Genomic DNA, 132,500 nt, shown 5'->3' with positions numbered 1-132,500 from the left:
GTGTGTGTGTGAGGCTGCACAACAGTGACACTTGGTGGTGAAAATATGCTATTTCCGTGCTCAGGCCCAGGGACACAGCAAGGGACACAGCCAGGGACAAACATAGCTGACTATAGGAGTGGTTGCACCACTCAAAAACACAGTGCAAAACATTATAACATCATGTGTTGACTGTGTTACAGTAAGGGTTGCATTAACATGTTGTGAGTTTGACACATTGTAATGTTACATTGTGTTAAAGCAGATGATGCTAAACCATGATGGCAGATAAGTAGAGATTACACTGAGTGACTAGAGGCAAGGAAGGAAAGTAGAGACAAATGAATATGTAACAAACAAAACGATGAACCTATGGAAGCTCATTTACATTTACACTAAATTAAAAAAAATATATATATATACGTACATGTTGTTTATTTGCAAGTTTTTCTTGCACTTGCCAATCTCACATTTGCAAGAAAAGATCTCTGAATTCGGAGACTTAAATTCACAGTTATGAGAATAAAACTCAAAAAGCTGGACTATAAAGTGAGGAGTCCTTTTCATTTGTATTCAGTGGTGGAAATTAAACAGGCTTCCTGAACCATATAAGAAAACTACGTGATCAAAATAATGAGGATGTGACGTGAAGAGAACAACATCTGTGTCAAAGACGACCTCGCCTGAAGCAACTCCAAGGAACCACATGAGCGACTGATGAAAAGGACTAAATAACAAGCAAGCTGACTGACCAGTACGGACAAAGACATGAACAAACAAATGATTCGTGGGGATGAAAAGGGACAAATAAATGCCCACTCACTCACAGACAACAGCAGCAGGATACGTGAGCCTGCACACAGCTCCAGTGTGCCGGTAGGCTAACGCGGGGTCCTCCAGGCAACCATGGGACGTCCCAAATAGAGATAGGCACAACAGCAGGACCACCGCTGTCATACACCTGGCCATCCCACCTTGACAAGTTGGTTAAGATGTTTGAGTTGTTAGCTGGTGCACGGTCAGAGTTAAATGTGTGAGACAGTCTCCAAGCAACCTAAACAGACTTACCTCGAAACTGAGAGACCCCTGGTTTCCTTGGAAATGTAGTCTGAGAGGCAGCTGTACTTTGTGGACTCAGGATAAGATTCTCACACCATGGATTTCTCATTCAAATCTTTTCTGGGCTGTAATTGATTCGCCTGTCCTCTACTCTACAGGTAGTCAATGAGATCAGATGGTCACAGGACTTGTTCTCGCTTTGTGATCTATCTCACACCAACTGTTCTTACTTCACCTAGATTTACAGCCTCTGAAATTCACCAGAACTTGTTTGCTCCCTTTTATCCGATCAGCGACAACATAATCATATAATCACCAGAACACATGAAAACACCCACAGTCTGATTCAAACGTGTCTTTCACAAAGAGGTGCTTTAAGGTGAACTGGTCAAAGTACACTTCACAAACTCTCCCTCTCTCTCTCTCTCTCTCTCTCTCTCTCTCTCTCTCTCTCTCTCTCTCTCTCTCTCAACAACACACTCTCTCTCAACAACACACTGGACAGAAATGGTCTGTTTTCCTGCTTCCATCAATTCAGGGCGACTTGCCAAAGTACACTACATACACCAGGCATGAATAACTGACATCCAATCTGAGCTCATTTAAACAGACTAAACTATGGCTACTGGAAAAGGTTCCCCTATAAAAGGTCATCTTAGAGGGAAGGATAGGGACGTACATGTTGTGTTGTGTATGTAGTATTGTGATGTATTTTAAAGTATTGTTCCGTTCAGTGTGAGAGGACCTCAGTGGAAATAAGTCTTCGGACTTTGCTGTGAAATCCTTGAATCGCTGATTATAATGTTTTATTATGATTGCTTTTCTAAATAAATCAAATCAAATCAAAAAATGAAAAGTAATAGCGATTGCAAATATCCAAATACCACAGAACAGATGCTATACATTCAGTAGAAGATGTCTTTCAAATGAGCTCAATAACAGTAGAATTAATACTCTTGACTGTAGATTACAAAAAGTAAATAAAGTCCACTGCTGCACATTAACCTCTTCTAAACAACTGCAGCTAAAAACACAGCAACACGGGAACAACAAATAGACCAAATATTGCGTGCATGCGACTTAAGGACACGGTTCATTGACAAACAGTGAAACAGACCTTAAAGGGATTGTGACATTAAAAAAAAGGTTTTGGAATTGTTCTTATTTTTTTTAGGTTTTCTAAGCTCAATTGCACCCAAAAAACCTGAACTTTTAACATTCAGTAGACTTTCTGTGGTCTGGGGTTTTCTGGCTCAAACAGGTGCTCTGATTTGCTGGCAGTTTGTGATGTAAGAGCCTGCAAATCCCATATATGTCAATGGGATTTGCCAGCAGATGTCACTGTTTTCACTGTCTTGCCTGTTTTCATTGTAGCTCAAAAGGCTTCCAAACCCCAAAGAAAACTCCAGACCACAGAAAATCCACTGAATGTTCAAAGTTCAGGATTTTGGGGTGTAATTGAGGTCATAAAACCTAAAAGAAAAACGAAAAATAAAAATAAATTAAAATGAATGTCATAAAACCTTTAATCGGACACGGTTCAGTGACAAATAGACATGAGGACATGCATATTGTATGTCAAGGGAGAATACTCTAAAGATCCTACAAGGTGTCCATTAATCAAACTTACCCTACTTGTTTGAGATGAACAAGATGCTGGACTGTTATCTATAGCTAACTGGTTGTATCACAGGGTGTGTTGATCTCTACTTTCTATCCACTTTCAACCCTCTCAAGAAAACTAACTAAGTGCTATATATATGTGCACAAAGAGCCCTTCTCACAAGCACCTGCTCAGCTGAGAAATTAGATACTAAAGGCTGAGTCTAGCTACTTTGTTCTCTAATGGTAATTCCCTGAGAATCAGATCTGTTGTTGGATGGATGTGCTCTCTTCAAAGCCACCGAGCTATAAATGAGCTCACAGAGATGGAGACTGTATTGTATGAAGACCTCAGAGAACAACAACAACAAGAGAGTGGAGGTTGGATTAGGGCTAGACTCACTGAAACACTGACCCTTTACAGGTGGTAACCTACTGAAACTCCTCTCTCTCTCTGTGTGTGTGTGTGTGTGTGTGTGTGTGTGTGTGTGTGTGTGTGTGTGTGTGTGTGTGTGTGTGTGTGTGTGTGTGTGCGTGTGCGTGTGCGCGCGCGCGTGTGTGTGTGTGTGTGTGTGTGTGTGTGTGTGTGTGCGTGCGTGCGCGTGTTTGTATACTGTTCTCATTGACCATAACGCGCTCCCGGTGACCTCATCTACAGTAAACATGTGGCATATGATAGGGAAATTCACCTGCGGTCACATGACCTAGAATAACCCTGTTTCAACAACCTAGTCAACAAACTCTGTGTCCTGGTTGGATCATGAATCCTGATTATAGAGCATTGTCTTGGTATCAGGGACAGTGCCATAGATTGGTTTTCATCCCATCTATCTTAGCTGAGTTGCTTTTCTGTCAAATGTTTGACATTTTGTTTTGTCTTCCACTATCCCCCCCGTCTTCCGTAGTCCCTCATGGCCTATACTTTAGTGTCTTCTAGTCTATATCTTCTCCCCTGAGACTTGTTTTTAAGAAACATTCGGAAATCCACATGCCCTTTAAAAGGGAAAACAACAGCTCCCTGACACCTCTTTTTGATTGTCTCAACGACATTAAGGCTTGGATGGCTCTTATGACAGTAAATAGAGGTCATAGTGTTTGGGACTAGTGGTCCTGGTGTTGTTGTACCCGCTGACCTGGGTTCCCTGCAGCCTTATGTTAAACCAGTGGTCTCCAATCTTGGTGTCAAATTGGATAATACGCTTACATTTGACAAACAGATGAATGCTGCGGTCAGATCTAGCTTTTATCATCTGCGGCTACTTGCTCAAAGTCTGTGCTTAATATATGTTTATTGGTAGTAGGTTTCAACAATGTAGTACAGTTTGAACATACCATTTTTTTTCTCCCTCACCCCCCAACTTTTATTGATTTTGAGCGATTGATTCATGCTTTTATTTCCACACATTGGACTATTGTAATGCACATTATACTGGCTTGAACCGGCCTCCATTGCACATTTACAGTTAGTCCAAAATGCTGGGGCATGTCTCTTAACTTGAACCTGCAAGCGTGACCACATTACACCGATTCTGGCTACACTTGCTGTATGCTTCAGAATTGATTTTAGCATAATCTCCCAAGGTCATTGCAGACTGCGTACGAGTTGAGACACGTTTAAAGACAAGGTGACCAAGTATTTTCGTAGCCCCCACATTATGGAATGAGCTCCCCTCCCATATAAAACTGGTGTTTTAACTGATGGATAGTTAATAGTTGTATTTAGCTTTTTGGATTTTCTGTGCAGCACTTGGGTAACCTTGTGTAAATGTGCTATATAAATAAAGTGGATTGAATATTGTATACCGAAAATGTAAACATGGCATTTTCGATGCTGCATAGATCTGCTCAAACTGCTACTGTAGATGCACTGTTCTCACAATCGACATTTACATTTAACCACTTAAATCCCTTCAGCAGTATCGTGGGCAAAGCTTTTGCAGAAAATAGCAGATCGACAAGCTCACAAAGCGTTGTGAAAGCTCACAACGTACCTGTCTGGGATGCTCACAAAAGCCTGAATAGCCGTCAAAATGACCCCAAACATGTATAAAAGTGAAATATCCCTTTACGTGGTTACGTGGTTTTGTATTTTTCCAGTTTTTCATTTGTCTATGAGGTGATAGTACTTCATTAGACACCCTGGAGTTGTTTTTATGTGCAATGGTGTGTTAACTTTGTATTTAGGGTTTCTTCCTAGAGGCTGAACCCTTGACAGTCAAACGGGCCAATGAAATAAACAGTAATATAGTGACGTCACACTATCAGCCCCTCCCCCTTTATCATACAACTACAGCTGTGGGTGCGGCTTCAGTTCAGGTGGATCATTCACCACCCATCAGGCAAACCAGGCATACTTAATGAACTGGTGGGGGTGCACACATTTTAACAAATACTGCACAATTATACCTCCTTGTATAACAATGAAGACTCCATCTTTCACTGTAGGCTCTCTAATAACATCAATTTGCCCCTGCAAAATCCTGGGTGTTATTATATTCACTACGAAAACAGGATAGTGGATCTCCTATTGAAATCCATAAGCCTGGTTGGGGAGGTAAAGAGTTTTGCCTTCAACAGCTACCAGGTCAAATGTCCTTGAGCAAAGCACTTTAACCACCACTTTAAAACCCTATATATTCCGTTTACGGTGGTCCTTGGGGGCTCTACCGTGTGAGCTATTTTCCCCCAAATGATTATGTATTATTACAGCGCATTATTACATTAAAAGGGACACTAGGGTCAACTCAGACACTGTGACAATAAATGCAAAACACATATCCTTTAAAATTTATTGCATCCACTTTTGCAACTTCATTCTGCCATTTCCCAAAACACAATTTTGAGAGAATAAAAAGAAAAAAACAAACAAAACATAAGATTACACTTGGTGAATAATGTCAATACCTATTGTTATTCCCAAAGGCAACCACAAAGCTAACTTTATAACAGCAACTTATGGGTACAGCTGTGTGTGTGTGTGTGTGTGTGTGAGAGATGTAAAAAGCATATGATAAGAATACAAAGAATAGCATGAAACCTTTGCATACAACCTGCTGACAGACAGGGGTTGATGTGTCTGGCGGCTATACTTGGTTGTGAGCCGGTGTCGTATGCTGAAAATGGCACACGTACACTACAAGCTCACAAAGCGGCGTGGTGTGATGCATTGTGAGCTTGTAGATCGTCTATTTCTTTTTAGCTAGCAAACATACCTGCCTACATGGCAGGATACTTATTCATTATTCAAAGAGCCCATTCCATTATTCTGTTTTTAAAATCGGGATTTGAAAACATATCCGTTAGAACTTGACTTGCTGAAGACGTGGGCCCCAAGTAATCATAAAGCTCCACGTGAAAAGTATATGTATGTATGTATATATATATATATATATATATATATATATATATAAATCTTGCATAATAGGATTTTTGTTATAAAGTGCTGCGTGTACAGACAATTTTATAATTTATTTACAAATCCTCTTATTTCTTTGTACTGTATTAATGTAATCTACAGAATATATACACAACAATTTGGCAGCAAGAAGCACTCATGTTTGCATTTGGTCACAAGGTGGTAGTAGAGTAGAGCTGTATATTACTACCATTGCTCATTAAAGTAAAAGCCATCCATAACGATCATTCAAATTATGTTATTTGTACGGCATTTCCACCATCAGACCTACTGTCTATTAATACTAATTTATACAACCCTTTCTTGTGTCAATGGTTTTATTTTCTCCTGCTGAAAATACATATTCTTGTCCACGTTCATTTTGTCGAAAGGGTTGCAAGATGAATCATGTAAATGAAGTCTTATGCTTCAACTGCCTCATATCCATCACTGTGAAAGTGCTGAACAAGAGAATCTCCCTCAGGGGAGCTGACTTATGGCTAGAGCCAAGTTTTCAAGTTGCCATGATGTGACTTATTTGACAGGTTCTGGATTGTGGATCTCCATAATTCTTAATGGAGATGGCAGTGGTTCTCAACCTTTTCAGGCCACGTGAAAATAGCCGATCTACAAGTTCACAAATTAAAGTGACAAGTGAAGCTCACTAAAGTCAAGTTTGTTGATTACTTTGAAAAGTCCTTAACTTGTCACTTCAATGTCATCTGGGGACCCACCCAAAATCATGTGGAGACCCCCCCATTGGGACTGCACTACAGCCACTGCGAACGGTTTCAGATTACGTTCACAGAACCCAACTTGAGCCCTGCTCAGGTACTAAATTCAGAACTGACACTTTTCAGATTACGTTCACAGAACCCAACTTGGGCCCTGCTCAGGTACTAAATTCAGAACCGATACTTTCAATAGTATTTTCTGAAATGGCGAATATAACAGATCTACAAGCTTGCAATGAGACGTGTTGCAAATATTGATTTAGTAATTTATTTGTTTTAATTACGTACCTTCCTCTTTCACAACCCCTTGGTTGTTGTTATAATGGAAAAGCATGAACATAAAAAACATGGCATGCAGAACTTCAGCGGGTTCTGGTCTCATGTTTCAGGTTATGGTAGGTTCAGGGTTACAGATCATAGTCTAAAAGAGCCTTTAGTAATGCCTGTGTGACACTCTGGGGCCCGGATGTATAAATCCCCTGAGAGGAAGACTGAAAGTAGCATCACTGGTAATGTCATGTTCAACAACCGCAGAAGCTTCACTAATATAATGAATATTTGAAGATTTCTTTTTATGGGAAAAAAGGCTCCCTTGTTATGGAACAGTCCAGAAGAAATTCTTGCACAGATGGCCGAGTAGGTTAGGAGTCAGGAAAAGAGCCAGGCATAGCTCATTCTGTCAGTAAGTTTTAAGAAATGGGGCTTTAAAAGCACCCTTGTCCCCAAGTACATTTGGAGAATGTGGAATGAATGTTCAGGGTTCAAGTTTACAGTTCAAAGAAATTGGTCAAATGTAGGAATGGAAGCTATTTTCACTCAAACGGTTCCGGAATATTGGATAATCACAAAAGGGACGTCAGCGACTTCCGTGTAGCCCACGGGCCAAAGCTGAAAGCCTTTACAAACTAGCTGTTGACTCGTGAAAACATCTATGATTTTTTTAGGCTTAATCCTTTGCCTTGATCCAGATATTATAGCTCATACTGTATAAGATGTCATTATCACAATCAAACAGCTTGGTATTCCCTGATGGACACAAGCAGAGATTAGCATTTCAGAAGGGCTAAGGAGGAGGCAGTTAACAGGGTTAGCCGTCCCCAACTCAAAATGCTTGATTGAAAACTTGGCTGGAGTATCCGTTGACGTCAGAGGCGTTTAGTTGGCCAAACCCTGCTGTGCCTCAGGTATGAGTGAGGAGAAGAAGCTTTTGAAGAACACCCAGGCTGTCCACATGACTGACACCCTATGAGCAGGGACCAGCACTGCTGTCATTGGTCCTTGTGCCTCAGGTTCATCCCTTGCAGCGTCTTGTCCCACCCTCTCTCCGTCGGCAGGCTCCTCCCCCTGAACACACAGAAGGGTTTTGGGTTAGCGCTAAACTGGAAAGGCCAGCACATTGAATGGATAGAATATATATTTAATTGAATATAAAATTAGCAATATATTTATATGGTTTGGCGATGAATTCGATCTGCTTTTAGGTATAAAGCACATCTACCAACCACAGGGAATCAGAATCCCCCGTACATAAACAGCAGATCCAAAACAACAAGTCATAGCTAGGGAGGTGGGAGTGAATAGCAGTCGTAGCTAGGGAGGTGGGGGTGAACAGCAGTCGTAGCTATAGGGAGGTGGGGGTTAACAGCAGTCGTAGCTATAGGGAGGTGTGGGTGAACAGCAGTCGTAGCTATAGGGAGGTGGGGGTGAACAGCAGTCGTAGCTATAGGGAGGTGGGGGTGAACAGCAGTCGTAGCTAGGGAGGTGTGGGTGAACAGCAGTCGTAGCTATAGGGAGGTGGGGGTTAACAGCAGTCGTAGCTATAGGGAGGTGGGGGTGAACAGCAGTCGTAGCTAGGGAGGTGTGGGTGAACAGCAGTCGTAGCTATAGGGAGGTGGGGGTTAACAGCAGTCGTAGCTATAGGGAGGTGTGGGTGAACAGCAGTCGTAGCTAGGGAGGTGGGGGTGAACAGCAGTCGTAGCTATAGGGAGGTGGGGGTGAACAGCAGTCGTAGCTATAGTGAGGTGGGGGTGAACAGCAGTCGTAGCTAGGGAGGTGGGGGTGAACAGCAGTCGTAGCTAGTGAGGTGGGGGTGAACAGCAGTCGTAGCTAGGGAGGTGTGGGTGAACAGCAGTCGTAGCTATAGGGAGGTGGGGGTTAACAGCAGTCGTAGCTATAGGGAGGTGTGGGTGAACAGCAGTCGTAGCTAGGGAGGTGGGGGTGAACAGCAGTCGTAGCTATAGGGAGGTGGGGGTGAACAGCAGTCGTAGCTATAGTGAGGTGGGGGTGAACAGCAGTCGTAGCTAGGGAGGTGGGGGTGAACAGCAGTCGTAGCTAGTGAGGTGGGGGTGAACAGCAGTCGTAGCTAGGGAGGTGGGGGCGAACAGCAGTCGTAGCTAGGGAGGTGGGGGTGAACAGCAGTCGTAGCTAGGGAGGTGGGGGTGAACAGCAGTCGTAGCTAGTGAGGTGGGGGTGAACAGCAGTCGTAGCTAGGGAGGTGGGGGTGAACAGCAGTCGTAGCTAGGGAGGTGGGGGTGAACAGCAGTCGTAGCTAGGGAGGTGGGGGTGAACAGCAGTCGTAGCTAGGGAGGTGGGGGTGAACAGCAGTCGTAGCTATAGTGAGGTGGGGGTGAACAGCAGTCGTAGCTAGGGAGGTGGGGGTGAACAGCAGTCGTAGCTAGGGAGGTGGGGGTGAACAGCAGTCGTAGCTAGGGAGGTGGGGGTTAACAGCAGTCGTAGCTATAGGGAGGTGGGGGTTAACAGCAGTCGTAGCTAGGGAGGTGGGGGTGAACAGCAGTCGTAGCTAGGGAGGTGGGGGTGAACAGCAGTCGTAGCTAGGGAGGTGGGGGTGAACAGCAGTCGTAGCTAGGGAGGTGGGGGTGAACAGCAGTCGTAGCTAGGGAGGTGGGGGTGAACAGCAGTCGTAGCTAGGGAGGTGGGGGTGAACAGCAGTGTTTGAGCAAGACAGCAGTGGTGAGAGCAGCAGCAAAAGCAAGCACGGATGAGTAGTGCAAACTTCCAGATTAAATAGAGCAGTCTAAGAATGAAACAAGTGTGTGATTGGATGAGTGGATGTGGACGTGGACTCAATGGACGGCCGTCAACAACTGCACTGGGTTGAGTTCCCTGACAGAACTTGCTCTGCACATGTCTGTGACAGTTGCAACGCTCATTTAGTTCGTCCTTGACAACTAATTATAAGTCTTGCAACGTGAGCTTGAAGATCGGCACTTTTCTCAATATTTATCTGTGGAACAGAGTCAAATGTAAATCTAATACCTCAAATCCTACAATTCCAAGTGCTTGTCAGGGTGGGGTGCTGTCCCCAGTTCAAAATATAGTATTTTATTATTTGAGGGTCGCGGCGTAAAAGGTTGAGAACCACTGCCATAGAAAAGAGTAACAAAAGTAACAATAACAATGACTAAAAATACGGCTGGACAAAATAAGGACTTGAATATATTTTCTTTCAAAAGACGTGTCTTACCGGAGCTGGGTTCTGCTGGGCCTGTGGAGGTTGCTGGGCCTGTGGAGGTTGCTGGGCCTGTGGTCGCTGCAGGTTGGGTCCCTGGACTAGGGGTCTCCTTCTGAAAGGGAACCAGCCTACTGTGTGTCTGCAGAGCAGGAGAAAGGCAGATAAGCAAGAGAGAGAGGTTAGAAAATCTTTGCACTATTATTTTGTCGCTAAAACTATAACCAAAAATGTTTGTCGACTACCTTTTTTCACTGACTAAAACTAAGACTAAATATATTGACACTTTCGTCAACAAATAGAAACTAGACACTAAAATGATACAGAGGGACTAGTTGAGAAGAGATCCAGTAGAATCTGGTTGGGCTCTGAAAATAACAAATCTACAAGCTCACAATGCATCGTGCTGCGACACATTGTGAGTTTGTAGCTGTGCATGCATGCAAGTGAAAGAATCCGGCATTACGACACTATCAAGGCCAGCAAAAATAGTCGACAAAATTAACTGGAGATTTAGTCGACTAAAATCTTATATTTAGTCGACTAAAACATTTCAGAAGACAAAAAAATGTGACTAAAACAAAATTAAATTTTTGTCAAAAGACTATGACAAACTAAATCAAAATGTGCTGTCAAAAGCAACACTCCTTTGTAGCTGCCTGTCAGGCAGAAACTTTGTATTGTTTGGACTGTTATAGGACCAAAATGGAAATGTGTGTTATCCTATTAGCCTAAATGTCTGACTGTACCCGTTTACATTTCTGACCGATATAAAGTATACAACCAATCAAAACCTTTGATTTATTTTGTAAATGATTGCCCTTTACACGCACGTCTCACCAAAAAGTAGCACAGAATAGCCATTCTTCAAGCTCTACAAGCCATTTCAGAAACCTTTTAAGACTCCAGCCAGAGTGTAATAACACTAGGAAACCAGCACATGTGACATGCCATGATGCCACATGACAGAACTAATACTCAATTTTAGTTGTGAGTGACTGGAATGTTTGTGCACTCAAACAGTCTATGCCAGACAGTTAACCTGGCGAATTTCTTTCACATTAAAATAAAAGTAAAAAACAGCACAAATCTTGTAATCCATCAGCCACTGTGGCCGGCTAAATAAGATCGCTCTGTGCTTCGAGGGCTTACTTTAAAGTCAGATGCTTTAAGCCTGTTTGCTCTAGTGAAACATGAAGGCCTGGCATGACAGGTTTCACACGGAACATACAGATCCTCAAGAAGCTCCTATATAGGCTTTGCAATGTGCTTTGTTGAAACAAAACAAAAGTACATTACATTCAGTATGAGATTCACATACCTCAACACGTTTTTGTAGGATCTGAGACATTTCATTATGCTGAATGTTCATTTGCTACAGTCTGAGTGAGCTATCATTGTTTGTGAAGATGTATAAGTATAATAATATGAACAAAATATAATGTCATGTTGGTGATAGCACTGCACTGCAAAATTATGCATTTTGCACAAGGTTGCTCACACAACACCACGTTTGTCTTCAGTGCCATAGAGGGTATGCGTGTGACATCATCAAGGTCCTATCTGATTAAACAACGTTAAAGTCACTTTGGCACTCGATTTGCCACTCGCTTTATGCATGCACATTCCCTCTATAGTTTTGGTCTGATTTGTAGAATCAGTCTCAGGTCTTAAATGGGTTTAAATAAGTTCCGGAGTGCAGCTTTAACTTTAATTGTTTACAGGGCAAACAGGCAGGTCTCGGATGACAAAACACACTTCAGTCTGGTTTGGAGAGGAGCTTTGGGCGCTAATATTACTGTCTGGGAAGACGTGTGAATGAAATGGTACTGCTGCTTAAGCGGAGTGCCCTTGAATCAGACACTTTAATTAATACACCTGCTACATGGAGCTGCTCAGATAGCCATCGTGGGCAGCTCCAATGTAACCCGACTCCGCCAGATGAAAGCAGAGAGTACACTGGGTTCCCCCCCTCCGGCTACCATCTGGGAACTCACAGGCAGACTCGATGCTCTGGCCACCAAACGGCCTGGCCAATCAGCGGGAGCTAGAGGCGGGATCAAGGAATACACAGTCCTGCCTTGATCCCGCCTCTAGCTGCCGAACAAGTTAGGATGTCTCTCGAGTGTCTCCCTAGGGAGGTCCTCGATGTCATTGTGTGCCCAGCTGAGAACTGGTATCCTGCCTCTGGCTATTGAGGTAGGTCGGTTTTCAGCGCTGCCAGAAGAGAATAGATTATGTACTGCAATATATGTGACCTAAATGATGTGGAAAATGAATTTCATTTTATGTTTTATTGTTCCCTGTATGATGATTTGAAGGTTCCACTGTTTGAGGCAATGCAACAACACAATCCTGAACTATTCTGGGGTGGTTATTTAATAATGAAGTATTTAGGACAGCACAGATTGTTTCTAGAGCCTGGAGTATAACACAATCTCAGCTCTTCAAGTAGGTCCTTGTGTCTCCTGTTACAGGCCTAATGGTGAATTTTATTTTAAGTTGTATATTATGTAATCTGCCTTGTAAGAATCTTGGGTGTAAGTTTAGTATTCACTTGATCATTGTTTGCAAACTGTAAAACGTGTCCTGTAAGTCCATATGGGCTGGGCTTCTTTGGAAGCATGACACTTAAAGGACCTATAACATAAAATTCGACTTTTTCAATTTATTTTGTGTTTTTTGGGGCTCCCATATGTGTTTTCTATCCCCACAAATAACCAATTTTGAACAATCAGGCTTTCATATCATATGGGTGTTTTAATGGAAATTGCGCTCAGGAACAGCTCAACTGATTTTGGCCTCATCGTGATGTCATCAATGTCACCCTACTTATATAATTCCTCCTCTTCTTCAGTCTTCAGTTCCAAATTTACATTTCCACTTTGTTTACAATGTCCACCATTGTTGATTTTCCAAGCTGGCATGGAATGGAAACAAGCCTGGGTTTATCTAGCATCAGTATTATAATGACTCAAATATTAAATAATCTGCATATCAGCACCCCACCACCTCAGGACATTGTGGTACTGCAGCTAAAACTGCTTTCAAAGTCCAGAAAGAATTGACAAGGACTGGTTATATCAGAGTAGTGATTGAGGCTCAAACCATTAGAAATAAGTTTGAGGGACATAGACAATATGATATTAAATATTAAAAGCAGTTTTAAAATGCATGTTATTTGCGCTTTAAATAAATAATCAATAATGTAAAAAAATAGACCATCTATAGTTTCTATACCATCTACACGCACCTAGGCGTGTCGCGGGTTCGACTCCCGATCCCGACGACCTTTGCTACGTGTCACTCCCCATCTCTCTCTCCCCATTTCCTGTCAGCTCTATGTACACTATCAAATAAAAATATCCTAAACACACACACCATCTACAAGCTCACAACACATCGTGACGCATTATGAGTTCCTGTACCCAAAATAGGACATAATTTCCAATACCATTGTCAATCATTTAAACAACAAAATCTAATAATTGCCCATATATCTGCCAAGATCGGTCGGTCTCTGAACAAGACACTGTAATTAATTACGCCTGCTACAATGGAGCTGCTCTGATAGCGGGCAGCTCCCGTGTGTGTATGTGACAGCTCTTCCAGAACCCAATGCAAATGAAGTGGCCTCGGCCAGTTTGCCATGCTGAATAAAACATCACCACAGGGACTGGGTTCTGTTTGAAAAACACATCCAGAGGCCGGGGTGAACACTGAACATCACAGACACAACAGGAGACTTTTGCTGCGTTCACACTGGCAGATACAAAACATACATGAAGGATACAAAGCTAGCTACACAGCATTATCTGTAGCTTTGTAGCAGTTGAAGCCAGATCAGCTTATTTGTAGCTGTTCTACGGATGTATCTTTGTATCTTCATGTTGCATGCTTCCATTGATAATTAACGGTAGACTGTATCTTTCTAGCTCCCAGTGTTATGTTATTAAAGCAATAAAATCCTCACTCTGCACTCCATTGACGGAGACATTATGCCTGATTTATACTTGGTTGCGTGGCGTTTATTTGATTACTCCCCACACACATTTCTGTGTTATCACCACTGTTGTATCCTATCGACTCACAAATAGCGAGGAGCCCTCACGGGGAGGACGTAAAGCCTTCATCCTACTCCTCCCGCCCAACACTCCCGATACGCAAGTTATGGGTATCGGAATCGGTATCGGGAAGGATAGAACGGTACGGGTCCATCTCTACTTACAGGTACATGAGGAGAAGGATAGAACGGTACGGGTCCATCTCTACTTACAGGTACATGAGGAGAAGGATAGAACGGTACGGGTCCATCTCTACTTACAGGTACATGAGGAGAAGGATAGAACGGTACGGGTCCATCTCTACTTACAGGTACATGAGGAGAAGGATAGAACGGTACGGGTCCATCTCTACTTACAGGTACATGAGGAGAAGGATGGAACGGTACGGGTCCATCTCTACTTACAGGTACATGAGGAGAAGGATGGAACGGTACGGGTCCATCTCTACTTACAGGTACATGAGGAGAAGGATAGAACGGTACGGGTCCATCTCTACTTACAGGTACATGAGGAGAAGGATAGAACGGTACGGGTCCATCTCTACTTACAGGTACATGAGGAGAAGGATAGAACGGTACGGGTCCATCTCTACTTACAGGTACATGAGGAGAAGGATAGAACGGTACGGGTCCATCTCTACTTACAGGTACATGAGGAGAAGGATAGAACGGTACGGGTCCATCTCTACTTACAGGTACATGAGGAGAAGGATGGAACGGTACGGGTCCATCTCTACTTACAGGTACATGAGGAGAAGGATGGAACGGTACGGGTCCATCTCTACTTACAGGTACATGAGGAGAAGGATAGAACGGTACGGGTCCATCTCTACTTACAGGTACATGAGGAGAAGGATAGAACGGTACGGGTCCATCTCTACTTACAGGTACATGAGGAGAAGGATAGAACGGTACGGGTCCATCTCTACTTACAGGTACATGAGGAGAAGGCTGCTCATCACCAGGACAAAGCGACTCAGGGTGGAGTAGAAGTAGACGATGCTGAGGAACACGCCCAGTCGCGCCACCGTGTACACCCAGTCCAGCCAGTCGCGGTCCACGTCCTCCTCGTCCTCCATCACCGGGCCGCCCTGCGCGTTCATCCGCAGGTTCTGATTGGCCGCCGCGGGGTCGATGAAGGCACCACCGTCCTGGGCCACTGCGTTCTGGTTGGCTGGCAGGGGCTCGATGGGGTTCTGGTTGGGTAAGGCGGCCGGGACGGGCGCCTGGTGGTGGGCGGGAACGGGAGGGTACGGACCGAAGGTGGTGGCTGCCGGCGCCATGGACGCTGTGCTGTGGCCCGCTGCTGCTAAAGCTGCATGGCTATTGGTCGAGGACAAGGACAGGAGGAACATTTTAGAATGGAGTTCATAAGAGTTATGATAATGAATAGTCATGGACTCATGGTGCACATCATGAACTATATAGGAAATGGATGGATGGATAAAAGAACCAGTCCAGCAAAAGATGGAAAATACGTGCACCGAGAGCTTGAATTGCAATGTGATGATATTTTTGCAGATTATATATTTATATATACAGACTGACAATGGAACTCCAAGCTGCGTGTGCATCGCAAAGGGATGCACACGCAGATTAGACACACCAACGGACCGACATGTGGAAACAACAGTCGGCCATGCGCTGCTTCGTGCTTGCAGTTATGTTAGGGTTTGAGGTAGGTTGTCGGTCTAATGACAGTCGGACCAATGTATGTCTAAACTAAAGCCTGTAAAGCAGGACTTTAAATATTACAATAACTTCTGCAAAGAGGGATTCGCGGAGACAGAGTTGCCGTTTCAGTAAACTAGCGAGAGAAATGCTCTATGAACTCATTTCTTGTCACATTGCTCTCCTCATTAAAGCACATAGATTTTAGAAATAGATTTAATTGTTTTCATAACATTAGCATCAAGTTTCATAAACGGGTAAAACGCATAGTTATTTTTAACAGACTACAGGGGGGAAAAAACCCTGCCTGCCGCGCTAAAGTGTGTTTATATTTTCCGCTCCGCGAGTCTGACTGCAGCGGCCCTGTGGCACGCAGGGGAGAGGTAGTGGAGTTAGTTGCTTTTACAGGCAGCTTGAAGATGCAATGAGTTCTTTCCGAAGCGATTTTTTATACTTTTCATTCTAAACAACACAGACGTAAGGGTGAGAAAAATCTAATCAAGTCAAAAATGTAGTTAAGTGGTATCCTCCCAACAGTGATGATATATAAAAAGTAAAAACACAACCTTGATTGCAATTCGGATCCGTTTCTTGTCTTGACAAGTATCCTCTCATGCATGTGCATTTCTCTCATCCTCTCATGCATTTGCAGATCTACGTAAAATCTGTAAATCTGCTATTTTTTTAAAATCGTGAAAATGTGGCGCAAATCTTTGAATATATATTCTTTCAGAGCAAACATTTTTAACTCAAATCTTTGCTTCTGGGGGGTCCCTGGAACAACATATTTTCAGATGGGGGTCCACGGGTCCTTGATGTGAAAAAGGTTGAGCATCACTGACACGGTTTTCAGAAAACGGTCATGATTTAGAAGACATTTTGTAGAATCGAGCTCAGGTCTAAATGGGTTAAAACATCTATGAGATGTCAGACTCACTACTGCATGTAATACTGTCGAGCGTAGACGTGCTGGAGCCAGAGGAGCTGTTGAGGGCTGTACAAGGAGTACGTAGGGAAGGCTGGCTGAGCCATCTCCGCTACACCAGGCCTACAGGCAGCAAGAACAATAGAAAGAAAGAGTCAAACAAAACTAATCATAGTTCTTTTTTTCTTTTTTTATCCCACGATTTTGTAACCCAGTTTTCTTTTCACCCAGTGCCAATTATCTAATGTAATCCTGGGCGCTACACTTCCTCTGCCAACCTGGAGGGGCAGCGGACTGACCTCATGCCTCCTTCTATGCATGAGGAGTCCAAGCTACTTCTTTTCACCTGACAGAGGGGAATTTCCCCGGCCGGACATAGCGCGTGGAAGGGAGACGTTATTCCGACCAGTTCCTTTCCCCTCCATCAGGCGCCCCGGCTGGCCAGGGGGAGGTAGTTTTAGAGACCAGGATTACGGCATGTTTTTGTGAGGGTATCTACCGTAGGGGACACGGGGAGAACATGCAAACTCCACACAGAATAATCATAGTTCTTGCTCACTCTCCCACATGACAAAGTCATATTTGAAAGTAAAACATAATGAGATCATTCACTTGATTTATGTATTCAACAGCAAAGGCACACACCGTCCCAAAACAAAGATGTCTCGACAGTGCAAATAGCTGGATCATTATTTTTTTTTATACATCATTTATGAATATAGAAATAATAGGTAGATCATTTAAGACTATACAAATTAGGTTACATATTCAGAAATTATACTGACAATTTCTGAATATTCTGATTTATAGGTATATCAGGCACTGTTTAAAAATACCAATAGGTATATTAGACATTATCATTGTCAATATTAATAATTATCTGTGTCCCAGTTGATACAGTCAATTAGCACAATAAAAAATGTCCGACATCATTTCTAATTGTATCAATATCATATTTGTTTTCACTGTACGAAAGAGCATAATTATATGATCAGACATTTTCAAAGTTGAAATAGACAGCTGGCACCAGTGGAGCCTAAATATTTGTATGTTTGACTTACACTGCAATGCCAGGCCAAGCCGGTGTTTGCACTTGTGTGTGATCTGGTCGTGGAGTGGAGGCTGCGGGGGCTGCATGCCTCCTCTGCCTCAGCTCTGGTGTCGTTGGGGGACTTTGTACAGGTGGCGGTGTTGGGGTACTTTGTACAGGTGGCGGTGTTGGGGTACTTTGTACAGGTGGTGGTGTTGGGGTACTTTGTACAGGTGGCGGTGTTGGGGTACTTTGTACAGGGGAAGAGGGGGAGGCAGAACTGGACATGGAGGTCTGTACTGTGGAGGCCGATGCAGCATGGAGCTGTTCCGTCTCTCTGACCTGAAAAGAATGAAAGAAATGTCAGGGTGTGTCAGGGACTACTCTGGTAAAAGGTACACGCAGATGAATATTTGATATGGCGGTTACTGTACTTCCTAATACCAGCCCCAGAGATGTTTACAAAGATGGTTTATAAAAACAAACCTGCCTTAAACGTGTTATGAACAACCAAGTGAGGGAGGCAACGCCCACACAGCTCTGATTATTGTTCTAAAAACAAAATGGAGATAAGAGGTTTCTGTCCGACAGCAACGATATAGAGCGTCGCAGTCCCTCCCCCTTTCAGAAAAACGAGTGCCCCAGGAAATGAAAACCCAATGCATTCTCCCATATTTAATTTATTTAAAGACCTTTTAAGCGCCGTACGAAGCCAACTCTTGTCGTGACAAAAACACACAAAAATCTTCGGGCCAAACAAAGAATTAGAAAGTAGAAAAAAACGGCAGGTTACAACACTTTTTTTGTTGTTTTTCTTCTTTGTAATTATTTGTTTGGCCCGAAAGATTTTGTGTGTTGTCATGATTTGTCACGACAAGAGTTGGCTTCGTACGGCGCTTAAAAGGTCTTTAAATAATCGTTTTTCTGAAAGGGGGAGGGACTGCGACGCTCTATAGAGCGCCGCAGTCCCTCCCCCTTTCAGAAAAACGAGTGGCCCAGGAAATGAAAACCCAATGCATTCTCCCATCTGCACTTCTTATTTAATTTATTTAAAGACGGTTACGCCGCGGACAAAGCCAACTCGGATCGTGACAAATCATGACAATGAACACAATGTTTTGGGCCGATCAAATCATTAGAAAGAAGAAAAGAAAGTCAGGAGACAACACTATTTGTTTTGTTTTTCGTCTTATAAATTATTTGATCGGCCCAAAACATTGTGTTCATTGTCATGATTTGTCACGATCCGAGTTGGCTTTGTCCGCGGCGTAACCGTCTTTAAATAAATTAACTAAGAAGTGCCGATGGGAGAATGCATTGGGTTTTCATTTCCTGGGCCACTCGTTTTTCTGAAAGGGGGAGGGACTGCGGCGCTCTATACTGGTGCACTCTTAACTTAATAACGATTTCCTATTTAGTGTCACTATTTTGGCCAATGGGCATGTCATTACAGGCAAAATCATTCCAAAACATATCAAGTATTTTCTAATCATTTGAACATAGCAGATCTACAAGCTCACAGCATTTTGCAATGCTTTGTGTGAGCTTATACTAGGCCTAGATCTTCCATTTTCATACAATAAATTATTCAGGGCTTAAAGGGTTAATTTAATTTATTTTTTGCGACCCTGGGGACACTGGGAACTTCTGCAAGTGATGTGAAACTGAAGAAATCTACATTTAGCAGCATTTGAAATCTCATATCTGCACTGAACACTAATGAGATGAGAGCTGTGCAGCTGTTCTACTATAGAGGCACAATACTATTTAGAGGCCACATTTTAGTGTCTGATGCCAATCACAATTTTGAAGAGTCGTAGCCGATGACCGATGTTTTGAGTGATATTATTTCTAAAAGTTTAATCTAATAACTACATAATAATAATATAATAACTGGCAACCTTGCGGTTACCATCCATCTACCCCTGAGCCACCACCGCCCGTTATCCAAACGTAGTTGTAGTCCAGGCGCTTTTCAAGCACCTGGCAAAAAACTCTTGTTTTAGCCCTGAATACAGGCAGGTGGGGTGCCACATCAATCAAATGTAAAGCAGTATGCAAATCAAGTGTTACACCAACGTATCAGTGTGTATCTGCAACCTGTAAATAACTCTAGCTCAAAACAGATCAGCACACATGGCTCTATACTGTATATCCTGGATGCTAGATTATTCTCCAATCATATTCTGTACTTTTTTTTACCCGTTTTTTTTTGTCTTAAGCCCTGTCATTTTACCTTGTTTGTTTAATATATTGTTACAGTCTGCGGAGCATGTTACACCAACATTTCACCTATGAGTGAGTGACCATGAAAGCCATCGTTTACTCACCCTGCCATGCCAGGTTGTGGCACACTTTTCACAAGAGTTCCTTGGTCACTGTTCTTTTTTTGATCCATCTATAACTATTTGTTTGTTAGGATTACGCAAATAACTTGCGTCCTGGTCCTGGAAACCATTCGTTTGCTTGTGCAAGTGGGCCAGTGACATTTTCAGTTTCAAAGATAACAAGACTGACATACTGGGAAACCTGTATTGTTGAGAGTGAGACCTTACATTCCATGAGATGTAGTAAGTTGGTTGATTTGGCCTTGCTGGTCATAACCAAAATCATGAATATATAAATGTGACAGAGAACCCAGACTTTTCCATAAAACTACGAGAATTCTCATACTTTCCATCTACACCAGTTGTATGGCAACTACGAGAAATCTTGGATAAAGCTTTAAATCAAAGCTTTATCAAAGTTGCTAGGCAACACCTTGCATACCCCCAGCACCAGGAAACGTGCACACGCACCAAGCCCCCGAACTGCCACTACCTACTGGCCAAAAGTGGAACTGCAGTACGTTCATGGAGGTGAACGGACATTCAGTGACGTCATGTGCGTGACTGTGGTCTCAAATTTGAGACCACAGTCGCTCCCGGTCCTCCCTCTATCCTTAACTCTATGCCGCGCACCCCATAGGGTGACGGGTCCCATTAAAAGTAGGATCTTCTTTGGCTCTTTTCTCTGAAAGATAAGGCGCTGATCATCATCCATCCGAGGTTCGGATCTGATTTGTGATTTTTTCATCACATCACGCACAACATATTAACGTTTGCTGCCACCATGTGGCAGAGTAACTAAAGATATCATATAAACTGGAGGGGACCACATTTGATTGCATTTGTGCACTCTCAAGAGTTATGGTGGTGTTTGAAATTAAACACAAAAAGAAGCACTGCTCTAGTCTAAACTACTTTAAACTTGTAGACATGTACCAGTGGTGTAATTACCTTAGGTCTGGCTCCCAGCGGTCCTCTGGCCGGGGCCCGAGCGGAACACACCAGGTGCAGCGTGGGAGCACAATCAGTCTGGGATGGATGGCAGAGATAAACAACAGATTAGAAGAGTAACGTGGCAACACTTCCAAGTAACACTGCTGACACACACGCGCGCACGCACGCACACAAGAAGTAGTACTATACTACTTTCAAACACATATTAGTATAATGTATTCTTAAAGAATACATTATACATTACAGTATTCTTAAATAATACATTTAGGTAATAAATTATAAACAGTATATAACAGAACAGTAGTGCAATATCAACAATATCAGCAAAATCTTAAGTTTGAGAACTACTGATTTAGAAGTTATCCCAATACCAGAATCAGAATAGGGTTGAGGTGGTGTCTGGTTGCTGCGATCGTGCTTACTAGCACTCCACTCGCCTAATAAACATACCTCCAGAACTGTCATCAAGCTGAAATGCAGCCACTCTGTCTGAACCCATTTTCTCTAGACAGAGGATTATCCCTGACAACAACAACAGGTGGCTCTATGCGGATGTATATACCTTTGTGTCACTGTCCGGATCAGTTTACAGGTTATCTTCTCTCTCCAGTAACATGAGACACTATGAGGGATTCATAGATGTAAACCATGTTGCAAAACACATGAAATACTAGCTTGTGTTATAGTGTGTACTACTGACCGACCCTGCAGCCTGACGCTTTCAGGCACAGCATGTTTCAGGTCAAGGCCTGACCTAACTATTTATAGTTGACTTGACTTTTTTTAAACATGGCATTTATAAATAGTTTTCTTTCTTTTTTTCAGTTTATCATCTAGCGGTGTGCACCTCACCCATTTCCACTGATCTAACCATTATACCATGCAAACCTAAACAGATGTTAACATTCACTGCACCGAGGTTCATGTTGATAAGAAAATACAGCTAGACAGAATGGCACTGCCATGCTCAGAGGGCCACACGCTTTATTTTGGAGTGCCGCTTTTTCCACTTTGGTGATATTTGAATCGACGTGTCACCCACCTGTCTGAAGATATCCCTCAGGTGTAGGTGGTCAGGCAGTAATTTTCCAGAGTAGATCAATCTTTGGTCAGTCACCGCCTGAACACAATGGAGAGAAATGGGTTGGAGTGAGTAAGACTTTTAAAAACACATTTTATAAAGGTCAGTCATTGACCATTCTCCATGGTTCCTTCCATTAAGCATGATGGCAATTAAGCCTGGTTATGGCAGGAGGGAAACAGGCTGATTGATTGAGCTACAAACCAGAAAGTGCACATTTGTCACATGAAGATTCTATGAACTAATTAATAGTTTATAGCTATAGTTAAAGCTGCAATTCAGAACTTGCAATTCTAGAACAAACCTAATTTTAAAGAATCTTTATGGTAAAGTAATTATATTAATACCGTATCACTAGCACATGTGTAGTGTGTGGTAGGAGGCATATAGACATTAGAAACTTCAAATATAAAATACAATAGCCTATCTAAAAATCCAAATAATATAAAATACAAATATAAAATCCATCATCATTTAGAAGTCTGCGTATATATGGGATTGGTGATTTTCTGTATCTCTCAGTTCGGCATGATGGAGTGTCCAGGTCGTCTCCATTTCTAGTTTGACGTCCAGAGAGCTCTTTCCTGAAGGGGGGGGGGGGGGGGTAGCCAGTTCCTGAAGTTAGATTTGAACAGCTTCCTGGCGAAGTCAAGGCAATGTGAGGGTGCAGAGAGCTCCTGTGTATCCCGAATACCTCCGGCCAAGAATGTTTCTGCAAGCCCGTTTCTGGACTCTTTCCAGACTTTTAGTCTGGCTGGCAGTCAAGGAACTGTGCCAGACCGGGACTGCATATTCCAGCACCGGGCGCACATAGCCTGTGTAGATTGAAACCAACTCAAGGTCTTGGACCCCAAATTTCTTCAAGCGACATAGGAGAGCTTTCTATTGGCTGAGGTCAACATATGTGACCAGATTTGACTGAGAGCCTGCCATCGCGCAAATTCCAGCTTTTCACCAGAGGAGAAAACCTTTTTTTTGTTTTCCTCTCCAAAATGAGTTAATGGCACAGGCAGACTCTTCACATACTAGAGCATGTCTGAAATAAGTGTCAGAGCTGAAATTGACATGTACATATGAAATAAATGCTTAACCGGGAATCACTTTCCCGGTCATCCCCGAATGACTCCCCCTCCTACCAGCTAGTGCGATGGACCCAAGTGCTTAAAATATAAACTACATTAATTGGACGTCAAGTGGTGAGGTTACGGTGAGACCAAAATGGCATGGTGTGTGTGTGTGAACCTGTTGCCCGATGTTCCCTCTTTTTCCCCGCTCCCACCGTGCTGTGTTATGTTATGTTATGTTATGTTGAAGAAAATAAAAAATAAAAATAGAAATAAATGCTTAAACATGTAGCTAGGTGTAATGTTAGAGACCACAGAAGTGAACCTTTCAAGCCTGTTTTCTCAACTCGCTGTTTTCTGCAAGACATTACTCTATAAGCCATATCTCCAAAACTGGTGGGTCAAACTGAACAACCAATGTCAATTTGAAGCTATGATTCCCTGCTTTCATAAAAAAAAAAAAAATCCAATGGCAGTCCATCAGTCAAATTTAGTCACATATGGTCTAGCTGGCTGTCCCATTTCAGACCCCCAGAACCTTTACTGAGTCACACACGTCATATCATCCACATATTTCCAGTGGTGTGTTCCATCCTGGAGGGAGCTGTTAATCAGTGCTAAGAAGATTATAGGCCCTAATACGGTCCCCTGTGCGACTCCACATGTGGGGTATTCCCAGACAGGTGTCCTTGGTAGCGCACGTTTTGCTGTGGATCAGTCATGAAGCTGCAAATCCATGGAATCAGACCTGGTCTCACCCCTAAATCAAGGAGACACTGCACTGCCACTGTGTGGTCTACAGCATCGAAGGCCATGGCAAAGACTGTTGTAATTACTGTGCACACTGAGCCAGCAACATCACACAACAGCATACACAAGTCCATTAAACTGACTAGATTGTGTGTTGTGGAACGGTTCTGTCGGCTGCCAAACTGCATGGGGTCTAGGTTTGGCGTGATGTCGTTAATAATCCAGTTCCCAGCAAAGTGTTCACATATTTTTGAGAGTTCAGCCGTTATTGAGATCGGTCTCAATTCATCCATGTCACATGGGGACGATTTTGATATAGGGACAACAGTCTCCTCTTTCCATCGTCTAGGAACGACCCCTTCATCAAATGAACTGTAGTGTTGATGATGACACAAAGAGGAATATAGATAGTGGTATTTATATCTTTACTCAAGTAAAACATTCCACCACTGAAATTCATGGCACCATATCACCCTAGGCAGGCCAAGTGGTAGAAGATTTGTCTCCCACATGTGAGACTTGGGTTCGAATCCTGGAGAGGGGAACATTATGAAAACTTAAGGCTTGCAGCTTTAATGAATACCAGTCCGACCTGTTCAGTTAGTAGGGTCTACAGAATAGCTTGTCAAACTGGTATCTCAAGACCTTCAACTTTTAATCGTGTTCTTATCAGTTATCAACCTATTTTCTCACAACTGCCACCAGCAGCCATGAATGGTGCTGCAGGCTATTATCGCCTGGACAGATGTCATGACCTTCAGGATACAGTCAAATTGTCCCTCTGGTCTCTATTCTAGTGTATTTTCTGGTTTCTGTTATTGTGGGAATGCTGGGGTTTAAGTGGTTAAAGTGAAAGCTAAACCTGTTATGGCCACTTTTAACACCAGGGATCAGAATGCCACAGCTTCCAGGATTTAGTTGTGTAATCTCTTGTGTTGTTACACACTCTCCGAGTTAAAGGGCTGCTGTAAAATTCAATACAAGTTGTAGGGGAATACCATCCTATACAACTTTGTAACTACACAGTAAAATCCTGAGTGTTCAATAAATTCCAAATTGTACCATTAACAAATAAAATAATTTAATTAACCTATATGGTGGAATGTTACAGTTACACCTTTAAGTTGTTATACCTTTCAAGAACAGGATTATGTAGTTTATCGATTTTGACATTTGCATATCTATGATAGATCATGCAAAATAAAAGTCACTCTATAAAACACACCTGATAGTCTTGATCCAAGGCTAATGGTACTCTACTCTTCCACTGAGAACTCTAGACCCCGAGAGTTCGAATCCCGGGTAGGACATAGAAGAACATACGTGTATAGTTTTAACTCTGATCATTGTAGTGTGTAGGCTAGTAATGCCAGGCGGCAGGCCCAGCAGCGGTGCAGCAGCACTCTCAGCCTAGTGCCAGCTGCTTTCACATTCCATTTCAACCTAGACCAGAAGTAACTGCTGGGACGTTAGCAATACACTGCTAGCGTCATTCGGTTTTAGCCTTAAATAATAATCACTGACAACTCACTGGTTGAGACGGATAGACCGCGGACAGATGTCTCTTTAGATCCACCACGGTCCAGTCCAGATCGACCGCTTCCACGGTCTGGTCCCCGTGGGCCATGTTGGGTGTTTTGATCACAAACGTGATCGTCTTTTGTTGAAAGCCTCCCCGATCCATTTTCTAACCCTCTCTCTATCTCTGTCTGTCTGTGATGTTTCGCACGAGATCCAGTGTAACAACCTTTAAACCGATCAAATAACGTATTAATATACCGCTCGATCGTAAGGAAACGTGTCAGTTTTACAGGGAAGTAAAGAAGTAAGTATGTCTCAATCTGTTGCTGACTGACTGCTGCTGACTGTCACACACGGAAAACAAAACAAGAGGCGTCAATGTAGCGAGGAATGTTGTTTCCAAACACACTGTGGCCGCTCCTGATTGGCTAACAGGGCACTTGTGATCACATGGATCAGACGTGGAGGGTCGACTGTGCTTTCATGGTTGCGCAATGCGCATGCGCAACAGTGTCCAGCTCCAGTGGTTCTCAAACTTTTTAATGTCAAGGGCCCCAAATTAACATGCTGTAGACGAGGCTCTTCAATGTTAGGCCAAGGAGATGAAGCAGCTAGGGACCTCCACTACAAATTGTATGAAATCGTGTTGCAGATTAAACCTTTTCATAGATCATATTATCAATATCATATCATTCATATTATATACTTGTTTGACAGCACTATCACAGTGATACCTCAGTTCCATTTTAATACATGTGAAGAACAGTGATACATTTATATCGTGTGATCGTATTCATAAGAAAGGTTTCAGAAACATTTAATTAAAATTGTCTAAAAGGTATGAAACAATTATTGTTCTAAAAAACAACATCAGTAAAGAATGTCAAAAGTAGTTTTTTTAATCATTGAACAATCTAAATTTAAATAAATATACGATTAAATATAAATGCAAATCATTTTAAAGGCATCATAATAACCAATCACTTGCATTATGTATCAGTTTGAGGCAACATTAAGCATTGTAATTTACGATTTTAAGATATATAGCCTATATAAGATATATAGAAGTTTGTGTCCAAGATGCAAAACATCTTTACATGCAAATTTAAATACCAAAAGTTTCTAAAAGTGCTATACCAAAGTCACCACAACATGCTTGACTGCATACATTCAAAACTATAGTGATGCACCGAATATTCGGCCGCAGAAAATGTTCGGCATAAAATTGCTACATGCATTTTCGGTCAATTCGGTTTCGGCCTGAATAGGCAGAAAATATATCTCCAAATAGTGTATGCAATGAATGCATTCAAAAGAGCTGAATAAATGTTTTATGGACCCATAATAGTGATTATTATTTAAGTTAAGTTTTGCCATAACCATTTATTTTGCCATAAATCAGGTAGCTTTAAGGTACGGCCATAACAGCAATGGTAGGAAAAAAGATATATAATATTAATCATATTCGGATATTCGGTATTCGGCCAACTGTTTCCTATATTCAGTATTCGGTTTCGGCCAAGAATTTCCCTTTCGGTGCAAAACATTTACCTACTATAAAAACTATTTAGCACATTGCTTGATACAGGTAGACAACCGTACAACAACCTACTACAACCCAAAAGAGAAATTAGGACCCAAACTATAAACGCTTCACACCACGTTGTGAGCTTGTAGATCGGCGTAGCAGTGGTTTTCTGGTTCCACAGATTTTTTCTCCCTATGCATAGAGATTTACAAAAATATTTATATAAATTATTTTAAACCTATAGAATCAAGCCATCCAGGATCCTGGTGAATAATGCCCATGAAACCTTTGATTCTGTGAATTCTTTTAAATAAAAGCCGCTATACAAAGGGTATAATATTACATTTATTATATCATATAAATCAATATTCTTTATTTTGTTTTGTTTTCACAGAATCAAAGGTTTTATGGTCACGAAGCACTAGGAACTTGAATGGTGTGATTCTATATGTTTTCTAATTTATGGAATTCTTTTGAAAAATAATTTCATTTGTTTTTAATTCATGATTTCATTCCCATGTTTTGAAATAATTATAATTAAAAACAAAATGTAGGAAACAAAAATTAAAAGGGCATTTACTCGTGACCCATAACAATGTATCTGCGACCCACCAAAGGGTCCTGTTAGACTGTTAATTATTGTACTGTTCATAGTGTTTAGTGCTTTTTCTGGTTTTATCCTTTTAGCAGATTTTGTATTGACCTGTACTTTCCTTGAACTGTACCCATTCTACAAACATTTTCTTTTACCTTAAACTTTCATCCCATGCACGATTTTTGTAACCCATTCTTTTCACCCAGTGTCAATTGTCTAGACTCTAGTGTATACCTGGGCGCTACACTCCCTCTGCCAACCTGGGGAGAGCAACGGACTGACCTCATGCTTCCTGCAATGCATGAGGAGTCCAAGCTGCTTCTTTTCACCTGACAGGGGAGAATTTCCATAGTATGGAAGGAACACGTTCCAACCAGTTCCTTTCCCCTCCATCAGGTGACCCGGCTGGCCAGGGGGAGGCAGTTTAGAGTCCAGGATTACTGCATGTTCTTGTGAGGCTATAGGGAGTACATGCAAACTACACACAGAAAGGCCCTTTTACAGCCCAGGCCGTAGCGTAACGGTCTGGGCACCGGACTGGTGATCCAGTCGCGGTGTGCCGCGGGTTCGACTCCCGGACCCGACACGGCCTTTACCGCATGTCATCCCCCCATCTCTCTCCCGTTTCCTGTCAGCCTACTTTCTATCCCTTAAAAAATCAATAAAGGCGTAAGCCGCAAAAAAATATCTTAAAAAAAAAAAAAAGAAAGGCCCTTTTACCAACCCCACCTTGGGTATTCTACAAACAAATTTTCAAAATCAATCAATCAATCAATCATAGACTTATTGACAGTAGAAAGTAAGAACATTTTCCTGGTTTCCTCTGACCAATAGGACGGGTGGTCTCAGGTCATGTGACAGGAAGTCCAGCCAGGCCAAGTAGAGAGCGCTGGGACACACACCTCTCCTCCCCACTGGCATAGTGCTGTCAACACACACGCAGGCACGCACGCAGGCACGCACGCACACACACACACACACACACACACACACACACACACACACACACACACACACACACACACACACAGTATTTACTATTTTCAATAATTACTCTTCTCTTCTATAGTACAAAACATATATCACTTCCGCCTATGTATACTTAGGCTATTTGAAAATAGCCGATCTACAAGCTTGTACAGCTAAGGGCTGTATAAAAAGCAGTGCTCATCATGGCTTGTGGTGGACATTTTTGTCCAAATTGAAATTTAGCCACAGACAAAATCAGTGGACAATAATAATACCAGAAACACATAAAGAGATAGCCCTAAATGACCATAACAGGTTTGTAACTGCAGTGTTCAAATGGAACCAAATTAACCTGTACACTCACAGAGTTAAGGGGTCCTTGCAAATAAACATTTGACTAGTTGGACTCCTAATGTGCCATATTGTCATACTAAATATGTGTGAAATGCTGGATATTTGCCATTCTGTGATTGGGTCTTATGATCAAAATAAGAACAATATAATTTGTCCGATAAGGACTGTGGGATGTTGCATGATATCAACCCAAAACTTTCTGTGAGACTGTGACTCAGAGGCACCCACAGGACATATTGATGACTCCTGATAAGAAGACAATTAAACTGGGCGCCCGCTGGCCTAGTGGTCCAGGCGCATGCCACATAGGCTCTGGCCCTGACAGTGTGTCGCGTGTTTGAGTTCCGCTTATGATGACCGTTGCTGCGTGGTGTCTCTCCCCTTCTCCCTGTTTCCTGTCTATCTGCACCTCATTGTAACGATCAATAAAGGAAAACGGACAAAAAAAGAAGACAATTTAACTGACTACTGTATACACTGCCAGCTCCCTGGTACAAAGTCTGTGTCATCTTCAGTTGAGCCCATGTGTGATAGAGCGGGTCATTGTCTGGAGAATTCACAGCGGGCGAGTTGTGTGGATGTATTTACATGATTGATTGATTGATTTATTTAATACTTTAGTAGTCACAAATGTAAACAGCGCGTGGTACAGTAGGCTAAGGCATTAAAGCTTAAAGGATAACACAAAAAACGTCCTGGGGACTTGTTTCAATTGTGTTCCTATGTATTCAATTCATGATGAGAAAATTACAATTTCTGCTGATTTCCTTTTCAGGCCCATGTTTGTTTAATTGTTTTTAGCTATTTTTTTTATGAGGCCATAACATTAACATACGATGAAACTGTCTAACTGGACACGGTGCCAACGAGATTCAGGAACTTCTTTGATTAAGGGCCGATGTTGAAATCGTCCGTCAAAATTCAAGGGTTGGCAAGATTATGGTCAGATTATGAGCCAGCTAATGCACAGCCGCAGGCTCCCAAACCAACGCCCCCAAAAAAGTATTTCCTGTACCAGTAGGTGAGAAGTACAATTCTGCCACTGTCTACTGTATGTCCTGCTGTGTACTAGCTCAGTGGTTCTCAAACAACATTTTCTGGATCAATGTTTGCGGCCCACCCATCTGGCCACTTAACACTATAGCCAAGCATCTTTGTAAGATAATTGATTAAACAAAATGTCCAGCTCTGTGTATGCTGCATGTTGCCCATTTCTCTGTTTACTTTTAAGTGAAAATGCCACAAGATAAAAATAAAAACCACTTACACAACAATCAATGCAGCATCTCTGGAATAGTCTTGAAGAACCTCATTTATACGGACCTGATGGAGAGACTAAAATAATACACAAGGTGTACAAATATTAATTAGAGTGGTGAAAATGCATGTGTCATATGACTCATAATCCTTTGGTAGGTGTGTGTGCGTGTGTGTGTGTGTGTGTGTGTGTGTGTGTGTGTGTGTGTGTGTGTGTGCGTGCGTATGTGTGTGTGTGTGTGTGTGTGTGTGTGTGTGTGTGTGTGTGTGTGTGTGTGTGTGTGCATGCATGTTCTGTGCAGGCGTGCATGTATGTGTGCGTCATGTTATGTTAACTGACCTTGGCCCTATTCCTCTCTATGTCCTGGTCAGTGATCATCCAGGGCTGCTCCTGGCCTGGCTGTAGCCCAGACTGTGAGGCTTCCTTCAGGTTAGTCTCCAGCCTGAAGGGACTTAGCATGTTCTCAAAGCGCTGGACACTGGTGAACAGTATGAGATATTTGCAGGAGGATTGTGGTGAATGTGAAACAGATCACTGTAAGTTCACCGTAATGATCAAGTGTAATATCTAACTGTTGTAATAATTTGTGCTGTCTGTATACAGTATGTTGATAATCCTCAATAGTGTGGAAAGGATCTTCTGAAGATCATATCACATATCATATCTCTGCCTTTCGGGAAGAAATCACCTAACTCCATTTTTCAGAAAATGAAAACATTTACGTTTTTCAGGAAAAACAAAGCAATGCGCCTCATCAAAGGTGGTATTGTGACTTTATATATTGTCAATTACTTGCATGAGACGGGGAGAGGTGGTGGAGTTAGCTGTTGTAGCAGACAGTTTGAGGGTCCAATGCCGTTTTTAATACTTTTCATTGGTTCAATATTGTTTTAACCAACACACAGGCCTAAAGGGTGTTAAATAGCACTAATTTATGCTAAAATAAATAGAGTGGAAAATGGAGTTAGGTGGTTTCCTCCCGACAGCAACGATATCACATCACATATATATCATTGCATTTCCTTATACCATTGATGTTGTCTCACCATCTCTTGTTAATTCATATAATCTCATTTCATCGCATAATGTAATGCATTATCTCATCTCATGTTATTCTCTCATGTCATCATGTACTCTGACGTCAACTCCAGTCATCTCATTTTATTCCATATCATCTGTCATCACATCATTTTATCATCTCATCTCACTTCACCTAATCTCGATCATCTCATCCCATTTCAGCCCATGTAATCTCATATCATCTCACATCTCATTTCACAAGAAATGTAGCTACCAGGCCGGGTGGAAATGTCCAAAACTGTTGCTTTTTTCACGCTCCTTTTCAAGCTTGTGGATCTGCTACTTTTGATACTTTTGTGTGACACTGTTGTATGATCAAGTAGGACATTCATTTACGAAAAAACACAAAAACTTATATGGAGATGAGAGGTTTCTTCCCGACAGAAATGATAAACTGAAAGATGCCTTCGGACTAGGCTAAAATATAAAGTCTGCTACAGTATTCACCAGAATCCTGGAACAAGTAGACCGGTGAAGAGTGTCCAACTCACTGTTCAGGCTGTGGCTTCTCATAGATGTCGGGAAGCACCTGGACGTCATGGAAACCAAGACGGAACTTTTGGATCAGAGCCAGTACCCTGGAAAGAGAACGTAAAGATGCCTATACTGCTTGAATCATAACGTTATTGCAGACCTTCAGTTAAGATGGTTGTTAAATGGCTTGCTCACTCACTGACTCACTGACTCACTGACTCACTCACTCACTCACTCACTCACTCACTCACTCACTGACTCACTCACTCACTCACTCACTCACTCACTCACTCACTCACTGACTCACTCACTCACTCACTGACTCACTGACTCACTCACTCACTCACTCACTCACTCACTGACTCACTCACTCACTCACTCACTCACTGACTCACTGACTCACTGACTCACTGACTGACTCACTCACTCACTGACTCACTCACTCACTCACTCACTCACTGACTCACTCACTCACTGACTCACTCACTCACTCACTCACTCACTGACTCACTGACTCACTCACTCACTCACTGACTCACTGACTCACTCACTCACTCACTCACTCACTCACTCACTCACTCACTCACTCACTCACTCCTCTCTCTGCTGCTCCTTCCTGTTTATGTCGCCTCCCACGAATACTCTGACCTTACACCTGGACCAGCGCTTTCTCCTGGTCAGCAGGTATGGAAGCAGCAGGGTCAGCCCTGCGTCACGTATACACATGCACACACGGCACACACGCACACACACACACACACACACACACACACACACACACACACACACACACACACACACACACACACACACACACACACACACACACACACACACACACACACACACACACACACAGTTATGATGGGTTCTGAGGAAAGAAAGAAAGAAAAAGGACGAAAGAAAGAAAGAAAGAAAGAAAGAAAGAAAGAAAGAAAGAAAGAAAGAAAGAAAGAAAGATGATGATCTGACCTCCGTCATCAGACAGCCAGTAAACATCAATGGTCTTCTTTCCTTGTTTACCCTGGAATATGGAAGCAGGCTGAGGCTCTTCCACTGTGGACATGTGGTGAACTGGTAGAAGACAACAAGTTACTATTGTTATTAACTTATTACCCATCAGAGAAACGCTTGACTTTATTTTATATAGCAACATATGTTTGACAAACTGTTGGACATTTGTGGAATCGGCCTCAGGTCTTAATGGGTTACAAACTGTGTCCCATGCAGGGAAAGATAAGCACTAAGGTTTATTAATCCCTTTACTGAAACTAAATGAATTTCAGTCAGACAACTCACGAATAGATTAACCAATATTTATTGCAGAATGAGTAACAAGTGTGCATATGATATTTGACTTGGCGTTCGGCTCTGCTGGATTTCTCCCTGCTCGGCACGATTAAGCAACAACATAAAACATAAAGAGCAGGGAGATAGATATACAATCCCCTATGGGGAACGATGAAGCAGAGCCCCATGGTGGTGCTGGGGAGGTGGTGGGAGCAAACAGGCGCATACCAACGGTCCGGGGACACTGACAGCAGGAGGATGACAGCAGGAAGAACAGAGACTGAGGTGAGCCTAAATAACATGACAATATGACTGCCGCGTCAACGTAGGCAGGTAGGAAGGAGCATGAGTGTAGTACCTTAGTAATACACGTGTATATGCGCCCGAGGGCATGGCAAGAACCCCCTCGAGATTGACTGACTGAACTGACTCGCGAGCTTCGTTTAATTAGTCTCTATCTCATAATAACAATCATGTCAAATTATTATTATGTTTAAAATGAAGGTCTTGGTAGATTTGCCCTTTACTTTATATCTAATTTCAGGACCAAACACAATGTTACACACCATCCTAAGCTACAGATGGCAGTTGTGTTGATAATGTTATAAATACCATACCCTGAAGAAGGCATATTGCTTGCCGAAACGTTGGTCTTTAAATAAAAATAAATAAAAAGGTTGCATCGTGACTAAGAGTGTTGTCTCCCGTGGTCAGCACCTCCCCACTATTGGTGTGCGCTCCTACCTCTTTGTTTGTTGTGACAATGTTATAATATAAATAACACGACATGCACACATACATGTAGTTATAGTTGGAACAGGACTTGTCTCTAGTCCTCCGTCAAAGCCTGGGTTGACTGCAACAACAAAATAACACAGGGTTACATTTACATCTTATCTTACGCTAGTATTTTTATGTAATATCTTACGAATTATTCAATAAATAAGGATTGGCATTGCTAATTTGGGGTGCTGAACCAATACAATTTCCATATAAGTTATATTAAAGGGAAGCTCCACACACTCAGATCTGCGCACAATCAAAGTATTTATTTAGCAAGCTTTCGGTCTACTGACCTTCTTCAGGCCTGAAGAAGGTCAGTGGCGAAGGCCTAGTGGGAATACAGTAAGTCCACGCACCCAATGGTGCCAAAGGTGTCCTTGTGTGCATGTGAGTCCAAGCAGCCACAGGTGCAGGAAAATGTCTTTCTGGACAAAGTGTGGGTGTGTGTGATATTGGGACTGCTGCTGTGAGTTCTCACCGTGGGACTGACAAGAGAGATCTAGTCCTTCCTTCGTCCTGAGCACACACACCCCATACTGTAGGTCAAAGGCATCACTGAAACACACACGCACATGCACGCACACATGCACGCACACATGCACGCACAGGATCATCTCACATGCTGCCATTCTGTCTTGCGTCTATAGTGTAACCAAATTAACCCTATAGGGTCCCTACATTTTTAGAGCAAACCTTTGCCAAAAATAGACAATTTTACAAGCTTATACAACATGTCAAATTGCAAAACACAATTGTGACTTGTTAACTTTTAGATCAGGGATTTTTCCAAAAGATATTTAGTCCATAGAACGGGAAGAAGGAGGGAGCCTGCCTAGTATAGAATCCTGAAGGACTCCAGTCAACTAAGCACATAGGATTCAAGTGGTGTCTACTGTCTATTGATGCCACATGGTGTGTAGACTACATGTCATCACACTCTCTTCCAACTGGCTAGGCAATGCACAAATAACAAATTAAAATAAACTGAATGTGTCATCACAGTGCGTGTGAGATGAAAGCACTCACTGCAGTATTCCTATGTAGCTGTGTGCAGCCTGAGGTGTGTCTCTGCACCAGTCTTTCTTGAAGCCCATCAGGAGAACATTAGGCCTGATGCGGCCCAAACCTGCCCCCTGGTGGCACACAAAACAATTACAGGAGAGGAGAGTCAGGGGAAAGGAGAGGAGATAGAGATTCAAGAGGAGAGCAGAAGAGAGGAGAGTGGTTAGTCCTAATGACCCTTAATTCGAATAATGAAGACTAGACCAGTCTAAAATAGAATAAAACCAAACTCTGACCTGTAGCAGAATATGAACACCAGATCTCAGATCAGTGGTCACAACACCTCGATAGAACGACTTGACCCGTCTCTGGTTCAGCCAGGTCACGTGACTGCTGCTGCTTGCCTCCTCCACGTCCGATGGCAACTGGCCACCCTGAACAATGGAATACAGAAATACAGTACAATGAATACACCCTGAACAATGAAATACAGTACAATGAATACACCCTGAACAATGAAATACAGTACAATGAATACACCCTGAACAATGAAATACAGTACAATGAATACACCCTGAACAATGAAATACAGTAAAATGAATACACCCTGAACAATGAAATACAGTACAATGAATACACCCTGAACAATGAAATACAGTACAATACAAATTTACGTATTTATCATCCGAACTAAGGCATCTGTCAGCTGAAACATCTGCTTTGGGTGTGTTCGTTGCCTTCTACTCTAATGAGGCTGTAGTTCTTGTTTGATCGATTAGGTAAACGCTATTAGTTAAACGTCTCTTTCATTGTGTGTGTGTGTGTGTGTGTGTGTGTGTGTGTGTGTGTGTGTGTGTGTGTGTGTGTGTGTGTGTGTGTGTGTGTGTGTGTGTGCGCACGTGCGTTCGTGTGTGCGTGTGTGAGTGTTGTGCTGAGCTCACAGTCACTACATTGCCACACATCATGAGACTCTGTCCTTTGGTGAAGGAGTTGACGAAATCCACCAGAGCGGGTCGGCTGCTGGGTGGGCCCGTCAGCACCAGGCACTGTGGTCTGAAAAGACATGTCCAAATGACACTCACAGCAAATACCTCAAATTGTACTGTATTTACCGGTAGTTAGTAAAAGAGTGAATGTAGTTAGTTATGTTACAACACTACATAAAGTATAAAGCAGGCTAAAGGTAAACTCTCACCGGTAGTTCTTGATGTGGTCTTCCACCTGGTTGAGACCTATGCAGTAGGAAAGTGCCAGGTTGTAGGAGCCAGCCTGGACAGATGATCCCCAGTTCACAGCTAATAATGGATGAGAGACAAAATAACACTTCATAGCATACTGTACAGTGCAGATGTTTAAAAGAATGACAACAATAACAACAACGATGATCACTCCAACTCATATGAACCTCTGTACTGTTTCCTGGATACCCAAAAGAAAGAAATCCAGTTCCATCAGCTGTTTCATTTACTACCATTTGCTAGTACAGGGAAAACATGCACATGTATACATGTTACACTTTTTTACTCGTTGTTTACTTTTTCTTATACTCTTTACTCTATCCCTTTGTTTGCTGTGCTTGCTGTGTTTTATGTTGACGACTGTTATGCTGCTGCTGCTGCATTGTCTGAAGGAAGCCAAACAAGTTTTACTTGTACCTGCATCATGTACACAAGATGTAACAATAAAGTTCAACCTTGAACCTTGCTTTACGGTATATATAGGCTACATTATTTTTTAATTTTACGATGACACGTGTAACAGATGTACAATGATCTTGGATGGTGCGAGAGCCCTCATATGTTTTGTCAATGTGATTGTTGTTTGTTGTCATTGTTTGTGCGTTGTGCCTGAGGATCCCCGCGGAAACCAGATGATGCATCTCAAGAGGATTATCCTACAATAGAACATTTACATGAATAAGTAAGTAGCGACTCACCGCTCGCCCAAACACATCTCTGTTTTTACCAACCACCGTTGGTCACCTTATCACCTCATCACCTAAAACTGGAGTATGAGTAGGTCTTTAGTATCGAGCTCAATTGGGTAGTCAGATTTATGCGTGTCAGATTATTGGGACGTTGGAGGAGCCCCTGTTTCTGCAGCATGGGGCAGCTTTGACCCCCCAGCCATGAAGTACCACTGGACATGACACTAGCCTGACTAGAGTATGTCGCAGGATCTTAACCCCAATCCAAGCCTTGATTCTAAGTGCCAAGCAGAGAGGCTTGTTTGGTATGACTCAGCAGGGGATTGAAGTTGAACAGCGACGTCCTATTCCGTCACTAACCACAAGGCCACTGCGCTGATGGTCTATTAACCAACCAATATCTGATCAGACTTGTCCGAGCATTTTGACTTGTCTCCTAGCAACACGGTGGATAGCTTTTGTGATGTTGGTGCGGCAAATCTGCACTTCACAGCCTCACTGTGTGTGTGTGTGTGTGTGTGCGTGTGTGTGTGTGTGTGTGTGTGTGTGTGCGTGCATGTGTGCGTGCGTGCGTGCCTGTGTGTGTGTTACCTGGTCTCTTATAAAGGACATATCCCAACAGGAAGAGAACAATGCCCATGGCGATGAGTGCCGCCCACCAGGTCAGAAGGAACATGATCACCACAGACACCACGGCTCCTAGCAACGATGCCCACTTATTGTAGAACCTGAAAGATGGACGCCAGCCTAGAGGGATATACCAAAATACACACACATACTTTATGTAGACAAATTACAATTACAATTTAGGCATATACTGTAGCAGACGCTCTTAATCCAGAGCGATTTACAGTAATCAGGAACAATACAAGGTAGAATACATAGAAATACAGTAGTCATCAAGAATCAAAAGCAAGCTAAGAGCCTAATATCTGTGCAGTGAAGCTATAAGTATACATTATAGAGTGCTATTATGTGCTACGTCTACATGAAATGCTAACTTATAAATCTAATAAAATGCTAAATTATAAATTACTTAAGTTTAGCCTGTAAGGTCATTGGGAGTGAGTCTGCAGTTCTGATTGGAAGCCAGAAGGGCGTTTTTAGTGAATGTTCTGCCAGCTTCCCTGTGTTGCCTGATCTGAGCGTGCGTGGGGGAAAGATAGGGGGTGCCATACCTTTGATTGCTTTGAAGGCCAGCATCAGAGTTTTGTACTCTGTGCTGGCAGTGAGCCAATCGAGGGAGCGGAGAAATTTGGTTGGTTGAAGACCAACCGAGCTGCAGAATTCTGGATTAATTGGAGAGGCTTAAATGCGCATGCAAATAGATGTGAAACAAATAGATGTATACAGTGTACGGAAATAGCCATACAAATAGGGTTATACTGCCGGATTACAGCAGAAAACACTTTGAAGCTGAGGTGATCTGAAGCCCTATGAGAGATGATTTGAAGCCCTATGAGAGGTGATTTGAAGCCTTATATGAGAGATGATTTGAAGCCTTATATGAGAGATGATTTGAAGCCTTATATGAGAGATGATTTGAAGCCCTATGAGAGGTGATTTGAAGCCCTATATGAGAGATGATTTGAAGCCTTATGAGAGGTGATTTGAAGCCTTATATGAGAGGTGATTTGAAGCCTTATATGAGAGGTGATTTGAAGCCCTATGAGAGGTGATTTGAAGCCCTATATGAGAGGTGATTTGAAGCCCTATATGAGAGGTGATTTGAAGCCCTTGAGAGGTGATTTGAAGCCCCATGAGAGGTGATTTGAAGCCCTATATGAGAGGGTGATTTGGAGTTTATGGATGGATTATTTGATATAGTTTTGCTGTTGCAAAATCAGGTCTCTGATTAATTCACTCATCTATATGTTACTATGAGTACCAGTAGGGGCAAAGGTGGTGCTGTTGTGCCAGAAACAGAGAGAGAGAGAGAGATGGGGCGGGGGGGGGGGGGGGGTGGGGGGGCAGGGGTAGAGGGGAGAGGGGAGTTGCACCACTCAGTTCACATGGGTGTGATGTTTTCTTCATGTTTGGATTCTTCATTCACCATTAAGGAATGCTTTGCAAACAAAAATTCTCATCTTGGGTGAAGTACTCCTTTGGCTCCTAGCAACAAGGTAGCCTACATAATTTCCCAACCGGTCCATTTGGTTACTTTATTACATTCTTCAGAGTTCAATTAACACTGAGGATTTAAGTGTGCATTGACGCTATACCCCTTTGAACTTGAACCTCGGCTCGAATGTTATCGTGCTTATAAGCGCTGGTCGATCATCTGTTAAATTCTGCACAGTGTGTGTGGTACCTGGAGAGTTGGTGATGGAAGCGTGGAAGCAGCTGAAGTTAATGAGAGCGTAGGAGCACAGGAAGAAGTTGGAGATGATGGGCGCGATGGTGTTCAACTCCGCTAGGAGGAAAGGGAGAGGATTTAAAGCACAAAAAGAGCACCGTCTTCGTCTGTCAGCTACAGTGGTGTTATGGAACATTAATTATATTATAGTAGTGTCTGAGTCAGTCTCTGACTGTGTGGTGAACAAACCACTGCTCCTCTGCCAGAGGTGCTGGAGGCAAAAGGAAACCAAATTGAACAATAAAAGGCAACCTCGACACACTCAAAGAAAGCTGTGCAAAAATCGGATTTCTTTTTTCTGTTTCCACTTTTTCATAGCAAGCTTTCCTTATAAGAAGGTCTATAATCAAAAGCTTGCTAAAATTTTATTTTTTTAAAGGCAGATTTTTGCAAAGCCTTGAGTGTGCAGGGGCTGCCTTTTAATGTTCATTTTCTGAGTTGAATTAACACTTTTTTACAGTGTAGATTAGGGTCCCAGAGATCAAATGTGTTGGGGTTCGTGGCCTAAGCCAGTGGTTCTCAACCTGTTGGTCGGGACCCCTGGGAAAAATAAGCCCACTACTTAATAACCAATAAACAATACTATAGAAAACATTAGCCAAATTGTCTAATTATATAAGAAAGAGGCATTGTGAGGAGACGTTGTGAGCTTGTAGATCTGCTATTTTCTCAATATTTCTCTGTGGAACCGTAAATGTAAAGCCTCAACAACTAATTCCAAGTGCTTATCAGGGTGGGAGGTCCCCAGTTCAAATATAATAATAAATTATTTTTGGGGGGCCACGGTCTGAAAAGGTTGAGAACCACTGGCCTATATAAGCCACCAAATGGTTCAGACGAGAGGTACTACATCTGAGCTGTCCATCATGCAGGCTCACCTATCAGGACGAAACACACAGCGATGATGTACGTCAGGAGATAGCCTCTGATTGGCTCGTCGTTCTTGCCGTAACCTTTCCCAAAGAAGCCAATGAGGGGGTAGAGTTTGTCCTTACACAGACACTGCGGAGATGAGGAGGAAGAGAGCTGAGCCAGAGCGAGGACAGGACAGCTGCACACACTTTGGTTCACTGCAAATAACCGAGCACTCTGTAATAGTGTTTAGATAGTATAATGTAAAGCAGTAAGCACTATTTCTGGTGCGAGGCCTGCAGTGCTAGAAGAACTCCAGCAATAGCATGCAGGTTGTCTCTCCCGGCAGTGGGAAAACAGACACATTATTAATGGGTCTGTTATTGACCCATTAAGACCGGTGTCATTTTAGGTTTTAGCTAGACTGTAGCAATAGGTAAGATTTTTCAGAAAACTCTTTTATTTAGATTTAGAGCAGTAGAGCCCATGTAGGCTATACAAGCTCACTTTGTGCCATGCTGCGAGCTTGTATATCTGCTATTTTTGAAAATAGTTGTTTGTTTGGGGGTCCTTGGCATGAAGTGGTGTGAGAACTATTGATTTAGAAGAGATTTGTAGACTTGGCCTTAGGTCTTAATGGGTTAATATCAAAGACAGTGTGTGTGTGTGTGTGTGTGTGTGTGTGTGTGTGTGTGTGTGTGTGTGTGTGTGTGTGTGTGTGTGTGTGTGTGCTCGTGTGCGCGTGCGTGCGTGTGACCGTGTGACCGTGTACCTGGAACACCTTGGGAGCAGACACCAGACAGGCCAAAGCAGAGGACAGTGTTGCACCAAAGATACCAGCTGTGATCAGTGGAGCGAACCCTGACACCATGCTCATCGCCTGCGGACAGAGAGAGGAGGGACATTTGCTGACTTTATAATTGTTGATATTCCTGTTCGCTTTGGCCACTATAAAGTATAAAGTATAATAAATAAAGGTCTATTCATACTCCAGTTTTAGGTGATAAGATGACCACCTTTTCGGTGGTCACCTCATCACCTAAAACAGGAGCATGAATGGGTCCTAAGGGGCCCGATTCACTAAGCTGTTTACACTCATATTTTGGGTATAAAGGAATTTTCCAAACTTCCCACGTTAGTAGTCTAGAATAAGGCATTCTAATGACATATAGCAAGCTTTGGTCCCATGTAAGTCTGCATCCGATCAGACTTACTGCTAAATTAACAGACGAAAAATGATTACTGAATCAGACTACTATACTAACATGGGAAGTTTGGAAAATGTGTTTACACCAAAGATATGGGTGTAAACAGCTCAGTGAATCAGGCCCTATAAAAGTCTTTAAAATTGTGCTAAGCCTTTCCACATTAGACTGACCTGGTAGTAGTTGCTGAGTCCGTGGTGACATGTGTTATTGTTGATACACTCAGTGAAGTCCCATCCATAATGACAAGCTATACCAACACAGCCATGGAGGCTGGATGTGGAGATGGTGTCATTCACCAGGCCGGAGGCATCGCGCACAACACACGCACCTGGTGGGAGAATCAATCACAACACACGCACCTGGTGGGAGAATCAATCACAACACACGCACCTGGTGGGAGAATCAATCACAACACACGCAAACGTGTAGCTGATCTACATGGTCCTGAGCTTGTAGATCGGCTATTTCTGACACGCAACCAAGTGTAAAATCAACCATTACGACACCATCAAGGCCCGCCAAAATACATTTTAGTAGACTAAATGAACTATAGATTTAGTCAACTAAAATCGTATTATATTTAGTCAACTAAAACTAAAACATTTTAGATTACTAAATATGATTAAAACTAAATGAAATTTGATTCAAAAGACTATGAGAAATCAACACTGACTTGTAACTCCTCATACAGTATACTGTACAATTGGAGCCATTTGGTTCTATTTTTATTTTGTACAATCTCAGAGTTAATTAAACACAGATTTTAGGAGTGGACACGCACGCACGCACGCACACACACACACACACACACACACACACACACACACACACACACACACACACACACACACACACACATACCAATGGTAGCAGCGATAATGAGGTAAGACAGCGTGGTCCAGAAGATAGCCATCAGTGTTCCTCTGGGGATAGCAATGGTAGGGTCCTGAAACCAGAGGAGGAGAGTACATCATATCACTAGACTGTACGGCTAGTGGTTCTCAAACTCAAAAATATATGCCAGGGACCCCCATACGAGAAGATGTTTACAGGCAGCTCTAGCAGTGATTCTCAACTATTTTAATTTCAAAGACCCCCAGTTTGACATGCATTAGGCTACGAACCCCCATTTAATGGCATTTCTATCTCTGGGACCACAATTGTTGATATTGTAAAATCAATGTTAATGTAACTCTCAGAGTTACAGACCCATAAGGGTGCATTTGGTTCCTATACTATCAATCATTTAGCTGGGGAGTGGGGAGCCTCTGGTACTCCATCAAGGACCCCCAGGTGTCCACAAACCCCTGAGAGCCACTGCTGTAGGGTCCTGAGACAAGAGGAGGAGGATGCATCACTCTGGTACCTACTGTACTGTAGTTAGGAACCTTACTACTGTAGTTAGGATCCTTACTTACTAGAACCCAACCAATGCCAGATTCCTGGGTCAGATGCTACACCCTCAGATGGATGGATACACCCTCCCTAACGGACCAAGCAGTGGAGGTCAGCAGCAACAATACGGGAGAACTGGCAGAATCACTGGAATTGGGAAGGGAAATCTTTTTTGAAAGAATATCTCAAAAGAGAGTTAGAGATGACGTACCTTCAGATCTCCAGAGATGTTGGCTCCTGCCAGGATGCCAGTGGCAGAGGGAAAGAAAATTGAGAACATGCCAAAGAAACTGCCCTCTGGACCGCGCCAGTTGGGCACAAAGTTGGCAGCAAAGATGTCCGCTGTATGTATAGGGGAGGGAAGTGATCGTTTGACCAGGGAGCAACTGCAACACTCTCACAATGTCATATGTATAAAAAGGATAAAATAATGTACTGTAATGTCTCCTCAGGGATCAATTAATTGGAATCTTTAATATGATTTTAGTGTTGATAGAGCTCAATAGAGGATGTGGACGTGAAGAAAACCATGTTGCGATAAAATGATATTCTTTGATCAAACTGTCACCTTTGTAGCTGAAGAATCCCTTGGCTTGTTTCTGAGGTGAGGCAGGCATGATGGTTCCAACGATGTAGTTGACAAACGAAACCATGATGACAAAAAAGAACAGAACCTGAGCCTAGACAGGAGAAGACAAAGTACAAAATACAAAGAATTTTAGTATGTAAGTACAAAATACAGTTACAGAGGGTGCACACACATCGCTCCTTGAGAGGTCCTAGCCAATGGATTAACCCATTAAGACCCGAAGCTGAGGATTCTACAAAAACATTCTAAATCAGTAGCTCTCACACCTTTTCGTAATTCAAAATTGTTCAAGACTTTAAAAAAAGTTCAAACATAGAAGATGTACAAGCTCGTAACGCGACACAAAGGGATGCGCTGTGAGCTTGTAGATCTGCTATTTTTGAATAGCCGACGTTAAAATCTAAGCTGACACAGATGCTTTCCCGGTTTTAATGGGTAACACTGAAACATCAAGGAGTATAGGGCTTCACACTCGTATAGCTGCCGTTGCCAATATATAGCTGCCGTTGCCAATATATAGCTGCCGTTGCCAATATATAGCTGCCGTTGCCAATATATAGCTGCCGTGGCCAATATTTTATTGTGGACACTGTCTCTGTGTCCACATAAAATGTTGGCATCGGCAACTACGAGTGTGCGTCTCTAGTCCTTGATTTTAAGTACAAAACAGTCACACAAGTCATACTGTAGCCATGATGCAAAGTAATTGGGTGCGGTCAGACAGACAGAGTCAGACGGACGGGCGGACTGACGGACGGACAGACGGACGGACAGAGACATTAGAACTTGTCTCATCACCAGAAGTTATGCAGCAATCTTCTTACATAAGTTTCTTGTAATTGGTTTGGCTAACCTTTGACTCCCATTCCATGCCAGCCAATGAGATGGCCAGCAGACATGTGACGGTGATGACACCGATGATGCGGATGTCATTGAGTGGGTCCACTATGGCAGCTCCATTCTCCTGAGGCAGAGACAAAGAGAGAAGGCTGCCTGTCGTTAGTCGTATGGCCTCCTCCATTAATGACATTTACAATTTAGGCATTACATTTATAAGATGATGCTGTTAATCTAGAGCTATTTACAGTAAGCAAGGTAAACACAAGGTAATACATCAAATGCACTAGAATCATAGGTAAACCAAAAATCATAGCTCTGGTCCATAGCTCTAATGGCTTCATGAAGGCATTAGAGCTATATGGACCAGAGCTACATTGAAATACACACGATCGAGGATGCCAGGTCTAGAGATGACATGGCATCTGTGTCTATACAAACCTTGTAAACTAAATTGCTGTATAATGTAGCCTTTGCATAAGCCTGCAAGGTCGACAAGGCAAGTGCAAGTGCTTCGGCAAGTTCTACCTACGGGCTAAGGTGGAGGTGACTCTGCAGTTAACTACAATGGGGAGTTGTTGGTTCCACAGTTTTGGAGCCAGATTAACAAACTGCATACTAAATAAACATGCGCATCAGTGTAACTGTAACTGTAAGTAAAGTTTCTCTCACACACAAACACACTACTCTCCTCACCTGCATGAGGGCTTGTACAGTCTCAGCAAAGCCCACAGTGTGCATGGCCACTGCCACAGCGTTGGCAAAGGCAAAGATCAGACCAATGGAACCACCAAGCTCTGGACCCAAACTACGACTGATCAGGAAATATGTCCCACCTGAACACAAGTCAACAGAGTGTGACTATGTGTGTGTGTGTGTGTGTGTGTGTGTGTGTGTGTGTGTGTGTGTGTGTATGTGCGTGTGTGTGTGCGTGCGTGTGTGTGTGTGTGTGTGTGTGTGTGTGTGTGTGTGTGTGTGTGTGTGTGCGCTCGCGCATGCGTGTGCGCATGCGTGCGAGTGTGCGCATGCGTGCGTGTGTGCTCGTGTGTGTATGTATGTGTGTTAGATGCTGATGAGGTCAGATCAACATATGGAATGTCAGAACAGGTCAGCTCCATATATGGAGATATAAGGGTGGCAGCGGTGGCAGTGTCTTGAGTGTACAGGGTTTGATAGGTATAGGTCAGAAAGAAGGAAGACATCGAAGAGGAAGGATGGATGGGGAAGGATCAACATATGGAATGTCAGAACAGCTATAGGTTCTGACATATATCCAGATATATCCATATATCCGTCTGTGCATTAAAAACACAGTTCAGTTCAGTGTGCAGTGCAGTGGCCACAGGCTTAGCTCTTATTCAGCAGTCTAATTGCTGCCAGATAGAAGCTGTTCATGTGATGAGTGTGGTGGTGTTGGTCTGGAGGCCACTATAGCTCCTGCGTCCTGAGCCACTGCTGTGCTGCCCTGCAGTAATTAACTGCTGCTGTGTACTGACCTCCTTTCACCTTGCCATTGGTAGCAATGGCAGAGGTAGACAGACCCGTGATCCCTGTGATGCAAGAGGACAACAGAATGATCACCCAGGTGAGACCTGAAGGGGGGGAGACGGGGGGGGGGGGGATGGCGGTTATATATTATACTGCGTCAAAATGAATGTCAAAATAAAACTCCCCTAGAAGAAGTCCAACAGAAACCATGGTAACAATATAGTGGCCAAATTACGAAAAATATATTTACCGGTATGCTGAAAATTAAACCCAGCACCTGTTTTGTTGCAAACTCTGTAACCCATTATGTAATTTTAACCTGCACCTTGGGGCAGCATTCTGGTCAATGACAATTACCACTATGTGATCGGGACATCCCTATATCAATATCATATTAATCAATATCAATATCATATTAATATCATGATATTAGACTGGATATTGTCTGTAACATTGGATATTGTACTATTGTGTTATTAATAAAATAAAATATTAAAATCGGATCCGGAAAAAACGGTGTCGGCGGATACTCAAAATCAAATGATCAGAATCGGATTGGGAGCAAAAAAACGTGATTGGGACATCCCTACACAGTACATGTACTCCATGTAATAAAGTAAATGATGTAACACAGTACATATTCCATGTACGGTAATAAAGTAAATTATGTAACACAGTACCTATACCAGCCTGAGCAGTGATCCAAGGCAGTCTCAGGTACAAGATCACACCCCAGATGTTCAACATGCAGCGGATCTACACAACAGACAGCAAAGTGAGACATTATTGATTCATTAGCAATGAAACGAATGACGTTTCAACTTCATGCAACAGTTAATCGAACTAATTGATTTAATCTATTATTTTTCTACCTTTTTTTTTGTTGCAGAAATGAGCAGATAAGCGATTTTTGTAACAAAGGTTTAGTTGATTTAAAAATAATCTATTGGATGTTTTTTGGTTGAGACTGACAGAAAATACTGTGGCTAAAAATAGCAGGTATACAAGCTCACAGCATATCATTTTGTGCCCAGCTGCGAGCTTGTACATCTGCAATTTTGAAACAATTTCTACAAAATCTTGAAAGTATTGGAACAGTTGAAATAATGTTATTCTAACACAAGTAAATCTTCTCTTCTGGGGTCTATATGGCACAAAACAGATAGAGGGTCCGTCGCCAAATACATCTCATTTTGGGGTTCCTAGCCATGAAAAGGTTTGATATCCGCTGCATACAGTATGTTACCATGACTCCCTGCACCCAGCCAAACCGAGGAGGTTCAGATGGTGGACCATCCTCTTCATCCTCGTCTTCATCATCGTTATCAGAGGGGTCTTCTTCTATGGTATGTCTGGCTGCAGTCTCTTCATACAGAGGAGGTGGGCTGGAGTCCTCCTGAAACATGACGGACAACCTCGATGGCATTCGGTACATTAAAGACTTTTGTTTTCAACCATGCTTCATGGGGGTGAACATTGAGAGGGACCTGACCTGGGACTGCCATGTCACTCCAGTGCAGTCATACAATAGGCCTTAATTTTTGGTCAAACATGTAGCTTGTTTGTCCTGAAGGCACATCCTTTAACTACCTATTATTTTTTGGTTTATTACATTTTCAAAAAACAAACACATATTCAATGTTAAAGAAAATAGCCTATAAACAAGCTCACAATACACCACGATGTAGATCTGCTACCTCATACATTTTTGAAAATGTATATGACAATATATTGACGTAAGTGAAGTGGTTAAACATTTAATTAGCTTTTAATTATTATCAGCATGCAGACAAACACAATTATCATTTGAGTTGGGTTGAAAATTGTGACAAGCATGGATCAATACTCCTAATTCATTGTACACTGTCAGCTGCATACGTTTAGGCTACACAGTCTCTTGTTCTTGTAACTGAAGTCACTTGGATAAAAACAAATCACACACGTGTGAACTGAGTGGTGCAATCCCCCCCCCCCCCCCCCTCTCTCTCTCTCTCTCTCACACTCTCTCTCATTAGAGACAAAGCACTACCCCTCTCACTGTTTCTGGCGCCCCCTACTGCTATTATTAAGTCACATACTCGTGCTCACTTATACATACAAACAGGTACACAACACACACACAGGTACACGGACATTGCTGCTACTACCCCTCTCACTGTTTCTGGTGCCCCCTACTGCTATTATTAAGTCACATACTGGTGCTCACTTATACAAACAGGTACACACACAGGTACATACAAACAGGTACACACACAGGTACATACACACACAGGTACACGGACATTGCTGCTTGTAGGAGTGGTTGCACCACTCAAAAACATTACTTATTTCAACCACGGAACAGCCAGGATGCCACTTAACCCATTCTGACCCGAGATCAGATTCTAAAAATGTCAGTCGTTCTTTGATTTTTCAAAAATAGCAGACCTACAAGCTCGTAGCGCGCCACTCGGTGGCGCGCTATGAGCTTGTAGATCTGCTATTTTTCAATAGCTAAAGCATAACATGATGCCAACACCAAAATGGGTGCCCGGTCAGAATGGGTTAAACATCATATGCTTGAATGGAGTCCCTCAGGGCTCCATTCTAGTGTATTTTCTGTTTTCTGTTATTGTGGAGAACATTTTAGCAGAAAATAGCAATTTGTCGATCTGCTATTTTCTGCGAAAGCTTTTCCCAGCAATACGGGTTAAAGAAGTGGTTCATTTGAACTTTGGCTCACCTCAGGGTTGGCACGCAGTTGATACAGTGAAGGTCTGAAGCGTCTCCGGCGGCCCCAAACCGCCGTGTTGGCGTAGAAGTCATAGTGTGGCGGAGTGTCCAACGTGTCGTAGCCTACTGAGCCGTTGAGCCTTCCATTGTTGTCATTATAGTGGTGATAATAACCGGCTTGGTTGAGGTTCTCGTGAGTTTGGAAACAAGACAGGTTTATGCCCTCGTTGGTGACCGGTAACTCCATTCAGAATCACAAGTAACCTTCTTTGTCTTTAGTAAGAAAATTATTATGCAAGAAACTTATGTTTTTAGTAAGGACAGAAAATTGAGGAAACAGAAAATCAGTCCAAGTTGACTAGTAGGCTACATTTTAAACAGAAGAAAGTAAAAGCATATTTTTGAAAACATTTAGATATAATATACTCAAAACACAGTGAGTCAGTCAGCAATGAGTTTGACATGAAATTAGTGACCCTTTCCGTGTGCATTCATTGGTTTTTATACATGACCTTAACCAAGACAGGAAGAGCCTCGGGCTAAACATGAGTAACTCAATATTCTAACCTGACTAATCACAAGACTTACTGTAAATGTGCACCTTGTCAGTTAGAGCACAGACCATACGCTCCGAAAGTCCTAGTAGTAAGTGTATGTCCGATGCAGTACAATTATTGTACTGATTATTAGGGGTGCTCTGATCAGGTTCTTTGTGTTTGATTCCGATCACCGATGTTTTCTCACATTGGCCAGATACCGACTTTGTGCATAAGGGGAAAATTCTCATATTTCCCAAATTATTACCAGTAAGACGCCCTGGGGGCGTGCACGCATCCGCCTGGGTGACGGCAGACTGCTGGGTGAGCGCTGGCGCTTTGGCATGGGGGGGTCAGATCAACATTATGGAATGTCAGGTCAGCACCATATATGGAGTCAAAGGGTGAAAGTGGGGGAAGCGGGGGAAGTGTCTTGAGTGTACAGTAAAGGGTTTGGTGAGGGCCCAGGTAGGGCTGGGCCTTCATTTTCATTCAGGCCTGTTTTTTCGCCGGCTGCAGACGGCCCCGTCTAGAGTCTTAATATTGATGACAGCAGGGATCTCCATCTCTGTTGATGTCACGTTATGTCATGTGATGTCACGAGACATGACCATATATGGAGGAGTGGGGTGGCAGATGGACTGACTGACAGGAAATGCACATTTTCATAGTAAATGCGACCTGCGATCACAACTACACTACATTAATTGTTAAAACTGCACCGTGTGGAGGGGAGGGGATGTCTGGGCATGCCGCGAAGCAATATTATACTAGCCTATATATGTGATTGACTTTTACATAAATGGCCGATCGATCAAGTCAGGGCCCTGATGAAGACATAAACATGTTGGATCAATATAAGTAATATAATATAAGTATCTTCTCCTCTTTATAAACTTTGAGTGTCTGGATATCCTTCTTTTTTATCTGATGTCTTATCCGGACTGATCCAGGAGCACCTTTTTACTGTTTTAACATTATTTGAGTTTCTTTGCCTCTGCTATATATTTGTATAGAAAGGCCTAACCAGGTTGCAAATTAGCCCTGGCTAAACGGCACATACAATGCAACGGTTTTTATAACTTGATACATTGTTTTTTGTATTGTCCCTGCAGTCTCTGTATACATAATATAATAAACAGAAAGAAACAAAATTGTTGGGCGTAGCAGTGTGAACATGTTATATGGTTAATATTAGAGAACACTGCTACCCTGAGGGGTTTGTAGCTTGTATGCAGGCTGTAAACAGCATCATTACACACACACGCACTCGCGCGCACACACACACACACACACACACACACACACACACACACACACACACAGAGAGAAACTCACTAGATAACCTTGACTGATACAAGGACGGAGTACAATCCTCTGTGTTAATTTAACTAAATCTCTTATTATTCACTGGTCCATTTATACACATTAAGGATTTCATGGGACATAATGTTATACTTTATAAATCTCATTTATCCATGTGCATATATTGATTATGAACCAATCTGGAGTGGAATTAGAATCACTATTGTGAACAATTAACAAATACAATACCGCTAAGAGTATGAGCTCATACTCATACTATGAGCAGCAGAAAATAAGAGGATAATAAAAACAAAAACATAATGACCTTGAGCTAGTGTTTGATGTAACTTGCTGTCTCTTTGTAGGATATAAGACCTGCATGTACACATGTACTGAATGATTGCAATGTCTGCACAACATGATGCGTAGAAATGACTCCGGTGTATTGTCATCATGGTAGGGCTATGAGTGCTGTAGTAAATTACATTGTTAACCACCGTCTCAAACCATTAAACGGCTTGTAACGCCTGAAGCAGTGAGTGTGCACATAGTCATTAGGTTTATCATTAATATGCACAGTCTAAAGTCTAACTGAACAAAGCATTAGCAAGTCGAAACTGGCCCCCGTAAATAGTCTGAGTCCCCCACCCCTTTTCCCCATGTTTTTCCCCTTTCTTTATGTGATAAATTCCAGTTATTTTTTATATAGAAGTGTATATTTGTACGTCTCTAAATGTTCTGATGAATTGAAAATGGTGGACCCTGTTGTAAATAAGTTCGTCCACAAGTAACACTTTTTGTATTGACTTGTGCTTTTGTTTGAAATGTAGGCCTACCCATTCTACATAGGCCTATACTGTGGAAAGAAATCTATCAATCAATCAATCATCAACTTGCGACAGGACCGGCTCCTATTCAGTGAAAAACATACTATTTCTAGGATAAATACAATTATTTAAGGGGTTTTTCATTTCTGATTTTAGTTATAGAGTATAATGTTTTAAGGCATATAAGTCTTATTAGCCAGGGATCATTTTAAGCCTATTGTATTGCTATAAAGAAAGAAAGTATGGATTTGTAATTTTTCTTAGTTGATGATAATCAAGTTTTTCTTTTTCAAAAGTATCTCTTTCTTATGACAAACTCCTTACACATTAAAACATGTGAAACACACAAGTTTGGTCACGTGGTGGTCATAGAAGGTCAGCGGATTACCTTCCAAGAATAGGAGTACAAACCAGATAAATGTCACTTCAGTATAAGATGCAGACATCGGAGTAAAAACACATTTTATTCAGTTGTTTCTGCCTTCAGGGCAGAGAATTCTCAAACATTTCACATTTATTTACAAAACCAACCAACGGTTGATATAAACTAACAGTGGACCAGGTGCAAGCACTTAGTGAGAGAAGAATATTCTACTTTGCATGAACGTGTGTGTGTGTGTGAGAGAGAAACGGCCCCGGGCCTCATACTAGTGTGTGTGTGTGTGTGTGTGTGTGAGAGAAACGGACCCTCATATTAGTGTGTGTGTGTGTGTTAGGTCTATTGAGATATTTTTCAGACAGAGAGCGAGATTGAAAGAAAAACGGAGAAGAGAACAGACGAGTGAGAGATGAAAGGATTCCCCCACGCACATCTTGTGTGCTGAGAATGGATTCCATTTTTCCAATGTTTACATAACTGGAAGAAAAAGGCAAGGACTGAACAACCTTCTTAAGATCAAGCCAAAAAAGCTGCTGGATAAAATAAATACAAAAACCCAATATCAATAACCCAATCAATATTGATAATTCTCACGGTAACATTGTATTTTGACAGTTATATATTATATTATATATATTTTGTACTTTTCAAGAATGTACAAATATAGTGAAAATAGCAGATCTATGTAGCCTATACACACTGTGAGCTTTTCAGGAGATTCCAACCTGAGGGCTACGTATATCCTTGCAGGATCCACATCAACATCATCAGTGGTGAGGATGTGAGGTGGAGCAGTGGGTGGTGTCGACACGGTGCTCAGTGGTGAGGTGGAGCAGTGGGTGGTGTCGACACGGTGCTCAGTGGTGAGGTGGAGCAGTGGGTGGTGTCGACACGGTGCTCAGTGGTGAGGTGGAGCAGTGGGTGGTCTAGACACGGTGCTCAGTGGTGAGGTGGAGCAGTGGGTGTTGTCGACCCGGTGCTGCAGTGGGTGGTGTCGACACGGTGCTGCAGTGGGTGGTGTCTTCACGGTGCTCAGTGGTGAGGTGCCACCCTGGTGTTGTGAAATAGCCGGGTTTTATGATGTGTCTGGAAGCGGCCTGATTCACAACACCAGCTGCAGCACACACACCTGATATAGAGAGACACGACCTCTGCTGTTGCTGATGGACGTCTGGACGACAAGATGCACGCGCACACACACACACACACACACACACACACACACACACACACACACACACACACACACACACACACACACACACACACACACTCACACTCACACTCACACTCACACTCACACTCACACTCACACTCACACTCACACTCACACTCACACACACACACACACACACAGTGTACATTCTAGTGGGAGTTGAGGCATTACATTTAGTTAACTTTTGACTCCACAGATGAACATTTGTACAGTATAAGTCCTTAAATTGTCACTTCAGTGTCATCTGGGAAACCCCCCCCCCCCCCCCAAATCATGTCCGACCCACAGGCTGAGAACCACTGTTCTAGGGGTGCATCAGTTCATCAAAGTAATCAATTTGATAGATGATCATTAATCTCTCAAGACAGATTCTGCTAACAGCATCTGGGTTCCCAGATTGAGCGATCATAAATAAATATTGGTCAATAATGAATCCCTAATTTGGGCATGTTCTTTATAGGTGATATTTTTCAAAAGGTTTGAAGATCTGCTATTTTCAAAAATTTTGCATGTTACCACTGTATGACACGACAGGGCTTAAGGGGGAAAACCACTCATTTTCTATAAAATGTCATTAATATACCTTAGAGTTGTTGTGTGGAAACAACCCCCCCCCCCACCCATTCTATTTAGTCTAGAACTGGAGGTCTAGAACTTGGGGTCATGTGATCAGAGACATCATGAATAATGTACTTTTTGGCTTGCAGAGTACATCTTTGTGATGTCACTGATCACATGACCTCCAGTTCTAGGCTACACAGAAGGAAAGTGGGGGCTTGTTTTTTATTTATTTTTCCACACAACAACAACAACAACAACTTTAAGGTATATTAATGACATAGTTTAATGTTGAAAATAAGTCGTATTCCTCTTTAAGTGGTTAATCGATTTGATATATAAATAAAGAAAAACAACCCCCCAAAGAACGGTTCCGATTAATCGAAAAAACATTTCAGTGCCGAGGTAAAAGTACCTTATGCTGAGATACTTTTTTAATGCTTTGTACATCCATTTCTATAAATATATTTCCAGAGTTGTGCAAGATGGATGCTGCTATATTATTTAATCCCCTGCTTGTAGTTGCTCTTTGAATCATTACAGTACATTTCAAGTATAGAAACAAAGAAGAACAAGATGTTTAAATCAAGTGTAGATGTGTGGGGAGTACCTTGATGTTGACGGTTGACGCAGTGGCTGCACTGAAGCATGTACGAAAATAACCAATCTACGAGCTCACAGCACCTCACGGATAGATCTTATGATGAGCTTGTAGATCTGCTATTTTGGGTGAACAAAGTACCATATAACTAGCTGGTCCGGTGCATCTCAGTTCCTCTCCTGAGATGCACCAGCCTGAATTTGGCTTGAGGCGTGGTGGAATCCCTTTGTTTTCCAAAGTATAACTAGACTTAGTTCTGAAGGTAATACACTGCTTCACACCAGAAAACCTTTATTTCTGCTAAGTATATAAGCAGTCTACTTTCTTCAATGCTACATGTATTCCCCGTTGAGATCATTTTGAAGCTAGCAGCTCTAGTTCATGCAGCAGCATGACCTCCCAAACAACCTTTATCTGGAAAACCCGCCTGAGCCCAAACCCTGGGAAAACCCAAATCTATAGCTTCCTTCTTAAAAGCAGGGAGATTAAAAGGAGTTCAACATAACCTTGGATGGCACAAACTTGAAAACCACTGACCAGAACACATCCAGAAAACGAGAGCCAAGGTTTCCTGCCTTCTGCGACAATTAACAATTCAAAGGGGAGGGCTCACGGCTCACCCAAGTACACTGCGTAAATGGGCACTAGCCTTGTGCTTCTCTATCACCAAATAAACCTGTCCTTTCATCATGGTACAGTGGTACACTACAAGACGCACACAAACTAGACCCCTAGGTGCATCACAAGCAATAAACATAATAAACCCCCCATCAAAACAACTGACATCCACAGAGCAGATACCGCCAAAGCCCAGCGTACAAAGCAGTCCAATCACAACCGATACTGTCAGAGTTCGGCTCCAGGGTTGTTTCTTGGACGCCACTGAAGACTTGGCGATGCCAGGATTACTGAATGGCACAACCAGTGGACAAGCCTTGGCAGCCAGACAACCCAATGGACAAAGGAGGGCATCACGTACCCCAGGCAAGGGTTTCGCTACTGGCCACGGCAAACCACCAAGTAGGGAAAAAAAGAAAGCTAAATTATGCATTTATATAGTGCCTTTATCCAAAGCACTTTACAATGTGAATTCTCCCCTACACAAACACGCAAACACACCCCGGCCCGACACCTACCTGCTCACAGGGAGCAGTTAGGGGTTCAGTGTCTTACAGTCTTGGGACAGTACAGATGGAGCCAGGGATCGAACCGGGAACCTTCCAATTAGCAAGTGGCCACTCTACCACCTAACCTACTGCCACACGCATTGAACCATCTGTGGGTTGGCATAGGAGGCTGCAAGGTAGCTACGCTCCACAATCTACTGGAGATGAACTGTCTGAACCACTTGCCGCTTCAGTCACCACTCACCAGCATGCACCAATCATGGGAAAGATCATGTGATATAGCAGATGGCCGTACACGAGGAAGAAGTTCACGTTTTAGGAGGCAAGGTCTAGGACAACATCACATGAAGACAGAAGACTTGGAAGGAAAACTGGGTCATTCCCACCCCTCAGCAAGCTAAAGGCACTTCAAGCACTCCAAATATTCCGGGCCATAAAGATCCTCCAAAAGATTAAGTAGGCTAACGTTTTACTTTAAAAAATAAAAAAACATACTGAAGCATTAAATGGAACAATATAGAGGCTAATCGGCTAACTATAATAGTTACGGCAGTCATAACATTTTATCATGGTGGGGCCAGACAGTGCATCTTTACAGGCATACACTAATAAAAACAAGGTTGAGAGGAGGATACACTTTGAGTGTTAATTGGCTAGCTCTTATAGCACTTGGCAAGGGCTCCAGAAATGGTACATGCTTGTGCAAGCAGATTTGTAGTTTTCATAATCATAACTTTTGAGTATGTGTATGTCACCATGGCAGAGTTTAGGGCTTTTCAATATGGAACCCATCGTACAACTAAGACCTATCCAAGCATGTGTATATTATGAGCACATTGAGCAGCAAAGAAACACTGAAATGTTCCAAGGGTGACAGCAGTCATTATCTGGTAAAGTAGAGCATCCAAACAGCATGGAGCCTCCATCTGCGTTCTCTCAGGGCAGACTGGGGAACAGACAGACACTATGTTTATACAGTACGTGGGATGAATTAAATTTGTTTTCGGAAATCAACAGATGACAGCTTCCTTTCGACTATCGGGAGGTGTCGTTCCAGCAGTCGGCGGAAGAAGATTGTAGAACAGTTGTTCCACAATCTTAACTGATAGAGCACTCTACGATGTCTGAGCGATCTGACATTGGAGATTATTCCCGCAGCGTATTTCCGAATGCGCCCAATGCGTGACTGCACACCTTATGTGCATCGAGCTGCACACAGGATTCACTGACACACATGTTCCACTGAAGGAGAGTAGCAAGCGCATGCTGAGGCATCAAACAGCCACTTGACACACCAATGCGCATGTGTAGTGTGTACTGTGCATCAAGTACTGCAATTGGCAGCTCCACTCCTTCACACGTGCTAAATGTTAGTGAACATTTTCAGCTGCACTTGAAACCGTACCCTCATTCAGCCATGCCCACACAATTAAAACAGAGAGACAGCCTCTGTCATCATGACAAGTCTTATTTGCATGTGGCTGGCCGTCTACAAAACAGTTGCAACTAACTTTTTAAATCCAAGGACATTTTCAACCATTCACGGAATTAGATCTTAATGACAATAGTCTCATTATGAATTTGGTATTGTTGCTAAACCTGTCCAATGGAATAAATTAGACTTACTGTAGACAAAGACTAAATTAGACTGTAGACAATGGCAATAGAATTTCAGAAGGTTCAAAAGGATTTTCGTGGTTTGTCTCATGTTGGAACCTCACGTGATAAGATGGAAAATAAAATAATGGATAAATAACATAAAGAACGTAAAAATAAAAACAAGGAAATGAGACAAAACCAAACAAAAGTAAACAAAAACATTTAACATTTATTTGAAAGTCTGAAAGAAGATAATACATAACGAGCAACAAAATGGGATAAACAATAAGGACAGAATGACAGGAGGAGAAGCTATCAAACTGTTATGTGTGTACAAAAATGGTACTATACAAAAACAGGAGACAACATATGGAGATAGAGAGAGAGAGAGTGTGTGTTTGTGTGTGTATATTGTGGGATGTATTGTGCCTATTATGTTTGGATTTGAAGCCAAACTAATGGCAGCTTGGCAGGTTGTACTGTATGCGTGTGCGTTCTCTCTCAGTTCATCAGCACTTCCATCTGCACCAGTCTTGCGTTGGTGTCCCCAGCCATCCTGTAGGGGATCATCCCAGCGAAGGTGATCAGGGCTCTGGCTTGGCTGCGGAGTTGCTGTCGACAGACACACAGGGGACAGAACAAGGACTCGTGGTGAGGGTGGTGTGTGTCATAAATAGGGGTGGGTCCCGAATCTCGGGACCAAGTATGTACCGAACCGAACGTGCCTGGGTACCGGGTACCCATTACAATAATTACATTTCGGTTCTCTCTATCGGTTCCCACAGACACGCGGTCACACGCTATTTATATATTTTCTTCCCTTAATAGAAGCGCAGGGAACAGAGCTGATCTACAAGCCTACATTGCGTTCCATTAGCGACGAGTTGTGGGCTTGTGGCTTGCAGAGGCGGAGCCATCTCTCTGCATGGAGTTAGTTGTCGAGGAGTCTAGAGACAGAGAGACGTGCTGTGCCTGGCACTGAGGCAACATCATTATTAAAGTTTCTTAAACGTAATTTTCAAGTAAAGTTTATGGGAGGAAACTTTTAAGAGGGGACAGGAATCTTGCGCCTTGTCTGAGTCTTCACTGCATACGTGCGCAGCACGCTGGCTGCGCAGCATTGAATCAACATGAGACAAGGAGAGAAAGCGTTGGTGCACTCACTTCGAGTGCGCACCCGTGTGTGTGTGACTGTGAGTGTGTGTGTGATCACGGCGTAGGGTCCAGATACCCAGTCTAACTTCGTAGAGGTGGCGAAAAAACAACAAAAGATAGCCAACTTTGGGCAGCCCGTGTGCATGCACATTTCTGTTAGTAGCAAACCACAGCATGCAAGCCCCCTTTGTTTTCAATGATCCCCCATTGATGCGCTGCCCCCTCCCCTTCATTAGCGATGCTAATTTACACAGTCAATCGTGTGTGTGTTGCTCTCAGATCTCAGACATGCTTTTATTAGTTATTGGTAATAAGAGAAGTAGCCTACAACACTATTGCCCTGGGTAAATACAGAATCGATATTACCGTATATAGATACATTTAAAAGAATCACTATATTATCCACAAATGGCTCAATAAAGGAGAAGATGTTATACTATTTATTATACATGTCTTTAGTATACAGTATACACTCTGCTCTGACATGCCATGCAGACTGTGCACCACATGATATTTTTTTCTAGATTTCTGACTTTGTGTTGCAGTGATGTTTATGTTGTGTAGTCTCTCAGGCATATTTGTTGTCATTGTCAGTAGTAGTAAGAGGTAACTGTAGTATCCACAAATGGCTCAACTGTTAAAGGAAAGGATGTTGGTCTATACTCTATTCATCTGTCTTAAATCAAAGTCTTTGTAATAAAAGCTTTGTGAAAAACAATTGACCTTAAGTTTATACCATTTATTTTTTTACTATATTATCCACAAATGGCTCAACTGAATGAGGATTCAAATTCAAATTGACATTGAGCTTTTTTGTTAAACATTTGACCTCTTTTATATCATTTTGGAACCGAAATAGAGAACCGTTAAGAACCGGAATCGATAAGCAGAACCGGAATCGGTACCGGACTCGAAAAAATCCTAACGATACCCATCCCTAGTCATAAATAATAAAACGTTTTCATAATAAAAGGAATAAAAGAAAATAAAGGAAAAACGTTTAACGTTGTTTAATGCAATCAGATAGGACATTTCAGTTTGGATGTATGGTCTGTCAAGGGCATACAATCTCTTCTGGGGGGCCTGAAGAAGACCCCTGGTCTAGAATAAATATGCATTGATGCTTGCTCAGCAGTCAGCACACTCCCAGCCATGAAAGTAAAGTCATTGCAACCTCACAAATGATCGTTTTGTTTGGTCTGTCTTTTGTGTGTTGGTGTGTGTGTGTGTGTGTGTGTGTGTGTGTGTGTGTGACATTCTGATGCTAGCAGAAGCATAAAATTGCAGCCTGTGATAAACAACAGCCCCATAGAGCTGTCGTGAGAAAATCGTCCCTAGAGAGGAACATTATACAGCTCTCAGTAAACCACTGCTGCCTTTCAGCTGTCTTCTGTGTCCTCAGAAGGGTTGTCGTGACCATCATGACAATTTAGTTGACAATTAATTCAGAACAGATACAAACATTGGAGCATATCGCTGCTGTCGGGCAGAAACTTTTTGTGATTCTTCGTAAATTAACACTACTTAATGGCACTGCAGCACAAAAGCATCATAAGTAGCAGATCTGCAAGCTCGAAACACGAAAAGGTGAGCTTGTCAATCTGCAACTTTTTTAATTGGAAATTGTTGGGATTTTAACTATTTTTGATAGGGGGCGGGTGCATTCGAACATGGGGCCGCTAAATATGTCTTTTTTTTTTACAAAATATTATGTTGGATATTATTCTCATTTGTGTTAACATTTTGTCATTCTGCAGTTTCACACTTTCTCCTGAGTAAAGCTACTTAACTCAACACACCGGCCTGTTCTTTGGAACTTGATTAGGAGAGTGGCTCAGGGGTAGAGTGCCTGGATGGTAACCGTAAGGTTGCCAGTTCGAACCCGGGCTCCCCCAGAGTTACTGTCGAAGTGTCCTTGAGCAAGACACTGAACCCCTAATTGCTCCCGATGTGCTAGTTGGTGCCTTGCATGGTTTCTGCTGCCATCGGTGTATGAATGTGTGTGTGAATGGGTGAATGTAATGCACAATCTCTGTAAAGCGCCTTGGATAAAGGCGCTATATAAATGCACCATTTACCATTTACCAGTGTTTAGCTGTCTGTCTAGCTGAGTAATATACGCCCATGGGGACAACGTTCTGTGAGGACAGAATATATATATAGGCCTATTATAGTCCTCACCACATCTCTTTCCTTAGATATATATATATAGGTCTATTATAGTCCTCACCACATCTCTTTCCTTAGATATATATATATAGGTCTATTATAGTCCTCACCACATCTCTTTCCTTAGATATATATATATATATATAGGTCTATTATAGTCCTCACCACATCTCTCTCCTCGATGGTCCTCTGTGCTCGGCCGGGCGTTCCCGACGGCGCCCCCTTCAGACGCTTGTACTGCGTGTACAGGATGTTCATGGTGGCCAGCAGCACCTCGGACAGGTTGTGACGCAACTATGGAGAATGAGACCAAGACAAAACACACACAGTTGCTTCAGATGTTGCTAAAACCGTCTCTCTAGATTTTAGCTATATTTATAGCAACATGTTTTGCAGAAAACTCTTAGGATTTAGGATTAATTTCAAAACCTTGTATCTCCATATTCACACTTTTTGTGTTTTTCTGTAAATTAACTCCCTACTTCATAATACTACAGCATCACACAAAAGCATTAAAAGTAGCAGATCAAAACGCGGCACTAAGCTTTTCAATCTGCTATTTTTGCTGTTTTTTTCCCTACTCGACATAGTGTAGGAATGTGTGCAAGCATTCTTATGCAGCCAGACAATCAGAGACCGCCACACGACTGGGGTAAATCTAAATTCATCATATGGGCTTTAACAGCGGAGAAAACCAGTGCAGATTTTGAAAAACAATCCTGACCCCACCATCCCATATGAAGGGCCGCACTAAAGCCTTTGCTTCGGTTCTGTGATTCTTCTGTTATTTTTTTATATTCCAAAATGTAGCAATCTAGATCTCTTGATTGTCTATTCCAAGACTAACATGAAGCGTTGGGTCGCCTCACCTCATCACTGAAGTTCCTGAAGGCGGCCACTCTTTCCTCCACACTGTCCTGACTGAGTGGAAGAATCTTCAAAGTTTCCATCACCTAATGGGGGAGAGAGAGAGATGAAGGGAGGGGGAGAGAGAGAGAGATGGAGGGAGGGGGGAGAGAGAGAGAGAGAGAGAGAGAGAGAGAGAGAGAGAGAGAGAGAGAGAGAGATTAATACAGAGGGATTTTTATGCAAAAAAATAAAATTGCAACTGAATGGCTGGAAAATGGAAATTAAGAGTTTACATAGTGCATGCATAAACTTTCCTTTATATCTGGTTTCAGTATTTATTTATGATGTATTCTCTCTATTATTAAGGTTATTGTAGAGGTCAATTTGTTTTGAAGGGGTGGGGGTTGCGAGACATGGCCTAAAGCATTTCCGGGGGTCCCCAGCCAAAAGACGTTGAGAACCACTGGTCTAGGGCCTGGCCAAAATGGGGATCAGAGTTGGAATGGACGGGCTCTCTACTCACATCATAAGCTCTATCGATGTGTCCTGCGTGGTACTCATCAAAGAAGGTCATCAGGTCCAGCAGCAGGTAGAACGTGCTGTCCACAGACTTGTCTCCTGATACGCCCTGAGAGCGATACCTGGAAACACACGAATGAGAAGACATGACAGATGAGAGTACAGTACGTGAGGTGAGGAAGACAATGTGTGTGTATGTGTGTTTGTGTATCTACCTCTCTGCGATAGCCACAGCTGCGTTTTTCAGCCTCTCCTTATTAGACTGGGGAGCACTGACCTGGGCGATGACTGGACTTAACAACCTGTTGATCAGCTCTAAGACCTTGTCTGGATTCTACAGAGGAGAGAGAGAGAGGGAGAGAGAGAATGAGATTTGTGTAGTGAAATAAGAGCGTACCAAATGCGCTCTTTAAAGGTCAGTTTTATCAAGTATAGAGGGTTTAAGTGGTACTGAATTTTCAGTTCAACAAGAGCTAATTCATCCTAGTGTCTGACTTTATACAATTCACAATAAATTAAAATGTCTGTGATACGATTATTGTCAGTGACATTTATATGTTTACAACATAACGATTATCGTCCCGTCCCTATATTGAGGTAATAGAACAGGTTCCGGTCATCTGGAATTCAGGTAGGTTGGAATGTTGACTGTTAAAGCTGCTATAAGCAATAATAATGATGTCAAAGATTTTATGACCTTTTGATTTTTTTGGTATTCAGACAGCCAGCAATGTGTAGAACGCTCCCAAACAAAATGAGTCTCTGTGACACATCTAGGGGCCGCAATCTGCATTCAAAGATTTTCATAGAAGCTTTGTCATTGGTCGATTTGCCTGTCTGCTTCCTGATTGGTTAGTCACTGCGACGGGTTTTTTTTCAACCAATGACAAAGCTTCTAGGAACAGTAGAATATCTGTATAATGAAACTACGAGCCTGTAAGGACGTTGAGGCTAGTGCAAGTGCTGCGGGCTAAGGGGAAGAGGTGAGTTCTCAGACTACGGCCATTGAGAGTGAGTCTACAGTTCTGATTGCAATGGCAAGTGCATTCCATAGTCTGGGGTTCTGCCAGCTTCCCTTGAACAGCCCAATACGAGAGCTGACGATGGCTCACCTTGGCCAGCTCGTAGAGTTTAATGGCTTCCTCGAACAAGCCTTTGTTCTCTGCTTCCAGAGCCACCTTACTAATGATGCCCCTGGTGTCACCGGCGAACTTGTCTATCACTCCAGGCTTTAGAAAGAAGAGAAGAAGGTCAATGACATAAAAAGGTGATTTTTCATATATTTGCTACTTTTGTGTGGCACTGTATTATGATGAAGTGGGAATTAATTCACCAACAAAAGCCGGTAAGGCACGACAGCAACGATATATTTGTACATACAAATCTAATATCGAAGACTTAAGGAGGAGCTAATGGATTTAAGGCTTGCAGGTAACACCAGCATCACAGCTGTGATTAAAACAAATTAATGTTTGCGACAGCTGAGCTGAAACGCCACCTGACGCACAAGGCACATGACAGCAAGGGACTGATTAAAAAAAAACGAACAAAGGCGAGACAGAAACACATAAACATGTGGGGTGTCTACTGAGCTGCGAGGGGGGGAAATTGAGAGAAGGGGAAATGGAAAAAAATAAATTATGAGAAAGTAAATGGAGATACAATAGACAGAAACAAATGCACCATTTTCCTACCTTTCTGCTGCCATCTTTCTCTAGCCTCCCCAGCAGCATGTCAAACTATAAAAGAAGAGAGTGTTGATAACACATACAGCATACAATTCACTGGCAAGCAAATTACAGCACTTGTTTGTCGTTGTTGTTCAGCAGAATTAGTTTATATATTTACATCTCAAAATATGACCCAAAAGAGCAGGCATTACTTCAAACGGAATACTTTATTTATTTTTCTCCTGGAAATAAACACACCAGGCTAAGGCAGACAAATCCATAGAGCCCCTTCCAAATCCCTTAGGATTTAACTGCACAGACTGTTCAACAAATATCACTCAATTACATGTTTTTTTTTTGTATGTAATTTTTTTCTGTTGAATAGGACACTTTTATGGGGCGGTAGCTCAGGAGATAGAGTTGACGTCTTCGTATAGGAAGGTTCCCAGTTCGATCCCCGGCTTTTGGCTGCCGATGAGCAGGTTGGTGCCTTGGATAATTGCCTTACTTGCCTCTGCCTTCGCTGTGAATGTGTGTGTGTGTGTGTGTGTAATACACCGTAAAGCACTTGGAATGGTCGGAAAGACTAGAAAGGTGATATATATTGTAACGAAGTGGTCCTCCGTTACTGATATTGGGCACATTTAAGTATGTATATTTGCACACAAAGGAAGAGTCATGAGTTGAACTGGTTTATTGAAAGTATTATGAACATGAAAATACAATTATGTAATATGAGACTGTGTTATGGGTACTTGAATACTGACTGCTTCTGTTCTGTCTGTTCCCGTGTGTTCAGGCAAAAGAGTCCCAGGCTACCAGAGCACCCTGTATTGGTCTGGACTGGACCACAGTGAAATAGCCATGGGGGTGTTTGAGTTATGCATTGGAGCTGCTAATGATAATGTGATATGTGGGTTATCTTGCAATAGTGGGCATCATTGATATGTACTTACCGGTGTAGGGATATAGATTTATAGGTTCATGTGATGTGGGTTATGTGGGGTTCAGAAAAGTGTTGCATGTTTAACCAGGTAATATGGTACAGTCTGCACTGATTGGTTCAGCTGACTATAAAAGGCTGCCAGGAAGCACACACCAACTCAGTGTTGGATTCAGTGAGAGGGCATGGTGGAGCTGCACACCAACAACCAACCTATTTGTTTGCTGCTTGTGTCATGCCATTTCCCATGCTGTCAACCTTCTTTTTGGAATAAACCACGGTGTGGCTGCTTTTTACCTCCTGACTCTGTGCTCATTTCCAGCCGCTTATCGGGCTGACACTACATATATATTATTACTTTTTTGAAGTCATCAATACATATTTGCGGCCTTAAAAGGCTGAAATGACCAAATAGTCTCCCCTGAAGGTACCTGGATGGAACTTGACACTTGGCTCATTTCTTATTTGAATACTATTGGTTCCATTACTATGAAGAGGGCATGTGGAGGGCATCAGTTCCCACTGTGTTCTGTTCTGTGTTCAGAGCTCACCCTCAAAGGCTGTGTCAGCCGAGGACAAACCTGTCTGCTCTCTGCCGGATGACACATTTTAAATAGGCAAGCAGTTTTTCGAGTTCTTCAGAGCGAGCTCTCACAAAATGCACTGCAAAGTGTTTGACACGTGTTTCCCTACTTTACAATAGAACCAAAGGGATTCTGGTTGAAAAGAGGCGAAGTCGTCGGTGTTCAACGATGGGTATCTTACCTCTCGACTCTCGATGACAAGCTCACTGACGCAGCGCATGAACATGTTCTCTCCCTGACTGTCCTTCTCATTGCTGAAGACACACAGATTAGAGACAGAGAACAAATTAAGTGTTTGTGACAGCTGAGCTGAAACGCTCAACGAAATGTTTGACTTCTACAAAGTATTGCATGTGTGTTTATACAGTATAAAATGTATGTGTTGTGTGCTATAATTTACCGTAGGAAGTAGAAGTACTGCAGGGCTTCGCGTGGATCTGTGGACTCAAACTTGCGAGTGTATAGCATCAGCAAGCGGATGAAGTTGAGGCGACGCACCATAGGCGGATCACCAGCCTCCTGACTCACTGCAGAGAAAAGGAGGAAAGGACTTTACGTCAATAATCAGCAATCGGCTTCGTATCTCCCCTTCCCGTTTCACTGGACAATGACACAATTTTTTCCTTCCCGATACCAATATTGATAACCAATACCCATAACATTTCCATTAGGACAGATTGCTAACTTTATAGTTTGACATTTAACCACTTGAACCCCATCATTCCTATTCTTAAAGGATCTGCTATTTTTGGCAAAGAGACTTAGCGCAGATCAAAAAAGAATGCACCAAGCACAGTGCAACTTTGTCCGTCATACTAGAAGCAGTGACGTAGAGTCCGTGGGGGCCACGGGGCCTCTGCCCCTATGAGGAATTAGACCGTATATATATATATTCGCCTCGGTACGTCCCATTTGTACTGCGCCAGGTCGCGCCGCGCCCGTTCGCGCAATTCTTTGCCTTGACTTTGTATGTAATCGCGCCGCTCTAACCATCCAAGTCTGAACGCACCTTTAACACCGCTTTTGTCCTGGCCAGGGGGCGGGTGGTGGTGGGGGGTGAACCGCGTTGCCTGTCCCTTTGTACACATGCAGATCAGGCATTCAAATGCTAATCTGGTGGCTTGTTTTCACCTGCCAGGTACTGTACTCTGCTTAGGCTACTTGTTCACAATGAAACCACCACCAGCAAGAACACCCTGGCTGGCAACAGCGATGCCAGCCTGCCGTTGAAACCTGCCACCGACCCAGCGACAGAACACAGAACCTGCCGAGGCGGACAGAACTAGTGTCTGTCTACATTCACTGCACAGTGCACATGTCCTGAATTTAGTTATGCAGGATGTTGTCCACAACATCAAAGAGTGTCAGGATTTCATGGTAGTTGTTCGTGACATAATAACACTGATCAGAAAGTCACCAAAGCGACTAGCCTGGTTTAAGGAATACCAGATGACTCAATCATGGCATTTAAACATGCTCTTCTGTTTATAATCTAAACACTGTGACAAGGGGAGGGGGGACTTGCCCCCATGACGATTATAAAAACATTTAGTCTCTTACTAGAATATCTAACTGGTTAAACTAAAGTGATATTGAAAAATTCAAAATAATATCAAAGTATGCTGGCGGCACACCAAACTACTTTGATAATATTTGGATATGTTTTTGCCATTTTCCGTGTACTTGCGTCACGGCACCCACTTTGAGAAACACTGCTCTAGATCAGTGGTTCCCAAAGTGGGTCCAGGGGTCCTTGAAGGAGTTCCAGCGGTCACCAGCTAAATGATAGTTTGGAACCAAATGGACCCTTATGGGTCTGTAACTCTGAGTGTACAAATGGAACCAAATGGAGTCGGACCCTAACGGGTCCATTTGGTTCCATTTGTACACTCTCAGAGTTAAATTAACATTGCTTTTACAATATAAATTGGGGGTGCCAGCGATAGAATTGCCATAATAAATATCTTCTCTTATGGAGGGGGGGGGGGGGGGTCCCTGTCATATCTCTTCAAAAGGGGGTCCGCGGGCTGATTAGTGTCCATTTAGGGGTCCTTGACATGAAAAAGTTTGGGAACCACTGCTCTAGATGACGGTCGAACAACACTTACGAAGCTGAGCGCTCTGGCCGGACGATTTGAGCAGCAGCCGGAGCTCGTAGAGAACCAGGGCCACGTGCACGGCGTGACTCCGCAGCCGCTCCGCCCGGAACAGGAAGGCCACGGCCGCCTCGAACTGGGCCGTCAGGAAGAGCACCTGGAAGTATAGGAAGGGCTGCTGGGCGGCGGAGAAATGAGACTCCCCTGTTGGACCAAAGAGATGATACACACCACGGGTTAGGCCGGCACAATTATTACTCCAAATGATCAAATGTAAATGTATTTGATAGAGCATATGTACACAATATTTACCAAAGTGCTGTACAAGGTGAAACAAAAGTGTCAACCAGAAAATATGCAAGTTCAACAACAAAGCCACACACGTCACATACATCAATCAGGTCAAGACATAGACTAAAGCAAATGCAAAAAAGTGTGTCTTGAGAAGAGATTTAAAAGTCTTGATAGAATTAGCACTTCTAATATGGTCAAATGCTCAAAACTGCTATTTCCACAATTCATGTTTTTAAGTATAATCGTCATATTTGTCCTGTGCACCTTTTGTTTACGAAGCCACAGAAACTTATTGTGCCACTGTTAAACGACAGAAATTAAATTAAATCATTAATCTCAATCATTGGAGCAAGGATAAAACGTCTGTCATAATCGTGACAGCCCTATCCATGGTTTTGCTTTGACGGCAACAGAACGCTGAGGTACTTGCTAAGTTACCGTTTTTGTATTTATGCTTTGTTTTCCCTGTGTAGTGTAATGTAATCATGTACTCTATTGTCTGCTTGTTTTGATGCTTTTAAGTTTTTTTTTAAATTGGGGGGGGGGGGGGGGGGGTAAATTTGAACATTTGCTAAGTCAAGTGTATTTATGTATTGTATTGTTCATTAAAATGCAATTACCCGTTTAAAGAAAATCCCTATATTCCTGACTGTAATGATAGCCAATAAAATAGGACTAGCCTCATTTAAATAATTTGTCGTGCAACAAAGCTCACAACGCACAATACGACGTCCCATGTTATTTTCGGCGAGCGATACAGGAACATGTGCTCCCCCTAGCAGAAGGGTGCTTATGAAATCAGATGAGTCTAACTAAAAAGGAAATAAATAAATACAAGACCTTTTTAAAGCTATACCAATTAGTGTATTAAAATGGTGAATGCCTTCGTCTCAATCAATCCATGTCAATATTTTACTCTGCTGACTATAATAATTATGCCAATAGTTATAACATATTAATCTTATCCTCTAATTACACCTTTGTAAAAAAATCTATTGTCCAACAGCTGCAATCAAGCTAAAGTCACGAAAGTATAAATTTAGGGGGGTAGAGAGAGAGAAAGAGAGAGAGAGAGAGAGAGAGAGAGAGAGAGAGAGAAATGTTTTGTTCAGCTGGAATTCCTTAGTCATCAACTTTAGTTTTTAATTAAATTCTTAATCCTCTCGCTGGCTGAAACTTGCTGCTGGAGTCAAACACAGAACACACGCTCGGCCATGTCAGCCATTCTGCTGCCTTATCTCACAGTAGCAGCGCTTTAGTTTAAGAGAGAGAGAGAGAGAGAGAGAGAGGGAGAGGGAGAGAGATGAAGAGGGAGAAAGACAAAGGAGGAGAGATAAGAGTGGGCCTGATGGTGGTGGTGCGTGCGGGGGAAGAAAGACAGTGAACAAGAAATGAAAGTGCGAGCAAGAGAGAATAAATCTAGAGGTGAGGAGAAAGAAGAGGAAAGACACGGAGAGAGTAATAAAGTAAAATAATGATGCTGTGTCGGAGGGTGTACCGGGAGATTACAATAACCCGAAATAAGCCAACACACCTCCAAAAATATAATATATATCCATCTATCTATACACAAAAAATATTAGATTTGTTTATATAATTATAATTACTATGTAGATGTTAGGGATGAGAGGTATCGATTAATTCAATAATTGCTATCTTATTGATCGTTTAAACAGAAAGCATCGTATTCGTAAAATACTAATCTGAGAATCTTAATTTCCCTCAATGTCCAACATAAAAATCTACATTTTGCTGATATACAGGAAGAATATTAAATTATAATGTATAATATAATATAATATATTCCTTAATCAAATATTTATTTGACCATTTGAGATACAGGTCCGGGCAATGTGTGAGGAATACAATGAAATGAAAAGTGCATTATCTTGTCTGTCACATCAAATGCAAAGGCAGAGACGTTTCTGTGGCTGCCAAGGTGGGGGCATTACATTCACAGAGAACCGCAGAATTTTCAATTAATTGTTAACGGTTACGTTTAATTGAAGAATTTCATTCGCCGCCAAGACCACCATTTGTAGCTGAATTGTGTACTCCAGAACCTCCACCGTTATCCGCAATGTTAAATGTCTTATTTTGAAAGGCGTTTCACTCGGAAACAGAGAAACAGGACGTGAAAAACGCTATTTAACATGTTGTTTTGGTTGTTTTGATCCAAAACGCAGCCTGGAAGAAATATCCGAGATATTAGGATTCTAAAAACAGTGTTCCTAAAGACAGCATAAGCCAGCGGAATTTTCACTTATTTCTTTGTTTTGTTTTTTTAATCGCACCGGAAGCCGTGTGTGTGAGAGACAGACAGAGGAAAACACTTCAGATGGACAGAGAGAAGAACCAAACAAGAGGGAGAAAAGGACAGAGATTGAAGGAGACAGAGGGAGAAGATAGAAGAGATTGAGAGAAAGATGGAGAGAGTGAGAAGAGATTGAGAGAAAGAGAGAAGAGATTGATTTGAGAGAAAGAGTGAGGTCTTATCTGAACAGAGCAGTACACACCCGCAGAGAGAACACAGCACTCTCCAACTCTGTGGGAGGCAACGCTTCCAGCCAAGTGTGTGTGTGTGTGTGTGTGTGTGTGTGTGTGTGTGTGTGTGAGAGAGAGCGAGTGACAGAAGATGAGTGTGAGAGTCTTATTTGTTAATGTTTAAAACATGCTTTTCAAGTCAAGGTGTCAAGAGTATTATTTAAGCAGCAGGTTTCTAGAGAGAGACACGAAGCTGAAGAGTAGAGGAGTGTCTGGAATGGAATCAGACGGGTGGTATGGGGACAATGGCACACTATCCAGTGAGTCAGCTACCAGCGTCATACTAGAATAAAGACATTTAAACTATGTCCCACTGTAATATTGCAATCAAATATACATGCAAAAATTGAAAACATAAAAACTAACAAAATGTAAAAAAATACAATCTCTCTCTCTAAAAGGTGCTCTTCATAAAATCCTGACCCCATTTTTGTCTACAGCAGGGAAAGCTACCATGTCATCTGATGTGCCTTTTGTAGTCTTATTTGATATTTTAAGTGCTACTGTGTAGAGACCAACAAAATAACATCTCCATTGTCCATACTGACACAGCGTCAACACGTCCAGACGTAGCCGGTTATTTTTTATAAACATAGGTTTTTATATAATGGAGTTTTTTTGCGGAATACCGTATATTTCCAAATAGTAGCCTGGGCGTTTAAAGAGGGAGTGCCACAATTTTTGTATTTTTCATGTGTCTATGAGGTGACAGTACTTCATTAGATACCCCGGAGTCGTTTTTATGTGTAATGGTGTATTAACTTTGTATTTGGGGTTTCTTCCTGGAAGCTGAACCCTTGACAGTCAAATGGGCCAATGAAATAAACAGTAATATAGTGACACTATCAGCCCCTCCCCCTTTATCATACAACTACAGCTGTGTGGGTGCGGCATCAGTTCAGGTGGATCACCACCCATCAGGCAAAACAGGCATACTTAATGAACTGGTGGGCGTGCCCACATAAAAAGAACATTTTAACAAATACTGTACACTTTTTTGAAAAAAAATTACCTCCTTAACAATACAACAATACAATACAACAATAAGACCTGATGATCATGTTTTAGGGTGGAAAAAAAAATCACAGCACTCCTGTAGTTCCTGTAGAGCATGTTTTTTAGTGCCAAATTATAAGGTATGGTAAACAAACATACATTACAGACAAAGACTTTTGATTTAATAGAGGGTATGCGTGAGACATCATCGTAGCCGGAAGTTATGCGGGAACGCCTACCGAGTGGAAAAACAATACTACCTGGCCTTGACAGCCCATACATCCAAACAGAAAAGTCCTATCTGAATGCATTGAGCTCACTATGCCACACACTGAGACAGCATATCACCAGTGTAGCCACTAAATGTTCTGATTGAGCAAGGGGCAGCAGCGTCAAAATACAGACGGCAGAGCGACGCTGCCTTGAAATAAATTTGTATTTGATACACAGAAGGTAAACAGAACATTAAATTACAAGAGGTTGTCCATATCAACATCAATGTCCAGCAGTTTGTTTTGTGTCCGGCAGAGTTTCTAGTGTCTCTGGTTATAGAGAACATTAATTTACAGAAATCTGTTTGTGTTCTGGATGACTTAAACAGGCATGAGCTCTTGGGCCGAACTCAGGCGAAATAACATTGGAAATTACAACAATTGCTTCCTTACCCTCTAGCCTTTGATTGCCTTTAAAAAAAACATTTGATTGACATAAGTATCTACGTGTTACTGATTAAGCGAAATTTTATATTATTGTAATTCATTAATTATTTCCTGCACAATGATACCCTGTTGTTCAATGTGTTCACTGCTCAATGTATTTTGAGCATATACCATTTTTTTGATATACAATGAAGAGCACAGACCGGGCGCTACTGTATATTTTAAGAAAGTATCAAGTTCTTTTCAAATTATAAACATAAATCTTTAATACGATATATTTTGCTGTCATCGCAAGACTGCAGTTGTTGACCGCGGTAAATATACAGTCTCACAATGACATTGACAGCAAAGTTTTTACTGTCTTAATACATTTTCGTGTTGAAGGAGATATTTTTATCTCCGGGGCTGTGTAGATGCGGAGATAAAAATAAAAACATGCCTGAAGAAGGTCAATAGACCGAAAGCTTGCAATAAATACATGATTGTGCACAGATTTGAGTGTGCAGAGCCTGGCGAAAAAGCTCTGTCTATGAAGCCTCAAGGTTTCCTACCCTGATTATTCAGAGCAGGTCTAGGGTATCTGGTTCCAAACCTTTTTGGAACAGTTCATGACCCGACACACAACAAACAACAGACCTCAACAGAAGCACATAAGAGAGTTCCATACCGTAATCCTCCAACAGCTGTTTCTGGAGCTGTGGCAGAGTCAGTCTGTCCTGAGAACTGCTGCCATCATCATCAAAACACACCTGGTTCAACTACAGAACAACAGCAACAACGTCAGCAGCAGACAGTGGCCTCCATATTATAACAATGACGACGCCATAACCATCCAACTGTTGTTAGTTACCTTAAGCCACAGGTAGTCTTCGGTCTTGTCTGCCACCTCTCCGTGGTTGTCGCTGATGTCACACTTCCCTATGAGACAGTAGACGGCTCTCTTGTAGGGGTCTGCGCTGTTCCTGAGAACTCTGCGGTAGTGCAGCCGAAGCTTGTTCTCTGACCCCGGGGCGAGGCTACAAAACATAGTGAGTGAAAGTTAAATGAATTGGCCTACTCGCAGCATGCAAAATAAATGTGGTGCCGATCGATCCAACGGTATGCCACGGAGACACATTCTCACAGACCCTCTGATAGAACACTGTTCTTTCACAACGCGTTACACATCACCTCATGCCACCTTGGGAGGCCAATTTTCACTACTTCTTAAACATTTGTTTTGTAATTAATGGAAATTCTTATATTTTGAAAATTAATTTAAATTGTTTTTAATGATGGTCCTGACCCAGAGTTTGGGGAACCAGTGTTCTAGACGGCTCGGCCCCTAGCAACCCTGCTGTGTAAGGAAAATCCTGGATTCATATCCAGTTAAAAGCGGAAAACATAATGTGTGTGAGGCCTTCTTTATTTCTCACCGTCGGTCAGGGCTGTTCATGTACTCCTGGAACCAGGTCTTGAAGTCTCCCAGCTGGTGCTGAGCTCTGTTCACCACCTGCATGGCTGCATTCAGGTCTCCACAGCGCAGGCAGAAGTAGATCACAGCCCACACTGGGTGACCCTCCACATCGCCATCCTGTTAGCAATTCACATTAACGACCCAATAAAACCGGAAAGCATAGATGTGTGGTATTCAGAAAACGTAGGATTTACAAGACCTTCGGCCTCATGTCTACATGGGTTAAAATATTTAACGCTGCAATAAGAACTATTTTAGAATGAATGAATGAATGAGTGAATGCATTATTTTTACCACAATAATATCGGCCCATCCCTACATGCGATGGACCCGTGTTCAAATCCCGGGCAGGACTTAAACCCTATGCAGGTTTACGGGATTATTTCAAGGAAACCATATATATGTAGGCACAAGCTACGTGTATGCATGCATGTACGTGTTACCTGCATGCCCGGGAGCGGTCCTGGTAGTTTAATATTGAGGAAGCTGCGGACAAGTTGGTACGTTCCGGGCACTCCTCCTAGTTGGGCCTGGTGGAGGTTCCCAAATACTGTCACCAAGGTGTAGTTCTTATAACTGAGGAGAAAGGAGACCGGAAGAGTGAATATCACTCACTCACACACGCACGCACACACGTACATGCACACGCGTGCAGGCACACAGGCACACTTACCTGTTCTCTAGGAAGCTGAGTGCCTGGCGTACGAAGTTCATTTGCATGTCAACGGCCGTGCGACTTTTCAGGGTGTCTTTCGCTGGGACCAGCAGCACGTCTGTCATCTGTTTCACCATCAGCCACATCTCTGAGACATTCTGCAGGAGACAATAGGGTTGTCAAACTTGTCATAGATACAAACCATCAGCCACATCTCTGAGACATTCTGCAGGAGACAATAGGGTTGTCAAACTTGTCATAGATACAAACCATCAGCCACATCTCTGAGACATTCTGCAGGAGACAACATGGTTGTCACAGAAACAAACCATCAGCCACATCTCTCTGAGACATTCTGCAGCACTACAATAGGGTTGTCACAGAAACAAACCATCAGCCACATCTCTCTGAGACATTCTGCAGCACTACAATAGGGTTGTCACAGAAACGCAGAAGAACCCCCAAGTCACTGGGCTGTCTATTAAAATTTAAAATAAACCAATGGCGCTGAATTCTCAGTCTCTGCCAAATGCTGATGATGGCATGAAGTGAACCTACCGTATATAACCTCCGTTAACATCATGTTGCATGAATACAATACTCCCTGTGTTTCAAATAATTTATTTCAAAATACTTGAGCAAAGCTTTAAATAGTTTAGGCGAAATACATTTCTGACCTTGTACGATATCAAGACAGAAAATGGAAAGGCCTGGTCCCTACAACCACAAATAAACATTTGGCAGCAGCATTTAGCTTTTATGCACCACATATCTGGAACAACCTTGCAGAAAACTGCATGTCTGCTGCCAAACATATTTCTTTTTGCCGCCACTTTTGTTAAAGTTAATTTTTATTTTCACTTATATTTTCTCTTCAGCACTAACTGAATCTATGAATTTTACTTATTTTGTTTAATGCATGATAATGTCTATAATTGCAATTCTTTTGCTTGATGTTCTGTGAAAAAGCACATGGAATTGCCTTGTTGAAAAAAAACGGCCTCGCATAATGTCACATAATGTATGATATATGCTTACCTTGTCATCTAGACTTTCAGCTACAGACGCACACAGGTCTCCTAAGTTAGGCTGGACATGGCCATTCACAATCTTCTCATTGAAGACGTAGATCTGACCAGGTAACAAGATGGAGGGCAGAGGAGGGGAGGGGACAGGAGCAAATAAAAAGAGACAAAATATGTATTTTACCAAACCAATAAAAGTGACATAAAACAAATTAAAAACTGTTATATTTGAGCAAATTCAACCGGCCATCATTTCATAATGGAGCAAAAAAAAAGAAAACTGATATCTGCCTACAGCTCTGTTTCTCCATGACGCTATGACCTCAAAAAACGGTGGATGATGAAAAACAGGGCAAAAAGAAGCAGAGCGTTCAGGAGGTCATCGAAGAAGATGAGAAAGACCAGGAAAAAGACCCCGCAGGCAATGTGACGGCACATGGTCAAGTGGCCGTACAGCCGATCAACGGACGGTAAACGAAGAGAGGGAACGGGACAGACAAACGAGGAAGAAGAGGTGGCAGAGGGATGAAGGAGACATACATACTGTACACACATTACACTGGTGAGGGTATGGTGTAATATAGATTTAAACACAGACCCAGGGAGACAGAGAGAGACTGAAAATTACCCAGAGTACCCCTCTCTCCCTGTTAATCAGAGTGTTTGATCTGTCAATGCCCCCGTTAGCCTGACCTCATTTTCACTGAATGGACCAGAGGGCAGTACAATACAAACACCACAGACTGGGCGCCTCGGACCGCATCATTATTGTTACAATGTCATTTGATGCATTAAATGCATGGGAGAAAGGGGGTGCAACAGCCGGAATCAAACCGGGGTCACTCACCCACATCCACCCGCAGCACTTGTGGCCGCATTGCGTTGTTGTGCGAGCTTGTAGATCAGCTATTCTATATCAGTCTGCCTATCAATGACATACTGCAAGTATGAATGCCAGGCATTAAAGTGGTTCAAATACCTGTCGGCCGTAAGCCACCTCCACACTGTCCAAGGAGCTCCTTCCTGGAACGGCCACCTCGCTCACAAAGCTGGGCTGGACAAAAAAATACACAAATACATTTTGTGGAGAAAATATAATAAAACCCTCTAATTTACAAATGCTCATGTTTTTATACAAACAGTGTTAGAAAAAGTGGGATAAATGCATGCGTAATCGAAAACCATGATTATTATTATTTTTTTAAATCATTTATTACAATTATTTAATTTCCACTCAAAAGTATTTTGTTCGTTCCAATTTCATTAAACAAACAAAATAAAAATCTTAAGACCTTTAAAGGTTACACCAAACTGAGTGGGAGGCCTAAACAGATTGCTCTGCTCTTGCTATTCCATTATTAAAAGGCAATATGCTTTCATTTTCTTTTTGGAAACTTATACATTTTTGATGGAAAGTCATGTCAAAGGATGGAAGGGGGTGTGGAGGCCCTACATTCTGCAAACCCCTAATTTTGCTACTTACAAGAGAGCAAGGGATGGGATATTTTTTAGGCTTTAACCCATTTGGACCCGACGCCTTCTAAATCCTGATCTAAGTTTTCTGAAAAACCTTTATTGCTATATACTGTACTGCCAAAGGGGTTCCCGGATTGAAAGGTATTACGTATTCCCGGTCTAAATGGGTTAAGCGTATTTTCATTACTGCGATAATATAGTTAATTCATATCGTCCCATCCCTAAAGAGAGCCATATAATACAAATCACACAAGAGCTAACAGAAATAAAAAACACACATTACAATTGCAATAAATTACGTATTTAGCACATTAACGCATTTAGCAGATGCTCTTATCCATAGTGACAGGTGTGACCTGTGAGATCATAGTAAATGGAATGAAGCCTAGTTAAATGACAGGCCAAAAACTAACAGCCACAGTCCCAGAACCATCTCTTTTCTCAAACAAATGAATGAATTATTAATAAATGTACACAAAGAGAAAGGACTGTAATTTACAAAACAACGTTTTGGTCCTTATACATTCATCAGGAGAGAATTATTTTTGCTGGTGAAATATGCTCGGGTGATTCTTTATTTTGACATCATGATTCTTGGCCTCGAAAAGTCATCGCTGAAGCATGACCTGATTGCCAGGGGGGTTGGGGGGTAGCAGGGGCTGGTGGTGTGTCATACGGTAAAGATTTACTATACACAACTGATGGATTAGGTAATGAGGAGTGTGGAAGGCACTGCATTCGTTTAGTATTGAAACCTGGTGTGTGTGTGTGTGTGTGTGTGTTGTACCTCGGCTTCCTGACTGAAGTCCAGTGCATCCTCTCCTGCTCCCAGAAGCGTATGCAACACTCTCTGCTTCACCTGTTCCCATTGGACCAGCATTGATTCGCGATGGTACTCTTCAGCCAATAGGAATGTCTGGAGGGGAGGGCAGGAAAGAGCAGGAAGTAGTGGGAAAGGAAAGGGGTCATTTTAATTTTATGGAGCAAAATCAGTCTGGATTCCAGGCTACAAAACTCTACCTCCAAATTCACATGGGTGTGATTTTTCTATAACTCCAAGAGTGCACACATTCCATTTGTACACTATCAGAGGTAAGAGTAGATTGGGGTCCTAGTGATTAAACAATCATTTCAAAAGGGGATCCATGAGCCAATTGAAATGAAAAAGATTGAGAATCACACTTCTGAAGTGTAGCAAATAAACCTGTCGTACTGAAATGGGTCAATATAGAAGGAATACAGGTCAAATATGTGCATCCATCCACACACACTAACTGGGTCTGAGTTGGCAGCACCAGCATGTGAACCTGGATTTTAGCACCAAAATAACAGGTACACTACTTATACCGCCTAAGGCAGGCAAAGAGCACGCACGCACACACACACACACACACACACACACACACACACACACACACACACACACACACACACACACACACACACACACACACACACACACACACACACACACACACACACACACACACACACACACACACACGATTTAGCAATAGAGAAGACCCCCATCAGGTTTCTGCCAGCCCACCAGGACAGACTCCTGTCTATTTTTCTTCTCCCTGGAGTCTCGGGGTGAGATAATGGGAACATCAGCTAATTAAAAGCTGTCAATCTGCAGCTTGGGGAGAAACAATGTAGACTACATTTAATACCTCTTGGTTACACACAGATACAGGCTGCTGATTATTCTGTAGCAGTTCACAAGAGCACATAATATACAGGCTATTTTATAACATCAACTATTGATTACTTTCTTACCGATTAATCTATCAACACAATTACTTGTACAATTAATCAAATTGAGACACACTGAGTCACACCTTTTTAATAAAATATATACACTCGACACAAAAACTGTTACCGATTTCTCCAATCGATTAGCAGCCCTATTGGATTTTACAGTTTTTACAGCCATTTAAACCATTATATAATGGTTTCCTGCAGGGGTGTAGACATGAACCCCTGCTCCGCCCGACATCAAAACTCTTCTGCAAAAATGCCTGATCACGAAGCGAGATTGTCGACTGGCTATTTTCACCACTACACCATGGCCAGAATAACGACGCGAGGGTTCATGTTGTTAAAGACATGATTGTACAAACAACAAAAGGATGTATTTTACTTCAATATAATGTGTGTCACATTCAATAGAAAGTTGTCAAATTCAAAACCAATGATTTTTATTCAAATCAATCACTTCCTATAATTGATTAAATCAATTAATTTGATGAACCGTTGCAGGCAGCCTTAATATACCGAATACAGCGTTAAGCTCAAATGCAGCAAATGCCGACTCCACCTCCCTCACCCCAAACACACCCTTAAAACATGTATTAAATATAGTATTAAATACATTGCAAATCCCAGAATTGTGACTTTTGAAATATGTTTTATCATTGTTTTTCCAACCATGCTTCATCACTTCAATTATGTGTTATCATTTTGCAAGGAAACGTATTAAGACTCCTACGATGTAGGTCAGCTCCATGTAAACCTCATTATGGTTCCAACTAGTCTCAGAAGAACACTTATTTCAGGATCGTTGATGAACACAGAGCCCCTGCTTCGTTCTGTCTTTTTAAATTACGGATCCAGGTTAATTTGTTCGCTTCATACACAGTAAAATGCTCAGTGTTGAGTGTACCAATGTTAACCAAATGGACCCCCATTACATTCCACTCCACACTTGTAACTTGAGTTACAAATTGGCACCATTAACAGTGAGGTTTTGTCTTCCCGGAAACAGAAGTAGGCTGAGCAACTAATCAATCTTCCTCATTTAACCTCGGTTAGCATATGGAGGCCAACATCTGCACACACACATTAATCGTCTGCACACACATTAATGTGTCACAGAATTTCGTCTCAACACAGAGAGGAAGAACGCCAAATGTTGGAATGTTTGAAACTGAATTGCTTTAGTCGATGTACATGTCAGCTTTTCATTCTTCTTTCTTTCAGCCTTTCACTTTAGTACTAGTACCTCTCAGAGAGCACAGAGAGATAATGGAAAGGCAGCTAATTAAACCAAATGACTCTCTGGTGAACATCAGGAAAACCATTTCACAACAGTCCCCATAAGGTTTACACCACAAGGGGTTTAGAGTACAGGATACTTAACTTCAAAACTTTAATGAGGGCTACAATTCCTTAGTTCTTACTAAACCCAAATGAGATTAACAACAAAACCATTTCAGGATTGTTCCCTCAAACTTGAACTGAATAGGGACTTCCCTGGAGTCATTTGTTCATGACACAACTCCCCAAATAGGCCATTTGGGGGGGGGGGGGGTCCCTGTTGTTCCCATAAAGTCTCTGTGCTCATTTTATGTCCATATATGGGGATCTGTATATCAGTCAGTTCTTGTCCCCGTTATGGCCACATATGGAGATCCCTGATATAAGCCCATATGGACATATCGGTCGGATTGGTGGTCCTGGAAAACCGCCTACCAGAAGGACTCGACGTTGGGCACTCCCTCAAGTGCTTGATGAGGCCCAGGCACAGATTTTATGAGTTGGGGTGGTGGTCAGTGTGTCGGACCTCCCATTCGCCAATTTATTTGAGCATTTGTTTTTCTTTGTTAGAAGTTAAATGTTCTCCACATTTTTCAATTTGTGATGAAATATCTCTCAAAACATCGGTAATTGGTGGTCTAAGATTGGAACCAAGAATCTGGCAACGGTTACGCACTACTAAGATGTCATTCACTTTTTACATTTACAATTTCATCCAAGTTTTACCAAGAGTCTTTAAGAGAGATGCTCCCCACTAAATAGATACCAACCCTGCGGCGTGACTCCTCGATGGCCGACAAGAGGGCGTTGTCTCTCTCGTTCTTCAAGAAGCCCTGTGAAAGAAACGAAGGGATGAGTGAATGACAGAGCAAGATCAGAAGACATCTGATTACACAAAGCCAAGAAATACAGCGTGTGATGGAACAGATTTAAAGGTATATTCAGTGATTTCACACAAAAAACCTTTTTGGCTGGTTTTTGGCTGTGGGACCCAGCCTTTCGTCCAATCAGGATAGAGAGTCAAAAACGAAAAGGTTTTTTGACCCCCAGGGGTTAACTGGGGACAGGGAGGAACTCCTTATATGGTCAGCACACTCTATAGTAGGGAGGATTATCACAACAAAACAAAAAAATAAGTGATATTTGAATTAAGTGAAATCACTGAATATACCTTTAACAGGTGCACAATCAGAAGCTTCGTCCATGTGAGATAAAAACCTGCTTAATTATGTTTTCACACATTTTCCTTGTTTCACAAATCGATAGCACATTTGTGTACAACACTGGAAAAACTGGCTATTAACTACAGTATGGATGCTTGAAATTATTCACAAATCATTTGCAATGATCAGCAGGCATACAGGAACTGCTCACACTGTATTCCCATTAAAACTGGGAAAGCGTCTGGGTCATTTTAGATTTTAACCACTTTCTCAACTATTATTTAAAAAATAGCAGATATACAATCATATTAGCGCGCCACATCATGAGCTTGTAGATCTATTTTAAGTGACGATTTTTAACTCAAATCTTTGCTTCTGGGAGTCCCTGAAACAAAGTATTTGGAAATGGGGGGGGGGGGGGGGTCCGTGGCCAAATACATATCATTTTGGGGGTCTTTGACAAGAAAACAATTTGAGCACCACTGAAATAGCAAAATAAGATTTCCAGAAAACAGTTATGATTTAGAAGCTATTTGCAGAATCGTCCGAAATGGGTGAACTCATCCATACACCATTTAAGTGTCCTCTCTCAAAGCAGGGCACTGCAGTCTCCGCTTTGGTGCCGTCTCAAGATGGCTGCACCTGCATGATGCATCTGTCCCCATTTTCTGCATTTCCAGCTGAAATGTGCAATTATGCCTCTCACTCACCTATCCCAATAAAACACAGGCTCCTCGATCTATATATAGGATGTGAATTAGCGAGTGATTACATGGTAATTATGCCGGGTGTAGAAGAGTACATAATTGCACTCTTCAGAGAGGGTAGGGAAGCGGATGAGGACACGGAACAGTCAGGGGCAGCCATCTTAAGACAACATTAAAATGGAGGCCTTGCTGTACATGCACACACGTTCACTTCCTGCTCTAAGGACACACAGGGGTGGGTGACGTGGCTGGGAGTTTTATGCTGGCAGAGCATACAGCAAGGTCACAACTACAGGGAACAAATGTAAAAATCAATCAATGCTAAAATCATCATTTATACGGGCGATAAAAGCATTTTATTTATAGAGCATTATTGTCATGAATTTAGACCTCAACAAAGCTTTCAAAGGTTTTCTGAAACCTATTGTTCAGGGATACTTCGGTATATATGCATATTTGCAAGTCTTTTCACGCCAGGAGCAGAGAGTTAATGCAACAATCTGCACAGAAAATACATGCGCCCCACACACACACACACACACACACACACACACACACACACACACACACACACACACACACACACACTTTATATATCATTTCATCTGCCCACTTTTTACCATAGAAATCTGAAGAGATGAAAACTGAAAAGTATGACCTTATGTACTGAACAAAATATTTCCTCGGTCCCAATCCCAAACCATTACCATTGGTGTATTAATAATTAGCTAGACTTGGAAGATGAAGATGAATTTCCATGTCTTATCCATGATATGAAAAGGTAGAGTATTATATGATCAATGTAAGTGTGGAAAAAAGCATGTCCCTATCCATGTTTAACAGTGGTCTGGGCTTATAAATGCAGAGTGCAGTTGCAGTGCAGTGCTGTTATTTCACTGTCTGTCTACTTGAAGCATGTGGGAGCAGCTTATATGCTTTCTAAAGCACATAGTTTTACTGACCCCTCTCATAAGAGTTTCACCCCATGGTCCACACATCGTCACCATCGTGCTCACTACCTCCATTGATCTATTTCACATTTCTTTCCCGTCTCAAAACTGTCTATCATTATGTCTCCTTCATTTCTCTCTCTCTCTCATCTTCTGGGACCAAGTTGATGGACACAGCCATTGTGTCCACTACTCATCCACCATAAACTTAAAACAAAAGTGTCAGTCAAAATGTGCCTTTAGAGTGTGTACCTATCAATCATTTAGCTGGGCACCTCCTATAACCCTTTTATAGGGGTTGCACGTTGAGAACCACTGCGTTTGGCGGACCGAATACTGTGTCAGTCACTACACAATCACAATGTCTGCGGTATGTTTAAGGTTTGTTACTGCTTTCTTGGATCGGTGGTGTGATGGTTATATTTATTGTAGCACTTTGAGATTTTGTCCAAATGTAAAGCGCATTATAAATAGAATTCATTAATATTATTTAACACCTGACCGACTCAAACTACCACTGAGACCGACATGCTTGCAAGTCTGAAAAAAGGCGACCTCTGCACTACTGCTAGAACACAGATGCAGGCAGGGTCAGAGACGAAATCCCCCTACAGTTTTCTAATTTCATTTCGAGGATCTTTGCAATAAAATGGAATTGTTTACATTGCCCAGGGCAACATTTAGTTTCCAGGAAGGCTAAGCTATTAAAAAGCATACCACATAATAAGGTCAACGTTTTGCAGAAAACCCCTCAAACTGTCACTTCCTTACCTCTCAAAAGCACTCTTGTTCTCTCTATCCACTTCTATTTCACATAATGGTCGCTTTCATCCTTTATCGCTCTGGTTCTGTATTTTTCCTAGAGTTGTTAAACTGCCGATACGGCCTAAAACACTGGTATTGGACGGTATCAGTATGCTAGTCTATGCCATGTTGAATGCTTCAGTTTATGTTGCACTACTGTTTTATAGATTTTAGATTTTATAGATATAATTTGTATTTATTCCTACATCAATGGTTCTCACTCAACCCGTAAGGGTCCATTTGGTTCCAATTGTACGCTCTCAGAGTTACAGACCTGTAAGGGTCCATTTGGAACTGCCCCAAGGAACCCTGAGAGAACCTGGACCCTATTTTGAGAACCACTGTCCTAGTTCTTTATTGAAATTGCACAGATCGGATCGGTACTCGGTACCAACCGATACGCAAGTTATGGGTATCTGGAAGGAAAGAATGGTATGGGACGGGTACACCTCTAATCTGTCCTTGCATACATGTGTAGCTTTCATGGACTGCCCCATCTCCCCTCCCTCCACCCGACCTCAACCTCTGTCTACAGTCTACCCAGGAGAATCTTACACAATGTCTATATTTAACTAACCAAGGAAAGGTCACAGCTCAGTCAACACTCACTAGAGAACTGCACTGAAATGATGTATTGTATAGAATAGTATCTAGAAAGCACAAAGGCTGGCTAAACCACATGTATACTTAGTTGTGCTTGTGCATCAACTCGCAAAAGCAGTCAATCTACATGACTATAGCCAAATATCACCAATCTCCACCGCCACAAAGTATTGACAATGTATCACACTCTAATATCAAACCTATATATACACATGTACTGTACATAAGAAAGGGCCTATAGTACATGTTATATGACCATATTATTAAAAAGTGCCGTTTGACACTTGACTCATGAATTTGTCAATGAGTCCATCCACAAGGACATGGGCTTCGTCCCTCTTTCCTCCATCCATGTCGTTCTCTTTTTCTCTATTCGTACATTCATTACATGTATTGATCATCACTCTAGGAGGGGCGCCGTAATACGTAATATGCTGTGCATTGGTATGTAGACATTATTGTTAGGTATGCCATGGTAAGAAGGTAAGAAGTAGCTACCGTCTGTAACCCACATTTTGAAATGATAAAATACTGCAGAAGCTTCTAGTCCTCTATGCCTTCATTCTAAATAGGTAAAAATAGACGGGAGGTTTACTTTAAGACGTGCGCCGAGTCTGACACACAAACCTGATAAAATTTAAATTACCCAACATAATGGACATACTTCAGCAAACAATACAAAATTGTGATGTGTGTGTAAATTAATGGATTTAGATTGGGTTTTGTAACTTTGTTTGGGGGCCCACCCTTACGTTCTGCTCGTTCACAGGTCTGCGACCCACTGTAACACCAACAGACAGATGGCCAGACAGCCTAGAAGCTTCTGCAGGAAATGGGAACATGGCGGCAGGAGAAACAGAAGTAGCCCGATCTCCCAAAAATATGAATATATTTTTTTTAAAGGTGCAAAAACTCATAGAGAATATACAGAGTATAAAACATATGTGGTATGTGTGTTGCAGCAGAATTAAAGTGGTCATTGCTAATCACCACAGCTCTCTGTAAAATATCATTTCTTTAGATTAATTGTATATGTAAAAGGTTAATCTATTACATACAGGTAAGGTGGGTGGGGGGGGGGGGGGACACACGACATGAACATGCATTCTCTACTTCATGACATGTATGTAACATGATTGGCGTGTATTCAGGCATGTGACATACATGTGCACACGTGACTGCGCGCTCACTGCATACAGGCCTCTCTATTTCTTGGGCTTGGTCAGCCAAGAAGAGCAGACAAAATGTGCCTGAACAAAATGTATAGATGGCCTGTCATAATGACAAATGGCAGCTTAGCTGATAGGATCAATGTTTTATATTATCCTTTTCCTATCGATCCTATAATCTCAAATCTTCAAATAATATACACTATGTCATGGTCATCGTGATTTAACCGCAACACAGCCTACTTACAATCACCAATTATGAAATATTGTATAGGAATAGTTTGACTGATGCCTAGTATTGTTAGGCATGAAGGGAAACAGCCTCTCCAGCCTCCCTCTTATCTATGGACTATAACTTAGAAGACGGAGTTACAGAAAATGACAATGTATTGCTGTACACAGTCGCTTTTGATTAAGAGGAACAAATTACTCCCCACAAATTAACTATCGTAATAGTAGGATTCTATTGAGGAAAGCACACGCACACACACAAGTACATACATCTATAACCATCAAAGTATAACCTATATTTTAATTGCATTGATTCAGCATTCAGCAAAACATGTGGTTGCCATCTGTCAGAATGACATGTGAAATTGAAAGTAAGGGAGGGAAGGAAGGAGGGAAGAAGGAAAGGAAGGAAGGAAGGATTTTGTCCTCAGTTGCCGTGAGACAATGAGCCAGCCGGTGCCGCTCTTTGCGCGAGCCGTTGCGTGTGTGTGTGTGTGCGCGCGTGCGTGCGTACGTTTGCGAGCGCATGTGTGTAACCCCACCCATCACTCCTCCACTTCCTGTGTAGAGAATACATACTGTACAGATGCCTTCAAAAAGTAATCACTATTATCATAATTGTTCCATTATTACTACCATCATTGTTTTTGTCATAACACATGACATGACATACATTAATTGCAAAGTAAGCCAATACAATGAGGGAGAAAGAAAGAGTGACAGGTGATAGAGAGAGACAGAGAAAACACATGCATGTATAGTTAAGTGTGTGTGTGTGTGTGTGTGTGTGTGTGTGTGTGTGTGTGTGTGTGTGTGTGTGTGAGCGCGCCTGTGTGGGGGGGTATTGTGTGTGGGTGGGTGTGGGTGGGTGTGTGCTCGTGTAGGCGCTTGCTCGTGTAGGCGATACTCACTCATGCTGAGCTCTAGACTGCCAGCAGACAGTCAGACAGGGAGAGGAGAGGATGAGACAACAGGAGAAGAGTAGTAGAAGAAGTACAAAAGTACCTAAAAAGCTAAGTATTGCCAGGTGTCCAGGCTTTTGACAGCCCCTGTGAGACCCGCATTGCACCCCTCACCCCTGGCCCCTAAACCTCCCCATCTCTCTGAGGCTCTGCCAGGGCAGCAGCAAGTGGCCGCCATTCTGGGGCGTGTTCCCAGGGTCCCGTGGAGCCTGCATGTCGGTCCAGTCGCAGTCTTTCACCGTGCTATACCAGGCCACTGCCTCTGTGGGCAAGCACGAGAGAGCCGGGTAGAAGTGCCACATCAAGACTCACTGGAGGTGGTTTTATTGTCGGGAGGGCTGTACCAACTCCGGACTCAGACACGGGGGAGGGGGGGTCCATGAGATGGAGCTATGGATTCATATATATTCTCAGATCGTACCATAAGTTAATACCCCCATTCATCCTCTGTTCTCTTTCCCTCACTCTCTCTCTCTCTACCTCCCTCGATCCTTCACTTCTTCCCAGCATCCTCCCCCCCCTCCCCCACAACCTCTCAGTCCCACTCAGTTTGTTCCTTTTATCCATCTATGCATCCTGTTTCTTGCCTCCCTCCTCTCCCATGGCGCAATGCAATTACAGTAATGTTTTTTTCTTCTCCTCCTCTTGGTTGATGACTTCCGACATCCTGTGTTGAAACCAGGCTAATCATGCTCTTAAGGGTCATGTTTACTTAATGAAGGGGGTGGGAGGCATGTAGGGTGACACACACACACACACACACACACACACACACACACACACACACACACACACCTGCCTTTGTGGCAAACATTGCAGGCATGGAAACACACGTGCCTGCATGTGTAGTGATAGTGTAGTGTAGGCACATGCCATACACTCATTCACAACGTACAGCTCTCTTGTGCACAGACAAGTAGTCATGGTGCACGGCTGCACGCACGAGAGAAGCATGGAAGGAAGCGATGCCCATGTGTCACCTGTGCACGGCACAAACATTCATTCATGTGTTCTTTCACATGCGGACACAGAAGCTGCACGAGGCGTGCAACACACGTTAAGAGATGTCAGAGGTGGGGCTCCGTCAGTACACACACACAAACCCCAAGGGGGGGCACTTTTACCCGTCTGTAAAACAACTGCCCTCTCCAGACCACGAATGCAGCATTTACTACATGGTGAAAGAAATGCAAATGCCCCTCCCTCTCCTTTCCATGCCATACTGGAAGGCAGCATTCAGGAGAATTGCCTTTTTTTTTTAACTAATTTGTTTCGAAATCCATGTCGTATACACCGCATCTCCAAAATGAGTAAATAAAGACGCTGGGTTTGCACCCCGAAAATAGCGACACGTTGAGAGCTTGTAGATCTGCCATTTGAGCTATTTTTGTCCAAAAGTGCCCTCTTACAGGATTTCAGCCCCTGCCCCTCTAACACTCTCTGCGCACACACACACACACACACACACACACACACACACACACACACAGTCATGCACGCATGCTTATCAGACTGTGTCCACCCAATGCATGCCATCACTGTATGAAGACAGACAGACGGTGGTGGGGCAGGAGAGAGACAGAGCATGATGGGGGAGGGAAAGAGAAAGATCTGAGTGAGAAATGGAAAGCAAGAGAGTGAATGAGACGAGACAGATTTAAATGCAGTAGGAGTGGGGTGCATGGAGGGGGGTAGTAGTATCAGGGAAAAAGATGGAATAGTGATAACTGAGATGCAGACGGACAGAAAGGAGATAATTCACCCTGCAGGCAGTCGCCATTTCTCCTTTTTATATATCTGCACATACTCTCATTCCCTCCATCTCTCCTTCCTTTCTCATTTTCCTCCTTCCTTTCTCATTTTCCTCCTACACCCTTTTTCCTACATGTTTCCTTTCCTTAGCTTTTGTCCTCCTCCAGAAGGGGAGGCTCTATCATAGTCTCTCCCTCTCCCTCTCGCTATAACAGCTCTATCATAGTCTCTCTCTCTCTCTCTCTAACAGCTCTATCATAGTCTCTCTCTCTCTTTCTCACTATAACGGACAACAAATGAGCCACGCACTGAATTCCCACCCCCAGCTAGTCAGTTAGCTGACAAGACACACAGGGACCCTTCCATTTGAACCATAGACAAGTGTGTGATTGGCCTAATAATGGCACATCCTATAACATTAAGTACTTAGGTAGTTAAGCCCCATTTTTAAAATGTATCGACATTTTTTCTAATGTTGTTAAAAAATGGCCAATCTACAAGCACACAACGTGTCACAGATCAGAAATGTATTTTAAAAAGGCACACAAGGGTTCACATGGTTAATATATTCCTTCTAACGGGCGTGGAAAAACTTTGTACGCACAAATAATTTAAATGTGTCCCGTTATTGGCAAAAAAAGGTATTAGGAACAAATAAGGACAAAGCCTGTTTACCGAACCCTCAAAGTTGCCTATATATAGGTTAACTAACAGCGTGACCTATAGAATTTGCCTCCTACATTCATCCAGGCTTGGCCACGGATAAATCTAGGATTAACGGCCAACACCGAGAGATAGTACTACTACTGCCTGTACATCTATGTATACATGCACTGTATCATTCACTTCACACACCAATTCCCTCGGTGTGTGTTTCTCTCTATGACAGTGGAGGCTGTACAGTACATCACTACATCAGGTCATTCATGCACATGAACTGCACGCGCACACGCACACACACACACACACACACACACACACACACACACACACACACACACACACACACACACACACACACACACACACACACACACACACACACACACACACACACACACACACACACACACACACACACACACAAAGATCTGTTAATTCCTGAATATAGCATTTGGAACACAGTGGAGACTGGAGACTTTCCCTGCAGCCTCAAAAGAAGACACCAACTTCAAAAGTAACACAGGAAATGCAACAATATCACCTTCTCATGAGTCACTGCAAAGCTAATTAAATCCATTACATTTCCCTGTGGATTGCTTTGATTTGTCATGTCTTTTGAAATACTACAGACATCCAAGCTTAGGATTTGGGCATTTGCTCCAAAAATGGTATTCTAGGAAACCGAGATGATGTATGATAACTTATTCTCAGGAGGGTTGAGGTTCAACACCCGCTTCCAATTTGGAACTACATTGCTTATTGAAGCCTGCTTTACATTCATTTTGCAAATGTATTAATTTATGTTATTTTTGAAGCCTGAAAGAGTACTGTTAACAAGAGCTGTACATACTTTTGCACAGAGAAGGCTTTCCTCACTGTTCAATAAAGGTTACATAAAAGGAATTCGAAAGGATTCAGCCTCCAAGTCCATAAGCAGATTCACATTTTGATTGAGATTCGATGAAATCCTCTGGAAACTAAACCCTAATTCCCAGAGAGAGAAGAGCACAAAGACAAGACAGAGAAAAGAGGGATCTAGGAAGATAAAAACCTTGTATACTGTACTTGTTACAACACAATTCGTAGAATATTATAAACAGAAATGTTGCCAAGCATGTGGAGTATATATTGATTAAAAGGACATTTGGGATGTTGTAATGAATGATTATTTGATCAATTTGCAAAGCATGCGTTGAGCAGCGTTCTCCCAACATTTCACAGCTGAGGTCAGTCCTCTTTTAACACTTTGACCGTATAACCCGCAAATGCCGCCATACACGTAATTTATTCCATTGTCTTTCCACGCATAATACACTAAACCCGCTATTTGCTTTATGTGTTTAATTCACCGTTGTTAGATGATTATTATGGAAATCCGTCTTTGTCTCGGACATTGTGACGAGGCTGACGCGTTATGATGATGTAACCGGAAATCAAACTATAACTCGCTTGCAAGGGCTTCTGGGAAACTGCCTCTGACTGAAGTGGCTTTTTTGTCGGCTCAATAATCATGGGACTATTTTCAAGCGGATTTTAATGGATCAAAGGTGCAAATACTTCGGCGTATGCTCCAAAGGTAATTAAACTATCCCAGCATTCACGGTATCTTGTCAATTATACTATAATAATGTGTGGAATGTGTTAATTAAACTCAATTCACACAATAATGACTGTTAAATCATTTGTTTATACACCACGTCACATATTAAATGACTCAGAACCTTATTGAACTTCTGGAATTTTGGTCAGGCATGGGTTGAGGTTGATTGTTGTTTGGGGTTGACCAAATATATATTTTTGCCCAAAAGCATTGGAGGCATAGCATGTGAGTATGCGACAAAGAAGCAGATACGATTTGTTGTGCTTATCATGTGTTGGAGCCATGCGTTAAGCCTTCTGGGATCTTATACAACATTAACATGCCATTTATTGCTCAGCTTTTCTACTAAATGAATAAAGAACAAAATGCTTCAGTGATTGGAAAGTTGGCCCTGGGTGTAAGATTTCTGGTCATTTATGTGTGTGTGTGTGTGTGTGTGTGTGTGTGTGTGTGACGTGCGTGCTTGAGCCCCCATGTTGCCAGAAACTAAGTGACTAAGTGCTCTTCCAGTCAGTCAGTCAGTCAGTCCCACCCAGGCTAGGGTACATCCGGCTGACTATTATGTTTGGGTGGGGAAAAAATCAAGGACAGAGGATGAGGGAGAGAGAGAGATGATGAAGTTAGGTTGGACTGCACTAAAGCCCACGCCTGTACCAAACCCAGGGCCTCAGCAGGGCGGGATGGTGGAGAAAGAGGGATGGAGGACGAAAGCGCTGTACGGAAGAACATCTCTTTGATGAACAAAGAGGTGGGATAAACGGAGGCTCAGAGGGACGGAGAAAGCTAGCATATACAGTAGTAGTTATTATTATATTAAAGAAATGCTTTTCCCAGTCTTATTTGTGCGTGGACCAAACAGTACAAGGGAGTAGAGATGTTTTTTAATGTTTTAATTAACATGTACATCCTCCATACAGTAACAGTATAACGATCCGCCCACCCGAATTTCTCTTTTGTCTTCCTCTTGCTATTTTCCATCTTTCTCCACTTCTCCCTTCGTTACACTTGCGTGTGTGCGTGCGTGCCCGCGTGCGTAAATTATAACATTATCATCATCATCATTATTTTTATTATCTGAAGTTCCAATACCCTTTGATTTTAATGACCACAAATTCACAATATGAAAATATAATATAAATTCAAGGGAGAAAAGAAACGAGATTGGGATAACGCATTAAAACCGGGTAAGCATCTGTTATATTAGATTTTAGCGTTGGCTATTCAAAACTCTTGAGGAACTACAGGTTTAGGAGGCATTTGTAGAATGGGCCTCAGGTCTTAATGGTTACCGTAGAACAGAACATAGTTCTTTTCAACCAAGATTTCCACCATACAGCGGCGATGTGTACTGTACTCAGGATGCTGTAAGCACGCAGACAGACTGTGTGTGGAGGAAACACAGAGTGATATGCAATAGCCTGCCCTACCCTAATGAAAACGCCCAGTTGGCCCAGTACAAATGGAAATGTGGGTAACACTTGCTATGCATCCCTTGTTTATAACGCATTATGACACATGAAATACATACTATGCCTTGAGCAGTACGAGGAAATGGGATCACTGGCCGTTTGCAGCAGAGCGGTTGCTGCGCATGTGTGTTTCACCGTGAGGAATGATTCCACGTCGGCCATGAGTGTTTCACGGTCTGTGAGGAATGATTCAGTCAGTTACCCACTTCAGCCTATTATTATAAGTCGGCAAATCCATGTAATAAACAGGTCTGCCTGCCCAAACAGAATGTGTGCTCTAAGAGTCACCCGAGGGGGTGTGGGGACTGTTAGATGGTGTGGTGGTGAATTTCCTGAGGTAAGCTAGTATATGAAGGAGCGAAATAACAAATATTCATGGAATATGTTGAACTTGACAGTCTATCAGAACTGCCTTTTGGATAAATTCACACAAGCCTCTGGCTAGTAGGCGACAAGCTTTGATGTCCTCTAAATGTAGTACAGCAACCAGAAAGGTAATAATTTGTTATTTTGAAGAGTAAGACCACCCTATAATGTCTTGCCGGCGATAATCGTTATCACAATGCGTTGTGAGCTTGTACATCAGCTATTTTTGGCAAACCTCCCCCCCAGAATAGGGATGCTGGGGTTTCAAGTGGTCAATAACAGTGGTGTTTTAAGCATTATTGTTATAATCGCGATAATCAAATAAATGTAATGTAATTATCATTTCATCCCATCCCTATAAGCAAATATAGCCTGTGAAACTGAGCCGAGTTAAAACATTGATTCAACTAATATACTATTACACTTTATTTTAAATGGTGTTTATCTTACTATTGGAGATGATGCAACAATCGCAATACCAACTGGTACTTTATTAGCTTTTATGCGAATATCTACGCATATGCTGTTATGTGATAAGGTTCAACAGTTTATACACACTCCCCACTGCCTCCGTGACCTGCCGGTTATGATGACTGCATGTCCCTTTGTCCTACGCTCACATTAACAAGGCCTGGTAGCTACACAACTACGGTGTATTTCCCTGAGGAACAATTAGGTCAGTAAAATAGGGGGGATGGTCATCCAAACACCAGCTCTCTGGCTGTTACTCCCCCATTACTCACAAATATCTCATTTTATTAGCTTCTGTTAATGCAGTGACTCAACCCTTTTCTGGATCAGGACCTACACTGTGTTGCATGTTTTTTTAGCCAGGTGCAGCCTGGCTATACTGTCGATGTTGAGACTAGTGAGGACCTAGTGGACACTTTTTCATGATTGGCTGCCTCTAGCGCAGGGGTGTCAAACTGGTGATCCGCGGGCCGCATGACGTCGTCGTATGCGGCCCACCTGCCTCAAGCAAAAAAAAGCTAAAATATAGGCTAATAAGTAAGGCTGCATGATATATCGAACATGTACCTTCATCAGAGTGGAGAATATAAGTATAAATCAAGTTGAGCAAAGCCACCCTTCTCTGCCCCTCTCTCTAACAGACACAGTTAACGATCGCTTGTTAAATGCCTGCCAGACAGACAATCAGATGAAATGAAGGCAGGTGTAGAGTAGAGTGTAGACTAGTGAACTGAACATGTTCTCTTTATATCGAGTACTTCATACCAGCCCCTTATGAAACTACTTCTCCCCAAATCCAAATGGATTTCATTTTCCATCCTGAATGGCAGTAACTAGCATACAATGAGAACTGAGAAGATCTCCACAAAGGTTTACTCATCAAAACTGATTATAAAACTGTAACCATCAAAGCATGCACTCAACATATAATGGTTATGTGACCATGGCATGTGCATAATATAAAATCTTATAAATTTAATCTGATATTGATTAATATGGGGGGTGGGCTCAATGAATCGATTATTAATCGGCAGAGCTGTCGACTATTGTCAACATATTCCCTAATTTCCACTGAGATTATGGGGTGAATGAATGTGGCCAGACCCATCTTCTCTTTCTGTCATAGTGACATTGTCCTGCATCAGATCATGTCCAAATCAGGTTCTCCAATCTCCAGTAGCCTCTTCAGTTTTTTGAAGATTTTTTGAGTGGTGCAACCACTCCCTTACGGAGCTATGTGTGGCTGGCTGGGTGGGTCTGAGCACTGTGTGTGTGGCTGGCTGGCTGGGTCTGAGCATGCATAGATAGATAGATAGATAGATAGATAGATAGATAGATAGATAGATAGATAGATAGATAGATAGATAGATAGATATTATAGCAGTGACTGACTGAGACATCGAGCGTGCGTGCGCAACTGGTTGTGGCCCCCATCAAGTGACCTTTTGACCAATGCGGCCCTCGCCCCAAGTTGAGTTCGACACCCCTGCTCTAGCGCCTCTAAGCCAATGGGAGATAAAACCCATAGTCTAAACGCTGCAACGTGAAGTCGTATCCTCTAAGCCAATGGGAGATAAAACCCATAGTCTGAATTCTGCAACGTGAAGTCGTATCCTCTAAGCCAATGAATGGGAGATAAAACCCATAGTCTGAATTCTGCAACGTGAAGTCGTATCCTCTAAGCCAATGAATGGGAGATAAAAACCGTAGTGAGCTTGCTGCAGTTATGACGAGAGTCATTCTTGTTTTCTTCTTTTTTTATTACTTTTTATATATTAATGTTACTGTATATAATCATAAAAATCTTGTTTTGCCAATTAGTTTGGGCCCCACTTGCAATATCCTCACATTATTTGTTTATTTGTGGAGCACAGTTATTTCCACAAACAAGGAAGCAAACCTTGGGGGACAGAGCCTTCTGTGTGGCAGGCCCCTGTGGAACCCTCTCCCAATGGAGATTTGCATGCTCCACCAACACGGGACTCTTTTAAGACCTATTCTCCCAGGCGTATGGCAAATAGTTGTTTGTGGTTTTGTTTGGTTGTTTGTTGTTCATTGTTTTTGAAGTAAAGCGTCCTTGGGTTCATGAATGGCCCGATATAAATTCAAGCTATTATTATTATCATCATTATATGCCATAATGCTACAGAGACCCTAAGGAAAAAATAACTCTGTGACCCAGGGGGATATCGGCCTCTAGTGGTAGTGATGTCAGACTTCGGTTCTCTATGTGACATTTACTAATGACCACCATTTGTATGTCAAACAGCTGATCTACAAGCTCATAAGTCACAACAAGCCAAATGTCCGCATATTTTTGCTCAATGTCCACCTATTATGAAATTGCCCAGAATAGGGACGCTAGAGTTGTGTGAGCTTGCCATTTTCAAATTTCATCTATTGTTCTTGAATATTTGCCTGGTGATGCTAGTATAGGGTTTATGTGGTTAAATTTGCTTTTGTCTTGTAATCCAACCACACACTAATATCACATACTATAACAAATTACATTGCACTAAGTTCAATCATTGTTGCATTTTAGAGAGTGGATTGTTTAGAAAATTACAGATAAAAATTGTCCCTGGAAAGAGTAAGAATACATTTCCAAAATCCAATAGTTATTAACCATGCAATGATGTATAGCCAACATGGACTCAATTATCCAGTGTAATTAATTATTTAATGATTTATGACTGGAGAAAAAGTAGACAGAAAAATTGTCTGTTTATATGCAATATACAATTATTATATAATTATAATCCCTTGGTCGCAATTATTTTGAGCTAATCACAATTATTTTGCATAATCGTTTTCATTCATCTGTATTAAAACAGCTGGCTGAAAGCGACATGTCGTATTTCCATTCCATTATTAACACGTCACTGTCTATGGTCTTTTAACTACTTTCAACCGAGTTGATGTGAACTACTGTAGCCAACCAACTCGGGACTCCTGGATCACTGCCCTCCACTCCCCCCCTATCCTGCATCAGAGTCCGGAGCTCTAGAATGTTGCTAGCTCCGCTGTCACACTGCAGTGTGTCTACTCTACATAGCTGGTGCTCCTCCTATAGGGCCTTTTCCTGCGGTACTGTGAGCATCCATGCAGTACCGATTCTACTGGAGCCACAAACAGCTGCCTCTTGAGGTCATCTCCCATCTCAGATTTCCATCCCGTACAAGGGATTACAGGCCAGTGCCCTCCGGAACTTCAGATCCTGTTCCGTCGAGGCAGAGCAGGCACAGAAGAGAGTCTTTGAGAATAACTCGAGGGAATGCCATAAGCTGAGTCTTTTTGTTGGACCAGTGTGAAAATACAACAGGCAGAGGTTATGTTATGTTAACGCCCCCGTCCACATGTCTGCATCCGTCCATCTGCACAGTTAATCTTGGACACAATTGTAAAATATTAAAATGTCACGGTCTGCATGAAGCTGCAGATAGATAGTGACAGGTATTGATGTCAGTATGGTTTCACGGTAGCCTATGCAAAAGCGAGGTTTTTTAGGAGACTGTCACTTTGTTTTGGATTGATCCATAGATTAGTAGTCTGACAAATGGCTTGCGGGCAGATACATTTTTCATGCACCACAAAGTATATACCCTATACTTATTCTCTCGCCTAAAAACATGTATAAAGCACAGTGCTTGCCAACACAGCAATCCTGGGTGTGAGCAGTGGAATTGGTATAGCTGTCTAAGCAGCAGTGGAGCCCAGCACCCTGTGCCCGGAGGTCAAACTAGGTGAACGTTTGCAGCCGCTGCTGTTGCAAAAACAAATCCCAGCCGGTCCAACGGAAACAAGAATTGAAAAGTAGGAGGGAAGGGAAGTGCAGAAGAAATGCAAGATAAACTAAAGTTATGCTTTCCCACAGCTATTGAGGTGGAAAGCATAAAGCAAACATGTTTCCAGTGTGGACACTGGATAACAGGCTTTGTTAAATGCAGTAGAGATCAGTGATCTGAAAAGAAAATGCTTATGTATTTTCACAAAAAATGCTTTCAATGTGGAAAATCTCCACAATCTCTACAAAAGGTTACCTCCCTAATTTTCAGCAAGAAAGACGTATTACCCATTTCTTTCTCTACTTAGAAAACCTATTCAGTCCTTATGCCTTCCCTTGTTAACCATTATCTCTGTGTTCTTGATTGGCCTAACCAGGAGGACTAACACACAGTGTATATGAATACATCTTGCTAGTTGGATACTCTAGATCAATATTGTAATCATTCTACATTAGACCAGTTATCAATATCTCCATCAGAATGGGCATTCAGAAATTCGGTTTTATGCCACAGACCGATTATATTCTTGCACTACAACAGGTAGGATATACAGACTTACCTGTATATCAGTGTCTTTGACCGGCTCCAGGGGCTCAAATGTGGTGGCAGCACTTAGACTCTCCAACCTCTGAGAAATGTGGAAGATGTCAAGTCCTCTGGAACCAAGAAGTATGGACCTGACAGGACAACAAGAGGGAGACGACTTGATAAGAATGGACTAATAGAAAGAAAGAATGAAGGGAGAAGGTTGGACAGAAGGAAAGTAAGGGAGAGATGAAGTACCACTCTGGGTAGGACAGAAAGACAACTTGTAGTTAACCAACAATCCCACTAGAGGGCAGGAAGGTTTTCTAGGTTTGTACTAGTTTGTTTACCTGTTTAAATTGATATTACCGGTATTTTAAGGTCGGTCTTTCAATAGATTGTTAGAAGATTAAGGTTAGGGGGGACAGTTTAGGGGAAAATCAACCTAACTTAATTTACTGTAAACTAAAGTAACAAGCAGAAAGCCTTTGAAGTTCTTCTAGGTAGCAAAGGCAATCTAGTCAGAAATGATCACAAACGCAAAACAGTTTAAAGTCCAAAGAGAGGTCCATATTCTTGTTTGAGAACGACTGATATAGAAACATGGGTTTTTCAGAAAACCTTTAGAAGACATTTGTAGAATCGTCCTCAGGTCTAAGACAGTTAATAAAGAGTAGTTCCTGTTATGGACATGATTTGAATTGTGATATTAAAGATACAATCATAATAATGTTCAATGGAACATGATGCTGTGATATTGTTGCACAGACACAGACTTTTTTTTTTTTTCACTTAATTTTTATTGAAGGAAGAACAGACAAGAAAAACACAACTGACAAGACTAAACGGAAAGAAAAAGAAAAGAAAAAGACAAAAAGTAAAAGAAAAAAAGGCTGCATTTTTCATATTACAAAAAACATTCAATGAAATCCTATTGCAATATCACTAGGCTGAGAGAAGAGATTCCACTTTTCCCACTTTTTATAGAATTTATCCTCTTGTAGTCTAAGTATGAATGTTAGTTTTTCCATAGCATACAGTTCCTCAATAATGTCCATCCATTGATCTTTCGTTGGTGGGTCCTGCTGGCACCAGCGTCGTGTGATTGCTTTTTTACTTGCTGCTAAGAGGATCTTGATTAAATATTTATCATGTATTAGAAACTCTTCAGGGATATTTCCTAACAGTAGAAAAGGAACAGACAGAGGTATCTCAAAACACAGAATGGTCTCCAAGGTGGAGTGGATGTCCTGCCAGTATTTCTGAATTTTAGGACAAGACCAGAAAATATGAGCGTGGCCCGCCCTCTTGTGGCCACACTGTCTCCAGCATGGCTGATCTGTTTTCAGTTGTCTTGATTTAATTTTGGGGGTAATAAAAAATCTCATTAGGGTCTTCCAACAGAATTCTCTCCACATTCTTGAATTGGTGGATGTAATTTGTGAGACACAGACTTTTAAAGGGAGCCATAGTTTGAATAGAGTGAGACTTTATTAAATCAGTCGTTTTAATGCTTCATTTTAGCATTTGGGTGAAACCCATGATATTCCCAAATACAAGAGGTTATGTTTTAATTTGGCCCTAAAGCCAGTCATCCATGCTGGCATTGATTTCACAGAGTTAAGTGCTGTGACGTAACTCCCCCTGTAAGACAATGTAAACGGAGGCTTATTCACTCCAATAATGGTATTTTATAACACTCTAGTCTGAATAGCAGGTCAAATCGTCTCAGATAAATCTGTCAGAACCCAACAACATGCAATGCCTTCTGCACTCTGCATTCTGCATTACCAACCAACACGTTATGACCATAATGCTGACGAAGGCCACACAGGCTGAAACACGTTCGTTATCAACGTCAGAGGTAAATAAATTCATATGAAAAGGAGATACAATGAGTGCTGGCATTTTCTTCATTTCAACTTGTATATTAGAGGCGAGCCTTGCACCCAATGCACCGTAAGGACTTTATTCTAACCTGGAGTGCTGCGGGTTGTCTGCTTTGGCAGTACTTTCTTACTCATGATTTTATTTAGGCCTATATATTTATATATCACTATTAGTGTAATTGTAATCCATCTACAGCCTAATATCGAGCTTGCAGATCAGCTATTTTCAATGAACAGATTTAACTTTAAAAACCACCAGATCAACATTGTATTGTATCTTGTTAAAGTGTTCTTGATTAATGTATTCATTCGTTTAAATGAACACCCAGAAAATAGCCCAAACGTCACTGCTCTGCAATAGACTTAAAAGTAGGTCAACTGTGAATTAACTACCTACCTTAGCTTATTAAAATAGCCAATATATACCCTGGTGAGGTGCAGATCAGCTATTTGCAATGAACAGAGTTAACGTGGAGATTAATAAGTGTAATAAGTGTTCTTGAATCATAGCCTACCATGTGTTATCATAGGCAAATGGGCAATCAAATACATTACTGTAGCCTACATTGTCAACATTTGAGCACCCACCAGCAGATGTAAAATATACATGGGGCATGAAAGATTTCTGCAGATTTTTCGCTAAGCAATTACATGTATAATAGTTTGTTTGTTCAATAAGGTATCAGTTGTTGTAGCTTTGAAAGTGGGGCAGTAGCTGTCAAAATCATCTTTCCATTCTGTGTGTTCATAATATTCCCGAATTTGTGGAGATAAAGCTCTCTTCCTAATAGCTGTACGTATGTTGAGCGTAAGCCTCGCCTTTCCATTCGTTTTCCGTTCAATCTTTAGTCTGCAAATGAGTAAAAACGCAAAGCGTGTGAATTGTACTTCACAGTGAGATCAGAGATCTATGACGAGTCGTTGCATAATTGCCTTGACATTAACGACCTTCAATGAGACTGACACACACACACACACACACACACACACACACACACAAGTAGTCTACTCTAAAGTGACTGTCTCATTTAGTGTAATTTAGAGTAATTTTGCTCCAAAAGCGCTTGAATATGATTCAGGATTACTGTCATTATGGTAATCTCTGTGTATCTCACACTTCATATCGCACACACCATACCTGTAACTTAAATTAGCAAAGAAGAAAGTAAACACCTTCAGTGTTGATGGATACTGCATTTGGTCATGATGAGGCAGGCATCATATGCCCCTGACGCATGCTCAGTGAATAAACTGATGTGCTTGCCTTGTTGGTGTATTGAGGTGTATCGGGTGGACCTACAGTATACAGTACAGAGCATTAGAATGGGACAGTCCTGTGCAACCTCATATCCATGTGCAAACAAAGGCAAGATCAGAGCACAAAATACTTCCCAGACTACCCTGATGTGCTGGGTGAGTTGGGTGTCACAATGTAACAATCTGTTGCTCCTGTTGTACCACGACAGTTGTACTCATATACTGTACAAGTGGAAAGTGGCAGACCACCACAATTTGTCACACAATCTGTATGGGAGATCCACATTTTGCTAAGGGTGACCTGACACCTGATGAGATGTTGAAGCTACAAATGAGAAGTGATGTTGATAATAAAGAGGATATACTTTTGACGATGAGGTAGACCAGGATTTGGGTAAGATATTGCTGCCAATCAGGCAGCAATATCTGGGTTGGTCCTGATTATGAGTTGAAGCTTACAGATATTGAATGTAGTTGCAAAAGATAAATATTATCATATTTTCTTATGCTATTATGAATACCAGTTCTTGTGATGTTATTTTTATAATTTAAGTTGTTATAGAAATAGTTGTTTCTATCTCCCATAGGTGAAATTTAGCATTGACCAGACCTTTACTGTCAAATGGGCTAAAAGGTGATATTAATGTGAACGGAAAGTTATCTTATGCATTACTTACACTGTACACTTACACTATATTTAGTTTATTGAATTTCATAAAACATTTCCTTAGAATTTATGTTCTAAGATGGTAAAACAGAAAGTCACTATATGTTGTCTCTCCTGTAATAGATAACATTTCTAGATATGCTAATTTTAACAACTTTTCAGAGAAATATATAGTCTGAGCTGTATCCCAACCATTCTTCAAAGATATAAACCATCAGTTTGATTTTGAAGTAAAATTTTCCATTCGGATTTTGAAAATTGTGTTTTGGCATGTGGTTATAAATAGAGTGATAACACACAGAAAGCTACCACCGATGCAATGCTATCACATTTTTCCTAGCACTAGGGATGTATACCTTCCCAGAAATTTGAGAATTATTCAGCCCATTGGTACAGATGACCCCAGATTTGGGGTCTTGGCTCACAGACTAATACTCTCTCCTAGAGCTCTTCACCGGGTCCCCCGACTCCGAAAATACCCGAGTTGTCACTCATTATTAGGGATGCTCCGATCGATCGTATCGGATCGGCCGTGCAAAATCCACCGATCCGCGAAACCGATCAACAAAGCAAAAATCTGCACAGTTTTACATCCAAAATAATGTGTCACTTTCTCGGTTCGGCACCGCTACTGGAGAAATATAGCGCTGTCGAAGGCAGCGCAACTAAAATCTCCCCCCCACACACCCCAGGGAGAGGGAGAGAAAAGAGAGACAGAGAGAGAGAGCACTCACGTCTTCACCCAGCGGGCCCCTGCGAATCCCGCAAATAACCAGATACAGAGCTTATATAGCCTATAATAGCCTACACTTTAGCAAAATATCATGTCTGATGAGAATGTACTGCGCTGGACTGTACAAGCACCGTGGAGTCCAAAAAGTCCAAAAGTGGCAGCACCTGGCTGTCACTCATAGGCTAATCACTCTGTGAGGACTTGTGTGGACTTCCTTTTCTCCACAACGGACTTTTTCGCTTCTAAACCCCTTCTTGTTGCTTTTCCCTGTGTGCGTCACTCAGCAATACGGTGAAACAGAACACAAAGATGAGTAGCCTATTTATTTTTAACACGGTGTTTGTAGTGTGGAGCTTAGCGTCAGATTTGTTTGTGTTGGAGCGCCTCAGCTCGGTGAAAGAGTTCATGGTCAACCTCTTCCAGAGAGAGATGGAGACACTACAAACTCTGCTGGAGACACAAAACAACGCAGCACCTCTCTCTCTCTACGTCTCTCTCTCTCTCTCTCTACGTCTCTCTCTCTCTCTCTCTCTCGTGTGTGTGCACTGCTGCGCAATGTCACAGACACAGACGCGATCAATAATATGTAGCATAAATAATAGTCAAAATATAACACTTTCCCTCCATCTGTGACTGTGATGAGCTCCTCACACTGTCACACACATAACTCCTCTCTCGTTCATGCACGCCTGCTCAAAGTCCCCCCCCCGGGGGGGGGGGGGGGGAGTCAGGTTCGGTGAGGCCCGGTCGTGCTGTCTCACCCCCCGGCCCGGCCCAATGTTGTTCCGCCACTGGTTGTCAACACATGCTGAGTTGACAAAGATTGACAGATTGATTAGGCTGTGGAAGTATTCACACTACTTTAGTGTGGATTTATTGGTATTGGAGGAGGAGGAGGAGGAGGTGATCAAGCAGCTCCACAAGACCACAACGTTACATTGGTAGGCTCAAGGCTGCATTTTTTCCCCTTTTTTTTCTCTCGAGGGTGCATGGGATGATGGGAGCCCCTCCAGCAGGCTAGGGAGCCCCGCTCAGGTTAGCGGAAAATGACCGCTGTCGGTGTCTCTCTCTCGCGCGCTTTAATCATAAAATGGTAATTGGTCAATAGGTCCAATATATTATTTCATGTAGTCCACATTTATGTCTGCCTGGCTGGGTCGGGTCTCTCGGTCAGGCTCGGCGCCGCCATTTGAAATAAAGAAAATTGGACCTGTGAAGAGCTCTACTCTCTCCCCCCATCATGCCTTCGGCCTGGTGTTTGTTGGAAAGTGAAATATCCCTTTAATTGGCCTGACCTTTATTTTGCAGGACTTGAGACTGTTATTCTGAAGATGGTTGCCCCCAGCCATATTTAACCAATGTTATCCTCAAATGAGGAGTGTTCCAAGCAGAGTATGCTGCACATATTGTAAGCATAGTTCAGTTATTTGGGCTTTAAAGGGCAGACTCTGAGCTACAGTACTTGAGCATGTATGCGCCTGTGTACTAGTGTGCATCTCTTACGCTTTAACGTCGGCCGCGTCCTGCGAGGTGCGCGTCAGCGTGCGCGATCGAAGGCGCTCACCGGCCTGCTGGATCTCCTGGAGGTTCCGCTCCACGTGCGGGAGCTCAGACACGGCTTCTGTCTCTGCAGCCAGCTGCTCTGCCTGCTGCAGGAGCTCCCCAAAACCCTCAGCATCCATCACTCTAACACACAGGGAGAGAGAGAGGGAGGGGGAGAGAGGGGGAGAAAGTGAAACAGAGAGAGTGAAAGAAAGATTTTGATTTGATTTATTTGAAATGCAATGGGTTGCAGGATAAGAAAAACAGCACATTTGATTTCCAACTCTGGCTCAGCAAGAGCTCATTAAAAGTGTACATTAATTGATTAATGCTCTAAGGGGAGACAGGATAAAGAACGAGTAAAGGATAGGATGAGAAATACTGTATTGTGTGAATTAGCGGCAACATAACTTCTGCACCACGCAGCTTTAAAGCACTCAGCTGTGCTGGACAGACAGAAAAAAATTAGCCGTGGTTTTGGCACAGATAATAATCAATATCCTCTTTCCGGGCAAGGAATTTGAGGATTTGAAAGTCTATCCAGTCAAAAGAGGTTGGTGCCCCCATCTGGCTGGCCCCATGCATATTATGGTAACATGAGGACAAATGTAGCCATAGCAGCACATCTGATAATGAGCAGAAAGGTCAGGAAACATTTTATTCTTTTAGACAATGTTATGTTGACAGGTGATATATTCAACTATTCAACATTAAGTTTGTGGGGTACGCTGTTCATGTTTGGCATTTGAACATCACTGACAAGTGACAACCAGGAGCAGACTCTAGAAAAGGGCAGTCAAGCTCATCCTTGGTTCTTCCGGCTACAAATCCCACTGCGGTCTGCCTAGTTCAGTTCTCATTATTAATAACCAAGAAAATAACCACTACAGTTGTCAGCTCTTTACCCTGGCTTCCCGTCTATCAAAAAATGTAGTTCAAAATAGCACTGAATGGTTTAGGGCCCAAACAATGTTTTTTTTAATCTTCCTTGTGATAGGATGGGTCTACTCTCTGAAACAATTGCATGAACCAAATATGGCAAAGCAGTGTTACATTTTAGCCTCTTTCGGAACCCTGGCAACAGGTCTTCAACTGGGGGTCCTGGAGTCTAGGGGGTCCTCAGACGCAGTTACTTCAGGGGGGTGCGTCAAATCTTTGTGTGGTAGGATATTTTGTTTGAACCCTATTACCCTAATATCCCTGGCCTATTCTGCGAAAAACGTATATACAAGCAAAGAGATTGGTGTAGAACAGAGGTGATTACCAAACCTTTTTGGCAATGAACCCCCTGTTACCTCCCAACCTAGCTGATACCACCCCCCCCCCCCCCCCCCCACATGCACATATATGAACCTGAATATAGCATATACTGTATATGCGGCATAGGCTACACTCTGCATATACTGTACGCTACACTACTGAAGGAATTTGATGTGTGACTGCTCAGCTGATGTTTTACTTCTTAAGGGCACTAATTACACTGCCAATGACCACATGTTGAACGGCTGTTTACTAGTGTACAAAGAGTAAAATGTGCACGCAGAAGAACAATGACAACCTCTCGCCTAAATTGTCTGTCTCCTAGCGTTTGAGAGATTTTTTGAGTAGTGCAACCACACACAGCTATGTGTGTGGCTGGGTCCCTGGGTCTGTCTGTCCCTGGGTCCCTGGTTGTGTCCGCGCACGAAAATAGCGTTTGGTTGGTTTTCACCACCAACTGTCAATGTTGCGCAGCCTAACACACACACATATTATTAACTGTATTATATATGATGATTTTGGGTGTGACAGTACAGTACAGTACAGTAGAGGGACCCCCACACGGTAACTGTCATTTCTCAACCATTTTGGACGCGGGGCGACTCGCAGAACAGAAGGGCTTGTACAGTACATTACAGGTACAATACAGCACCACTCACTTAGTCACTTCAGACGGGTCTGATTTTTAACTGAAGGTCTGAACTTCAAGCAAAAGCCCTGCCGTTGGGGGGTGTCAGCTTTTCGCCTGGCTAACTTGTAATTCCTGCATACGCTACTGAGAGAAAAGTTAAGTTTACTAAGAATTGATTGTTTATGTCAAGACGTTAGATGTCTGAAAATACACATTAACAACACAATGACAGTGCAGTAGTCTGTCAAACAACTAACAAGTCTATGAAGCTATGAAATAGATCACTGCTTCATCTCTCTCTCATCTAGCCCCTACGTTCATCTCTCATATACAGGTCCAATTGGTCAAAATTGGACTGAAAAATGTTGAAAACCCCTGCACTGGGTTCTCAAAGGGTATCTGCTATATGGAACATTATTTGAAAACTGCAGGTCTGTTACACAGTTACAGTAAACACTTATCTATCTAAACACTTACTATCTATATTTAATAATATAATATCTTGTATTCTATATGGCAACCGACTAGCTAGATCAAGACTATCATGGATGATTGAAAATAATAAAAAATAAAGCCAAGGAAAGTACAGTACTACAGTTCAATACTAGCCTAAGATTTAGACTCTCATGTATGTATCTATCGATGTATTTATCGATTCTGACATTTTCAATGAATCTGCCAGAATCGATAAATACATCTACAATCGAGAGTGTAAATCTTAGGCTAGTTTGTTGCCAGGTCTGCTGGGATTTTAAACCCAAGGGGGTATGGCTTGTTTCCATTGGGGTCCTTACAAAGAACTATTTTGTACTTTTTTTAATTATTATCATGTAGTGTTTTATCGAGTCCGACTTGACTCGATAAAATATATCTATGATAGTGTAGGTATAGGGTCCAATTAAGGCTAGCTGACACTATGCAGCGCGCGCATGCCCTCCCATGGTTAGCTTAGCACCATGTTGTCACTAGATCAGGCTAACTAAGAGACCCTCTGTGAACAAAACACGGAGAACTTCTTGGACAACAAGCCGGGGAGATTTAAACCATGTGGGTCGTCAGCGCCAGCCTCGTTATCATGCCGCTGTTTAGCTGTCTGGACGGGTAAATAAATTAATGGGCTAACTAGCTAACACATGTTAAGCTAGTTATATTAGTCACACAGATTGAAATGGAAACATTTGACATTTTGATGTGGTGTTGGGTGGAACAAGGTGTGAAACAACGTACCTGGTACCTCGTCCAGTTATATATGTATAATAATGTCCTTATTCCACAGATGGTAGCGTCAGAGGCTTGTATTATTGTAGTGAATGATGTTTTATTTTGCAGTGTGTTTAGTTTGACATGCATTACCCCGGCACTTCTGGACGTAACGCTGATTGGTCCGAAGCACAGGATGTTGTACTGCTTCACTTCTTCTCTTCATGGTTTGCGACTGTCTGCATCCAGCCTATTGATGCATTACCGCCACCTTCAGAGCTGAACCCCATAACTCCAGACTCAGTGTATACAAATGTAAACCAACCTCCACACACACAGACACACAGACACACACACACACACACACACACACACACACACACACACACACACACACACACACACACACACACACACACACACACACATTAGGCCTGTATGGTGTTTGATTGATTGAATACTTTACAAATACAGTACAGTTTGCAGAAAAAATGGTCTAAGAGGATTTAAATTCAAGTAAGCCTTGTTTTCATTGTGGTCCGTCATACTCAATTCATCTAAACATTTAATGATATATGGTACTATGCAAAAACATCACATACATGGGTAGAAGAATTTATTTATTTATTTATATATGTATGTATGTATGTGTGTGTGTGTGTGTGTGTGTGTGTGTGTGTGTGTGTGTGTGTGTGTGTGTGTGTGTGTGTGTGTGTGTACAGTAAACAGTTCGCATAGGTTGAAGGTTTTGTGTTGAAATCGTTTCACAAATGACATGACTGGGGTTAATGATCCAGGGTGAAAACAACCGTCTGCAGTCTGAACTGACTGCAACCCTGAACACCAAGGTCATACTTTACGTTGACAGGCACATATATATAAGGTCACAGAGTTTAGGTTAGTAGGTTAGTAGATGAATAGACAAGATGTTTGATCTGTGTTGACCTTGTGGTCCATTTTTGCCATTACAAAGGAATAAACAAAACTCTTAGAGATAGTATACAATACATGTTTGCTACTTCATTGACAATGAATTATGAAATCCTTGCTCGCATCCATTATTACCATAACCATACTAATCAATATGGTCAAATCATAATCATATATGACCAAATATTTGGTAGTCATTTATTTTCTCCTGTTGAACCATAATGTCTCATCCAATGAAGAGAATCAACAGTCAAAATAATTAATGGATTGCATTTTTATAGCATTTTAAAGTGCTCAAAGCGCTTTACAATGGCCCATTCATTCATACATTGGGAGGTGAAGCTGTGAACAGTCGCCAGCGTCCTCACTATCTACAATAAATAACAAAATTACTTTAAAAAAGAATATCAATATATATATATATATATATATATATCATATAATTTTTATTTTAAATTGTACTTTTAAATGCACATCTGTATTATTGTATTTGTTTTATTCAGAGCCCCAGGAAGACTAGAGGCTCATTCTTCATGTGTCTCTAATGGGGATCCTTCAATAAACATAAACTTCCCACACCAACGGTGGCAATCTAGCACCGACTGACTCATTGGAGGCAATGTAGGGTTCAGTGTTTTGCCCAAGGACACTTTAACATGTAGACAGGAGGAGCCGGGATTAAAACCGCCGACCCACGGATCATTGGACATCTGCTCTACCTCATGATCCAAAGCCACCCTAATGTACTATGGCCAAAACAGGCTATAATATATTTAATAATTTCATACAAAATAATTGGAAATTGCCCATCATTAGCACATGATTGTGACAGGCCTACAGTACAACACACCCAATGAACTAGATTATGTAAATATGAAATTTATGAGGTTGGATCAGGTTTACTTCTATCTTTAGGGCTTACATCTAGTTCTGTATGTATGTACAGTATGTTTAAGAAAACAGTCATGTCATTACCAAGTACAACCTTGAACCTTACTTTTTAGCCACTTGAACTCCAGCATCCATATTCTGGATTAGCCGAAAATAGCTGCTGTACCAGCGCACAACATGGCACATTGTGAGCTGGTAGATCGGCTAATAGCAAAGAGATTTGGTGCTGAAGACAGAAAATAGCAGCCCAAGTATACATGACATGTAGAGTTTTAGACAACTCAAGTCTAGTTTACTAGGTCTGTTAAGAATCCTGCAACTGTTCTGTTGCAGGATTAGGCCGTATTTGAATTGAATCATCATACAACTGTAGCTTTAATACCAGTTTATGAAGAGCAAGAGCAGATACACCAAAAATAAAATAGACAAATGGCAGAGATCTTTTGAAACAATTTAATTTACAAAACTATAAGAAGCAACCATGTATATGGCATGCCTCTCAGCCAAAAGTGAAAACTGTGGCACAGATTTACCATTGTCCCTAAATTGCAAATGTACAAGCACCCATAAACACACAAACACAGATGACAGAACAATGACTTGTTCTTATTCTCTTTGCACTAAATAACCTGGTGTGCCCATTTGGGCATGTATTACAGGCAAAACTTTTCACATTTAAAAAAATAGCAAATCCACAATCTCAGCTTGTATTTTCGGTATTTCTATGTTGACACCATCATGCAACGAAGTATGAAACAAGACACATTTGGTTATTGTCCTGCAGACACCCCAGATAGACTGCTGGTCCCACCAGTAACAGGAAGAATGGGCACTAAAGGAAGAGTGGGCACCATCGTGTACAACTGGCTATTTGGTCAAAAATGTTAAAATAAAACATTGTGGAAAACGTGAACATTTCACAATCAAGGTATCAAGGCAAAGAAAAGGCATAAACAAACAAGTAGTTGAGAGTAAATGTAAGTCTGATAATGATGTACATGTGTGCACGACTGCACGTTCAAATCATGAGCTCAGCTCATTTTACATCGAGGTGCCCACTCTTCCTTTGTGCCCACTCTTCTTGTATCCGTCCCACCTTGTCAAAGCACTGCACCGAGTTTCCAACCGAAAAGGAGTCTATGTGTGTGTCAAAAGTCTGCTGCACCACCCCACAGGGAGACTGTCCTGTCCCACTCTACTACTACTACTTGAACTGATTATCAATGAGGGTGCCCTTCATCTTGGCCTTCTTCACCTCCTCCAGCTCGGCCAGCTCCTGCAGCCTCTTCTTGCTCATGCCCTTCCTCTCCAGCTGTTTCTCTATCACCTTGGCGTTCTGGGCATAGGAGTCGGCCACCTCTCTGGCCTCGATCTCCTCTTCCTCCTCGTCGATGGTGGACACCGTGACCGAGCTGAATTTACCCATGTCTTTGGTCCTCTTTGTCATCATCACGCGGACCTTCTTGGGCGCCTCAGGCTGCTTCTGGCTGTAGACGCTGGTGCTCCCGAACCCTCCGAACCCAAACTTCACGACCGCGCCGTCCACGATGAAGGTGACCGGCGTGTTCTTCATCTGGTGCTGGTAGAAGAGCAGTAGGCCACACTTGCCGCACTTCTTGCGGTACTGTCTCTCGATGCCGTCGGCTCTCTTGAGGTAGACATTCTCGTCCTCCTCCACGTTGCAGAACTTGTGGGCGTGTTTGGCCGCGTCTATCACCCTGGCCTTGTCCCGGGGCCGCATGGGCAGCTTTTCCACCTGGCAGTCCAGAACCAGAACCATCTGACCGCACAGGCAGTAGTAGACCTGAAGAGGCTTTTCTCCGTCGTCGTATTCCTCTCTGTCTCGGGTGTCGGAGCACACGACGCTTCGCGACACGACCTTCGGCATGTTTTCGTTTAGTTTAATTTAAACAAAAGAGACTGAACACAGATGTTTGGTAGTGTCGTTAACAATCTTATTAACAACAACCAAACATCGTCGTCGAGCTCACACAACGCTCTTCCGGTATATGTGTGTGCGTCAATGTAAATACTCCTGATTGAAACCACTTATGTTCCGTCAGTTCCGCTTCTTTATCAGTTCCACATCTTCAAACCATTACATTTACGCCAAATGATTATACAAGATGTGATAATATATACAAAAATATATAATCAAACTTCAGCTTGTAATCCGCTATTTTATGAATAAAATATGATTTTTATTTTAAATCAATCTGTATACGTGGTAGAGGCCTACATTGGTTGGAGATGGGCTGGTCTCCCCAATTAGGACCTGAAGCTCATCACAATGCAGATTTTCAAATCATGACAGTCACTGAATAGTGAATAATTGGGGAGTACTTGAATTACATATCCCTGTTCATTTTAACATGTTTTATTAGCACACTAGATGTAATTACACAATTGTTTCATGGAAATGTGCTTGGCCCACTAGTGTATGTACATAGAAAACATTTCTGTAGACAGTTAGACACTACAGACTACAGACTCAGTACAGAGCCAAAGTGTTTAGTTTCTGATACCCTTTAAACTGAAACTGAACTGATAGCTATATCAGCCATGACCCAAACAGCTTAGCAAGGGAGCTTACTCAGCTTAGGGCCATATTTTAGAGAAATGTGGACACGGCTGACAAAGGCACCAATTTTTTTTCCACATGCTCTCCATCAACATTTCATTTTGGAAGGGGGGCTATGTTCAATTCAGTAGTTTAATCCCAGTATCGCCAGTTACATGTGACAACCTATATACGGCAACATTTTCAAAATGTCATGAATCAGTTTAAGTAGCATGTGCAAAAAACTAGGTTTTTTTTGTGATTCTGAATCCATTCCAAACATTAGTTTTGCACATAAAACTCCTTGGGCTAAAATCCACCATAGCCACTTGCCCAAATCACCTCATCACATTTGCGATAATGGCTATGGCAGTTTTTATCCCAAAGATAGTTTATGCAAAACATGCTTGCAATGGATTCAGAATCATGAAAACCCTAGTTTGTCACATCACAGGTTACTTAAGCATAATGAAATGTTTGCCTGTCACATAACTGGCATTAAGTGGATGTGTGTGTGTGTGTCCCAAAATGTGATGGAGCACATGCATGTCCATTATATAATATTTGCAAACCTCCCTCACTAGATGGGCCTTTAGTCATGTAGTCTCATATTGAGATGTTACAGCTTTGCATTATCCTTTTGACAGCAATGATTTATATACCATGCTTACAGTCCAGACAGTTCGGATGAAACTAGTAAATTGATTTGCAATTCAAGAATGCATTTTTATTAATCACATTTACATGAGGTACAAAAACACAAACGATTGTAACTGCATAACTGCAAAAAGGGCATTCTCAGTGACAGTAGATTATGCACATCCAGTCTTCGTCTTCAGACACGACAGTTTGGGCCATGCAGGAGGTCAGGTCATCCTACTTGCAGCAGCCGGTGTTACAGTTCTTGCCACCCTCGCACACACACCCAGACGCACACTTCTCGCAGCCAGAGGGACAGCATGGGCAGCAGCCTGCACAGGAAGAGAGGCAGAGTAGACAATTAGTGATTGGCAGAGGGAACACACCTGTGTGTAGGCTACACGTGGTCATTAAAGACATTAAACCTACAGCAAGCAGTGAATTGATTAAATGAATTAGTTTCAGACAAACAGAATACAATATTGATTGAATAAGTCTACTTTAACAGTTGGCAAAGTGGTATAATTATACAATGCTGCTAAGGATAACCCTAGTTGGCTGTTAAAATTCGCATGCCAGAGCCAGACTAGTTCACCAGTGTAGAAATGGTCATGTTTAATTTAAACTTGTGAAGGAAAGACTTACTTTTCTGGCACGAGGTGCAGGCGCAGTTAGTGCATGAGCAGGATCCAGCCATTCCAGCGCACTTGCAGGTTCCAGCTACAAATAATAAATCACAGAAAACAAGATTTATTTCAAGTAAAACAAAAGACAATGTAGTCTACTACAATTCAAGAGCAATGAAATAGTAATAGTTATTTTGTTTTTAACACTCACATTTGTTGCAGTCGCACTTGTCCATTTTAAGTTCTTTCAAAGGTCTTGTCTTCAGTAACTGTTGTTCTTCTCTCGTTTGAGGATGTGTTGTTTGTTGTGATGATATTCGGTTACGGCTTTTATAGTGTCCTGGGCGGAACTGCACCGGGTGCAAAAGGCGGCTGTATCTGTCTCGCGCCTTCTGGCTACTTCTTCCCATGATGAATGATTGAAAGAGTTGTGCACACGAGACTTGATGTGTCCAGTCATTCTGTCTGCCCGACGGGGGCAACCGGGCGAGGAGGAGGACGAGATGGCATTTTAATTATGTAAGGGGGGCTGTTGACATGTACATGGGACAATGGATTTCTAATTAATTAACACATCATGGAGGCTCGACTCGAGGAAAACCAAAACACCATTGTGTAACATGCACAGCTTTGGATCTCAAGACTTTTGTATTTTCGGTTTTGACATTTGCAAGTAAAAATCAGACTCGATAAAATACATCTAGTCTTGATTGATCCAAGGCATATGTTTACAAGAGAACAATAGATGACTTCCTGCTGCATCCGATACATTTATCTTTTAAATTCACATAGCATTAGGTTTATTATCCTATGTATATTATCCTAGGCTTCTTCTAAATCTAATAATACATGTATGTGTAGGATATATATATATATATATATATATACATAGGCTACATATGCAGGATATAATTCCTATGTCTGTTTTATTTTTCTTTGATTACAGAGGCGCTCAGGGCCTCAGGCAGCAGGCTACAATGATTCAGTTAGTATCTGTTCCGTGATTTGGGTTGCAAGCAATGTGTGCACAACTGCACACGGTACATATTCAACTACTATTATTCACACAGCCGTTTAAAGCTCTATTGTCGTTCTCCCGGGGCGCGCCCCCTTCCCTCTAGTGTAGTTGCCATGTACGCTTATTATAAGCGACGTTGGGCTTCTTTTTCTGTAAAGTTGCTTGTAAATGGGCTTGTTTCTAAAGAGTAGTGTGTTATTGTTGTTGTAAATTAACCTTGCGTCACCAGACTTTCCACTTATAGCAGACCTACCGGTAGTCTAGTAGTTCTACTACACGTTCACAACGTGACGCATTGTGGGCGTGTAGGTTGGCAATCAAATCGAAACAAAACTTAGTTTAAAGCGCTCATGTGGCCTATGATTATGAATGAATAGTCGCAATTATTTTGGACTTGTTTTCATAGACTTGGTCGCTTATTTCTCTCAAACCCTGGCAACACGGAGGCTTGCCCCCCCCCCTCTGGTTATGCACTCGGCCGGCCACTCCAGTGATCTCATTACTACACCGAGCGCCCGTGAGCAGAGATAAACAAACACAAGGAATGATATGATGATAACACCATTTTGCGCCCAGCCCCGCGCCCCCGTTGACTTTGCGTGAATAAGCGGACATGATGAAGTAATGTTCATGCGGTGCAACCACATGGTTGGTCATGGCTCATAGCACACGGACATAGTCTAAAAACGGCACAAATAGCAACAAAATACATAAACTATATGCATGGGGGTGCAGATTCTCACTTAAAATTCTCAGACATAGCCTCATACATATCTATCATTGATTGATTGATTGATTGATTGAAATATTTATTAACAGTTTGTAGAATTTACAGTACATTTTAAGCACAAACTCAATACAAAGACTGTTAACTGTGAGTGGACGACCCGATTAAGCATTACACTTGTTTACAACAGGGTCCACATTGTTCAATTCATCAAAACATTTAGAGACATACAAACATTTAGAGACATACAAATAGACATTTCTATGTAGCTAAAGAACAGAACAGGAATTCATCATATAGGAAGCAAAAAAGGGAAAATATACATTATACAGTGAGGAGAAATGGGGGGGGGGGGGGGGACTATCAGTAGAGCGCCAAGCGGCTCCTTAAGTTTAGATGCGTTATGGCTATAATTTGTAATGTGTACAGTCCATCCATGGCACATATTCAAGTAGCATTAAATTATTATTTAAGACTACTTGAATTTGGAATAATGAATAAGAGACCTCACAACTTGTGGATTTTCAATATAGCCTAGCTAGCCTATGGAAAAAAGAATCATAGAACTATTAATGCTGCAAATTATACTAGTAGTAATGGTTAAAATGCTTGTATAAAAAAGTAATAGCACAATGACACGTTGACAGTCTAGAGATCATACACGTCTTGAAAATAGACACCACAGAAAAACACGCCTTAGTTGAATTTCGTGTGCAAATTATTTTCTGCTGTGGGAATGAACGACTGAGGTTTAAACGCACCCCGGTCGGAGTCGTCAGATCACCAATCGGCGGGGGTCCGTATAGATTTAGCAATTTTCTTGTGGGACAAGACAATGGAATGTAGATTTGGGGTTTGAATTTAGGCTTTCTTGAAGTCTGGAGTGAACCTAAAATCGGGCTCGTCCGGGATTTGAACCCGGGACCTCTCGCACCCTAAGCGAGAATCATACCCCTAGACCAACGAGCCTGTTAGTGGTCGAGTCCTTTACAAGGACAAAGTGATTGACTAGTGTGAAGTGAGTACCAACTACCAATACATTCAGCATAAGAGCTGATGAAGCAATCCAGTAATCATTTGAGCAGATTTATGCTGTTAATGCAGGACATCCCCTTCCATCCCTTGCCAAACTTCCATTAGAGTGTCCAGTTTGGCAACATATTGTTCATCAATACAGTATATATTAATACTGTATAAGGTCAGTATTAAATAAAATATAAAACAATACAGAATCTAGAATCAATACAAAATGTTTTTCGCATCACTTTCAACTACAACGACCTAAAACTTGTAAAATGTTCTTCATGTGACCAAAAAACAGCAGCAAACAGAGATGCCATTGGCTGGTCTGGTGTGTACATTTAGTGAAATAGTGCACTAATCTAATCTATTCTAATCCTAGTCTAAAGGACACATCTGGTGTTTTCTCAATCCACCATTGTCAAAATGTGGCTTAATACAAAAATACAAGACAATGCTTTATAATGGTTAAAATGACAGATGGTTTGCATTATATACAATTGTGTATTCCTATTATGAAAATTGCCATAACGGTGTAAAGGGGAGGGGTTTCAAGGATTCTCTGTTATGGACAAAGAAACAACAATTCCATCTTCACCTTCCCTGTCACCTGTGCCACACAGAGGGACTACTACAGATAATCCCTCGCTCCCTCCAATAAAACCGGCAAATTGTCAGGTGCTGTTGGCAAGAGATGATTTCCCCATCTCTTGCAGGCCAGTGACTGAAGGACAGAGAACCCAATCAAATAGTCTGCTGCAGCTAATGAGTCATTGTCATTGTTCCAATCCCACCAGACTGACCAGAGCCGAGTGTACTAAAATAGCTAAGAAATTGTTCTATTATATGTCTCACAGATAAGGGAGACCAACTGGGTTCTGGTAAATTAAAGTGGTAGCCGACTCAATAAATAACATTAACCCATCTGTCATTTTAGATTTCTTTGGCTCATAGCTCATAACACGTACCTTTGTGCTACGCTGAGATTGTAGATCTGCTATCTTTGAGATGGGGGCAGGAGGGGGGTCCTTGACATCATGAACAAGTTTGAGCACCACTGAGCAACTTAGAATATAGAAGACATTTGAAAAATAGGCCTATAGGTCTTAATGGGTTAAAGTGGTGGCCAAACGCAATAAATAACATTAAAACGCCCTTCTTCTTTATTCTCCTAGTATAGCCTGCCTCGGTACCCAGGCTTTTATTTTCGTTTGCATTCTGCAAAAAAAATCTCCTAGTAGCTACAGTATATATTCCCCCAGGAAACCCCCTGGTCTGCAGCTCATGGTTTGTCACTTCTGGGACTAAAAGCATCAAAACTCGGGCAGATGTTCAGTGAAGTGGGAGACAGATTTTGACAACAATCTGGCTCCCTTCACAGAACACCTGCCAGACTTTCTGCAACATCTACCAAGATATATTTACACTACCCCCCCCCCCCCCCCACCCCCCTACCCTCCCCCCTCTTCACTTTGACATGACAAAACAAAGCTGAAATAGCCTGCTGGTAGTAGCAAAGTTTCTCACGCTTTAGGTTGCCTAGGACTGTTGTTGGGTAGGTGTTTTTGACAGAATTGGGGGGGACATGGGGAAAGAGCCGCAGAAGACAGGGAGGCCTTGTTTGGAAACTGGGAAAGCATCCTTGTCATTTTAGATTTGAGCGTTGGTAAATAAAAAATAGATCTATAAACTCACCGTGCTTGTACAATGTACATATGCTTTTTTAAATCTTGAAAGTGTGAGAACAAACTGATTTAGAAGGCACTTGCAGAATCTGCCTCATGTCTTAAAATGGCGAAAATAGAACAAATAGCAGATCTACAAGCTCACACCACGATGGCGTGCATGGCGTGAGCTCAGCCTAGGGCTTGAAGTGGATTAAGTGGTTAAGCGAGGCACTTAACTTCCATCTGCTTCAGTGAAACTTTGTGGGAATGGGGAAGGTTTGTTTTGAAAACAAGCTGTGTGTTCATGTTACCCATGGACACTTGGCAAGTGGAAAGGCATTTAGCATCTTGCCACAGGTCCGGGGTTCAGACCAGGTTAACCCGCCAAGACCGCTGTAGTTGAATATAATGGTCTCTATCTGACCCATTATTACCCCAACAATATCTAGTTATATGAGAACCCAGATAATATATAAGGAGCTGTAGAATGTATTGTCAACAACAGTATGAGGCCACAAATGTACACACTCAGTGGTGGAAAAAGGTACCGATATTATCTATTCTATATTGGAGAAGTTGTCACGTGGCGCAAAAGATGTGCCACTAGCCAATGAAAAGATGTGCCCATAGCCAATGAAAAGATGTGCCCTTAAAAGATGTGCCCATAGCCAATGAAAAGATGTGCCCATGTGGCCACTAGCCAAAACTCAACCAACTCAACCACGCCACACCCGTCACTAGCTCTCAGCCCCCCCTCCCTCTTTGGCTGCTGTAATGTGATCTCCCCTATGGATCTCCCTCTCCGCACTCCGCAGAGAAACCTTACCTATAGTTGCCTCACCATTTAGCGTATTCCTTCTAAATCTTTGTATTTAAAATATAGGTCGCTCAGCGAATGTCTTAGTTACATTAACATTGTTCTTAGAAACTACTTGGTTTGTGCCTAACTACTATGTACTATGAAATGTATTGTAATTCTGCAAACTGTTAATAAATATTTAAATCAATCAATCAAAAATCTCCTTCTCACCGCCGGGTGACACACTTCATTTTTATGCTTGTCGGCAGCTTACATCTGACGCGGAGGACAGCGTCAGATGTAAGCTGGCAAGTCGTCGGCGAAAACAAAACTAGTTTTAAAACTCCTCTGCCAGGAGGCAAACCCGGGTTCCCAGTTCCACAGGCACGTACGTTAACCAGTCGACTAGACAGTCATGACTCGATAGCCAAGTAGCAACCCAGCAACATATAGCCTACACTAGAATGTGCCTTTGTCTGTGTCAACATCTTGTCACTCAAACGTCACTCTCACGCCCACTTCGCTAACCAAGAAATAGAGGACTACAGGCGTTTAAATAGGCTTCCGTGTGCGTCTCCTCTAGGGACCGCCCAAAGCCCCGGAAGGATTTAAAGTTGAGACCTGACGCGACGTCCAACTGACGCCTTCACGCCTGACAGTGTATTCACAGCCACAGCCACAGCCACAGCCACACACACACACACACACACACACACACACACACACACACACACACACAAAGTTATCCATCAACTTATATCAGAACAGATCAGTTTGACATCAATGTTGTTCCAAAAAACATTTAATTTGCTTTAGGAAGGAGGGATTACAGCACACACTGATCCAACCTGGTTCACCAATTAAGAATAAATAACTGGCCATGTTAATACAAATTGTGCCCCGATGTGATCTTCACAGTCACTAAACAGTGGATCAAATGTCAAATCTCTACCATCCATAATGTGAGTGAAGCTCTCAGATCATTTTGTACATTGTAAAATCCTCTGTGTTCATTTTAGGCCAACTCTCAGTTACAAATTGATAAATTAAATGAACACTTAAGGGTTTTACAGTGGATACTCAACAAACAAAAATCGTCTCAGATAAATTCTTCTTAAATTTCTTTATTAAACATCTTAGATTTCGTAGTTTGTTAAAGGAGAGGAAAGCAGCTAATCTCAGGATCTTGTTCCCTTTTGTAAAAAACAAAGATGTCAACCTCGGGGGTGGGGGTGCGTGCTTTGAGACAAAGTTACCCTGTCAACACTGATCTTCAAGCAGACGACTAGAGATTTTGCCACAGCATGGAGCAGGTGAAAGTGTTCATAGATCTGATAATCACTACAAATAGGAAATCTAAACATGTGAATGGAATCTCCAAGTCTGTGGTAGTGTGGTTCTAAACTGGTTTAGCATTGGGACCATGACCATGACATAAGAACTGACAATATAATGCTAATGATGGTTCTGGTCTGTAAAACTTGACATTTCATGACCAAATCATCATGCATGGTGTGAAATCACTGCACAAAGTGGAGGAGGGCGTCCTCTGGTGACAGACTGTGGTATTGTAGCCTGAACACAACCCACATAAAACACAGGTAGTGCGTTACACTTAAATATACCTATACAACGCAGTACAATTTGTACACACGCACACACACACACGCACACACACACACATGCACACCCACGCTTTGCTCTTACTTACATTTAACAGTTCCTAAACACTTTCATCAAGTCCAAACTGCTTGGTTTTAGTTAATTTCAATCGTAAGGTTCAAACTGACATGCAGATCAGTGATTTAAGGGCAACTTAAACCCCAGGCCATCCTGAAGCGCCAACAAGAGTGTGTTCAAAGCTTATAATTAAAAAAAACTGTGTGTGTGTGTGTGTGCGTGCGCGTGCGTGCGTTTGTATGCCAGAGGAAGTCAAGTATGAATACCATGACAAGGATAAAACACCTGGTAGTGTACACTTAGTAGTAGCAGTCCATAAATTCCAAGAAGTTCCAAAATGATCCTTACAATCTTGCTCCAGTGCACTGATTCGCTCTGGAAGAACTATTGACATAGCTTTACAGAAGACTGTTTTTTTTTTCTCTTTGTTTTTTAATAATAATAATAATAATAGGGAAATATCACAATGTTAACAAAATATATATTTGATTACGGCAATATTAAGGCCAGGCAGTGGAGATTAAGTTGAGATTGTGAGCACAAAACGAAGGCACTCGGTTCATTTCCCTGTCAGGGTGGAGTAGTTGTAGCCTGGTCAACCACTCACTCCCCCTCAAAATCACATTGTATTTCTCTCTGTGAAAGACAATTATTTCTCTCGCAGAATGGACTGAGATGTTTTCAAGGGGGAGTGGTTAACCGGGCTAGAGTAGTTTTATTATAATGCCTTTATACATATTTTGGCACATGATGATTTTAGGGAACAGTGTGTTAAGGTTTGTAGTCCTAACAGTGGAAGTCAGTTCACAGTGGGTTCCCAATGTATAATAACAATAACATAAGATTTGTGGCTAACAGAACCTTCAGAGAGTTTCACATTTTGTCAATATCACAATATGATTCTTCTTTTACTTACATTAATTGCATGTGGTTAACAAAAGTGTTGGTTTGTAACCTTGTATATAGGTTTTAATAATGTATTTGTTTGTTTGCTTCCTTTGTTTGATGCAGAGCTTATTTTCCTAATTTATCATGAGCCAATGCAGAAATTCAACTGCAAATCTGTGGTGGGAACCCACAGTGGACATAACTTATACGTGCTGGCTAACAAAAAGACAATCTCTGTAGCACTTGTTTAGCTTCACTAGAAGTAACCTCCCTGTGCCTCCTAGTTTGTCTAATTTATGTCTTTTAATTAAAAAATCTAAAGGAAAAGAAAAGAAAACCCCGTAAAGATTATCCCTCAACCCCTGCCTTTTTTCATCCTATTTCCATAAAAAATAAATGCATCAGTCTATATAGTATATCTCTTCAGAAAGTAAGCTGTTTTTGGTCCTTTAACGTCAAAATAATGTACAAAACATTACAGTTCTGCAGCGTGGCTTTAAGGAAGAGAGAGAGAGAGAGAGAGAGGAGGGAGCAAAAATGTGAGTAGAGATTGTTGGTCACAGAAACAATCTCAATTAGTTAAAGAATGAGAGGGAGGTAGAGGAAAGGGCAAGAAACTAGATGGAGTGAGGAGGTGGTGATGTTCTTTTTCAGGGATGGAAACGTCATCGCTTTTCGTTTAAGAGTGCCTGATAAAATGTTCAGTCTTTCGACATCCGTTTTCCAAAAGAAAAAACAACACTGTCCCGTTGTCCTTTTCAAGGGCACGTTGGGAGGACTACAGACGCACAGGTTCCTTGAATGAAGGGGGGCGGGGGGTCGTCTAGAAGTAGGGGACGGCTGTGAGTTTGTACCACTTGACCGTCTCCTTGCTGAGGTCAAAGTCTTTCAGTCTCAGCGTCACTCCTCCCAGGTAGCAGTTCTCCCGGAGGGATTCGGCACTGAGGACGCTCAGTTGCAGTTCCCTCAGGGCCAGGCTCTCCTTGCTGTGGCCGGTGTACACCAGCTGAGGAAGAGAGGTAAACGACTGTTAACTTGAAGAGAAATTGGCTTAATTGCTTTTCTGATATTTGTTTACTGGAGTGATCTACTGCCAAGATGAATGGCGCCAGAGCGGACACTGTGGACAACTGGCCCAAAGCTCTTGACGCAGTTCAATTAATTATAATTGATATGACGTTGCTTTTGGCTCCCTTGTCTGTATCTGTAGCCCTTGTACTGTACATGTCTTATTTGTTTTGTCTCATCCTTGTCTGTGTTCGTTTGTATTTGTCTTGTACTGGTCTGTAGTGTCTTTTTTCCCCCTTTTTTCTGTTGTTTATTGTTTTCCTTTTTTCTTTTTGAACAAAAGGATAATCCTATTGTATTTTGCTGACTCATGAGTTTTTCGAGTTACAGTATATTTATATATTGTCTTTGTTTCATTGTTTTAGCTGTCCCTGTGTAAGGCCATTTATGTGCATTGGTGATTTACATGTTTGTCTTGTTAGAAAATATAAAATAAATGATAAAAAGTGTTGTTTATAATTCTTCCTGTCACATATTCCAGTTCTGAATAATGTTCTGGCACACCATCTAATGGCTCGGAAAAAGATCGGCCTGAGGCCAATCTTACTTGCCGACCCTTGTCCTAGTTTTTGCAGGAGTCCTAGTGCAGTGGTGGGCCATGTACATATTGTCCTAGTGTCTGCAGTGGTGGGCCATGTACATATTGTCCTAGTGTCTGCAGTGGTGGGCCATGTACATATTGTCCTAGTGTCTGCAGTGGTGGGCCATGTACATATTGTCCTAGTGTCTGCAGTGGTGGGCCATGTACATATTGTCCTAGTGTCTGCAGTGGTGGGCCATGTACATATTGTCCTAGTGTCTGCAGTGGTGGGCCATGTACATATTGTCCTAGTGCAGTGGTGGGCCATGTACATATTGTCCTAGTGCAGTGGTGGGCCATGTACATATTGTCCTAGTGTCTGCAGTGGTGGGCCATGTACATATTGTCCTAGTGCAGTGGTGGGCCATGTACATATTGTCCTAGTGTCTGCAGTGGTGGGCCATGTACATATTGTCCTAGTGTCTGCAGTGGTGGGCCATGTACATATTGTCCTAGTGCAGTGGTGGGCCATGTACATATTGTCCTAGTGCAGTGGTGGGCCATGTACATATTGTCCTAGTGTCTGCAGTGGTGGGCCATGTACATATTGTCCTAGTGCAGTGGTGGGCCATGTACATATTGTCCTAGTGTCTGCAGTGGTGGGCCATGTACATATTGTCCTAGTGTCTGCAGTGGTGGGCCATGTACATATTGTCCTAGTGTCTGCAGTGGTGGGCCATGTACCGTACCATCCGTGCACATATTTTGTGAGATGTCTCAAACGATCCATAACATCCACACAGGATCATATAAAACAAAAAGAATATTGTGGAAAACATCACATACGCCTACTGTATATACTGTATTCATCAAGATTAAAACAAAAGAAGGTTTGAAATATTCAGTTTTATGGGCAATGTATCTAGAATATATGAAAGTTATAATGTATGAAATAACTTTTCAATTATATAACGGGGAAAACATTGGGACAGAATGGGGGGGGGGGGGGGGGGGAGTTATCCACAATATTCAAAATCTTTGAGATGAACATGTACATAGTATACACACAGTCGCCCTCACAGCTCTAACTCAATATGTAAACACATGCCATATCAAGACTGCGCTTCCAACGTGTGCATACTGTGAGAAACCATGCACACGTTATTCTATATTTCTCGTATTGTTGTTATTGCTGCTATAATAAGACGTAACTATAAAAACCTTGAATCTTGAAAGCATGAGCTCAGAATGTTTCCTATGGTGGCATGGTGATACATCTGCATGGTTGTGATGTTTAGCATGGCTATTACCATCTCGTTGAAGGTTGGGTTCCTGGTCTTCCTGGAGATCTTTGTCTTGCGTTTGGAAGTCTTGTGTGGGTCCGGGAGCAGGTAGGTTTTCACATATGGGTTTGGGTCTGTGCCATCTTCAGACACCTGGAGAGGCCATTCATTCATTCACAAACAGGACAAATTATTTCATGGAGCAGTGTGGGGGATTCTGGTCAAGACCAAATCAATCATGGAATGCTTTATACAAAGAGGTTTATCACAAAGACCTTTACAGAGAGACAAAATGACAGTTAAACAATGCAAGATTGTTGAGTGTACAGCATGCATTGCATATGTCACTGAATAGTCTGTTTTTCGTGTGCCGTCTGTCTCTCTGTCTAGTAGTCTAGATGTGTTAATGTCTCTGCCTTACCGTTTGTCGGTATAATTATTTGTGACAGTCTACCCTGTGTGTATACCTCTTCATATCAACAGCAGAAAAATTCTGACAATAATCATTTTATTTTATTTTTTAAAGGCATTCATAACAGTAGTATAGTAATGACACAAGTGTGTGTGTGTGTGTGTGTGTGTGTGTGTGTGTGTGTGTGTGTGTGTGTGTGTGTGTGTGTGTGTGTGTGTGTGCGTGCGTGTGTGTGCGTGCGTGCGTCAGTACCAGGTCTTTGATGTGCATGATCATGATGAACAGCGTGCTGTTCCTGTAGGAGACGGACAGCTTCACCTCTCCTTCCACTCGACCCGACGTAGGACTCACAGGTGGAGGCTCTGCAAAACACACACCATGACACAACCATAAGACACACGACACATCACGACGATGCAACACATCATGTTCTACACCGACAGACTGGGGTCTCCCAGGGGGTCTATACTTGGTCCCCCCCTTTGTCCCTCAACACTAGTCTACACCAGTGATTCTCAACCTATAGGCCTATAGGACAGGGGTTCTCAACGTTTTTGGCTGGGGACCCTCCGGAATTACCTACATATACACCCCCCCCCCCCCCCCCCCCCCCCCCGTATATCTAGGTGTGCCCCGAGATTTTTAGGCTATGAAAAGTGTTCCCTGGGACAAAAAAGGTTGGGAAACACACACAAAAATGTGTTTTCAAAGTGATACCGATAAATAGGACCTCAAAGTATACTCTGTTAATTCCATTGGTCCAAGCTGGAACACAACCAATTGATTGATCATAAAAACAAAGATCGGTGGGTCGCAAATGCTGTTTTTATGCAGATTTTTAAGTGCGCCCTGATTCGGAATTAGATAACCTCGCCGAGAATAGCAATCTACAAGCTTGTGTGAGTTACTGTAGTATTTTGAATGTTGGCCCATAATGACATGGCCCAGAGCAGGAACGCACAGGGTTCATGTCGTTAGTATAGTTAGAGAAGTGAAACTTGTTTTTCCGCACCTGCTGCTTTGGCCACTAGAGCCGTCTTGTCGTCCCGTGCGATTGGATGGAAGAATGTGTAGATGAGGTCACACTGAAGGGAGAGAACACGGAACTATTACAACCACAACCCATTCTCTGTTTTCAAAGAGAACACTTACAGTACATCAGCAGGAACAATATGTCACTGTGTGCAAGAAATGGAGAAGTTCCCGCACGCGAGCACACACACACACACACACACACACACACACACACAAAATTGTATGCTGCATGTGTATATAAGAAGTGTGTTACATACTCTGTGTGTGTGTTTGTGCATGCGTGCAAAACATATAGTATGTTCCCCTCTGACCTGTGTAACCTCCGTGGAACTTCTCATCAGGTTATGGACGTAGTTGTTGAGCTCCACCTTTCTCTTGGACGCTACGTCCTTGATGTGTGTTCTCCCCAGCACCATCTTATTTGAAAAACTACGTACACAGAGACAGAGAGACGACACGGTTTAGCTGGTGTAGATTTGTTGGCGTTCCATTTTTGCTGCTACCTCAATAGACATATCAGTAGGCGGAGATCTCTGATCGTCTGTGAACGCCCAACTACAGACGCAGTGCAGAGACAAGGAAGGAAATATACACTATCCAAGTTCTGATGAAATTATTTAATATTTATTTGTTAAGAGATATTGTATAATGGCCTGCCACTAAGCTTCACTTCCAGGTCCATCTCACTGAACACAGACAGACAGCAGAGGGCAGCAGAGTGTCACACCTGGGCAGCTTCCAGAGCGGGAAGAGGATGGTGAGTTTGTTGTGAAGCTCCTGGAACTCATCGAACGTCCTGAAGACAAACTGAGGCTCAGTCTGTCCCTCCCTCAGAAGCCTCACCACATACACCTGTAGACAGAGACAGAGGGAGGGACAGACAGAGACAGACGGAGGGAGAGGCAGAGAGGGAGAGAGAGAGAGAGAGAGAGAGAGAGAGAGAGAGAGAGAGGGGGGGGGGGGATGAGGAGGGGAGGAAGAGGGAAGGCTTCAAATTAAAAGAGGGAAGAAAAAGAAGTGAAGAGAGGGGCGCTCTTATCATCATACATCATCATACATCATCTCATTCTGGTCAATCACAATTTGCGTCCTCACATCTTCAAATGTTTGTGTTTACACACTTTTGTCTTCAATGTTTGAGTTTACACAAACCCTCAAAGCTGGACATAGGAGAGGCTAGCGCCCCTAAAAGAATTGACAGTCATACAACGAATCTACAAGTTGACAACTGTGCAGACCGGTATTCTTTTGCTTGCAAGTTAAGTATTTCTTCATTAATCAGTGTTTTATCCAACAAGGAATGTCCTTGTTGAATCCTTAAAGATGGAGTGCCACAATTTTTGTATTTTTCCAGCTTTTCATGTGTCTATGGGGTGATAGTACTTCATTAAAAAAAAATATTGCACGCACACACGCACCTCCCCCTCTATATATATTTTTAAATACGACAACCTCTGTGGGCGGAGCTGCCTGCCACATACACACGTGTGAACTGAACGGCGCAGCCAGTTTGCTGCTGTGTCTAACTGTGTGGCAGATTTTCAAACAGTCATTTCACACATTACCAGTTCACAGCAGAGCAGACTGTTTTCCGTTAGATTGGAAGCAAGTAAATGTTCACGTCGGGTCCTCAGGATAATCAAGGAAACCACAACAAACCAGCCTCCTACCTGCTCTGCTGTATAGTTGCTCTTGTTGTTCTCAAGGAGTAGGTTGTTTCTTTTATAATCACAGTGGTCGGGCTTTGATACAGAGTGTAGTGTCACAGTGCATGTGCATTCTTGTTGGCTGTTGTAGTCAATATGTAGGTCCTAATACTTATACGAGGCTGTAAAGTCAAGAATTAGAATATGTTGTTGTGTCGCGCTGGAAGTCATGTTGCCATGTCTGGCTATTACAAGCGACTTGGGCTTGTTTTCATATAAGTAACTTTCAGGGGAGATGTGGTTGACTTGTAACCTGACGCTGCCAGATCCAAGAAGCTTGCTACACAAATTTGTTTCACAGCTTATTGGGATCTGGGATCGCGGAAGCAAATTCGATGACGGGGCTGTTCCTTTTTTTCAAGATACTTGGTAGATGATTGGATGGGACCGTCTGTCTATCACCGTGTGGGCGTGCAAACACAACCAATCATATTGACGTGTCTATATAGCTTCACATCCGGTTTCGCACATATCCCGCCCTTAGCTCACGCTGATTGGTTCGGTACGGAACGGATTTGTGTCAGCTCAACTCCCTGAGAGATCCCAGATGAGTGCTGTGTTGGGGAACATGGTTACCCAATACCGCCCCCATCTGGCAGCGTCAGGTTAGTTGACTTGACCAATGGTTCATGTGAAGGACCCTCAAATTAATATGTTGTTAAAAGGATTGGTGTTGTTGAAACGTTTTCATAAATATTCAAGGCAATATCTGTGACTTATTTTTGTGGACTTGGCCGCTTGTTTCTTCAAATCTGGCGACCTTTGCTGAAACTCAATGCAGTCAGAAGGAACATTCATGTTGTAAATTGAGTTTGATCAGAGCAAGAGTGGAGAGTCTTCTCTCCAGAGCATAATGTGCCTAGGGCAGTGCAAGTGTTTTGGACAGTTTTAATGCCAGGGTGCTTAGCTGGAGGAAATCAATAGCCTACAATATATTGGCAAATTAATAAAATTATTCATGCTAAATGATCTATCAAATTAATTGTTTCTGCTGTTAAACTATGATTTAATTGGATGATGAGCTGAGCTGATTGTGACAATAGGGTCAATATAATTGGAATAAATAAATAAATGATTATAAAAAAATCTGAAAAAACAGATCTGATATGGTATGGATGCGTGGCCTATACATGGATGGTGGCAGTATAAGTGCATAATGGTGCTTATACGATAGACCTATCTCAGAAATATGGGAAGTGTTCACTTCTAACATTCACAAAAACATGAGTTCTTGTTACATTACAGACACCAATTTGTCATTTTGTAAACAAAAGGGCAGAGCCATGGGCTGTCCTTTTATAAGGAGGGGGAGGGACTAGGACAAGTGGGTGGTCTTAAAGGAGGAGGCGGAGGGACTGGATTAGGTGGGTGGTGCTACGGTTAAACTCACGCATACCTAATGAACTGGTGGGTGTGTCCACATAAAACCATAATTTTAACAAATACTGTACACTTTTTTGAAAAAATTATACCTCATATACACCTAAATACACCTGATGATCATGTTTAAGTGTGGAAAAAAATCACGGCACTCCATCTTTAAACATGCAGTTTTAACATCCATTAGGATTTATGATGAGATTGAGGACTCATGGTGGTCATCATGGACAATAACGTTATCATTGTATTGTATTGTTAGCTCACATAGTGCTTGTCAGGGTTATATCTCTTCTGGAAGGAGAAGATGGAGGCGTGGCGGATGCGTCCGTCCTGCTTGAGGGTGTGGATCCGCGGCGAGAAGGACAGGATGGGCTCATCGCTTGACGGCAGCCCAGAGAAACGCAGCTGAGCCAGGTTGTGGATGAAGAAGTTAAACTTGGTGGCAACGCTGCCCAGGCTGGACTCAATTAACCTGAAGAAGAGAGAGAGAGTCCATGAATTGACCCATTATAATAACCTGAGGCCCGATTCTACAAATGCTTTCTAAATCAGTAGTTCCCCAACCTCTTTGTGTCAAAGATCCACAAAATTATATATATATATATATATAGCCACGCGGACCCCCATCTGAAAATGTTTTGTGCCAGGGACCGCTCAGATCAAAACTATTGAACACTTTCACAATGTTTTAAAAATGTAAAAAAAGAAAAGAAAATAGCATATGCACAAGCTCACAGGTACATCTGCTACTTTTGAGAACCACTGTTCTAAATGCTAACCGTTTTCTGAAAAATGTTGCTACATATACAGGTATCTGGCTAAAATCTAAAATGACACAGATGCTTTTCCGGTTTAAAAAATAAAATATCACGACTGAAAATGTATGGCCAAGTCCTACCGGGCGATTTGTGAAACAGCATGAAAAAAGATATGTGATCTCTCGCGTGGGAGACCTGAGGACATGAAACTAACATTACAGGATTACACGGCTCTAAAGCGTCCATGGTTGTATGGCGTTACCTGGTGAAGAAGATGGTGGCCTCGGCGTCAGAGTTGTGAGGTTGTAGGGCGTCATAGACGTACTTGAGGTCCTGAGAACCCGTCAGCTCTGGAAGACCTGATGACGTCATCTGACAGGGACACATTACAGACACTATTAGACTGCATATGCAATCAGATGCAGACAAAAAAAATTTGTCCACAGGCAATTGGGGGGCGGCATTGCAATGCATTGCATGCCCCCCAATGCCTCGCACGCGCACACACGGACGCAGATGCAATGTTGAGTTATATAAGTAGTCCTACTACACACAGTCTTTCTTACAAAAACTGTTAATACAGTTTGTGCAACAAAAATACCAATTTGAGAAGTCCTCCAGCAGATAAGTAGGGCCGACATCGTGAATAGAGGACATGCAGTACAGTTACAGTATCATGGAATGTCCCAGTTTCATGACAATAACATGTCCCATACTGGTGGGACACATCCAGGACAGCACACACAAAGCACAAAAGAGACATTTATCATGCTGCTGGACACAGTGGGTTGCAGGTGTTTAACAATGCAACACAAGCACAATCACTTTTGCTCCATACATGCATACAAAGTACTGACATTAAGTATGTACAGGGAAAACAAAGAAAGTATGACTAAGATTTAGTGTGACTTGACTTAAATGGAGTTTTGGTTTAGTTTGATGGCTTTATTTATTTATTTTCTTAGTTATGCCAATTCTCAATTTCCCCCACACACGTGTAGTCCCCAGCACAGTAGTACTTTTCTGGTTTCATCCTCATAGCAGTTTTTGTATCGACTTGCGCTTTCGTTTGAAATGTACGGTACCCATTCTACATACTGTGAATGAATACAATTTTCCATCAATCAATACATGATTCTGCATGTTTTGGTCTGTATCTGTGCTTGACTGTGTCTGCGACTCTCTGCGTGCGTGCATGTCTCACCAGAGCTAGGAGGTTGAGGAACAGTCCAGAGTGTTTGCGGATCAGGTTGTAGGCCTGACAGCAGAGGTCTACGAACAGCTGGAATCTACTGGTAGGTCTCTCTCCTCCGTTGATCACATAGGCCATGTCAGAGGTCAGGACGAAAGGAGCGCGGTCCCTGGCAGAGACACCGTTTAAAAATAAATTATCCTTAAAGAATGGCTGCTTTACTGCTTTACTTTACTTTCTTTACAAAGAATGTTAGGAAAGACAAGGCAGATAGAGAGAAAATAATATCCTGGATTTGAATTTATTTGAAGATGAGAGTACTAGGATTTGTATGAGTAGGCATCTGCCAAAAAATACTGTATTTTGTCCATTGGAAATAATCTTTTTGCGCAGACAGAGAATATCTCTTAGACATTTCCAGACGCCTAGATGCAGTATATAGACAGAGATTATTACCCAAGCAATTGTTGATTCCCACAGGAACGGTACAATGATAAATATTGATAATCGTATTTAGATTAAATATGATTTAATCTTGGCTAGTGTCACTTGCTTATTTTTTTATTGTCCTTATGAATAACTAAGGCTGTGTGTATTTAATAAAGACATGAAAACACATCAGACACACTCTGTACCTTTTGAAGCTGCCAAACATCTGTGCATGGCCCAGGAACTTGCCAAAGTCAATGTGGAACATGTGACCTGTCGAGCGCAGCATGATGTTGTCGTTATGGCGATCACATATGCCCAACACGTAGGTCGCCACGCAGCACCCCGCACATGAATAGATGAAGTTCTCTGATGCCTGGACATACAGAGAGAAAGACAAAGTGGCACATAGTGAAATTGTGAATATTCTGAATAGGCTGTTAAACATCAGTACAATAACTACAAAAACAACCACTAACAATACAATCTATTTATAAAGTTCTTATCAAAAGGGAGTAATGGCAGGAACGTGTTTTAAGCCATGAAAACTGGGAAGGCATCCGTGTAATTTTATATGTTAGCGTTGGCTATTCAAAAATAGCAGATATACGAACTTGTACATCTGCTATTTTTGAAGTTGTTGGAGTCAAATCTGTCACATTCCAATTGATTATCAGAAACATTCGATTTTTATCACTGGTATCTGGACGTGATCCAACAGTTTGAGTGTCAGCCAGCGACATCGACAGTAATGTGTAATGTGAAAGTCGTTGAAATATGTGATGCAGTCACTGTCGGCTGGATTTGAGGTCTTCTAGTCAATTCATATTACAAAGGAAGCCAAACAAAAATAAGTTTTACTCTTCTGTGCCTGTACACAAGATGTAACAATAAAGTACAACCTTGAAAGGTTCTTAATTATACAACAGGTCCTGCATACTGAAATACTAAAGTAATCTCAGAAGAGCATGTTCTACAATGAGTGAGTGAGAGAGAGAGTGTGTGTGTGTGTGTGTGTATGTGTGTGTGTGTGTGTGTGTGTGTGTGTGTGTGTGTGTGTGTGTGTGTGTGTGTGTGTGTGTGTGTGTGTGTGTGTGTGTGTGTGTGTGTGCGTGCGTGCGTGCGTGCGGAGAAGTAGGGAGTAAGGGTATCACATTTAAAAGGTGCTAAAGGTCACATGGTTGTAACTTTGAAGTACAGGGAACCTCTGGGTTTTAAAAAACAACAAAAGGGCTGGAGAGAAAAATACTGCCTTCACCGTTAGCCTCAATTACTTATCTGTTCTTACAATGTACATAAAATTTAATGACAAGAGAAATATTTCACTGTGCAAATGCCAGGCTCTGAGTGTCAGCTCAGTTTATGAAGCGACAAAAACGCCATACCAGCAGTACTGAGTTTGTTACCTCTGCAAAGAAGATAATGATTCCACATTCTGACTGCCTGTGACAGTGCTTGTCACAAAAAATAATTACACATTATCTCTGAACAGATTACCTTATGACCACGATACTCAGTGTTATAATCATGAGCCGTGCAGGAAGACCTGTCTAACCAGTCACCCGCTGTCAATGTTATCAACCGACAACCACCAGGATGCTCCTATTTGGACCATGCAATGTAGGCCATATGGACATTTCCACATTCTGCCTACCGAGGCCACTAGGAAATGTGGAAGTGAAATTACTGATGCCAAAGTGAAAACATTGTGAAACTGACTTACATGGCCGATTAAGACTGATATGAGGTTAGGGGACTTACGGTTAGTAATAGCTGGACGCGACCAACGCCACATCGGACAATGGCTGACAACGTCAGTATGTATGTGGAAATGTCCATATTGGCTGCATTGCAGGGTGTTGATAAGGGCTGATGACGGAGGTTAAATCATCTGATTCCATCATTATGCATCATCAAGTTCCAATGACCAAAAGGGGACATGATGGCACCCAATAGAGAAAAACCTCTGTGTGTATCTGTGTGCCGTATAATGAGTGGGCATGCATACATAAGTGCATGTCGTTGCTGTCGTGGGTAGAAACCACTTATCTCCATGTTTTAACTTTTTGTGTTTTTCTATAAATTAACGCCCAACTTCATCATACTACAGTGTCACACAAAAGCATCAACAGCAGCAGATCTACATGCTCAGAACGCGGTTTGGAGCTTCATTGTCGATCTGCTACAGTGAATAAAAGGGCAGGTATATGTAAGAGAGATGATTTCAGTTAATTTAGTTTCCATAACTGCACCGTTTGAAAGAGACTTTGGGAATCAGTTTACATTTGATGAAATTGTTTTGTTGTGTGATAATACCTTGTCATATTCATCCTCAGCGGGGTTATATTTGCGAAGCCACTCAGCCAGCGGTTTGTCTTTGAAAGAACCTGTGACTCCATATTCAACCTGGATCTTCCTTAATGTGTCTGATGATGGAACCAACTCTATCATGCCTATCATGCACACACACACACACACACACACACACACACACACACACACACACACACACACACACATTATTTTTCATATGTTGATTGATGATTTGAATTGTCATTATACTGCATGCATGTGCATGTGTTACCTTTGTCTTTGCCAGTATTGATACATTTGAAGTTCACTATACGGAGATCCAGTCCCTCTTGCAGCCAGATGCGGTCCATGATTCTGATCATCTGAAGAGCCAACATGTCCTGTCTAAGGTCCTCTCCCACCTAGCGTGCACACACACACACACACACACACACACACACACACACACACACACACACACACACACACACACACACACACACACACACACACACACACACACACACACACACACACACACACACACACACAATGTCACAATTTGATATTATGTGACGGTCATGTCATACTCTGGCCATCAGGGGGTGCAATGTTCTATGTATGTAGTATGCCTGTGCTGTGTACCTTGAACATGACATTAATTTCTTCACCCAATGGGTCAGCGTTGACTAGAGCCAGTTTCAGAGGCACTGCATTGGAGTTGAAGAAGGAACAGGCCTGCGCGCACACACACGCAAATGCGCGCACGCACACACGCACACGCACACACACACACACACACACACACACACACACACACACACACACACACACACACACACACACACACACACACACACACACACACACACACACACGTCCCCAGTTAGAATGACTGATGAATTAATTTGAGGGGTTGCATCCTGAAAGGTTTGAGAACCACTGCTCTAGATTAGACAGACACTGTAGAAGAATTTCTGAATTGTTTCCACCTAGTTTTAGCCCAATTTCGACGTCACCAGATGTATCTGTGGGAGGAGAGTTCTGAACTTCTGATCATCTGTTTACACGAGATTAGTGTAGAAGAGACAGACAGTATTAGAGCAGAGAGTGAGACAGTGTAGGAGAGATAAACAGCATGAAAGCTGAGTGAGACAGTGTAGGAGAGACAAACACCATGAAAGCTGAGAGGGAGACAGTGTAGGAGACACAAACACCATGAAAACTGAGAGGGAGACAGTGTAGGAGAGACAAAAACCATGAAAGCTGAGAGGGAGACAGTGTAGGAGAGAAAAACACCATGAAAGCTGAGAGGGAGACAGTGTAGGAGACACAAACACCATGAAAGCTGAGAGGGAGACAGTGTAGGAGACACAAACACCATGAAAACTGAGAGGGAGACAGTGTAGGAGAGACAGGCAGCAGAGCTAAGATGGAAGACAGTGTAAAAGAGAGACGGTAGGAAAGCTGAGTGGGAGACATAGCAGAGACAGGCAGTAGGACATCTGAAAGGCAAACCGTGTAGGAGAGACAGACAGTAGGAGAGCTAAGAGGAAGATGGGTACCTTAATGTTCAGTTCTTTGGCCACCAGACCGGGACTGAGGGGGAGACGACAGGTGCCCCTCTGGAAGAAGTTCTGAATGTTCTCTAAACCCTCCTGGAGAGCCACCTGCACAACACACACACACGCACACAATGTCAATCCATGACAGTTCTGTTTCTCCCCCACAACCTTTGGTTCTTGCTCAAACACACCTTTGTCTCACTTCATTAAAGTAGTAATAGAACACATCCCAAATCTGCTCTTGCCAGCCAGCCAGCGACACACACCTGTCTTGTGGACCCTCCTCCAGCCTGTCTCACTCTCTCGGCCACGGACCCCAGCAGGGTGACAAGGCGGGTCTGTTTGTCCAGCTCCGCCCTCAGCCCCGCTCCACACAGACACAACAGCACCCCCAGGACCTGCTCATAGCGCCTCCCCCA

General features: G+C 42.2%; 6 protein-coding genes across 8 annotated transcripts in view; all 6 read right to left on the bottom strand.

Annotated features, from left to right (window-relative positions):
• The window catches only part of cetp (cholesteryl ester transfer protein, plasma), a gene marked incomplete at both ends in the record, with an annotated part of 10,991 nt that extends 10,055 nt beyond the window's left edge, over positions 1-936 (bottom strand). The window contains one exon of the mRNA XM_083762779.1: positions 807-936. Within this exon, the coding sequence (XP_083618905.1) occupies positions 807-936 (130 nt within the window). The remainder of the gene's footprint in view (positions 1-806) is intronic.
• Positions 937-5,415: 4,479 nt separating this feature from the next.
• On the bottom strand, positions 5,416-25,971 carry herpud1 (homocysteine-inducible, endoplasmic reticulum stress-inducible, ubiquitin-like domain member 1). The gene is made up of 8 exons (XM_083762525.1): positions 25,634-25,971; positions 22,250-22,327; positions 21,205-21,282; positions 17,958-18,268; positions 16,909-17,019; positions 15,234-15,623; positions 10,253-10,379; positions 5,416-8,112 (listed from the first exon to the last, which is right to left on the bottom strand). The coding sequence occupies exons 1-8, from the start codon at positions 25,784-25,786 to the stop codon at positions 7,924-7,926; spliced, it is 1,437 nt and encodes a 478-aa protein (XP_083618651.1). The 5' UTR covers positions 25,787-25,971; the 3' UTR covers positions 5,416-7,923.
• Positions 25,972-28,529: 2,558 nt separating this feature from the next.
• Positions 28,530-48,567, bottom strand: slc12a3 (solute carrier family 12 member 3; the record flags this gene model as incomplete). Its single annotated transcript, XM_083762778.1, has 26 exons — positions 28,530-28,671; positions 30,337-30,404; positions 30,667-30,805; positions 31,899-31,985; positions 32,477-32,588; positions 32,854-32,955; positions 33,971-34,027; positions 34,433-34,509; positions 34,981-35,087; positions 35,253-35,390; positions 35,898-36,009; positions 36,152-36,251; positions 37,475-37,630; positions 39,195-39,296; positions 40,118-40,241; positions 40,864-40,971; positions 41,470-41,627; positions 42,161-42,245; positions 42,906-43,036; positions 43,263-43,374; positions 44,137-44,247; positions 44,817-44,956; positions 45,617-45,712; positions 46,289-46,364; positions 46,855-47,004; positions 48,331-48,567. The coding sequence occupies 26 exons, from the start codon at positions 48,565-48,567 to the stop codon at positions 28,530-28,532; spliced, it is 3,027 nt and encodes a 1,008-aa protein (XP_083618904.1).
• An 8,110-nt stretch (positions 48,568-56,677) lies between these two features.
• Positions 56,678-105,163, bottom strand: nup93 (nucleoporin 93). Its single transcript, XM_083762408.1, has 22 exons — positions 105,024-105,163; positions 101,867-102,049; positions 95,852-95,969; positions 79,368-79,430; positions 76,346-76,474; positions 75,062-75,136; positions 74,096-74,188; positions 73,076-73,215; positions 72,846-72,978; positions 72,362-72,519; positions 71,797-71,962; positions 71,614-71,704; positions 66,466-66,657; positions 64,758-64,884; positions 64,539-64,611; positions 62,855-62,899; positions 62,273-62,389; positions 61,376-61,494; positions 61,165-61,282; positions 60,662-60,745; positions 59,958-60,086; positions 56,678-57,080 (listed from the first exon to the last, which is right to left on the bottom strand). Exons 2-22 carry the CDS (start codon positions 102,043-102,045, stop codon positions 56,970-56,972), a joined length of 2,460 nt encoding a protein of 819 aa, XP_083618534.1. The 5' UTR covers positions 102,046-102,049; positions 105,024-105,163; the 3' UTR covers positions 56,678-56,969.
• A 2,093-nt stretch (positions 105,164-107,256) lies between these two features.
• steep1 (STING1 ER exit protein 1) lies at positions 107,257-108,825 on the bottom strand. Its single transcript, XM_083763073.1, has one exon. It carries the CDS (start codon positions 108,703-108,705, stop codon positions 108,022-108,024), a length of 684 nt encoding a protein of 227 aa, XP_083619199.1. The 5' UTR covers positions 108,706-108,825; the 3' UTR covers positions 107,257-108,021.
• Positions 108,826-118,563: 9,738 nt separating this feature from the next.
• pik3c2a (phosphatidylinositol-4-phosphate 3-kinase, catalytic subunit type 2 alpha) overlaps positions 118,564-132,500 on the bottom strand; it is an 82,332-nt gene continuing 68,395 nt past the window's right edge. For all 3 annotated transcript variants that reach the window (XM_083763117.1, XM_083763116.1, XM_083763118.1), the window contains 15 exons: positions 132,348-132,500; positions 132,082-132,186; positions 131,162-131,254; positions 130,809-130,938; positions 130,541-130,677; positions 128,431-128,600; positions 127,808-127,964; positions 126,866-126,975; positions 126,110-126,317; positions 123,487-123,611; positions 123,071-123,188; positions 122,737-122,809; positions 121,977-122,086; positions 121,340-121,465; positions 118,564-119,447 (listed from right to left, as the gene is read on the bottom strand). The exon at positions 132,348-132,500 is cut by the window's right edge and continues 31 nt beyond it. In XM_083763117.1, the coding sequence (XP_083619243.1) occupies positions 119,265-119,447; positions 121,340-121,465; positions 121,977-122,086; positions 122,737-122,809; positions 123,071-123,188; positions 123,487-123,611; positions 126,110-126,317; positions 126,866-126,975; positions 127,808-127,964; positions 128,431-128,600; positions 130,541-130,677; positions 130,809-130,938; positions 131,162-131,254; positions 132,082-132,186; positions 132,348-132,500 (1,998 nt within the window). In that variant the 3' untranslated portion in view covers positions 118,564-119,264. The remainder of the gene's footprint in view (positions 119,448-121,339; positions 121,466-121,976; positions 122,087-122,736; positions 122,810-123,070; positions 123,189-123,486; positions 123,612-126,109; positions 126,318-126,865; positions 126,976-127,807; positions 127,965-128,430; positions 128,601-130,540; positions 130,678-130,808; positions 130,939-131,161; positions 131,255-132,081; positions 132,187-132,347) is intronic.

The sequence above is a fragment of the Protomyctophum parallelum genome, assembly GCF_964188405.1.
Source record: "Protomyctophum parallelum genome assembly, chromosome: 4".
NCBI classification, from domain to species: Eukaryota; Metazoa; Chordata; class Actinopteri; order Myctophiformes; family Myctophidae; genus Protomyctophum; species Protomyctophum parallelum.
The sequence above is the reverse complement of the archived record's forward strand: the minus strand, read 5'-3'. Positions and strand labels throughout refer to the sequence as shown.

Coding starts and splice junctions, on each gene's coding strand:
- herpud1 (XM_083762525.1), bottom strand. CDS start 25,786: ATGGATCGGGGAGGCTTTCAACAAAAGACGATCACGTTTGTGATCAAA. Junction 21,283..22,249: donor TGAGGGATATCTTCAGACAG/GTGGGTGACACG, acceptor CATCCATCCCAG/ACTGATTGTGCTCCCACGCT. Junction 10,380..15,233: donor AGCCTTCTCCTCATGTACCT/GTAAGTAGAGAT, acceptor CCTGCTCTGCAG/ACACACAGTAGGCTGGTTCC.
- nup93 (XM_083762408.1), bottom strand. CDS start 102,045: ATGGATGCTGAGGGTTTTGGGGAGCTCCTGCAGCAGGCAGAGCAGCTG. Junction 75,137..76,345: donor ACTTCAGTCAGGAAGCCGAG/GTACAACACACA, acceptor TTTTTTGTCCAG/CCCAGCTTTGTGAGCGAGGT. Junction 74,189..75,061: donor AGGTGGCTTACGGCCGACAG/GTATTTGAACCA, acceptor TTACCTGGTCAG/ATCTACGTCTTCAATGAGAA.
- steep1 (XM_083763073.1), bottom strand. CDS start 108,705: ATGCCGAAGGTCGTGTCGCGAAGCGTCGTGTGCTCCGACACCCGAGAC.